The sequence below is a fragment of the Symsagittifera roscoffensis genome, chromosome 7, assembly GCF_963678635.1.
Source record: "Symsagittifera roscoffensis chromosome 7, txSymRosc1.1, whole genome shotgun sequence".
NCBI classification, from domain to species: domain Eukaryota; kingdom Metazoa; phylum Xenacoelomorpha; order Acoela; family Convolutidae; genus Symsagittifera; species Symsagittifera roscoffensis.
This window is the reverse complement of record NC_087068.1, coordinates 17934658-18077290: the sequence shown is the minus strand read 5'-3', so window position 1 is coordinate 18077290 and position 142633 is coordinate 17934658. Positions and strand designations below refer to the sequence as shown.

Here is a 142633-nt window from a genome sequence, read left to right as displayed (position 1 = left end):
CTTATTGATGAGACACTTGTAACCTCTCTGCGTTTGATTACTTGAGGTTTTTCGAAACGTATTCTTCTTCAAATAAAATGCTTCTAAAATTCGTTATGACGAAACTCTGGCTTTTCTGCGTTTTATTTCCCAGAAAGTTTTTCGTCAGAAGTTGAATTGTCTCTCGTCGTGTCATAAAAATAAAATCAATTCTGTCTCTCGCGAGAAGCATTGACCAAAGACAGGCTCGAGCTGTCGACCCTCGCGTTATTAGCACGATGCTCTAACCGACTGAGCTATGCGGCCTGCTGTACTGGGGTCTACACAACTTTATGATCTTATTGATGAGACACTTGTAACCTCTCTGCGTTTATTTACTTGAGGTTTTTCGAAACGTATTCTTCTTCAAATAAAATGCTTCTAAAATTCGTTATGACGAAACTCTGGATTTTCTGCGTTTTTTTTTCCAGAAAATCTTTCTTCAAGTTGAACTTTTTAAATCGTCGTGACATAAAGAATAGACTCATTTCTTTGGCTCGCGAGAAGCATTGACCACAGACAGGCTCGAACTGTCGACCCTCGCGTTATTAGCACGATGCTCTAACCGACTGTGCTATGCGGCCTGATGTACTTGGGACTTCATATTTTTTTTGATCTTATTGATAAGACACTTGTAACTTCTCTGCGTTTATTTACTTGAGGCTTTTCCAAACGTATTCTGCTTTAAAAAAAGACTTCTGAAATTCGCTATGACGAAACTCTGGCTTTTCTGCGTTTTATTTTTCAAAAGTTTTTCGTCAGAAGTTGAATTGTCTCTCGTCGTGTCATAAAAATAAAATTAATTCTTTCTCTCACGGGAAGCACTGGCCACAGACAGGCTCGAACTGTCGATCCTCGCGTTATTAGCACGATGCTCTAACCGACTGAGCTATGCGGCCTGATGTACTTGGGACTTCATATTTTTTTTGATCTTATTGATAAGACACTTGTAAGCTCTCTGCGTTTGTTTACTTGAGGTTTTTCGAAACGTATTCTTCTTCAAATAAAATGCTTCTAAAATTCGTTATGACGAAACTCTGGATTTTCTGCGTTTTTTTTTCCAGAAAATCTTTCTTCAAGTTGAACTTTTTAAATCGTCGTGACATAAAGAATAGACTCATTTCTTTGGCTCGCGAGAAGCATTGACCACAGACAGGCTCGAACTGTCGACCCTCGCGTTATTAGCACGATGCTCTAACCGACTGTGCTATGCGGCCTGATGTACTTGGGACTTCATATTTTTTTTTATCTTATTGATGAGACACTTGTAAGCTCTCTGCGTTTGTTTACTGGAGGTTTTTCGAAACGTATTCTTCTTCAAATAAAATGCTTCTAAAATTCGTTATGACGAAACTCTGGCTTTTCTGCGTTTTATTTTTCAAAAGTTTTTCGTCAGAAGTTGAATTGTCTCTCGTCGTGTCATAAAAATAAAATTAATTCTTTCTCTCGCGGGAAGCACTGGCCACAGACAGGCTCGAACTGTCGATCCTCGCGTTATTAGCACGATGCTCTAACCGACTGAGCTATGCGGCCTGATGTACTTGGGACTTCATATTTTTTTTGATCTTATTGATAAGACACTTGTAACTTCTCTGCGTTTATTTACGTATTCTGCTTTAAAAAAAGACTTCTGAAATTCGCTATGACGAAACTCTGGTTTTTCTGCTTTTTTTTCCAGTAAACGTTTCGTCAAAAGTTGGATTTTTTTTGTCGTGTCATAAAAATAGCATCAATCCTTTCTCTCGCGGGAAGCAAATGTCCCAGACAGGCTCGAACTGCCGACGTCGCGTTATTAGCACGATGCTCTAACTCACTGAGCTATGCGGCCTGCTGTATTGGGGACTTCACAACTTTATCATTCTGTTGATGAGACACTTGTAACTTTTTTGAGTTTATTTATTTGAGGTTTCTCAAAAAAAATACTTCTAAAATTCGTTAAATTCGTTATGAAGAAACTCTGGCTTTTCTGCGTTTTATTTTCCAGAACATTTTTTGTCAGAAGTTGAATTGTCTCTCGTCGTGTCATAAAAATAAAATCAGTTCTGTCTCTCGCGGGAAGCAATGGCCACAGGAAGGCTCGACCTGTCCACCCTCGCGTTATTAGCAGGGTGCTCTAACCCACTGAGCTATGCAGCCTGCTGTACTGGCGACTTCACAACTTTATGATCCTGTTGATGAGACACTTGTAACTTATTTGCGTTTATTTACTCGAGATTTTTCGAACCGTCTTCTTCTTCAAATAAAGACTTCTAAAATTCGTTATGAAGAATTTCTGGCTTTTCTGCGTTTTTTTTCCAGAAAGATTTTCGTCGGAAGTTGAATTGTTTCTCGTCTTGTCATGAAAATATAATCAATTATTTCTCTCGCGGGAAGCATTGGCCACAGACAGGCTCGGACTGTCGACCCTCGCGTTATTAGCACGATGCTCTAACCGACTGAGCTATGCGGCCTGCTGGACTGGGGACTTCACAACTTTATGGTCTTATTGATGAGACACTTGTAACTTCTCTGCGTTTATTTACTTGAGGTTTTTCAAAACTTATTCTTCTTTAAAAAAAGACTTCTAAAAATTCGTTATGAAGAAACTCGGGCTTTTCTGCGTTTTATTTTCCAGAACATTTTTCGTCAGAAGTTGAATTGTCTCTCGTCGTGTCATAAAAATAAAATCAGTTCTGTCTCTCGCGGGAAGCAATGGCCACAGGAAGGCTCGAGCTGTCCACCCTCGCGTTATTAGCAGGGTGCTCTAACCCACTGAGCTATGCGGCCTGCTGTACTGGCCACTTCACAACTTTATGATCCTGTTGATGAGACACTTGTAACTTATTTGCGTTTATTTACTCGAGATTTTTCGAACCATCTTCTTCTTCAAATAAATACTTCTAAAATTCGTTATGAAGAAACTCTGGCTTTTCTGCGTTTTTATTTCCAGAAAGTTTTTAGTCAGAAGTTGAATTGTCTCTCGTCGTGTCATAAAAATAAAATCAATTCTTTCTTTCGCGGGAAGCACTGGCAACAGACAGGCTCGAACTGTCGACCCTCGCGTTATTAGCACGATGCTCTAACCGACTGAGCTATGCGGACTGCTGAACTGGGGTCTTCACAACTTTATGATCTTATTGATGAGACACTTGTAACCTCTCTACGTTTGTTCACTTGAGGTTTTTCGAAACGTATTCTTCTTCAAAAAAATACTTCTAAATTTCGTTATGAAGAAACTCTGGCTTTTCTGACTTTTTTCTAGAACATTTTTCGTCAGAAATTGAATTTTTTTTCGTCGTGTCATAAAAATAAAATGAATTCTTTCTCTCGCGGGAAGCATGGGCCACAGAGAGGCTCAAACTGTCGACCTTTGCATTATTAGCACCATGCTTTAGCCGACTGAGATATGCGGCCTGATGTATTATCTACTTTACATCTTTATTATCCTATTGATGAGGCACTTGTAACTTCTCTGAGCTTTTTTTTGATGTTTTCGAAACGTATTCTTCTTCAAAAAAAATACTTCTAAAATTCGTTATGAAGAAACTCTGGCTTTTCTGCGTTTTATTCTCCAGAAAGTTTTTTGTCAGAAGTTGAATTGTCTCTCGTCGTGTCATAAAAATAAAATCAATTCTTTCTCTCGCGGGAAGCAATGGCCACAGACAGGCTCGAACTGTCGACCCTCGCGTTATTAGCACGATGCTCTAACCCACTGAGCTATGCGGCCTGCTATACTTCGGACTTCACAACTCTATTATCTTATTGATGAGACACTTGTAACTTCTCTGCGTTTGTTTACTTGATGTTTTCGAAACGTATTCTTCTTAAAAAAAAATACTTCTAAAATTCGTTATGAAGAAACTCTGGCTTTTCTGCGTTTTATTTTCCAGAAAGTTTTTCGTCAGAATTTGAATTTTTTCGTCGTGTCATAAAAATAAAATCAATTCTTTTCGCGGGAAGCACTGGCAACAGACAGGCTCGAACTGTCGACCCTCGCGTTATTAGCTCGATGCTCTAACCGACTGAGCTATGCGGACTGCTGTACTGGGGTCTTCACAACTTTATGATCTTATTGATGAGACACTTGTAACCTCTCTGCGTTTGTTCACTTGAGGTTTTTCGAAACGTATTCTTCTTCAAAAAAATACTTCTAAAATTCGTTATGAAGAAACTCTGGCTTTTCTGATTTTTTTCCAGAACATTTTTTGTCAGAAATTGAATTTTTTTTCGTCGTGTCATAAAAATAAAATGAATTCTTTCTCTCGCGGGAAGCATGGGCCACAGAGAGGCTCAAACTGTCGACCTTCGCATTTTTAGCACCATGCTTTAGCCGACTGAGCTATGCGGCCTGATGTACTGTCTACTTTACATCTTTATTATCCTATTGATGAGGCACTTGTAACTTCTCTGAGCTTTTTTTTGATGTTTTCGAAACGTATTCTTCTTCAAAAAAAATACTTCTAAAATTCGTTATGAAGAAACTCTGGCTTTTCTGCGTTTTATTTTCCAGAAAGTTTTTTGTCAGAAGTTGAATTGTCTCTCGTCGTGTCATAAAAATAAAATCAATTCTTTCTCTCGCGGGAAGCAATGGCCACAGACAGGCTCGAACTGTCGACCCTCGCGTTATTAGCACGATGCTCTAACCGACTGAGCTATGCGGCCTGCTATACTTGGGACTTCACAACTCTATTATCTTTTTGATGAGACACTTGTAACTTCTCTGCGTTTGATTTTTTGATGTTTTCGAAACGTATTCTTCTTCAAAAAAAAATACTTCTAAAATTCGTTATGAAGAAACTCTGGCTTTTCTGCGTTTTATTTTCCAGAAAGTTTTTCGTCAGAATTTGAATTTTTTCGTCGTGTCATAAAAATAAAATCAATTCTTTCTTTCGCGGTAAGCACTGGAAACAGACAGGCTCGAACTGTCGACCCTCGCGTTATTAGCACGCTGCTCTAACCGACTGAGCTATGCGGACTGCTGTACTGGGGTCTTCACAACTTTATGATCTTATTGATGAGACACTTGTAACCTCTCTGCGTTTGTTCACTTGAGGTTTTTCGAAACGTATTCTTCTTCAAAAAAATACTTCTAAAATTCGTTATGAAGAAACTCTGGCTTTTCTGCGTTTTATTTTCCAGAAAGTTTTTTGTCAGAAGTTGAATTGTCTCTCGTCGTGTCATAAAAAAAAATCAATTATTTCTCTCGCGGGAAGCAATGGCCACAGACAGGCTCGAACTGTCGACCCTCGCGTTATTAGCACGATGCTCTAACCGACTGAGCTATGCGGCCTGCTATACTTGGGACTTCACAACTCTATTATCTTTTTGATGAGACACTTGTAACTTCTCTGCGTTTGATTTTTTGATGTTTTCGAAACGTATTCTTCTTCAAAAAAAAATACTTCTAAAATTCGTTATGAAGAAACTCTGGCTTTTCTGCGTTTTATTTTCCAGAAAGTTTTTCGTCAGAATTTGAATTTTTTCGTCGTGTCATAAAAATAAAATCAATTCTTTCTTTCGCGGTAAGCACTGGAAACAGACAGGCTCGAACTGTCGACCCTCGCGTTATTAGCACGCTGCTCTAACCGACTGAGCTATGCGGACTGCTGTACTGGGGTCTTCACAACTTTATGATCTTATTGATGAGACACTTGTAACCTCTCTGCGTTTGTTCACTTGAGGTTTTTCGAAACGTATTCTTCTTCAAAAAAATACTTCTAAAATTCGTTATGAAGAAACTCTGGCTTTTCTGCGTTTTATTTTCCAGAAAGTTTTTTGTCAGAAGTTGAATTGTCTCTCGTCGTGTCATAAAAAAAAATCAATTCTTTCTCTCGCGGGAAGCAATGGCCACAGACAGGCTCGAACTGTCGACCCTCGCGTTATTAGCACGATGCTCTAACCGACTGAGCTATGCGGCCTGCTATACTTGGGACTTCACAACTCTATTATCTTATTGATGAGACACTTGTAACTTCTCTGCGTTTGTTTACTTGATGTTTTCGAAACGTATTCTTCTTCAAAAAAAATTTTTCTAAAATTCGTTATGAAGAAACTCTGGCTTTTCTGCGTTTTATTTTCCAGAAAGTTTTCGTCAGAATTTGAATTTTTTCGTCGTGTCATAAAAATAAAATCAATTCTTTTCGCGGGAAGCACTGGCAACAGACAGGCTCGAACTGTCGACCCTCGCGTTATTAGCTCGATGCTCTAACCGACTGAGCTATGCGGACTGCTGTACTGGGGTCTTCACAACTTTATCATCTTATTGATGAGACACTTGTAACCTCTCTGCGTTTGTTCACTTGAGGTTTTTCGAAACGTATTCTTCTTCAAAAAAATACTTCTAAAATTCGTTATGAAGAAACTCTGGCTTTTCTGAGTTTTTTCCAGAACATTTTTCGTCAGAAATTGAATTTTTTTTCGTCGTGTCATAAAAATAAAATGAATTCTTTCTCTCGCGGGAAGCATGGGCCACAGAGAGGCTCAAACTGTCGACCTTCGCATTATTAGCACCATGCTTTAGCCGACTGAGCTATGCGGCCTGATGTACTGTCTACTTTACATCTTTATTATCCTATTGATGAGGCACTTGTTACTTCTCTGAGCTTTTTTTTGATGTTTTCGAAACGTATTCTTCTTCAAAAAAAATACTTCTAAAATTCGTTATGAAGAAACTCTGGCTTTTCTGCGTTTTATTTTCCAGAAAGTTTTTTGTCAGAAGTTGAATTGTCTCTCGTCGTGTCATAAAAATAAAATCAATTCTTTCTCTCGCGGGAAGCAATGGCCACAGACAGGCTCGAACTGTCGACCCTCGCGTTATTAGCACGATGCTCTAACCGACTGAGCTATGCGGCCTGCTATACTTAGGACTTCACAACTCTATTATCTTTTTGATGAGACACTTGTAACTTCTCTGCGTTTGTTTACTTGATGTTTTCGAAACGTATTCTTCTTCAAAAAAAAATACTTCTAAAATTCGTTATGAAGAAACTCTGGCTTTTTTGCGTTTTATTTTCCAGAAAGTTTTTCGTCAGAATTTGAATTTTTTCGTCGTGTCATAAAAATAAAATCAATTCTTTCTTTCGCGGTAAGCACTGGAAACAGACAGGCTCGAACTGTCGACCCTCGCGTTATTAGCACGCTGCTCTAACCGACTGAGCTATGCGGACTGCTGTACTGGGGTCTTCACAACTTTATGATCTTATTGATGAGACACTTGTAACCTCTCTGCGTTTGTTCACTTGAGGTTTTTCGAAACGTATTCTTCTTCAAAAAAATACTTCTAAAATTCGTTATGAAGAAACTCTGGCTTTTCTGCGTTTTATTTTCCAGAAAGTTTTTTGTCAGAAGTTGAATTGTCTCTCGTCGTGTCATAAAAAAAAATCAATTCTTTCTCTCGCGGGAAGCAATGGCCACAGACAGGCTCGAACTGTCGACCCTCGCGTTATTAGCACGATGCTCTAACCGACTGAGCTATGCGGCCTGCTATACTTGGGACTTCACAACTCTATTATCTTTTTGATGAGACACTTGTAACTTCTCTGCGTTTGTTTACTTGATGTTTTCGAAACGTATTCTTCTTCAAAAAAAAATACTTCTAAAATTCGTTATGAAGAAACTCTGGCTTTTCTGCGTTTTATTTTCCAGAAAGTTTTTCGTCAGAATTTGAATTTTTTCGTCGTGTCATAAAAATAAAATCAATTCTTTCTTTCGCGGTAAGCACTGGAAACAGACAGGCTCGAACTGTCGAACCTCGCGTTATTAGCACGCTGCTCTAACCGACTGAGCTATGCGGACTGCTGTACTGGGGTCTTCACAACTTTATGATCTTATTGATGAGACACTTGTAACCTCTCTGCGTTTGTTCACTTGAGGTTTTTCGAAACGTATTCTTCTTCAAAAAAATACTTCTAAAATTCGTTATGAAGAAACTCTGGCTTTTCTGCGTTTTATTTTCCAGAAAGTTTTTTGTCAGAAGTTGAATTGTCTCTCGTCGTGTCATAAAAAAAAATCAATTCTTTCTCTCGCGGGAAGCAATGGCCACAGACAGGCTCGAACTGTCGACCCTCGCGTTATTAGCACGATGCTCTAACCGACTGAGCTATGCGGCCTGCTATACTTGGGACTTCACAACTCTATTATCTTTTTGATGAGACACTTGTAACTTCTCTGCGTTTGTTTACTTGATGTTTTCGAAACGTATTCTTCTTCAAAAAAAAATACTTCTAAAATTCGTTATGAAGAAACTCTGGCTTTTCTGCGTTTTATTTTCCAGAAAGTTTTTCGTCAGAATTTGAATTTTTTCGTCGTGTCATAAAAATAAAATCAATTCTTTCTTTCGCGGTAAGCACTGGAAACAGACAGGCTCGAACTGTCGAACCTCGCGTTATTAGCACGCTGCTCTAACCGACTGAGCTATGCGGACTGCTGTACTGGGGTCTTCACAACTTTATGATCTTATTGATGAGACACTTGTAACCTCTCTGCGTTTGTTCACTTTAGGTTTTTCGAAACGTATTATTCTTCAAAAAAATACTTCTAAAATTCGTTATGAAGAAACTCTGGCTTTTCTGAGTTTTTTCCAGAACATTTTTCGTCAGAAATTGAATTTTTTTCGTCGTGTCATAAAAATAAAATGAATTCTTTCTCTCGCGGGAAGCATGGGCCACAGAGAGGCTCAAACTTTCGACCTTCGCATTATTAGCACCATGCTTTAGCCGACTGAGCTATGCGGCCTGATGTACTGTCTACTTTACATCTTTATTATCATATTGATGAGGCACTTGTAACTTCTCTGAGCTTTTTTTTTGATGTTTTCGAAACGTATTCTTCTTCAAAAAAAAATACTTCTAAAATTCGTTATGAAGAAACTCTGGCTTTTCTGCGTTTTATTTTCCAGAAAGTTTTTTGTCAGAAGTTGAATTGTCTCTCGTTGTGTCATAAAAATAAAATCAATTCTTTCTCTCGCGGGAAGCAATGGCCACAGACAGGCTCGAACTGTCGACCCTCGCGTTATTAGCACGATGCTCTAACCGACTGAGCTATGCGGCCTGCTATACTTGGGACTTCACAACTCTATTATCTTATTGATGAGACACTTGTAACTTCTCTGCGTTTGTTTACTTGATGTTTTCGAAACGTATTCTTCTTCAAAAAAAAATACTTCTCAAATTCGTTATGAAGAAACTCTGGCTTTTCTGCTTTTTTTTCCAGAAAGTTTTTCGTCAGAATTTGAGTTTTTTCGTCGTGTCATAAAAATAAAATCAATTCTTTCTTTCGCGGGAAGCACTGGCAACAGACAGGCTCGAACTGTCGACCCTCGCGTTATTAGCACGATGCTCTAACCGACTGAGCTATGCGGACTGCTGTACTGGGGTCTTCACAACTTTATGATCTTATTGATGAGACACTTGTAACCTCTCTGCGTTTGTTCACTTGAGGTTTTTCGAAACGTATTCTTCTTCAAAAAAATACTTCTAAAATTCGTTATGAAGAAACTCTGGCTTTTCTGAGTTTTTTCCAGAACATTTTTCGTCAGAAATTGAATTTTTCTTTGTCGTGTCAAAAAAATAAAATGAATTAATTCTCTCGCGGGAAGCATGGGCCACAGAGAGGCTCAAACTGTCGACCTTCGCATTATTAGCACCATGCTTTAGCCGACTGAGCTATGCGGCCTGATGTACTGTCTACTTTACATCTTTATTATCCTATTGATGAGGCACTTGTAACTTCTCTGAGCTTTTTTTTGATGTTTTCGAAACGTATTCTTCTTCAAAAAAAATACTTCTAAAGTTCGTCATGAAGAAACTCTGGCTTTTCTGCGTTTTATTTTCCAGAAAGTTTTTTGTCAGAAGTTGAATTGTCTCTCGTCGTGTCATAAAAATAAAATCAATTCTTTCTCTCGCGGGAAGCAATGTCCACAAACAGGCTCGAACTGTCGACCCTCGCGTTATTAGCACGATGCTCTAACCGACTGAGCTATGCGGACTGCTGTACTGGGGTCTTCACAACTTTATGATCTTATTGATGAGACACTTGTAACCTCTCTGCGTTTGTTTACTTGAGGTTTTTCGAAACGTATTCTTCTTGAAAAAAATACTTCTAAAATTCGTTAAGAAGAAACTCTGGCTTTTCTGAGTTTTTTCCAGAACATTTTTCGCCAGAAGTTGAATTGTTTCTCTTCTTGTCATGAAAATATAATCAATTATTTCTCTCGCGGGAAGCATTGGCCACAGACAGGCTCGAACTGTTGACCCTCGCGTTATTAGCATGTTGCTCCAACCCACTGAGCTAGGCGGCCTTATGTACTGGGGACTTCACAACTTCACAATCTGGTTGATGAGACACTTGTAACCTCTCTGAGGTTTTTCGAAATGTCTTCTTCTTCAAAAAAAAAGACTTCTAAAATTCGTTATGAAGAAACTCTGGCTTTTCTGCGTTTTTTTCCAGAATGTTTTTCGTCAGAAGTTGAATTGTTTCTCGTCTTGTCATGAAAATATAATCAATTCTTTCTCTCGCGGGAAGCATTGGCCACAGACAGGCTCGAACTGTCGAACCTCGCGTTGTTAGCACGATGGTCTAACCGACTGAGCTATTCGGCCTGCTGTACTTGGGTCTTCACAACTTTTTGATCTTATTGATGAGACACTTGTAACTTCTCTGCGTTTGTTTACTTAAGGTTTTTCGAAACGTATTCTTCTTTAAAAAAAAGACTTCTAAAGTTCGTTAAGAGGAAACTCCGGCTTTTCTGCGTTTATTTTGAGAAAATCTTTCTTAAGAAGTTGATATTTTTTAAATCGTCGAGTCATAAAGAATTCACTGACTCAAGTGGCTCGCGGGAAGCATTGACCACAGACAGGCTCGATCTGTCGACCCTCGCGTTATTAGCACGATGCTCTAACCGGCTGAGCTATGCGGCCTACTGTACTGGGGACTTCACAACTTCAAAATCTTATTGATGAGACACTTATAACTTCTCTGAGTTTGTTTGTTTGAGGTTTTTTGAAACCTCTTCTCCTTCAAAAAAAGAGTTCTAAAATTCGCTACGAAGAAGCTCCGGCTTTTCTGCGTTTTTTTTTCCAGTAAACCTTTCTTCAGATTTTTTTTAAGTCGTCGTGACATAAAGAATACACTCATTCCTTTGGCTCGCGGGAAGCATTGACCACAGACAGGCTCGAACTGTCGACTCTCTCGTTATTAGCGCGATGCTTTAATCGACTGAGTTATTCGGCCTGATGTACTGGGGACTTCACAACTTTTTGATCTTATTGATGAGACACTTGTAACTTCTCTGCGTTTATTTACTTGAATTTTTTCGAAACGTATTCTTCTTCTTCAAAAAAAGAGTTCTAAAATTCGTTGTGACGAAACTCTGGCTTTTCTGCGTTTTTTCCAAAAAAATTTTTGTCAGAAGTTGGATTTTTTTCATCGTGTCATAAAAAATTATCAATTCTTTCTCTCGCGGGAACAAATGGCCACAGACAGGCTCGAACTGTCGACCCCCGCGTTATTAGCACGATGCTCTAACCCACTGAGCTATGCGGCTTCCTGTATTTTGGACTTCATATTTTTACGATCCTGTTGATGAAACGTTTGTAACTTCTCTGAGTTTATTTCTTTGAGGTTTTTCGATCCTTATTCTTCTTTAAAAAAAAAGACTTCTAAAGTTCGTTATGACGAAACTCTGGCTTTTCTGCGTTTTTTTCCAGAAAATGTTTCGTCAGAAGTTGTATTTTTTTTCGTCGTGTCATTAAAAAATATCAATTCTTTCTCTCGCGGGAAGCAATGGCCACAGAAAAGCTCGAGTTGTCGACCCTCGCGTTAATAGCACGATGCTCTAACCCACTGAGCTATGCGGCCTGCTGGACTGGGGACTTCACATTTTTATGATCCTGTTGATGAGACACTTGTAACTTCTCTGAGTTTATTTCTTTGAGGTTTTTCGAACCGTATTCTTCTTCAAAAAAAAAAAGACATCTAAAATTCGTTATGACGAAACTCTGGCTTTTTCTGCGTTTTGCTCCAGAAAATTTTTCGTCAGAAATTGGATTTTTTTGTCGTGTCATATAAATATTATCCATTCTTTCTCTCGCGGGAAGCAATGGCCACAGGAAGGCTCGTGCTGCGACCCTCGCGTTATTACCATGTTGCTCCAACCCACTGAGCTATGCGGCCTGCTGTACTGGGGACTTCACAACTTTATGATCCTGTTGATGAGACACTTGTAACTTCTCTGCATTTATTTACTTGAGATTTTTTGAAACGGTTTCTTCTTCAAAAAAAGACTTCTAAATTTCGTTATGACGAAACTCTGGCTTTTCTGCGTTTTGCTCCAGAAAGTTTTTCGTCAGAAATTGGATTTTTTTGTCGTGTCATAAAAATATTATCCATTCTTTCTCTCGCGGGAAGCAATGGCCACAGAAAAGCTCGAGTTGTCGACCCTCGCGTTAATAGCACGATGCTCTAACCCACTGAGCTATGCGGCCTGCTGGACTGGGGACTTCACATTTTTATGATCCTAGTGATGAGACACTTGTAGCTTCTCTGCGTTTTTTTACTTGAGATTTTTCGAAACGGTTTCTTCTTCAAAAAAAGACTTCTAAATTTCGTTATGACGAAACTCTGGCTTTTCTGCGTTTTGCTCCAGAAAATTTTTCGTCAGAACTTGGATTTTTTTTGTCGTGTCATAAAAATATCATCCATTCTTTCTCTCGCGGGAAGCAATGGCCACAGGAAGGCTGGAGCTGCGACCCTCGCGTTATTAGCATGTTGCTCCAACCCACTGAGCTATGCGGCCTGCTGTACTGGGGACTTCACAACTTTATGATCCTGTTGATGAGACACTTGTAACTTCTCTGCGTTTTTTTACTTGAGATTTTTCGAAACGGTTTCTTCTTCAAAAAAAGACTTCTAAATTTCGTTATGACGAAACTCTGGTTTTTCTGCGTTTTTTTCCAGAAAATTTTTCGTCAGAAGTTGGATTTTTTTCGTCGTGTCATAAAAATATTATCAATTCTTTCTCTCGCGAGAAGCAATGGCCACAGAAAGGCTCGATTTATCGACCCTCGCGTTAATAGCACGATGCTCTAACCCACTGAGCTATGCGCCCTGCTGGACTGGGGACTTCACATTTCTATGATCCTGTTGATGAGACACTTGTAACTTCTCTGAGTTTATTTCTTTGAGGTTTTTCGAACCATATTCTTCTTCAAAAAAAGACTTCTAAAATTCGTTATGACGAAACTGCGTTTCGCTCCAGAATTTTTTTCGCCAGAAATTGGATTTTTTCGTCGTGTCATAATCCAGAAATTGGATTTTTTCGTCTGCGTTTTGTTCCAGAATTTTTTTCGTCAGAAATTGGATTTTTTCATCGTGTCATAAGAAATATTATCCATTTTTTCTCTCGCGGGGAGCAATGGCCACAGGAAGGCTCGAGCTGTCGACCATCGCGTTATTAGCATGGTGCTCTAACCCACTGAGCTATGCGGCCTGCTGTACTGGGGACTTCACAACTTTATCATCCTGTTGATGAGACACTTGTAACTTCTCTGCCTTTATTTACTTGAGATTTTTCGAAACGTATTCTTCTTCAAAAAAAGACTTCTAAAAGTCGGTTTGACGAAACTCTGGTTTTTCTGCGTTTTTTTCCAGAAAATTTTTCGTCAGAAGTTGGATTTTCTTCGTCGTGTCATAAAAAAATTATCAATTCTTTCTCTCGCGGGAAGCAATGGCCACAGACAGGCTCGAACTGTCGACCCTCGCCTTATTAGAACGATTGTCTAACCCACTGAGCTATGCGGCCGGCTGTATTGGGGACTTCACAGCTTTCTTATCCTGTTGATGAGACATTTGTAACTTCTCTGCGTTTATTTACTTGAGATTTTTCGAAACGTATTCTTCTTGAAAAAAAAGACTGCTAAAGTTCGTTATGAAAGAACTCAGGCTTTTCTGCGTTTTTTTCCAGTAAATTTTTCGTCAAAAGTTGAATTTTTTGCGTCGTGTCATAAAAAGTAATCAAGAGGCTCGAACGGTCGACCTTTGCGTTATTAGCACGATGCTCTAACCGACTGAGCTATGCGGCCTGATGTAATGTAGACTTTACAACTTTATTATCCTATTGATGAGGCACTTGTAACTTCTCTGAGTTTATTTGTTTGAGGTTTTTCAAAACTTCCTTTTCAAAAAAAAAAGACTTCTAAAATTCGTTATGAAGAAAGTCTGGCTTTTCTGCGTTTTTTTTTCAGAAAATTTTTCGTCAAGTTGATTTTTTTTCTCGTGTCATAAATAAGTTATCATTTCTTTCTCTCTCAGGAAGCATTGACCATAGACAGTCTCGCACTGTCGACCCTCGGGTTATTAGCACAATGCTCTAACCGACAGCTATGCGGCCTGCTGTACTGGGAAATCGAAGTTTTTTTTGATGTTTTTCGAAACGTCTTCTTCGAAAAAAAAAGATTTCTAAAATTCATTATAAAGAAACTGGCTTTTCTGCGTTTCTTTTCCAGAAAATTTTTTGTCAGAATTTGAATTTTTTTGTAGTGTCGTAAAAATGTAATCATTTCTTTCTCTGGCGGGAAGCATTGCCCACATACAGGCTCGAGCTGTCGACTCTCGCGTTATCAGCACGATGCTCTAACCGGCTGAGCTATGCGGCCTGTAGTATTGTGGACTTTACATATTTATTATCCTATTGATGATTGAGAAACTTGCAACTTCTCTGAGTTTTTTTTCGTGATGTTTTTCGATATGTCTTCTAAAGATTTCTAAAATTCATTATAAAGAAACTGGCTTTTCTGTGTTTCTTTTTCAGAAAATTTTTCGTCAGAAATTGAATTTTTTTTGTCGTGTCGTAAAAATGTAATCATTTCTTTCTCTGGCGGGAAGCATTGTCCACATACAGGCTCGAGCTGTCGACCCTCGCGTTTCAGCAGGATGTTCTAACCCACTGAGCTATGCAGCCTGCTGTACTGGCGACTTCACAACTTTATGATCCTGTTGATGAGACACTTGTAACTTATTTGCGTTTATTTACTCGAGATTTTTCGAACCGTCTTCTTCTTCAAATAAAGACTTCTAAAATTTGTTATGAAGAAACTGGCTTTTCTGCGTTTTATTTTCGAAAAAGTTTTTCGTCAGAAGTTGAATTGTCTCTCGTCGTGTCATAAAAATAAAATCAATTCTTTCTTTCGCGGGAAGCACTGGCCACAGACAGGTTCGAACTGTCGACACTTGCGTTATCAGCACGATGCAACAACTGACTAAGCTATGCGGCGTGCTGTAACGTGGACTTTGCAACTTTATGATCCTGTTGATGAGACATTTGTATCACTAAGTTTTTTTTTTGATGTTTTTCGAAACGTCTTCTCCGAAAAGAAGACTTCTAAATTTCATTATGAAGAAACTGGCTTTTCTTCGTTTTTTTTTCCAGAAAGTTTTTTGTCAGAAGTTGAATTTTTTTGTCGTGTCGTAAAAATGTAATCATTTCTTTCTCTGGCGGGAAGCATTGCCCACAGACAGTTTCGAACTTTCGACGCTCGGGTTAATAGCACAATGCTCTAACCGACTGAGCTATGCGGCCTCCAGTTATGTGGACTTTACTTCTGAACAGAAACTTGTAACTTCTCTGGTTTTTTTTCTTGATATTTTTCGAAACGTTTTCTTCAAAAAGAAGACTTCTAAAATTCCTTATGAAGAAACTCCGGCTTTTCTGCGTTTTTTCCAGAAAATTTTTCTTCAGTAATTGAATATCTCTAAATTGTCGTGTCTTAAAGAGTAAACTCATTTCTTTGGCTCGCTGGAAGCATTGACTACAGACAGTCTCCAGCTGTCGACCCTCGCGTTGTCAGCACGATGCTCCAACTGACTGAGCTATGCGGCCTGCTGCAATGGAGACTTCACAACTTTATCATCCTTTCGATGAGATACTTGTAACTTCTCTGAATTTTTTTCTTGATGTTTTTCGAAACGTTTTCTCAAAAAAAGACTTCTAAAAATCGTTATGAAGAAACTCTGGCTTTTCTGCGTTTTTTCCCGAACATTTTCTGTCAGAAGTTGATTTTTTTTCGTCGTGTCAAAAAAATATAATGGTTTTTGAAGTTCCTTCTAGCATTCCCAGAGCTCTATGTAAAATGTCTTATGGTGCGGGTAATTTGCTCCAGGATTTAGTTTCTGCAAGTTTCTATTGGGTTTTGACAAAAACATTTTTTATTAAATTTTTTTGAATTCTTAATTCTTTTTTTTTAATTTTTTTTAAAATATTTTTTGATTTGTCTTTTTATTCGACGATACGTTTTTCACAAGTAAAAATTTATCGACATTTGTGATAAGGCGTTCACTTTGTGATAATCAGATCGTGTTATCCATCTTCTGCCATAGCAATGGTAGTGTGTGAGGACGAGCTCTGCCTTAAGCTTTAGCTACTGGTCGACCGCAGTTTGATCAGTTATGGCTGCATTAGTGGTAACACGTGAAATTTCTAGACGCAAAAAGTGATCTTGAGTCGCAAAAAAGAGCTTCGCTAAACAAAATAACGCCGTCGGGAATGCGTGTAAATAAGAGAAACGGAATATGCCTATACAGACCGGGTAGCCTTTCATAGATCCTCTGCGAATCGCAGAAACCACAATTAAATAGTAAATACCGAAAAAAGTCTAAATTGTTACTGTTATGTAAGTTAAACTAATAATCTGATTTTTAGTTCATATAGGTCTAATATACTAGTCTAATAAACAATCTCATGTTTGCTCACTTTGTGAAAAAAGTGTTGATTCAGGACCATCCGTTCCGACTGAACTGGGCGGTGGAGCAGTGCCATGGCTTCATTCACCAGGACATGTTCGCTTCGTGTCGCGAGGCACTGGGAGAGGAGGTGGTGACCTCTTACTTCACAGCGTGTGTGGAGGACTCGTGCGAGTGTGACAAGGGAGGTGATTGTGAGTGTCAGTGTGAACAGTTTGAGGAGTACGTGTCTGCTTGTGAAGCCAAAGGCATGACTTACTACTCATGGAGGAACCTGCACAATTGCCGTGAGCTTTTCCTTACATTTGCTTTGGGATAAATTGTGCAAAAAAATATTAATTTTTAAAGAAATTTCACCATTTTCAAATTTTGTTTTCGTTTTTTTTATACATTATTTGACATTTTCCTATTTTATCAACATTTTTGATACTGAATTTCAATTTGAATTTTATTCTTTTTTTTCCAATTTAAGCGTTAATTTCCAGCAATGAGCTTTACTTTGCTTTTATCATCCACATTCATGTCAAATTTTTTATTTTAATTCCAAGTATTCTATAAAAAAGAACTATTTTCTCAACGTACAGTTTTGTCAATTGCTTTAACTCTAAATATTACTTTTCTGATCGCGAGTATCTAACAGGTGCAACAGCACAAATTCACAAGATGTAACATTGTAGTAGAAATTTAGCTTATGATTTTTTTCTTCAAAAAAATTCAAACTTTAACTTCAAATGATCATTTTGTGCTGCAGCAATCACGATTGGGGCTGTTATGGAGAATCCAAATGCAAATTTGTGCTGTAAATTGAATGTAACTCAAGCTTCTTTTGTTTTCAAAAATACTGAATTCAAATTTGAAGATATAAGTTTTGAATACTTTTGGTGTGGGTTAACTTCATTCAGTTAAATTTTGTTTGTCTTTTAGCAATTATGTGTGAGGATGGTATGGAGTACAGGGAGTGTGGTCCGGTGGTGAGACCCCAGTGCAACAGTGGCTTCCTCGACTACAGTCTCATGATCCCACAGGACTTCTGTGCTGAGGGCTGCTACTGCAAAGACGGACTCATCTACGATCCAGGTAAACATTTGAGGTTGTTCCTATTAGAGCCCCCCAGCACCTCAGCAAAATATCCAGTCTCTAATGCACCACCCCCCACCCCCGGAAAAATTTAGCCTGCCTTTTATAGAAAAATCACAGTGAGCAATAATTTTGTATTACTGGACCCACATTTTGTTCTTTTTTCATTGAAATACCTTGACATAAATAATACGATTCCCAAGAATCTCTTAAAACAGTTTTTGGATTTCTTAAAACTCGCCCAGGAACCCTATTTAAAAACAGTTCTCAACAATTAAAGATTTAAATTGACTCATACATACGTGCATTGATAAACTTAAAACATGTGTTTTGCAAGTTTTTTTATTGATTTTTCGACGATGCTAAAGTGATGCTACAATTGAATCTTAAATAAATAATATTCTAATCCTATTTCCAACTTTTTGTCCACAAAGACTGGTTATTTTGCAATTAATGGTTATTTGGCAATGATGGTCAGCGAACATTTCGCAGTCTTCGTCCTCGTCATTTGAACTGTGATTGTTTCAGCTGACGAGCAGTGCAAGAGTCCGGACGAGTGCTCATGTGTGGCTCCCCCTGGATACGGACTCCCGAAGTACATCGCCAACGGAGAGTACATCAAGGCACTCTGCAGAATATGGTCAGTTTTATCCTCCACTTGTTTTTAAGCGTCAATGAAAAATTTGCAGTAACTGACTTAGTCCGTGTGGTTTTTTCAGGAAAAGTCTTAAGTTATTCACACTCAATTTTTTGTTTTTATTCTGCTTGACTCCTAGTTTTTTTTTCAAGTTCAATTGAGTTCTCATAATTGGAATATTTTCAAATGCTCACATTAATGGTTGTTAATTTGCTAATGCTAACCTCTAATTTTGTGCCAGCCATTGTACTGGCACTGGAAACATGACGTGCACCCCCATCCCCGGCTGTGAAGTGACATGCAAGACGCACGAGACCAACTGCAGCTCTGCCCAGGGAGAAACCGAGTGCTACTCGCCTCCGGGACACTGTGACGGAGTGTGCGACACGCCATCCTGCTGCGACGAATCGGAATGTCAAGGTCAGTTGGAAAAAGGGGCTTAATTAGTACTTCAATCAGCTAGATGAAGCAAAAATAATTTAAAAATAAACACCACCAGATGCGGTTGGCCGAAAATGAATGTATAATAGTCTCAGGGGTTGGAGGGGGAGGGGGGAACTTTGGGTCGAATCATTGAGAGAAGAGGCCTCTGACCTCATTATCTGACCCACTTCTAACTTCGCCCGCATTAATCACATCGAGGATATCTTTTTGCATGGTGATGTGAAGGTCAGGTGGAAAATACGAGAGAAAATTATATTTTTGCATTGAAGGTATTCAATTTGTTCGAACAGTTTTTTCATAATTGCAGGTACTTTTGGTGTCTTCTAATATTGAATTTCTTGCTAGGATCTTCCGCTTATAGTTATTTCGCAACTAAGTACTAATACTACGGCAGAATAATCAATGGAATAGATTTTCAAATTGCTGTCAGTAGAATCAGAAATCTTGTTCAATTCAGTAGATTTTTCATTATCGTATTTTGAAACTTTCCTTTGACTTGCAATGTGATTGTTTTGTGTTGTGTTGTTGTGTAGTGGAGACGTGTGACGGGCGTCTGTGTGACAACAACATGACATGTGTTTCTCATGACGAGATGTGTGATGGACTCTATCAGTGTTTCGACCAGTCCGACGAACAAGAATGCGGTAGGCTGCAACAACTGAAAATAGTTCTGATTATGCGTTAAAAGTTATCGAACAACCTCGAATCTACAATTAGGAATAAAAGTGAGGAATAAAAAAGAGAATTTCATTCCCGAATTTGCAGTAAACTTTGAAATATTCAACTAGTATCATATAGTTACATAAATTGTAAGATCTAGTAGAAAGGTAAAGGTCAATAAATTGCGTTGCCAAGTAATTATTATATAACTCTTAAAATAACTAATTAACTTATTAGTTAATTTACAAATATTGCACGGCAGAGTGTGAGTGTGACGAGAGTGAGGAATGGATGTGTGGTGCCACTGGAGTACTGAACAATGACGTCACTCACTGCCAGTGCATCAACATCACTCAGAAGTGTGACAGACAGTGCGACTGCTTCGACTGCTCTGACGAAGAGTTGGTTTATTTTCTGTTGATATCAAATAGTTCGTTCAATTCGAACTGGATTTAATCGCTCGATGACTTCAAAGTTCCGACTTAAGTCATCAATAATTTTGAAATACGACTGAAATTTTCATTTTATTATAATTTTTTTTCTGCGAGTGCGGAAGCTATTCTCAGTCCAGAAAAAAAACAACCCAAAAAAACACCACGTATTTTTAAAACAGTGATGGAATAGCGGTTCTCCGTAAATAGATGAATAGCTCGTACATTGATCGTTTCCCGCATGGTTAGAGGGTCCTAATTAACTTTTTGCAGAGATTGTCACCCATGTCTCAAAGCGGAATACACGTGCACCAACAATGGCTTCTGCATCCCCGAGGACAGAGTGTGCGACGGGTGGCCAGATTGTGGGGATGCATCGGACGAGGAGGGATGTGCCCCTTGCATGGACGAGATGGATGACGTCATCGACGACAGGATGCCAGCTGCCAAGTGCGAAGAGGGACACTACGTCGTCATGGACCTCAAACCCGTGAGTTGTCCATACAAACAACATACTTTGAGATAAACATATTAACCCCTATTTTTTCATGGGTTCATTAAGTTCAATCAGATTTCGGAATATGCTTGGTGACCTGAGATTCAGCGACGTGTAATCATCTTAGTGTATATTGGTTAATTTCAGATTAGATGAAGTTTTAAAAACCATTGTATAATAAGGTTTCAAGAACCGAAAATTCTTATTTCAAGCTTTTTTGAATTTCTCGTCATTCACATTGCAATTTTCCCTTGTCACATTTTGGAAACTATGTTTATTTTATCAAAGCAACATTTTTCCCGTTCCATTTTTCATAGAAAAATATTAAGTTAATTGTTTTGCTGCGTTTAGGGATCGGTTCTGGATTCGTTTGAGATCGTGGCCTCGCCCGCCACTGCCATGTACCCCTCATTTGTGAGAGTCTTCTTCCTCAACTCCACTGAGGCCATAGAACAGCAGGACTCCGGCATACTTCCCGACAACTCAGCTGTGAGACACTTTTTTTCTCAAAAGTCTGGTTACGCAAAAGGAGCGATATGATGGGAGCGATTTCCGTGCCGAGTCAGATGTACTTGTTAAAAGCTTGCCTCAAATGTGTTTTTAAAAAATTGCTTTCTAGTAGTTATTTTATAGATGTTTTTTTCTAGGGTTGCTTTTAATGGCTTCATTTAAGTTTTTGGCGCAAAGAGTTAAGCTGCTGGCCAAAATAATAAAACCATGTTTATATCGAGTTTCAGCGTTTAAGTTAGAATTTATAATCTGTAATTAATTAATAGCTTAGGTCTACAAGTTGGCATAACTTTGAGATGTATTGATTGATATAGGTAGTATTCTTACAGTTAATTGTTTTTGAAAAATAATTTATTCTATCGCGCCTTTAGTCACGTCCTTTACTTAAAGTTTTTTTTAGAATAATGGTGTTTTGATTTTAATTTCCTGTAATTTTGATTTTTTTTAGTCTGAGAAGGAGCTGTTCGCCCAGAAGATAGAGAACTCGACTACTGAAGTGTCGTTCGAGTGGCAGTTCACGAAGAATGAACAGTTCCCAGACACCACACGAGTCATCTTCAAGTTCCTCAACCCTTGCGACGAAGAGGGAGTCCAGCTGGACATCTCTCTACACGGATGCACAGGTATAGTAGAATAGCTTAATCGTGTTTAAGATCAGTTATCGACGAGGGAAATGACCCAACATGCAAGATATTGAGCTTTTCACGACTGAACGCTGTTGCAGCCCTGCTTAATAACTACGTGCATTTTTTTTCCGGCTGGGTATTTTCTAAACAGCTCACTGGAGGCCCAGAACATCCGACATTTCTTTTGAGAGTTGGAGACTTCATCGCTTCACAGCCGATCTCGATGTTTCTTGATTTTGAGTACAATTTTTTCAGCTTGTCATTAAAAAAACCGCTGTGCGTCGAGTATGTGATTAGATAATCTGGTGCATCTTTTTAAAAGAATCTTGTTCTAGGAGTGTGCAGGTGTGAGGAGATGGGACAGGGAGAGGAGGAGACCCTGGACAATCCCGTCCTGGAGTGTGCAGAGGGCGATAAGTCACTCATCACCTTCGACGAGGTAATCATTGTTGATCGGACATTTGAAGAAAGTAATGTAAAAAAGTCAAAAATTTCAAACCCGTTTTCTCTACACTAGAAAAAATTTTGGGATTTTTTAAAGTTGTTCGAATCACGACTGAAAGGGCTTTAATATGATATATCACTCAACCCAGTCCGATGATTATTTGTGGTACCTGAAAAACTAAAACACACCCGAATACTAAGTTCCTCCCCATTTTCAATAGTCAGAACAATAAACCTTTAAATCTTACTTCATAATCATATGAGAATCATTACAATTTTTGTATTAATAAACGTGTAAATAGTAACCGTGTATTAGTTATGGTATCCTTAGATTGGAAACAATTTATTTTATGGTTGTTATTGCCTTTTTTTAATTGCAGCCCTCGACAGTGGAGGAGTTTGTGGTGACCCTGGGTGATGATATCGGAGCAGTGATGGTGGGAGCGAGAGTGGTCGTCTTGGTCACCACTGAAGATGGAACTCTGCTCATTCTTAACAGCACTTTCGGAGTTGAGCCTCTCGAACTGGTACGTTGAAAAAAAACTGTTTAAAATCACAAAATTATGCAGCATTTTAATGATCGAAATATGAGGCGTTACTCACCCTTCCTTAAAACAGCTTGAAAGTTTGTTTTCCTGTTTCTAAATGAAAGGCAGAAGACTAGGGTTTCGAAACTTTCCTAGTCCCAATTGTCATTTACGGCTGGGATTTTAAGGCGCGCTTTAAGGCTTAAGTGTTTTGAACCGATCCTCTAAATTCCGGATGCATTTACTAGGACGGATCTCCTGAGTTCGTGTCTCTAGTCGCCGAGGGATCCCTGCAAGTACCTCTCCTCTCGACCGAAGAAGGGAAACTGACTGCTACTATTGGCAGAAAGGGAGTGACTGTGTTTGAACATGCTACACTGGTCACCATTTTCTTCTCTAAGAGTTGCAAGGAGACAGACATCGATGTCACAACCACCGGATGCTTCCGTGAGTACTCAACCTTCAAAGTTAACCAGGTTGCAAAAAAGACTGCCGAAGTTTTCTCAATGCAAAAAAAAGGTCGGAAGTGAGATTGATTACACCACATGCTTTGGTATTCAGGATAAATGTCGATTTTCAACCAAATATTAACTGCTTGGGTCAAAGTTGGCAACCGTTTTGTTTTGGTTTTGACACATCATCGTTTTGGACATGTTCGTTGGCATTTTGTTGATTTTCTGCGTGATAGCTTACCGATTAGTGAAGTTATTATTACCGATTTGTCGATTTGTTACCAAATGATAATGGGGCAACAGATTAAGGCGTGTCTCAATTTTATCAACCTACATTTGTGATTGCGATTAATCTAGTGACGCGTTTCAAAACTCTCGACCAAAAAAATCATACAATTTTTCAGATCCCTCCACAACAACAACACCAGAAACTACAGCTGCAGAGACAACAGAAACGACAAGTGTCCAAGTCACCACTGCAGTCACGAAAGTCTGCTCTGATTTCGGTCTGGGTGAAGTCAAACAAGACATCGAAGACAAATGCTCAGTGAATATGACTGACCTTTCGACCTTCACACTCATCACCGTCGATGACCCCTCTGACCAGATTGAAGAACTAGTTATAACTAATGTGAACTTAATTTCTGACGACTCACTGAGTCTCGTGTACGAGGATGATCTTACGGCAAGGAAGAAGGCGGTCCAGATTATCGTAACTAGTGTAAACCCATCGTCTGGTGAAACTCCTCGAGTCGTGAGGATTTCAGGAGTCTTTTCAGTTGTGGAAGTTACTGAAGACGGCGTAAGTTCTTTCCAGTTATGAAAATAAAAAGTTTCAAATTTGAAATCTTTCTGAACATTTTTACATAACATGGTGCAAATCACGAATTGATTTACATAACATATTGGATCAATGTTTAAATGAAGCTTTTAAAATTGCACCAGAAAAGTCATTAGTTATGTAAGAAACTGAAGTAGACAAGGATTACATAAAATCAGCAGTATTTCTTAAGCGCCCGTTTTTTTTCTGGTTCAAACACAATTCGAATATGATTATTTCATGTTCCAGCCGGCGCCTCTGCTAGCATCTGGCAACATCTGGTCTGAGTTGACTCCTATCACTGAAGAGGACTACATTGTAATCGAGGGATTCACTCTCAAGGTGCCCGCTCTGCTCCTAGGAGTGAAGACAGAGAACTGTGGGGAACTGGACTCGTTCACAGCCCATATCTGCGGAGGAGGTCTCTCTTAGTTTCATTTCTTTTATTTTCTCCGAATATGTTGACAAAAATTGAAACTTAACTAATTCTACTCTTTCTGATATAACTGTTTTTCTGAATTTTGATGGTCTTGGCAAACAAGCAAGATGAAAATTTTTATCGTTGATAAAGCAAAGAGTTTTTGTATCAAAACATTTTTTGCGGAAAAAAAAACAAATTTATCTTGTCTCTCATCTTATAGAGGGTGGTTACGGAATGCATAAAGCGGCTGAAAAATCTGCTGCTTGAATAAACTTATAATGTGAACAACATTATAATGTGAATCGCTAATCATCCAAATTTTATTTTCTTGAAAGCCAAAACTGTTTCTGTAAACCTCGACATTTCTGCATAAAGTTTTTTCAATCTGTGAAGCTTACTGGGCATCAATCAACTGAAAAATTGATATTTTGTGTATAACCCGTCTATGGATGCGCGGATAACTTGCGTGATCTTAACCGTGTCCAAATATCATTAAGTTCTATGTTTTAGAAGCCCCTACAACCCAAAGAACTACATCATTGCCGACAACCATCACACCATGTGAAGAAGAAGGCATGTTTACCGTGACACCTCCTTCACTTCTCACGACAAAGGCGCCTTCTGGCACTATCACACCAAAAAGTGGAAGAACTACTGTTGGGCCACCAGGATCACCCGGCAGCGAAGGAACTACTGTGGGACCACCAGGATCACCCCGCAGCGGAGGAACTACTGCGGGACCACCAGGATCACCCGGCAGCGAAGGAATTACTGCAGGACCACCCGGAAGCGAAGGAACTACTGTGGGACTTCCAGGATCACCCGGAAGTGAAGGAACTACTGCGGGACCACCAGGATCACCCGGAAGCGAAGGAACTACTGTTGGGCCACCAGGATCACCCGGAAGCGAAGGAACTACTGTGGGACCTCCAGGATCACCCGGAAGCGAAGGAACTACTGCGGGACCACCAGGATCACCCGGAAGCAAAGGAACTACTGTGGGACCTCCAGGATCACCCGGAAGCGAAGGAACTACTGCGGGACCACCAGGATCACCCGGCAGCGAAGGAACTACTGCGGGACCACCACGATCACCCGGCAGCGAAGGAACTACTGCAAGACCACCAGGATCACCCGGCAGCGAAGGAACTACTGCGGGACCACCAGGATCACCCGGAAGCGAAGGAACTACTGTGGGACCACCAGGATCACCCGGCAGCGAAGGAACTACTGCGGGACCACCAGGATCACCCGGCAGCGAAGGAACTACTGCAGGACCACCTGGATCACCCGGCAGCGAAGGAACTACTGTGGGACCTCCAGGATCACCCGGCAGCGAAGGAACTACTGCGGGACCACCAGGATCACCCGGCAGCGAAGGAACTACTGCAGGACCACCAGGATCACCCGGAAGCGAAGGAACTACTGTGGGACCACCCGGCAGCAAAGGAACTACTGTGGGACCACTTGGTAGCGTGGGAACAACCGCGGGACCACCTGGAAGTGAAGGAACTACAGCGGTACCTTCCGGTCCTGGATTTATCTGTGATGAGATGGATTCTGATGAAAACCGAGCCGTCTATGGATACGAGGTTAGCTGGCTTGTGTTCAATAAAGAGCTCGTAAATACTTGAAAAAAGCTAATTATCGAGGTTGTTTCAAATGAAATAGCTTTTAAAATTAAAAATTTAACAAAAAGCAATCTTTTATCTGAAAAACCAATTTGTTTATAAGAAGTCTGGCGATTTACCACTTACACACTGATACGTTTTTAACCGCCATAGGCAGATAAGTTGAGAGTTTTTACTTCCAGGGAAAAAAATAACCGACGAGCTGTTCTCATCTTTATAGAGAACCACCCACTGTTGTTAACCATTGACTTCCATTTACATTTTAATGCACATTTTAATTTAGTTTTTGCGTTGAATGAAAATCACTGGTTGTTACATTATTTAACATCTACATTAATTGTTCTATTTTTCCTCGGCTGGGAAATGTCGCCTCACCCCTGCAACAAGCACGGATCATAGTTTGTTTGGAACGACCGATTTTTTTTACTAGTAGGTCGAATTTTTGACCAAGAGGTCATAAAATTCGCTTGAAGAGCAAAAGATCATTCCGAACAAATAAACATTGTGATGGCATTCTTAAAAGCTCCTGCCCTTCATTTTTATTTCCTGCATTTAGCCCGATTGAATTGATAAATAATTATAAAAAGGTATAATTTTCCATGCAGGGGAATGAAAGTTTGCCAATTCTTCTTTTTTTTTAAATATCTGTCGCAGTTTTTAAACTTAAATTTGTTTTTTCTTAACATACAAAGCGTGCAGTTTTGTTTCCTTTTTTATGTTAGAAAATTCGTGTTATTCATAAGTATCTTAAACTTAAAGTATATATATTTTTGAATATCGTGATTTTTCTCTCGTAATTGTTTTAGTTATTGTAATTTTTCCTCTTGATTTTTTTAAATATCTTGATTTTTTTGAACAACGTGATTTTATTTAAGTTGTCGTGATTTTTTTTAAATGTCGTGAGTTTTTTAGGAGCCTCAAACGGTGATGGAGATTAGACTGGGCGTGAGTGATGAAGTCACAGATGGTACTGAAGTGCTCATTCAGTTCCTGGATGACAGTGATGGTGTGGAGTACTTCTTGGAACAGGTGGATGGCAATGTGTTCAAGAAAGTCCCCGTGCAACAAGTCGAGGAGGGATCTGTGAGTGAAATTAATTGAGAAAATTGATTCTAATAGCTTATATACAATGAAATATGACTAAGCATATTTAAGAAAGCATCTAACCAAAATGAAGCGAAAAAGCTTAAACATAGATGTCCGAATGAATTACGAAAAATACGGCAACAATTGTTCAGCTAAATCTAAAACTCTACCCATTTTTGAAGTAAAACAGCACATGTTATTGTTGTTCGATTGATTGCCTTAGAGATAATTTTACTGGAAGCAGTAGGTTGAAAGCTGAAAACAGTACTTAGTACATTAACGTAAGTGAAATCGAAAATATCAGCACTAAAATGGTGCTCGCCAAGTTTGTTTCGAACATAGATAAGATTCAAATTGAGTTTTTATTTTTTCTAATTATATCACCCTTTCAGGAGCCTTTCTTCGAAGTGGGCCCCAGCAGTGACTTGAGTGAGATCTTCTTCGCCAATGAGGATGACTCAGTCGAGATCAGCGTGAAGACACTCACTCTCTCCATCAAAGGCTGCACCGAGGGATCTGTTGATCTGCTATTCGTATCATGTTTCAGTTAGTTTTATTCTTTGTTTCAATTAATAATTTACCCATATTGCACAAATAATTTTGCTAAGCACGTAACTAAGACGCAATTTGTTACTCTGGTATCAATTTTGTTCATATAAAACCTTATATCATGATCCGCTTTGCTTTCATAACAATTTTTTCTTTCAAAAATTATGTATTGCTCAATAAAAAAATTTAAAATGAATTTACTTTTAAGCGCTAGGCTAACAACCTTCTTTTCTGGTTTCATAGAGAGCGCATGCATTTGCAGAGCGCTTTGTGGTTCGAATTAATGAAAAATCTGTTTCTAGAAGAATCAACTACAACTTCATCGTCGTCAACAACTCCTATGTACCCTGCTGAATTGACATGCGCCCACTTGGGCCGAAAAGAACTAGACAGTCAGCCTGAGGCACCTTGCTCCGTGGACATGTCAGATCTCTCAACATTTGTCAAGATTCCTCTGGACCTCATGGAATCATGGACTGTCGAGGACTTGGTTCTGACTAACCTGGAATCCGTTGACGAGGACTTGAAACTCGTGATTGAAGCAGCAAATGGCGTGAAGAAGTCAGTGACCTTGACTGGAATTGTTGCGGTGACGACAGACATTCCTGACACTTCATCAAAGGAGGTCAAAGTTCTGGTCGGATCTGTTGTTTTGACAACTGTAGATGAAGCTTCCGGAGTAAGTATTGTTAAATCATGAGATATCTTCTGATCTCCTAATAAACCAAAAACGATTGCTATAGCAGCGTATATAAGTACTTGAAAAACTATCGGAGCGATTATTGAAAAATATATACTTAATGAATGCAGTAGCGTATATGGGGTGAGGGGGTCAGCGTTTTTGGGCATAGATGCTCAGCCCACTGGCCTCTCAAAGTGCCCCTCTTAGTAACGAAATCCATTTTTTGCTCAACTAACCCGAAATTTTTCAAAGTGCGCCTCCTTTGGTGCCAATATGCACTAAATTTGAGTAGAAAGCGCGCCGAAAAAATGCGATTTTTGATAATTTAGTCCGAATCTTCCAAAAAGTACCCTAAATTTTACTTACCCAAAATTTCACAAAATTTCATTTTTATCACACCGGTTTAGAGGACTGCCTTGAATAGTTATACAATCTCCATCGCTCGAATCTAAAAACTATTCAAACTATTTAAGGAATAATTCAAACTATTTTTCTTCTTTTTGCAGCCTGTGAACCCTCTGTTTGATGACCCCACCGACGTTCTCGCAGAAGTGACCTCGGATGACTTTGTGGTGGTGAAAGGAGTGAGTCTCACTGGATCGGCACTGTACCTCGGAGCCCCAACTGAAGATTGCAAGAAGCCAGATGCAGTTGTCAGTCTGCACGTATGCGGAGAAGGTAGGTGTTGAAAGGTTGAAAGACCATCGAGCCGAAGTGTCAATTTGCCGAACAGGCTGGAAACAGTATCGATGAGGAGATAAACAAACAGAAACTTGAGTCTTATCTCACTTGCGGTGATACACTATTTTCATCAATAAGCAGTTTCGGCAAACTGACGCACAATTTTTTCGGCAAACGGATCTTTCGGTACGATTCCATGCCACCGTCGAAAATTCCGAATGTTTAGTTTTATTAGTTTATTGGAGATTACTGTATTTAAGAGTAATGAACATAGTGAGTGAGTAATCTTATAAAGATTTTGGTGACTTTTTGTGTTTTTTCAGAAAAAAAAAGTCTTTAAGTTTGTTCACGCTCATTTTTAATTTTTCGCGTTTTGAGTTTTGATTTGTTGTAAAATCATTTCATTTTCTTTGTGAAAAGAAAGAAAAACTCCACTATCGAACAGCCAAAGTGTAAAGGTCACGAAAAACGTTATCGGCTACTAATTTCGAAAATGGAACATAAGTATCAGATTTCCCAGCAAACAAAAAGTTTTACCTGTTGATACAATTTTCTCAAATTGGGTTCATTTAATAAAAAAAACTGGCGAAACATAAATTGTTCGTGAAATTCAAAGATTTAACGACAAATTTTTCTTCTTTAAAATTCGCCAGTTGAATTTTATCAAAAAACAAGTAAGTTTTTTTTCTGTTACCTTGCGTTCATTACTCTTTTCCAACTGTCAGTTGGCTCTGGTTTAAGTTTTTGAAATTTTTCAAGCTCACAAAGTTAAATGATGACAACGCTCAAATTAACAGTTACATAAATATTTTTTGAGCTGTTTTCTTTAAGGTTTTCCGAAATATAATGTTGCTATTTGTAGAAACGACAGTGACTGAAGTGACAACGACAGTGGTGACAACTGAGACCACGACTGAACTGTCCACAACCACCAAGTTCAAAGTATGTGTAGACGACGAGAGAGACACTGTGACGTCAGACTCTCCTTTGTCGACTCCACTGGGCAGCGCACCTGTCAAAATCATCGATTTGGACCCAGTAAGTTATAAGTTATTATACTAGTAGATTTACAAATAAGGTTTATGTGTAAAAACTTAGCGTGATATAAATGGCTCGTCCTTGCACACAAGCGGCCAGTTTTTTGGAAGGTTGTTCCTTTTTTTTCAAAAAGTAACCTGCTGATTCTGAGGTTGATAGGACATTTAAGCTAACATGATGGTTAGATTCTCCGTGCGTAATCTGTTTTACCCTGTTTTTTTTTGTAGAAAAGCAGATATGGACTTCGAAAAAATGCCTTTTTAAATTTTACCGTTCTTATTTATAGTTTTCATGACTTTTCGCGGAAACTACTTGCTAAATCTGATGTTAAGGGTTCAATCTACAAATCAAAGTGTAGAATTTTTCTCTGCATTAAAGACTAATCCCATGCTGTAGAAGAGAAATGTATATGGATTTATGAAAAGTCAAATTTTTGAATTTTTGATCGAATGTTGGAATCTTTTTCACTTTTTTGCGAAAACTATCCGGCCAAATCTGAAATCAAGACTTCTAGTGAAGAAACAGGTATTAGTTTTCTCCTTCAAAATAGCGATTAACCACCTACTTAAGCAGAGAAACACTAGGATTTAGCGTAAAGTCCATTTGTTTTGCAATTTTGAAATTACGCGTTTTCGTATCAGCACAATATATAATAATATATGATTTTAAAAATTAGAAAATGTAGATCCAGCATTAGCTCCAAATTACTTCCAAACAACTGTGGCGCAGATGCAAGGACGTGAGACTCCTAATCAACAGGTCAAATATTTAAACCCGGAACATTGAAATCGTTTTTTTTGGTCGAGTTTTTGCTGCAGGATATTGGCAATTTGATAGAAACTGTACCTGCTTTATTGGTGGCTAGTTTTCGCACTAGCGATCCGCGTAGTTGATTATTACGAACATTTTTTTAAAACCTAAATCGGACACAAAAGTGTTCATTGAAAGTGGAAAGTGTTCACTTATTTGGTGGCACTTTTGCTATAATCTCGATCTAGCATTGGAAATATCTTAGCATCTGTTCTCTGCTTTATCTCTGGCTAGTGTGTGTGATGTATTAAGCAAGTTAGGGTGAGTGGTTAGTGCGTGAGACGTTTAATCTCTAGTTCGCAGTAGGCCGCAGATCGAATCCGAGACCTGGCCGAACGTTTACTAAGTGAATTAAAAGCGGTCTTCCAGCAGATAAATCCTTGTCTCAACAAAAAAAAATTCTAGATATATGTTTTACCTTTTCCTTATTTCACTTTGATTTGTCGGTTTAGAGCTCTTTTTTGCATTTTCCTCGCTTGTGTTTGCAAAGCGCAGCATGGCGTCTGTGCAAAATTATACAGTAGTCCTTTTTTAGCTATGCGTACAATGAAAAATCATGACCTAGACCATCATGGGTTCCGAAGATAATTTAGCTTTTTATCAGTTCTTTTCTACTCGATGTAACTTACTTTTTGTTTCTAGGCAGTGATTGTGACTGAAGTGAATGTGACATTCAACTACCCTGTTCTTGACTCCCCTCCTTCTCTGGTGGTGATCTTCAACGACGGATCCGACTCTTTCTTCGAGGTATCCTTCTCCCCAGATGGAACTAAAGAGCAGAGTCTCGTGAAGTCACCACTCCTCGACACATCAGTGGAACCCGTACAAATCTACGTTAGTCTTTCTTTTGTCTTTTTCTTAATATAGTTGAAGTTACATCATCGATAATCTCCTTGAACTGCTTTTGAAAAATTATCCATAACGACGCTAATTTGCGTTACTATATCTGCTTTGATCTCCAATAGAAGGAAATTAGGTATAAACCACATTACTCATACCAATATAATGTTGTGGTGACAAACCGTGATATAGTCAACTTACCCGGGCAAACTCACCTCAAGACTAAACTTCTCCTTAGAATTTTCAGTAATTAAAGGTTAGAACGTTCAACCAATTATTGTAATTGGTTTACTCGATCCTTAATTTAGTCTTGTAAGTTCCTAGAAAAAGTGATAACCCGAGATTTTGTTTATTTGCGTTTTAATTTTTTATTATTTAAGTGATAACCTGAGACATACTTTTAGCCTCCTTCGGAATCTGTACCTGATGTGACCATAACCCAGTTGCCGGATCAACCCGAAACTTACTTGCTCACCATCCTGTTGACAACTGAGTTGCCAGGAGTGACTGAAGACGGGTTCCTGGCCTCCGAGGTCTACCTCAAGAAGGGACCTAAATCGGGAGACTTGGAAAACGTCAAAGTGTCTGTACAGACTTGCTCGCACCGTAAGCTTCTTCTCTCACTTGAGATTTTCATTTCAATGATTGTTTTAAGAAAAACTAATGCCTCGATAACCTCGCCTTTTGAATTTTTCTTGAATGGTCTGTTTACGGGCGCATTTCAATCCCATTTTCTGAGATGATGGATTTGTGTGTCTATTTTGACCTGTTATCTTTTAGCAACATCTACAACCATCACCACCACCTCCACAACCGAGACAGTCTCGACAGTCCCCTCCTCCTCCCTCTCGGAATCCACCATCGTCACCACTCTAACCACCACTCCCCCCTTCAGCTGTGAGGAGGAGATGAGTGTGGGAGTGGAGACCAAGGGGCAGAGTGTGTCTGTGCCTGAAGAGTGTGAAGAGGGAAGCGAGACTGGAATGACTGAACAACAAGTGATCCCATTCGACGAGGTAACAATTACATTTATTCAAACACTTATACCGTTTTCATTGATATAAAAAAAACTTTTTGCAAAAAATGCAAGTTAATGGTAAAATGATTGAGAAAATTTAAAAAACGAAATCAAAAAAGCGTGTTATGTTCCGAATTGATTAAATCAATATTTAAAGTAAGTTGCCATTTTTCTTATTTCGGATTTCCAGTTGAAGAAGTTTTTAATGTAGATCCGATTAGGTTTTTCTTCGATTGTCCAATGATTGTAATAACAATTGAATAACAGTTAATGATTTAATAACAGTTAAATTGTAGTTTCTGGCTTCACAATTGTTGATTTTTAGACCGTGTACCTCGACAGTCTGGTGATCAGCATCGACCCAACTTCGGCAGCTGATATTCCTGAGGACTCTTCTCTCACATTCGAAGTCTTGTTTGTCGTCAAACAAGGAATCACCACAACCGTTGCTCCAGGGGGGTCTGCGGCGACTCCAGAGATAGTTCCGGTGACTGGGACGTTCACAATCAGCGAAGAATTTGGAAACATCATTCCAGTTGACGAATCTACCTCACCTGTGAGTTGGAATTTAACTGGAAGCTGGTTGCGATTTTAACACTCATTTGTTATTGTATTATTTTTTTTTCGTTTACAATAATTTTCGGCGATATTTTTATTATCTTATGGTATTTAGGATCAACCTCATCATCCTCAACATTTTTGAATCAAAATTTGGTCTTCTTAAAAACTTTTTCAAAATCTTTACGTAATCTTATCTTTTTTAATTTTTTAGAAAATATGTGATTTTCCTATGCAGCACTTATATTTGAAATTTATACCACAAAGAAATATAATCTTGCCCCTTTTTGTGATTTCTTCGCGTTGAGATGTTCGTTTTTGTTTCCCATACAGAGTGTTGTGAAGCAGTTCACGCTGGCCGGTTCCTCCCTCCCCACTTCGGACGGGAGTGACCCCACAGTGGTGGATGTGCTGGCCACAGTTCCAGACAGTCTGGAAGTAGACGAGATTGTGATTGTGATCAAAGCATGCAGCAAAGTCGCAGTGGAGACCAACTACACTGGATGTGTACCGGCTGGTCAGTATCAGCTGATATGAAAGTAATATATAATCGACAAAACTTGCAGGACTCTCAGGAACTTCATCTCTTTGCCACACAGAAATTACAGTTGATTGCATTCGGAAACAGTTAATGGCATCCATTTTTTCTCTAAGTGCGCTGAAGGTCAATTTATACGTTTAAATGGGAGCGTACGCTTGAATTCCGAGGAACTTGAAATCCGAGGATAACTTTCGACTGACCACATTTAAACATCTGTTTAGAAACCACACAATTGACTACAACAGAAATAACAACCGTCTACACGACCGAATCGATCCCCCCAGGATCTACTGTGACAACAGTCACCACCCAATCATTCGCATCAACCCCAGCCCCAACTCTAGCCAGCACAGTCCTCACCACCCCCACCCCATGCACCGAGACAGACATGACACCTGTCGAGGGGGGTGACAAAGAGGTCACGTGTGCTATCGCGATGGACGATACAGTTGAAGATGTGATGTTGTCTGTTGAAGCTGATTCAATTTTCATCGAACTTGATTTGAACCCAGAGGCAAGTTTGAATTTGCTAATTATGTGATATTATACACTGATTTATTAATGTGTCGATGAACGTAGTTGGGTTAATTTAATCAAAAAGGTGTCAATCATAAGTTCTTCTACAAATTCAAAAATTCGAAAGTTGACATTTTTTCAAAGGATAAGTCGATATTTTTTCTGTGGTAAAGTTTCCTTGCTCAAAAGTTGCTTAAAATAAATCTCCGAACATTTTTCTTTTTCTTTCTTATCATTTTTATTCTAAAAGTAGAGAAAATTGTTTCAGGGCGAGGAAATAGACGAGATCAAAGTGTCTCCGACTGAGTTGTCGAATGGAGTGCAGATTGTGTTCACAGTGAAGATCACAGACCAAAACTTCGAAGAGTATTTTGTCGCCTACAATGAAGATGACGGACTGTACACTGCCACAACTGCACAGGTAACCTCTATCATTTACTAATTAGGAATTATGTTATACTCAATGATATCTGTTTAAATACATAAAATTTTAAATTAGAAAAATAATTGTAAATGGAAGTTAAGATTAAAATTAAAATTGCTGAAGAGAAAAAAAACAATAAAAAAATTTGTTGCAATTTCAATAATTTGATTTTCCTTGCGATAAGCCAGGGTATTGCAATCGGGTACTAGACTTTTCTTCATAAATAACTTTGTTCGCAGGTTTCATACCCTGAGCTTTTCTGTTTCAGCAGACTTATTTTGGGCATATTAGCATTTTAAATATCCGGCCTAATTACACCATGAGCTTGCGAAACGTAGTGTATTAGTACGAACTTTCTTTAAAAGTGTACGGATGTTCATTAAAAGTGTTCACTTATTTGGTGGCACTTTTGCTATAATGAAGATCTATAGCATTTGATCACGATCTATAGCATTGGAAATTTTTTAGCATCTGTTCTCTGCTTTATTTGTAGCTAGTTTTTGTGATTTAATAACAGTCCGAGGCTGAGTGGTTAGTCCGTGAGATGCATAATATCTAGGTCTTAGATCGAATCCGAGACTTAAACGAATTTTTACTAATACGAGGCTTATTTCTCTTTTTTCTTAACGCACTTAATAGAACTGCTTTTGGTCGTATTCTGGCTAGAACTTGCGAAGCGAAGCTTCGCCTCTGTGTTGAAATTTCTTTTGTAACTTGGTCGTAATTTTCCCAACTGGATTTGTTGAAAATTCACTTTTATTAAGTTTTGTGCTTTCTTTTTTTCGGCTTAATAGATATCGGCCTATTTTATATCAACTTAGTGGCCTCTTTTTGCGTCGCTCCATCATCGAAAAAATTTTGTGTGCGTGTGTGTGTTCTTAGCGAAAGGCTACTTCAATTTTTATGTTAGATCAGAATTTTTTGAGTTTTTGTCGGCATGAAGGGCTACTGCTCAGGTTTTTTCGGCTTTTTTACTTATTGGTAAATATAAATTCAATCAATCATATGAAGCATCTGCTTGAGATGGCAAAGGCTTGTTAGAATCTAGCCTAGACCTGGTTTTTGTACACTTCAGTTTTTGTGCTTTTTCGGACTATTGTCCTTCTGTTTATTTTTATCAGCTTAACTCGTGTAGCCCGAACTTTCTATAAAGCTAAACTTTCTTTCAAGTTTTTTAACACCAATGTTTAAGACAACAAAGCCCGGGAATTCGATTCCAGTTGCGATCTGTTTTTTTTTGAAAACTGAAAATTTTCGGCTAGTTTAGCTTTTTGTCTATCTGCCTATTTTTGTCAGCTTAGTTCCAAAAAAAGTAATTTGAATTTTTGGCTTTTTTCTAGCATTTTGAAAGCTCCTGTTAAAGTTCCTTATAGCGCAGCTAATTTTTTCCTGATTTTAGAACTTTTTTGCAATTTTTATATGTTTTTTTTTTGACAAAAACGGTTTTTGAAGTTTTTTCTATTTTTCATTTGATTTTAATCATAGTCATTTGCTGTTGTATCACAAGAGGTACGAAGTTCAGCTGTGCCTCTGTGTAACATTTTAAATTGTACATAAACAAACAAAAAGTTTGATTTTTTGATAATTCTGAGCAATTTTTGCAAGCTCTATCTTAAAATGACATTTTTGATTTGTTTATAAATACCAATTTATGTGGATAATTTTCATAAACTAAGCATCTAGTCGTGAAGTAATGACTCAATGGCTTTTAAACAGTTTTTTACTCAAAATTGCTGCTGAAGTTGACGAAAAAATGGTGATGAAGCAAAGATTTTATTTTACCCTTGCGATAGCTAGGGTATTGTAGTCGGGTACAAGTCTTTTGTTGTATTTTTTGTGGTATTGTAGAATTGTTTTTTTTTGTTTTGTTTCTACATTATAGTTGCCTTAAGTGTTCTGATTTACCTCTGATGTTTGAAATTTTTTCGAGCCTTTACTTTTTTTTTTGCTTGAAAACTTTATTCTGCCGAAATGATTTTTTATTGGCTCGGTGATTTACTTTCGATTCATTTCGGAGGAAACAAAATTTTTATCCTCACCTCTGGATCGCACAAAATGCTAAAAATTTCTATAGAAATTTCAGTTTGTTTTGCATGACAACAATTTTTTTTCGGCTTTTTTTCTTTTCTTTTTTTTGGCTTGATAGGTTTTGGCCTATATAATATCGCTCTAATGCTTATATTGCGTCTTTCGACGTGCGAAAAAAAAATTGTTCGTGCGTGTCTGTGTTTTGGATGTGAGGGGACTTGTTAATTGTTGATTTTGTTTTCGGCTTGAAGTGTTTCTTGCCAAGGTATTTTTCGGTTTTGTTACCGTTTGGTAAATTTTCTTCCGATGCTTATTTCACATTTGATTGTCTTGGCATGTTTTTTACTTGAAAACTAGCCTTATTTTTTGATAGATCGAGTTTTCTCGATTTTTTTTCGATCGATTTTTTTTTCGATTTTTTTTTCTGACAGCGGCTTTTTATTTTGTATTGCAAGTGATGCGAAGCTCAGCTTCGCCTCTGTATTGTAGCTTTCAAAGACTGCTATCATCGCTTTTTAATCAGAAATTATCCATCTTATTTTAGTCTGCTTTGCTGGAATAAAAATTGTTATAGAAATTCGACGGGTCAGTCGATCTGCTGGACAAAGAAGAAGACACATTGCTGGCTGTGAGAGTTGTCATCGAGATATTCGCCCAGAGCTCAGCTAACAGTCTAACAGAAGAGTGCATCAAAAACATCGACACTACATTCACTGCCCAAATTCTCAATTGCCACGAACGTAAGCCATCATTTTTCATTTTGGTAGACTTGATTAAAACTTAGTTTTCAATTTGAACTCGAAATGCTATCAAGTTTGAAATTAGTCCTTACAGTAGAATTCTCGTCTTAGTTGAAATCAAATTATGCTTTTCCAAAATCATATACCTGCCATTGTAGAAAATAACACCGTTTAGCTAGATTTGATTTGAATATTACTAATATGAAAATTCAGTTTTATATCTTGAAAATATGTTTCAGAAGCAACAACAACATCATCGCCTACCACAACCATCAGTCCATGCGGTGTAGAAGAAATGTTTACGCTACCTCCACCAACTAAGACCGGGACAACAATAGCACCAATGACGACGCCAGGTACTACTGTAGGGCCACCTGGCAGCGAAGGAACTACTGCGGGACCACCAGGTCCACCCGCCAGCAAAGGAACTACTGTGGGACCACCAGGATCACCCGGCAGCGAAGGAACTACTGTGGGACCACCAGAATCACCGAGCAGCGAAGGAACTACTGCGGGACCACCAGGATCACCCGGCAGCAAAGGAACTACTGTGGGACCACCAGGATCACCCGGCAGCGAAGGAACTACTGCGGGACCACCAGGAACACCCGGCAGCGAAGGAACTACTGCGGGACCACCAGGAACACCCGGCAGCGAAGGAACTACTGCGGGACCACCAGGAACACCCGGCAGCGAAGGAACTACTGCGGGACCACCAGGAACACCCGGCAGCGAAGGAACTACTGTGGGACCACCAGAATCACCGAGCAGCGAAGGAACTACTGCGGGACCACCAGGATCACCCGGCAGCAAAGGAACTACTGTGGGACCACCAGGTTCACCGGGAAGCGAAGGAACAACTGCGGGACCACCAGGATCACCGAGCAGCAAAGGAAGTACTGCGGGACCACCAGGGCCACCCGGTAGCGAAGGAACTACTGCAGGACCACCCGGCAATGAAGGAACTACTGCTGGACCACCCGGCAGCGAAGGAACTACTGCTGGACCACCAGGATCACCCGGCAGCAAAGGAACTACTGTTGGACCTCCAGGATCACCTGGCAGCGAAGGAACTACTGTTGGACCACCAGGATCAGCCGGCAGCAAAGGAACTACAGTTGGACCTCCAGGATCACCTGGCAGCGAAGGAACTTCTGTGGGACCACCAGGACCGCCCGGCAGCGAAGGAACTACTGCGGGACCACCAGGATCACCGGGCAGCGAAGGAACTACTGCGGGACCACCAGGAACACCGGGCAGCGAAGGAACTACTGCGGGTTCACCAAGATCACCAGGCAGCGAAGGAACAACTGCGGGACCACCAGGATCACCGGGCAGCAAAGGAAGTACTGCGGGGCCACCAGGGCCACCCGGTAGCGAAGGAACTACTGCAGGACCACCCGGCAGCGAAGGAACTACTGCGGGAGCACCCGGCAGCGAAAGAACTACTGCGGGACCACCAGGATCACCCGGCAGCAAAGGAACTACTTTTGGACCTCCAGGATCACCTGGCAGCGAAGGAACTACTGTGGGACCACCAGGACCGCCTGGCAGCGAAGGAACTACTGCGGGACCACCAGGATCACTGGGCAGCAAAGGAACTACTGCGGGACCACCAGGATCACCGGGCAGCGAAGGAACAACTGCGGGTTCACCAAGATCACCAGGCAGCGAAGGAACAACTGCGGGACCACCAGGATCACCGGGCAGCAAAGGAAGTACTGCGGGGCCACCAGGGCCACCCGGTAGCGAAGGAACTACTGCAGGACCACCCGGCAGCGAAGGAACTACTGCGGGAGCACCCGGCAGCGAAAGAACTACTGCGGGACCACCAGGATCACCCGGCAGCAAAGGAACTACTTTTGGACCTCCAGGATCACCTGGCAGCGAAGGAACTACTGTGGGACCACCAGGACCGCCTGGCAGCGAAGGAACTACTGCGGGACCACCAGGATCACTGGGCAGCAAAGGAACTACTGCGGGACCACCAGGATCACCGGGCAGCGAAGGAACAACTGCGGGACCACCAGGATCACCTGGAAGCGAAGGAACAACTGCGGGACCACCAGGATCACTGGGCAGCAAAGGAAGTACTGCGGGACCACCAGGTGGCGAGAGAACTACCGTGGGAGGTGGAGCTACTACTGAATACTGCGAAGATGGAATGCCTGCTGGCTCAATTACTTCTGTGTTCTACAGTTACGAGGTATTTGTTGTTGGCCTTTTTACCCCCGAAATGTTTTGGCCTGTTTGTTTTCTTGCTAGTGTTTTTAAATGAGGTTTTTTATTAAGACTACTTAGTTGTGATCAATGTGGTACTGATTTTTTATATGAAATATCGGAGCACGTTCTTGCAATATCTAAGATTTTCTGTTAATTTTTTGTCGAACACTGTTTGAGTGCAAGGAATTTCCACAAATTCTTAATTAATTATTTTGAAACTGTTTGAAATCCAAATTTATCCTTCATTTCTAGTTATTTGTCGTTTCTCTATTTCTACATTCAAGGTATTGGCTCAATTTTTGTAAAGTCTTCAACAAATCTTGCATCAACTTTGAAACAAGTTTTGTAGTAACTTGAAGAAAGTGTTATTATGTGTTAAAATTTGATAGATTCAAAGATCAATTGGTAAAAATTATTGAAGCATTATAAAGAGCTGGCTTCTGGCATCACTAATTAAACCGCGCTAATCGCTAACTTGCGAATTCTGATAACAATATGTGAAAAAAATAGTAATACTCTCTGAAGCAAAATGGTCAGTAGATATATTTGCGATTAGTGGTCTCGCATTGAGATTTTTACCAGGGGTGAGAATATGGTGGGGGTGCTGACCAGTCAATGTTTTTGAAAATTTTTACTATCTCTATTTTCATAAATTTTCATCTAAGTTATGCTAAAATCTAAAATTTAATGTGATCCGAAAATGGGAGGGAAGAAACTATGGGTAGGGTGTTTTTTGACCATTATTAAGTTCCTCAAAAAATTGTCGGAATCGAGTGTCGTATCAATTTAACGCCCTGTTCAGCGATATTCGAATTCCAAAAAAAAATCAAAAATCACAAATGTGTCTCGGCAATTGTGTCGAGAAATCTGGTCTGAATACATTTGGCTTCTTCTGTGTTACTTGTACAGCAACTGGCTTTCCTTGTGCTTTTATATAAATATTTAAAATTTATATAAATTTTATAGGACCCGCAAACAGTGATGGAGATCTCTGTTGATGTCATTGAAAGCGACCCTTCGATGGAGCTGTCAATCACATTCTCTGACGGATTCAACGAGTTCTATCTTGTCAGAGCGAGCGGTGTCGTCTTCAAGCGAGTACCCAAGGATGATGTGGTTAGTTTTGAAAAAAGTTCAGCTGGTACTTCTTAATTTTATAAAAACTTTAAAGATTTATTTAGCTATTCGAGTATTGTAGAGTAAAAGGTTGATTACACTTCTGTTATAGTAAGAACTATCTTTTTTTCCAACCTAAGTCGCAAATATTGTTGCGACGCAAATATTGTCGCGATAAATTGTGTTCATTTTGAGAGTGTTCATTTTAATCAACAACCAGCTATTAAGTACAGCCAAAGCTAAGGATTTTAAAACAGACTATTATTGTTCCGACTATCGTAACGAACGTAACGGAGTATTTGTGCCCGGGGTGGGTTTTTTCTTCAGACAATTTTCGACTTTTTAACTAGCCATTTTTGGTGGGATATTTGTTATATCATTCAAAAAGTATTGTTGTCCTGAGCTTAAATTTGGAAAGATATTTCACCTGTGATCATTTTTCGTATAATTTTTGTTACGTTTAATTTTTTCATGTTATTACTGCTCCATAGACTGCTCTATAAATTGGGGCATGTTAGTTGGTAAATTTCTTTTTTTTTTTTCAATTTGACTGGTCCTGCTAATACGTCATAATTGGCGTGCGTCACTTAATAAGTTTCGTAGACTCAAAGTTTTACTCATTCAGTCATTCTTGTCAGACATTGGTAAATTTAGTACTCTGTCATTTTGTGAATTTTTTGTATTTTTTTCTCCCTCAAAACAAGTTATTATTATGATTTTAGGATGATGCATGTGTGAATCCCTTTGTATAATTTTGATAATGTAATTAAATTCAAATTCCTCAAGTTTTCGAGTTTTAATTATCACGCGTGTTTCTTCGTAGGATTCTGTGCCATGGTTCCCTGCATCCGAAGTGGACACAATCATGTTCAACAGTGATGATGCGCCTGAACTAGAAATAGAGGTCGCTTCTCTCACCCTCAAGGTCAAGGTCGAGGGCTGCGTGAAACCAGAGGTCGAACTCAACTTCATCGGATGCTACAGTTAGTCACTCTTTACCATCAAGATAAATGTCACCCAAAAGGTTTTAATGTCACGTAAAAAGCTTGTTTTCCGCTTTCGTTTTTGTTTTATTCACTGAAGAGAAATGTTTTGCGAGCGAACGATATAAGTCACTATTTAGAAAATGGTTCGGAATCTTTTGAGAAATAGCTGGATCCACCTTTTCCCACATCATTTAAACTAGAGATCATTCAGCTCTCGTGATTTAAAAAACATATTTAGAGCATTCATGTAAAGAAATTGCACTAGTGGAGTTTTAGAATTAAAAAATGACCTCTCGATCGATTCTTACATAATTGAAAAAAGGTGGAAGGCAATGAAAAGTTCTGAGCAGATGAAGTTTTTCGCATTGCTCTTTTCGCTTTTCATTGATAATCTCGCATATTTTTTTCAGAACCGACACCTACTACATCTTTCACTTCTAGCCCAACAACTTCCTTCACCTCTACGAAAGTTACAACACCAGGTAATTCGAAGCAAGAAATCACATCAAACCTTCTTCTCAAAAACTACATACCTTTTTGGAATTCTACACAATGCTTAAATCTCAATTCTTTCTGTATGCCCTTAGTTTGTTCGATATAGTCTGTTTGATCACATTGAAAAGAGTATGTGAAGTTAAACTAAAAACAAAACTATAATTTGATCTAGTTTCGAGGTTTCGCAGTTTTTTCCTTCGATCCTCGAGAAAATCTTTTTTTTTTCTTCTAAATCGTCTTCTGAGGATCTGTCGTTATCAATTCTTTGTTTTGTTTTTTTTGTAACTTTTAACCTTTATTTTCTAAATTATTAACCGATTTTTTTTTCATTTTACTTAACAATTTTTCTGAAATACTTGTCGTTTGCTTGCACAATTTAATGAGAAGAGTTTCATGTTGCGACATCCTCTCTATTCTGCGCACATATTACGGCAAAACACTGGGAGAGGCTTTGTGCAAAATACAAACATTCTTTTAAAAATCAGGCTCTGTTAAAGAAATCCGTCCTTGATAAATGGTTTGATGTATCCTATTTTGCAAAAATGTTTAATAAATGTTTTTATGTGTATATAAGGATAGCAGTTATTGGGCAAATAGCGCAAATTGTTCTGTACCTTGGTCTTAAAAAATGTCTATGCTAATTTTGGAAATCCCCTGTTTTGCGATATTGTATGCTAATTTCAAACGAGGATAGCTCAGAATTTTCCGACTATAGTCTTAAAAATTTATATATTTTTTTAATAATTAGTGTGGTGTGATTATTCTGTGTAGCGTTATCAGTCATACTTTTGCTTGTGTATGCGAAATGTTATGCGCCGAAATCTGAACGGAAAACTAGAACCGAGGCAAATTCAAAATTCATACTAAAATAAGCAAATTCGACAACATTTTTTTTGAAAAAAAATGAGTAGAAAACCAAAAATGTCATAAAATGTTTTTCTAATTAGAACTTTATGATTCCCAAAATGGCGTCAAAAGTTTTGCAAAAAATAATTCGACTCGAGTAAGACTAATTTTGAGAGGCTTAAAATGAGCATAAATAAGCTATTATAAGCCCGCTTTCTCGCTTTACTCGCCCGAAATTAGACAAAATATTAACAAAAAATGTGAACCGCTTTTTAAATTTCTTCGATGTCATTCGAATCACAGCTAAAAAGGCCTTTAAATGATATGCACTCAGCTCACTCCAATGATTTTTTCTAAGCTGATTTGGCGTAGAAAACAAAAAAAAAACAAAAAAAGAAAAACAAAAGAAAACAAGGATAGCCGGTTACAGTGCAAGTGGCACAGAATGTTCCGAGACCATAGTCTTAAAAAATACAACAAAGTTTTTTCAAATCATTGTCGTTTTTTTTCAGCGTAGTGTGATAAAAGGAGCTGAACAACAAATCGAAGATTAGGTATATTCGACAGTCATAGTAAAATAAGAAAATTGAAAACCAATTTTTTTTAGAAAAGTTACTTGAAAAATAAAATATTTTTTTTTTCAAGCTTCGCAGTTTTTTGAATTCTTTAAATTTTGATTCCTAAAAGGGCGTTAATATACTCAAAGTAAATTAACCTTACTCAAGTAAAACTAAGTTATACTATTTAAATTAAGTTATTCTAAGCTTTTAAGCAGTTAAAATAAGACTGCTCGCTCGCTTTATTCGCTCGAAATGAGACGCAAAATCAAAAATTTCAATCCGGTTTTTCTCGACACGGGGAAAATTTTTTTGAAATTTTCAATGTGGTTCGAATAACCACTGCAAAGGCTTCAATATGATACATCATTCAACCCACTCCGGTGATTGTTTGTGGCACCTGATTTTTCGTGGAGAACAAAAAGAAAAAAAATAAAACACATCCGAATACAAAGTTCCTCCTTATGTTCTATGTTCGGAACAAAAACTTAAGCACATCCGAATACAAAGTTGCTTTCCCTTTTCAATGGTCGGAACAACAGCTCTTTTTTTCTGGGTAAATTTTTCGTGTTAAACCAAGAGCTCCTCTCGTTGGTTAAATTTAGTTTACTAATGGGAGAAAATTCATTAATTGAGCAAGGCTAGAGTTTTTCCTGTCCCTCTCGTTCGGTTTTATTTGCCTCAAAAAATGGTAGTAGCGTCAGTAGCGTGGTATCGCATTAAATTCAGTTGTGATTCGAGTTCCAAAGCAATGAAAAAATTGCCCCAGTAATGAGAAAGAAAAATTAGTGTATTTTTTATATTAAATCACTCAAAGTTTGTTGGAAAATGAACGCATTACTCTAATGCTCGCTGAAAGTGGTTTTTAGCTATAAGTAATTGTCAACTTTAAAGTTTTATTACTTATTTTAATTGCACTTTCTCAAAAACAGCAGAATTTTAAGTTAACTTTAAATGAAAAACATTTCCTTATTTTCGAACTTCTATACGGATCTCGGATGAATTTATCTATAACATAACATGCACCTAATTGATCAAAGCCATCTTATTCTAGAAATCACTGGATTCTCAACTATCACGCCATGCGGCGAAGATGAAATGGTGGAGCTTCCACCTCCAACACCCACGTTCACAACAACGCCCTCAGGAGCTGCCAAAACAACTCCTAGTGGACCATCTGGCGAAGGAACTACTGCAGGACCACCCGGTAGCAAAGGAACTACAGTGGGACCACCAGGACCACCCGGCAGTAAAGGAACTACTGCGGGACCACCAGGATCACCCGGCAGCAAAGGAACTACTGTGGGACCACCAGGATCACCCGGCAGCGAAGGAACTACTGCGGGACCACCAGGAACACCCGGCAGCGAAGGAACTACTGCGGGACCACCAGGAACACCCGGCAGCGAAGGAACTACTGCGGGACCACCAGGAACACCCGGCAGCGAAGGAACTACTGCGGGACCACCAGGAACACCCGGCAGCGAAGGAACTACTGCGGGACCACCAGGAACACCCGGCAGCGAAGGAACTACTGCGGGACCACCAGGAACACCCGGCAGCGAAGGAACTACTGCGGGACCACCAGGAACACCCGGCAGCGAAGGAACTACTGCGGGACCACCAGGAACACCCGGCAGCGAAGGAACTACTGCGGGACCACCAGGAACACCCGGCAGCGAAGGAACTACTGCGGGACCACCAGGAACACCCGGCAGCGAAGGAACTACTGCGGGACCACCAGGAACACCCGGCAGCGAAGGAACTACTGTGGGACCACCAGGAACACCCGGCAGCGAAGGAACTACAGTGGGACCACCAGGACCACCCGGCAGTAAAGGAACTACTGCTGGACCACCCGGCAGCGAAGGAACTACTGCGGGACCACCAGGAACACCCGGCAGCGAAGGAACTACTGCGGGACCACCAGGAACACCCGGCAGCGAAGGAACTACTGCGGGACCACCAGGAACACCCGGCAGCGAAGGAACTACTGCGGGACCACCAGGAACACCCGGCAGCGAAGGAACTACTGCGGGACCACCAGGAACACCCGGCAGCGAAGGAACTACTGCGGGACCACCAGGAACACCCGGCAGCGAAGGAACTACTGCGGGACCACCAGGAACACCCGGCAGCGAAGGAACTACCGCGGGACCACCAGGAACACCCGGCAGCGAAGGAACTACTGCGGGACCACCAGGAACACCCGGCAGCGAAGGGACTACTGCTGGACCACCAGGATCGCCCGGCAGCGAAGGGACTACTGCTGGACCACCAGGATCGCCCGGCAGCGAAGGAACTACTGCTGGCCCACCAGGATCGCCCGGCAGCGAAGGGACTACTGCTGGACCACCAGGATCGCCCGGCAGCGAAGGGACTACTGCTGGACCACCTGGATCGCCGGGCAGCGAAGGAACTACTGCTGGACCATCCGGTGAAGTGACGACTACAGAAACGCCAGACGTTGGTTTTCTGTGCGAAGAAATGGCGCCAGGAGAAGAATATATGACTTCTTATAGCTATGAGGTAAGTCAGTGAGGCTACGAAAAGTCCGTCGTAGTTTTCACACCTAAACGTCAGGAAATTATCTCTTAATCCTTTAAGATAAACCCAAACTAGTCTTTATAGTTAGGAATCTGATTAAAATCAACAGCAGTTTTTGAGAGACCCTCATAAGTCCAGTTTGTTTCCCAGGAAGCTCAATCAGTCATGGAGATTCAACTGAGTGCAACTGGGCTGTCACCTAAATCCCAGCTGTCAATCAAGTTTACAGATGAGTCTGGAACCGATTACGTACTGGAACAAGTGTCAGGAAACATCTTCAAGGCCTCGCCGGCAACTGAAGAAGTGAGTTTCAATAAAAAGTTGGCGATGACTGTAAAATAAAAACTAACACGTAAAGTTCGCATGTTACCTATGTTATTCATGTCAAACAGCATTAAAATGACCAGATGATTTTTATGATTATGAATTTGCCGTTATGGTAGTCTGTCTCTACCTGGTTGTGATGATAAACAAGTTCTAGTTTTCTCCAGGACAGCATAGCTGAAGCCTACTGCATCATTTCGCAATTATATTACTTTGAACGTAAACATACACTTTGTTTCAGCCTTCGTGGATCGACGTTGCGCCTTCTTCAACCGATGACAATGACGAGGAGACCGCAGTTGTTCCTGAGGTCTCTACTACTAGTATCATGTTCTCAAATGATAAGGAACCCTCGGAGGAGATCTCGGTTCAGACCCTCACTCTCACCATCAAGGGATGTCAGGAGGGATTGATTGACTTGAATCTGATTGGATGCTACAGTTAGTACTGTTCATTTATTTCCCAATAATCACAGGGAACACATTTTGAGAAGAAAAAGTGTTTCAAAAAGGTGGAGATTTATCCAATTTGTGATCGGCCATTAAAGCAGAAACGTCTTCAACATTATGCTACATTTTCTGCAAATGCCGATGTTTCCAACTGTATGTGCCGATCTATAACTAATGCGCTGAATACCAAATCTTGTGTTTAGAATCGACAACACATGCGTCAACAACTCGTGAGTAGCGTTTGTGCTTCATTGTCAAATTTCGCCTCTTTTGAAGGTTGAAAGCCCAAGTTAGATGAAAATTTGAATAGTTTTCTATGAAAGACTACTAGAAAATACTGAGTCATGCATACAAACTATTATTAAACCAAAATGGAAGTATATTACTAGAGGAAGGAAGGTCATAACTGCCATGTTTGCAGGTCTATGCTTTACATAAGTTAATGAACATGAATTGGTAGATGACAGATGAAAGTGGGTGTATCCCTCACGAGGATCGAATGCCACTGGGGATCGAATGCTCAAAGTTTATTTTAGCCAATCAGAATTCAGTTTTGAACGATGGGAATGGGATGACTGTGAATTTCAGTCACTTTTGATAGTTTAATTTTGACGTTGATTTGCTGAACGTTCTTACGGATACGGTCCTTATGTAATGCGAATAGACGCAGACGGAAGCATTCAAATGTCTCGTCAGCATGTTAATCAAATTGTGGTTGGTTTGATGTGATGATTGTTTTAGCTCATGAGTGCGTGGATGACTTGATCGAGCTGTCTGTGTCTGAGAGTGAGCACCTGTTCGTCTGCTCCAAGATAGATGACACCATCAATGCTGTAGAGGTCAACCTTCCCGGAGGAGACGAAGGAGTGAGTAGTGATAGCGTTTCTTTAATTAAAATTATTTAATGATCATTTTTACAACCAAGAGGAAATCTATTTTATAAGAGTCGATGAACGTAGTTCAGATTCTTATGTAGTTCATGATGATTTTTTATAGTAGGTCGTAATGATTTTTAGTTTTCAGATTTCTAGCTAAATGAAAAAATTGCCTATTGATCCAGTTTTCTCCAATTGGGTTAATTTTATCAAAAGAGTGCCAATTTTAAATTTTTCTAGAAATTTAATGAGCTGTTGGGTCATCTATTTTTTTTCGAAATTCGAAAATTGAGATTTTTTCAAAAAAAAACAAGTCGGTATTTTTTTATTTACTTTGTGTTTTTTTATAAGTCTAATTGTGAACTCATCTGTTGTTATTTCAGACGCGAGTGTCCAGCTTCGCAGTGTCTCTCTCCTCCCCCTCCGGCAGCAGTCCTTTCTCCCCTCCCCCCTCGACAAAGTTCGCAGTCCTGTTCAAGACGCCCTCGGAAGAGTACTATGCACAGTACAAGTACGACACAGATGACTACCTGCTTGTCACTTCTCTCGTCGCTTATGTGACCTCAATTGGAACCAGTGCCGTTCCGACACCTGTGAGTTTTTTTCTTAAATCGGTTTGATATGAAATTATTTTGGCGCAAAAAGGGCAGTCAGTTTTAATTTGAAAGAAAAACTATTTAAGCTCAAACTTTGCCAATGGAATTAAAATAAAAAGCATAACTTGATCCAATTTTGTTCAAGTTTGACCGTTTTTGATGAAATTTAGGCTAAAAGGTGCCTATGAAAAAACTAAATAACTTGGCATCTATTTATTATAACTTTGATTGTTGAGATCTGAGACGTTTAATTTCTTTTCTGTAAACTTGTTTTTTCAGCAACTCTACACGCAGTCTGAGCTCTCAGCAGGCATTTCGGGTCCGGAAGGGACTGGCCTGTTAGGAGTTGAGTTCTCCTCTATCCTGCTTGTGCCCTCTTTCTCCACTGACCTCTCCTGCTCAGAAGATGAAGTGCTGGATGAAGCATTCGAAATGACGTCACTAGTTGGATGCATAAGTTAGTGATCTTTAGTTTAACAGCAACAAAAAAAAAACATTTGACGTATCTCATCATTTTCATACCTCATTTGATTTCATCATTGGGAATTTAAAAAATTTTCTTTATAGTAGGTTGAAATTTGTGTTTATTCGCGTACTTACTGTGTGTTTATTCGTAATTGTGTGAGTCATTTTTAATGAGGTTCGTTTAAGTGTTAACTAACCAGCCCGTCTTCAATAATTAATCGGCTCGAAAAAAATTATTTTTTATTTTTATCAAGCTATTCAAGCAATGAAAAATCGAACAATTTCAAGTTAAGACATCGGTTTGAAAAATTTTAAATTTCAAAGAACGAATCGGTCCGGGAAAAGTTTTAGTTTTTCTAGACAAGCTGTTCCAGCTATAAAACTTGGAAATAGTTTTTTTAACCAATGTATTCAAGTATGAGTTTTTGAATTATTTCAAATTATGTCGTGATGGAACCGGTAGCGAAACAATTAAGTTTTTCTCTTGGATCCATTGAACCGATGAAATTTTGATAAAAAAATTTCAACTTGTTTCATACACTGAATCGGTTTGCGGGAAATTTATGTTTTTCTAAACAAACTAATCAAGTAATGAAACTTTGAAATATTTCAAGTTATTTCATCGCGCGAATCGGTTTGCTGAAAAAAAAATTCTAAGTGTAAAGGTTACTATTTTTAATTGATTTCGTTCAGACTAAAATGAATCTGCAAACGGAAAAATTTGGACAAAAAGTGGACGTGTTCTGTCTAGTCTGAAAGTTGAATCTAGTTCCTGGATCGATGAAACTTCTTAAAGACTCTAGACTGATTGAAAGTTCTAAAAAAAATTCTTGTCTAAACGCCTCTCAAACATTGAGCTCGATGGTTGCTCTGAATGATTTTTGAACATTCTGATCCAAGCTTTTTAAACGTTATGTTTGATGGAAAAACTTTGCGTTCATAGCGCCTAAGGACTTTCATTTAATATATAAGATGAACGAAGAGATTTTTTTGTTTTTCTCAAATAAAGAGTCTTAAATCTTCTTGTTCACGCTCAATTTTTTTGCCTGGTTTGAATTTTGATTTTTGTCACTTTAATTCAAATTCAATTTCTAAATGTAAAATTCATCAGTATCTCCCCAAAAAATTTAATGGGACAAAAAATTGTGAATAACTTTTAGTTTCAAAAGTTGAACTTAATTATCAGATTTTCCAGCGGAATGAAAAATTACCTATTCATCCAGTTTTTTCGAATTGGGTTAATTTCGTGCCAAAAAGTGTCCTTATAAAGGTTCTTAAAGTTAAAAGACCGCTAACTGATGTTTATTCTCCAAAATTTGTAATTTAAAAAGTGTGCAATGAAATCATTTGAGTTCTATGACACTTTTCCAACTTTCTGTTGCCTATGTTTTATACTTTCTGATTTTTTTACGCGCAAGTTCAGTTACCACAAGCAAACCTCAAATAGGGTTGAGAAATAGGTCATACAAAAGGCCTTTATTTTCTAATTTGATTGATACATCAAAATTTCGAAAAAGATTTGTTTGCTTTTCAGACGAGTTTAAAGTGAAGCGTTTCTCTTCACATATATTCTTGGTTTTGCTGCCTGCTTTTGACAAATTCAAACAAAATTCAAGCTCTTAGGGGGTCGCCGCAAATTAGAATCTGAATAGCAAAAATGCAGATACATTTTTGATGGACACTGGAAAGGCTGTTTCGATTTTTTTATGGAAATCGAACACTTGAAACAGATTTAATACAATAAATCCGTTTCACTTATTTGGCTTCCATAAAAAAAGGCAAAATAAAAAGTCCATAACAGAGCTGTGCAAAATAAATAGTTAACTTTCTAAAAGATTATTATTCTCAATTTTTTCGGCTGCAGGTTGATAAAAAAAACTTGAAAATGTTTGATTCCCCATTTTTTTGCTCTTTTTTCCAAAAGTTTCCCAATGATACTATTTTACTGCAGATATTTCTCAACCAATCTTTAAGTTTTCAAAAGACGCCTCGCCTCGCAATTAAACGAACTGTGAGCATGCACCAAAAAAGAACTTAATCGCATTTTCTACAAAAAAAAAATGACAGGATTTGTACACAACAAAAATGGTTAAAAAAGTTTCTTGTTTTAATTTTTTTTGAATTTTTCTTGTTAAATCAATTTGAAACTTCATGTGCTAGTTATTTGATGTTCGATAGAAACAATTTACTTGGCGAAACTAGGAATCATGCATGATGTGGTTGATTTTTATTATCTATTTTGCTAGAGCCGACAACGCCAAGTGAGGAATCGACTACGAGTGTTTCAACAACAGCGGCAACAGAAACTACACCATCTCTCACGACGACTACTACGCGTTAGTACACACCAATCAAAAACGACCAATCATTGAAATATAACCCGATAAAAATCCATTAATTGTACTGAGCTAGCTGAAAAAAATCTGTTTCGAAAAAAAGTTTGAACAAGCTATGTAAAATAGTCTCATGATATTTTGATTTTCAGCTGTGCCATGTGTGAAGGAGTATCCATTGGAACCGACAGCATTGACTGTAAATGGACAACCCACTTCCACCGCAGCCGGTCTGATCCAAATTAACACTGTAAGAAACTCTTAGTGACAGTTACGTGAGGCCAAATTTTTGTGCCAAATGCGCTCCGTAGAAATATCTGAGATATAAAAATTAAATTTTTATAGACATATAGACATAGTGCATAAGCTTTGCAGGAGTTTCTTTCGCGACAGTAATTGAACGTTAATTGGATTAATTTATCAGGACGATAATGTGGTGATGGAACTCGGAGAACCCTCTTACGTGAATGGGTTCTCTCTCACCTTCACCGACCTGGACAGTGGGGATGCAGTTGAAGAGGGAACTGAAGTGTACATCTCTGCCATGTTCCAGTAAGTACATTCTATTCACACAAAAAGAACATTCGATCATTTGAAAAAAAAAGTAGCAAAAAAATTGTCAAAAGTTTGCGTACGTGTCACAAAGCATAAACTTTTATAACCAGTGTATGGAATTCATGGTGAATCTTCTATTCGTTGATTGTTCTATCAAACGGATGTTTTTTCTTAATTCAGGATGACCGACGAGTCACCAGCTCTGAGTTTCGACAACCTATCTGACCCGACACAACTGACATTAAGCAATGGACGACCCAACTTCGCCAAGTTCACCACTGATGAAGACGGTCTGGTCAAGGTACAGTTCAATGAGTCCTTCGTCCTAGCATCAAGGGTCGTGCTCGACATCGAGATCGCTGCTGAGGGCGTCGAGGATCTCGCTTTGACTTTGGAGTCATACGGCTGTGGATCAGGTAAAATATGCTTCTTTTTCTTGTCGCAACTTAAGAATCTTCTGATTCTTATGCGTATAATTTTTGGTGATCTCTAAATTTAATTCGTGTTTAAGAAAATATGTTTCCTTGTACTTTTTACATCTGAATACGTTTAATTGTTGTGTTTCAATAATTAAGTGGGCGTGGTTGCAGTAATCTCAAAGGTTTATTGAGCCACATTAAGTTTTTCCTCATTTTTTTCAGTTTTTGGAGTGTTTTTTTTTGTCTTCAGGTGTGTGTGAAGAACGCGTACTGTCAGCTGGTGGCGATCCCGAATCTTCGCCCTCCGGCGAAGTACCAGTGACACCTTTCGGATCCGATGGTCAAGTCTACTATATCCTCACCAACTCCTCGATGCTTCTCGAGACGATGCAAGTGGACACCTCATCTGGTATCGTCGGCAGTGACTCCTCAGTAGCGGAAGAGGGAACCGAGATCTGCCTGAAGAACCAGTCGTACATCACTTTGGCAATGAGCTTCACAGACGAAGACGAAACTGATGTGTCTGACATCGTGGTGCAAAGAGGGTAAGTGATGATGGAACTAGGCGACATATGAACACATCATAACAAGCAGGTGTCTTAAAAAATCTGCTATTCTTAAAGCTCGCGAAGTCTTATCATCTAGCTTACATGTTAACCACGATTCGCTTTTGTGTTTTGCTTTTTTGACTATTCCAAACATTATTCGTTTCCATTTTTGAGTCGAACTGTCTCCCTTATGGTACAAGTAAATATTTTCGACCATATGAAAGACTAATTGATTGCTTAAGCATATGCAACTTTTGTACCTAGCAATGACTTTTTGACTTGTCTTAATAAGATAATAGTGTTAAAAAAGCTCATTTTTTCATTTTATTTTTTCAGCTTAATGTTTGTCTGATTTTATTTTGCTTTTTCTAGCGAAGATTAATTGTCACGTATGGAAGAAGTTGATTGACATATTGATATTTTCCTTGTTTTTTTTGAAAAGTGACATTATCGTTTCCAGAATGGCGCCGAATGATGCTTCCGAGTACTCTCCCGGAACCTTCGTGGTCCTGATGCAGCTGCAAACTCTCGAGGAATTGTTTTGTGTGAAAGAGGATCCCGATTCGGGCAAACTGGAGTACGCAGTCGTAGAGTCCGCTTTCATCAGTGAGAGAACCACAGTTGAACCAAAGATCCAATTGTGCAAGGTATGCTGAATTGTAAAGTTATCTTTTAAAGACCAAACTCTCTGTTTCAATAATAAAATAACCCAGGAAATAGTTTTCAGAGAAAAAAAAGGAAACTAAAATTCAGTAAGAAGCTTGAAATGAAAAAACAATTGCCATATGATTGACTGACAAATTTCTATATCATAATTTGCTTTGCAGCACTTCGACTGGCCGAACCCTTCAAGTGACACGGAGTCTCCCTACACTACCATCTCACTGCCTCTGCTGAACAAAGGTAACAGAGAAGCAGTTTATGACAAAAGTATTGAACTTTATCAAAAATTCATTTTAAAACGTATTTTGAAGTAACAATTAGTATAATTGTTGTTTCGACCTGTCAAGAGTTTTTTGTCCGATTTTCGGTACCTCAGAGAAAGCTTACCAGGGTCAAGCGCAGTTTTGCATTAAAGTCATTTTAGTCATGATTCGGATTCCATGAACAAATTTTTGAAAAATTGTTTCAGTGTCGAGAAAAAATGGTCTGAATTTTTCCGTTTTCTACTATGTTCTTAACGTTTCTTTAACCCTAATCACCCCAACCTTACCGATTACTATGTACTGGAACCGACTCCAATCGCCCAAACAAATTTTTTTTTACTTGGTTTGATTTTTTTTACGTGGTTTGCTTTTTTAGTTCTTAAGTACTCGACGAAAGGATACTGTCTAAAAGTTCTGTCGTATTTCCGAATATATATATATATATATATATATATATATATATATATATATATATATATATATATATATATATATATATTATATTACGGGGAAATTAATTAACGAGAAAGAAGACTTATTTTTTTGCAGATGACCTGTCCTCTCAGTTCTACCTGGCCGACCGGTACTACTACATCTGGATGAACGGAGACAGCGTGGATTACACATCTGAAGATGCAAACAAGCCAGCAGATGAGTGTTTCCATGCCAGTTTCACAGCCCACCAGTGTGTGAAGACAGACATTCCAACTCCATCTACTGAAAAGACCACACCAGGGCCAGAAGAGACTACAAGCGAGACTACCTCGTTCATTCGTGAGTGATTTGACCTCTGATAGTTTTAATTCTCAGATCATCAAGTTCTGTTTACTGACTATCAGGACAAAAAAAAACATTAAGTTTAGTTGTTAGATTTTTTTTCTTCAGTTTTAAGATGCCACAAACTTGATAATACATTTTACGCTGCATTTTACGTTTAATTTAAGTCCGCGGAAATTATCTTCAATTTTTGATTTCGACTAAATAATCATAGCTCGAATCATCCTTAAAATTTTTTTTTGGGTGTCAACAAATTGTATGCGTAAAACTTGAAATGATACTTTACCATTTTTTCCTCGAAAAATAATATTTATATAATTACAGTTTTATTTAGTTATGACTTAATCCTGTTTATGATAGCTACATGAAACAAAATCAAAGTTATTTCCTTTGTTCAGCTCCAGAAGAGGTGTGTGACTACCCTATGAGTGTGGACATGGATGCGTATGGGTACTACAATGAGTTCGCCAATGGAGGCGAAGATGTGGAGTTGACGAGTAATTTGGGAGTAGACAGACTCACTGTCGGACCTAACCAGCCCATCATCCCCATATTCCTCCAGTACAAGGTCAGAAAAAATCAAATTCGAAACCTTGACTGGAGTACTTGACGCAACAACAGAAACCTCCGCAATCTCATAACAAACTTTTAAAAATATGTTAATGATTTACAAACAGTAATTGGTCTTTAACTGAAGTAGTTTTTTGAAAAGTATGATTGATTTCATTTAGTTAAGCTCATTAAAAACATGAAACTAATAAGTTAAAATTTTACATCGGAATAAATGGCTGGATCTTGCGTCCACATTTCCTCTTTGATCTTGCGTCCAAGAAAGACTCCAATGTATCGTCCTCATTGCATGATTGAAGAAACTTTGCTCTGCTTGATTTGCTTTGAAAACCTTGTATATTTTAGTCGAACATCTCTCTGATTGAGCTGATAGTTAATGGGGTGGATGAGTTCAAAGTGAAAGCCATCTTCAAAAACGAGGATGGTGAACTGCTCTCCATCGACCAGTACGGAAACGTCATCGATTTAAGCGACGAGACCGCAACTCCAGTGGTGTTCTCAAAACTCTCAGGTAAGTTCTTCGTCAAATCAAATCCTTGTAAATAACCCGAAACATACTTTCCCAGCACAAGAAAATAAACGCAGCCTAACGCTGTTCAGTGTACCTTTTAAGTCAATGGCGCCAATGCGTACTAATTTTAAGGGGAACCGGGCGCAAAAACTTTTTGGGTCAAACTTTTCCCAAAAGGTGCCCTATAGCGACTTTTTTGGCTTGTTTTTGACCTAAAAAAAAGTCGGCGAATTTTTCTTTAAAGCTGCGCCGTCAAAAGTTCCTGCGCTTGCCACTGCCAACAGAATAAGTTTTGGGTCATCTGGTACCATTGTATAGTATTTCATATTGTAATTATACATTATATAGTACCATTATATCAGGTACCATTATATTGCTGAGCATTAAAGATTTTCAATGTGATGAGTTCTCTGAATGTATTTTAAACTTCAAAGTAGTAAACGTGTGTCTGTTTAACAGGAACATCCGTGGTTCTGATTGCGACAGATCTTGACCCTGTAGACACCATAAACGACATTGTGGAGGTGTGGCTGGAACCAGTGGCTCCTCTGGAAACCACAGTCTCAATTGCTGTCAAGGTCAAGGGGTGCACGGAGGAAGAGCCGTATGTCTGTGATGCACTCGAGAATCCAGATGAACTTGAGCCGGCAGAGTCACTGGTCTTGTATTACGACGGTTAGTAGTATTGATTATCATAAGTTCGCTTTCAAAATGAAAAAAAAATTGAAAAAATGAAAAAGTTAAAATAAGTAATTATTTTCTTAATCCTTCTTAGAAGACCATCAAAAGGCGAGATTGCTGCCTATACAGCGATATTTTTGATCTGTAATGTCAAATAGCGAAACTTAAGTGGACATTTCCTTCTTAGACGGAATGACAATTAATTTAAAGTGAAAACTTCTCTGAGACTTTATTACTTTATTACATATTTGATACATCCTACTGAAGCATTCCCCCTTTCATGACAAGAGAACAAATCATATACTCTTAAATTGAAAATATATAAGTAAAGTAGTTGAAAAAATGCCCATTCTTTCTAATTGGTTTTTCTAGTTCATTAAAAGTGTCCATTTTTCTTGTTAATTGTTTTACGATCTCGCAATTGATTAAGTCTTTTTGTGTTGTCCAGAAAGCGGAGAAGAATTGGACAAATACAACGTGGTCATCACTGACGAAACTCTCGGAACCGAACAATCCACAGATGTTGTCGTGGAAACACTTGTCTTCGCAGTAGACCTCCAGGTATGAAATAAAATTATGATAGTTGGCCTCAAATTTCCAAAAGAATATAATGAAAATAAGCAAATGATTAAAACATCAATGCATTTTACAATTGAGTTTTAAAAACTGAGTTTATACGTAAGGAAACAATGAAAAAAAAATCATTCAAGTTGAACCTATATTTTCATACATATCCCGAAGTTTCAACGTGTTAATTGTTTTTAATGCTTTGCCTATTTCAGACGTCTGATGAATTCCCGGAGCAAGGCGAATTCTCGCAACAATTTGTTGTTCCGAAACTGACGATCGCCAAGCCATCTTCGTCTGAAGTTTACGTTTCAAAAGTAAGAGTCGCGTTCGACAAGGGATTCCCGAAGGCAGGAGAGGCCGAGAACACTTTGCTCGAGATTACTGAGGACGACGAGGAGCGACTGATCAAGATCGGAAACTTCGAACCGCCAGAAACAACAACGCTGAACAACGATAAGGTACATTTTAAGACTTGCCATCATTTAAGACCTTGCCAATAATTTATCACAATTTTCTAGAAGTCTTGTTCATTCGAATAAAGAAATAAAGCGATTCTAAACTCTATCAGAAATGATATGCATCATATGATAGTCTGGGATTGTTTGAATCCAACTTATATGCATAGACCTATAGTAATATCTAGTTATAATTTCAGCTCGCACCAAAAATGAGTCAAAAACTTTTGTCATTTTATCCCCTTTTATGTTTCAAATACGGTTTTACCAAATCGAGGTGAAAGTTTTCATTTTTTCGCTGCAGTCCTTTTTTCTTCTCATTTTTAAAAAAAATTCAAATCATATAATTTGTTTTTGTTGGTGTCATAGCAGGATTGTTTTTATGTTTTCCCTAGGTAGTAAATGCATTTGTTGTATCCAGCAGTTTAAGCTATATTATCATTTTAGAACCCGAAAATATACACAGTTGACTACTCGGAAGACTTGGGAGTCGGCTTCGTGGACCTCGGCTACTCAGACAAGGATGCCGTTGAAGCCAGAGTGTTCTACGTCATCATCGAAGAGGTCAAGAGGGTTGAAAATGGAATAGTTGTGGCTGCTAATGACATCACGTGAGCATCCTTTAAAATATATTGAAATACTTAGAAAACATTGTTAGACAATCAGGCAAGAATCTGAGATTTAACTTTTGTCATAGTTTATCAGTCGTGCTACTCTCCGTCCCGGCATGTAAAATCTCAGAGGCTATTTTTTAAGCCAAAAAATTGGTTGAATTGAAGAAAAAAACGATGAGCTGATACTTGCCAAGTGCACAGGCGAAGTGGTACTTGCATCACTTTCGACACAAAGAAAAATAAAAAAGAATTTGTAATAGCATTGGGAACTTGTGTGTGAAAACAAAATTGAGGAAAACTGTTTTGAAAAAAATGACGAGATCAAAAAATCTATTTCATTTTATTGAAAGCTGCAGAAGAAATCATCAAGTATTCTTTCTACCTTCAGAATAGCATCCTTGCTCAAAAAATTCAAAAAAACATTCCCTCAACAATCCCATGCTCTTAATTATCTTAACCAGCAGGAGTATGTTGAAAACATATATCTTTTGAAAACTTCAGACCATCAACTCTTCCCCTGGGTGACCTAGTGAGCTTCCATGGATGTGTCAAGTGTACCGATCCTTCCGATCCCGCATGCAGTAAGTAGTCATTTCTGTTTTCAGATTCCAGAACTAATTTTAAAAATTTTTAAAATCATACATTCTAAAACGTGTCAGAAATCAAATTTACATTTTGAATTGATTTTCTACGCGTAGCCTCCTAACATAGTTGAGAATTTCGTGGTCAAACCCGCTCTTTTCTTTGCATTGGAGCAGCTGATGAAAATTTTATTTAATATTTAAAAAAATCAAGTTTCAGTTACTTATCGAATTGCATTATTGCGCGATTTTAGTAAAAATTCTCGAATTTTTTATTATGCTTGCGATAACCTAGAAGAATGCAGCCGGGATCAAACTTTTTTCCCATTACAACACTTTATCCACAGGACTATCTCCTGAAGCCTGACGCTTCTAACAGGCCTAACTTTACCTTTTTTTGCATTAAAAGTTCTCTCCAGCTAAAAGTTTTTGGCTTATTTTTTGGCTTAGTTACACCATAGTGCGTCGTTTGAATAGAGAAAGCCGTTCTTATGCCTTTTTCTAAGGGATTGAAACTTAAAAAAAATTCGGCCCAACTGGCGTCTGCCTAAGAATTGTCGGCTTAGTTACAGCTTCGTAAATTTTCTTCTGCCTTTTCAAGGCTGAAAGTTGTCTTTCTTGATATTTTTTCCTCAAAACGATTTGCATTTGAGTCAAACGTGAGAAACTAATTACAATTTTTGTAGATCTAGTTTTTGATTGTTTTTTTAAGCAAGCAAGCCTGGGTTCTTTGTGTTTTTTATGCAACATTTTTCTACTACATCTCGCATACAAAAGTGCTCTTATTGGTAATTTATTTTGCTGCTTAGTATTGGCAGTTTAATAGCACGTGTTGTCCGCTTAATGAGTGGCTGGTTTTTTGTGAAGTTCAAAAAAAATTGCGCAGATGGGAGGAAATTGGGTTTTTAACCTCCATATTGGGATTTGACCCCGGCCGATGGCCCAAATTTTTTATTCCGGCACAAAGTTTTTTTTCAAGGCTTATTTTGCTATTTCTTTTTTTTGTGCCTGTTTAACTTAACGCAGTTTCGCCTCTGTGTAATTGTTTTTTTTTTACGATTAAGTGGCTTTCGTCTTATTTTTTTGCCGAAAAGTTTGCCATGTTTTATGTCTTTAACCTATCATAAAAGATCAGAAGCACTGCTTGCCTCTATAAAAAAATTTTGTCAGAATGTTTTGTTTTTTGAAAATTGTTTTTAACAGTTTTTGGGGTTTTAGACTTCAATACCAGCGGCTTAGCTACTAACCGGTTTGCTAAAAGAATATTAGTTTCGTAATTGGTGCGAAGATTCATTTCGCCTCTGTGTTTCTTATAGACCAGCAATGGACAAAATGAACCAACACAAAGTTCAACAAGGATAGCCGGTTACTGCGCACGTAGCACAGAATGTTCCGACAATGGTCTTTCGAAAACTACGGTTTTGAATGTTTTTTTTTCCAAAATAACGTAGTTTTTTCTGCTTGGTGTGATAGAAGGATCTGACTGACGTAAAAATTATGTTTTGAGCAAATTAGACAATCATCGTAATATAGGCAAATTGGACAAAAAATGGTTGTGGAAAAATCACTAGAAAAACTAGAAAAAAATTTTAAAATGATTTTTTTTTTCAATTTTTTTTGATTCCCATAATGAAGCTAAAATACTCCAAAAACTAGTTTTTCTTGCTTAAAATTAAGCTTCAATGTCTTATATTAGGCATAATTCAGCTTTTCTAAGCCTCCTCGCTTGCTTTGTTCGCTCAAACCGGTTTTTCTCGACACGGGTAATTTTTTTGGAAATTTTTTTAATGTGGTTCAAATCACGACTGAAAGGGCTTTCTAATGATATATCACTCAACTCAGTCCGATGATTATTTGAGGTACCTGATTTTGCATGGAAAACCAAAACAAACAAGGATAGCCGGTTATCCTTGTTTGTTTTTGTTTGCACATTCTGTGCAAGTAGCACAGAATGTTCAGACCATAGTCTTAAAAAAATACAACAAAGTTTTTTCAAATTATTGGCGTTTTTTTTAGCCGTGGTGGATTAGATGCTTTTGCTACGAAAAATTGGAGGCCAGGTATAGTAGACAGCCATTCTAAAATAAGCAAAACGAAAGACAATTTTTGTAGAAAAATAACTAGAAAAACGAAAATTTTCTAAATTTTTGAAAATTTCAAAAAAAGTTAAGATTCTAAAAAGGCGTTAAAATACTCAAAGTAAACTAACGTCATCCAAGTAAAACTAAGTTTTTGTTCCAACCATTGAAAATTGGGAGTAACTTGTTATTAGGGTATGTTTCAGTTTTTTTTTGTTTTCCACGCAAAATCAGCTAATAGGGTTGAGTGATATATCATATTAAGGCCTTCTTAGTCGTGATTTGAATGGCATTTGAAAATTAAAAAAAAATTAAAAAAAATTCACAGTGTCAAGAAAAACCGGTTTGAAATTTTTGGTCTAATTTCGAGCTAATTAGTAAGATAGTTAGTAATTGCAATAAATTATTTGAGCTTAATTAAGCCGTGATAACTTAGTTTTACTCAGCTAATAAAGGTTTTTGGAGTTTTTAGTGCAATTTTGGGAATCAAAAACTTGAAAGTTCGAAAAACTTCCTTAAAAAATATGAACATTTTTGAATTTTTTCATTTTTTTTTTTCGTTTTTGTAGTAATTTTTCTTCAAGAACTGTTTTCCACTTGACTTATTTTACTATGACTCTTAAATATGCCTAAGTTCTATGATAAGTTTGTGGTACCTAAAATTGTGGTACCTGATTTTGCTTGGAAAACAAAAAGAAAAAACTAAAACACACCCGAATACAAAGTTTCTCCCCATTTTCAATGGTCGGAACAAAAACAAAGTTGTTTTTTATTCGCGTGATATTTTGCTAATTTTGGGTTAATTTTATGTACGAGAAACTACTTGCAGCAACGCGACTAAAACTAAAAGAAAATAGGAAGACATAACCACAAAATCGATAATTGATAAGGTTTTTTCCGAATTTTTCAAAGTAAACAATAATGCCAAAACTGGTCAATAATGTCGAATTATATCCCAAAAATTTGTTTTGCGATTTTTCACTATAATCATTTTTTTTGCTTAACTGAACTGAAAATCCATGTAGTTACCGATTAGAACCGAACCGACATGAAAATTACTGAACCGCCAACCCTTAAAACTAGTTATGAAGAAGCCACGAAGAAATATCGATATAAAGTTTTCGATAAACGAGTTTTAGAGCATCTATCAAAGACAAACAATCTCATCTAAGAATAATCATATTTGTTACTCGTATACTTTATTGAGTTATTATATTTAGCGAAGCCTTTTTTGCGACAAGAAGTTATTTTTTTGACCATCATTTAGACGAAGTAACGTTTTTATCATTATGTTTTTTCAGGCTATGCTAATTTTTAATCAAATTTTGATTAGTTTTAATCATGATCGCTACATGGTTCTCCACAAATAGCCGAGCTGCTCGTTGTTCGTTTTTTCTCGTAATGGGTAATAGGTCCATTCAATCGTATATTTGCATATTTTCTACAGGAAGCGAATGCGGCGGCGGCCAAGAAGAGGTCTGCTCCTTGACCCTGGACATCGATGATTGCATAAACAGGTACTGTGACCTGGAAGAGACAAAAGCGAGAGCCCTGGATAACAATGGAACAGTGGAGTGTGAGTCATACATGATGAAGTGCACCAAAGCATACAGCTGTAAATGCGAAGGCGAGAACCAAGTATTCGATTACGACCAAAACTGCATCGAAAAACACGTAAGTCACATATTTAGCTGTTTTTGTTTTTTCATGCAAGATTGGAAATTAGACAAATATGTTCAAGTTTGGATAAACGATGATCAGCTCACGTCTCTTTTTTTGCTTTTTTTATGACTTTCCATGGAAATTTGGAGACTAGACAAATGTTGAAGTTTGGATGAACGATAATTATTACAGTTCTAATTATTATGTTGATTCGCTTGCTACAAATGCACGCGTTTCCAAGTGAACCATAAAAATTGCATATATACATTTTTCAATTTAAAAACTATATTCTGTACAAAAAGTTAATCGTTTAGATTAATTTTTATATAGAGAGTTTAGCTTTTAATTTGAATACATAGAAAGGCTAAAAACTGGGAAAACAAGCAGCAGCTTGGTTATAAAAACAACTTGAACTTCGGGTTCGATACTTATTGAACTACGTGTTGCAACTGGCGTTAATAATTCATAGTCAATAAAGCTCTTAAAATTATTTTGATTAAATTCAGATCTTTAAAATTCTGATAATGCTTAAATACAAAATTTCGATAAAGCTAAAATACAAAAATGCTAAATGACAAAAAAATCAAATAACAAGGTTGGTTTGTGCGACTAAGCTTATGGTTGCTCAATGAGGCTCCACTCGACAGTTTTTCGGAAACGGCTTAGTTTTTCTCCTGTTTAGTTTTGCCACTGTAAGAAGAGCGTAACTACAACATCAGCTTCAGTGCCGCCACCTAGCACTTCTACATCTGCGCCAAATGCAACAACTGCTTCAGCTTCAACAGGAGCACCACCAACCACAACCGGGCCACCTCCAACTGGATCTTCACCAACTACAACTGTGCCACCTACACCTGGATCTTCACCAACCACAACTGGGCCACCCCCAACTGGATCGTCACCAACCACAACGGGGCCACCTCCAACGGAATCTTCACCAACCACAACTGGGCCACCCCCAACTGGATCGTCACCAACCACAACTGTGCCACCTCCAACTGGATCTTCACCAACCACAACTGGGCCACCTCCAACTGGATCTTCACCAACCACAACTGGGCCACCTCCAACTGTATCTTCACCAACCACAACTGTGGCACCTCCAACTGGATCTTCACCAACCACAACTGTGCCACCTCCAACTGGATCTTCACCAACCACAACTGTGCCATCTCCAACTGGGTCTTCACCAACCACAACTGTGCCACCTCCAACTGGATCTTCACCAACCACAACTGGGCCACCTCCAACTGGATCTTCACCAACCACAACTGTGCCACCTCCAACTGGATCTTCACCAACTACAACTGGGCCACCTCCAACTGAATCTTCACCAACCACAACTGTACCACCTCCAACTGGATCTTCACCAACCACAACTGTGCCACCTCCAACTGGATCTTCACCAACCACAACTGTGTCACCTCCAACTGGATCTTCAACAACCACAACTGTGCCACCTCCAGCTGGATTGTCACCAACCACAACTGTGCCACCTCCAACTGGATCTTCACCAACCACAACTGGGCCACCTCCAACTGGATCTTCACCAACCACAACTGTGCCACCTCCAACTGGATCTTCACCAACCACAACTGGGCCACCTCCAACTGGATCTTCACCAACCACAACTGTGCCACCTCCAACTGGATCTTCACCAACCACAACTGTGCCACCTCCAACTGGATCTTCACCAACCTCAACTGTGCCACCTCCAACTGGATCTTCACCAATCACAACTGTGCCACCTCCAACTGGATCTTCACCAACCACAACTGTGTCACCTCCAATTGGATCTTCGCCAACCACAACTGTGCCACCTCCAACTGGATCTTCACCAACCACAACTGTGCCACCTCCAACTGGATTGTCACCAACCACAACTGTGCCACCTCCAACTGGATCTTCATCAACCACAACTGGGCCACCTCCAACTGGATCTTCACCAACCACAACTGTGCCACCTCCAACTGGATCTTCACCAACCACAACTGGGCCACCTCCAACTGGATCTTCACCAACCACAACTGTGCCACCTCCAACTGCATCTTCACCAACCACAACTGTGCCACCTCCAACTGGATCTTCACCAACCACAACTGGGCCCCCTCCAACTGGACCTTCACCAACCACAACTGTGCCACCTCCAACCGGATCTTCACCAACCACAACTGTACCACCTCCAGATGGATCTTCGCCAACCACAACTGTGCCACCTCCAACTGGATATTCACCAACCACAACTGGGCCACCTCCAACTGGATCTTCATCAACCACAACTGTGCCACCTCCAACTGGATCTTCACCAATCACAACTGGGCCACCTCCAACTGGATCTTCACCAACCACAACTGTGCCACCTCCAACTAGATCTTCACCAACCACAACTGGGCCACCTCCAACTGGATCTTCACCAACCACAACTGGGCCACCTCCAACTGGATCTTCACCAACCAAAACGGTGCCACCTCCAACTGGATCTTCACCAACCACAACTGTGCCACCTCCAACTGGATCTTCACCAACAACAACTGTGCCACCTCCAACTGGATTTTCACCAACCACAACTGGGACACCTCCAACTGGATCTTCATCAACCACAACTGTGCCACCTCCAACTGGATCTTCACCAACCACAACTGGGCCACCTCCAACTGGATCTTCACCAACCACAACTGTGCCACCTCCAACTGGATCTTCACCAACCACAACTGGGCCACCTCCAACTGGATCTTCACCAACCACAACTGGGCCACCTCCAACTGGATCTTCACCAACCACAACTGGGCCATCTCCAACTGGATCTTCACAAACCACAACTATGCCACCTCCAACTGGATCTTCACCAACCACAACTGTGCCACCTCCAACTGGATCTTCACCAACCTCAACTGTGCCACCTCCAACTGGATCTTCACCAACCACAACTGGGCCACCTCCAACTGGAACTTCACCAACCACAACTGTTCCACCTCCAACTGGATTTTCACCAACCACAACTGGGCCACCTCCAACTGGATCTTCATCAACCACAACTGTGCCACCTCCAACTGGATCTTCACCAACCACAACTGGGCCACCTCCAACTGGATCTTCACCAACCACAACTGTGCCACCTCCAACTGGATCTTCACCAACCACAACTGGGCCACCTCCAACTGGATCTTCACCAACCACAACTGGGCCACCTCCAACTGGATCTTCACCAACCACAACTGGGCCATCTCCAACTGGATCTTCACAAACCACAACTATGCAACCTCCAACTAGATCTTTACCAACCACAACTGTGCCACCTCCAACTGGATCTTCACCAACCACAACTGTGCCACCTCCAACTGGATCTTCACCAACCACAACTGGGCCACTTCCAACTGGATCTTCACCAACCACAACTGTGCCACCTCCAACTGGATCTTCACCAACCACAACTGTGCCACCTCCAACTGGATCTTCACCAACCACAACTGGGCCAACCCCAACTGGATCTTCACCAACCACAATTGTGCCACCTCCAACTGGATCTTCACCAACCACAACTGGGCCACCTCCAACTGGATCTTCACCAACCATAACTGTGCCACCTCCATCTGGATCTTCACCAACCACAACTGTGCCACCTCCAACTGGACCTTCACCAACCACACCTGTGCCACCTCCAACTGGATCTTCACCAACCACAACTGTGCAACCTCCAACTGGATCTTCACCAACCACAACTGGGCCACTCCCAACTGGATCTTCACCAATCACAACAGTGCCACCTCCAACTGGATCTTTACCAACCACAACTGGGCCACCTCCAACTGGATCTTCACCAACCACAACTGTGCCACCTCCAACTGGATCTTCACCAATCACAACTGTGCCACCTCCAACTGGATCTTCACCAACCACAACTGTGCCACCTCCAACTGGATCTTCACCAACCACAACTGGGCCACCTCCAACTGTATCTTCACCAACCACAACTGGGCCACCTCCAACTGGATCTTCACCAACAACAACTGGGCCACCTCCAACTGGATCTTCACCAATCACAACAGTGCCACTTCCAACTGGATCTTCACCAACCACAACTGTGCCACCTCCAACTGGATCTTCACCAACCACAACTGGGCCACCTCCAACTGGATCTTCACCAACCACAACTGTGCCACCTCCAACTGGATCTTCACCTACCACAACTGGGCCACCTCCAACTGGATCTTCACCAATCACAACTGTGCCACCTCCAACTGGATCTTCACCAACCACAACTGTGCCACCTCCAACTGGATCTTCACCAACCACAACTGCGCCACCTCCAACTGGATCTTCACCAACCGCAACTGTGCCGCCTCCAACTGGATCGTCACCAACCACAACTGGGCCACTTCCAACTGGATCTTCACCAACCACAACTGTGCCACCTCCAACTGCATCTTCCCCAACCACAACTGGGCCACCTCCAACTGGATCTTCACCAACAACAACTGGGCCACCTCCAACTGGATCTTCACCAACCACAACTGTGCCACCTCCAACTGGATCTTCACCAACCACAACTGTGCCACCTCCAACTGGATCTTCACCAACCACAACTGTGCCACCTCCAACTGGATCTTCACCAACAACAACTGAGGCACCTCCAACTGGAACTTCACCAACCACAACTGTGCCACCTCCAACTGGATCTTCACCAACCACAACTGTGCCACCTCCAACTGGATCTTCAACAACCACAACTGGGCCACCTCCAACTGGATCTTCACCAACCACAACTGTGCCACCTCCAACTGGATCTTCACTAACAACAACTGGGCCACCTCCAACTGGATTTTCACCAACCACAACTGTGCCACCTCCAACTGGATCTTCACCAACCACAACTGGGCCACCTCCAACTGGATCTTCACCAACCGCAACTGTGCCACCTCCAACTGGATCTTCACCAACCACAACTGGGCTACCTCCAACTGCATCTTCACCAACCACAACTGTGCCACCTCCAACTGGATCTTCACCAACCACAACTGGGCCACCTCCAACTGGATCTTCACCAACCACAACTGAGGCACCTCCAACTGGAACTTCACCAACCACAACTGTGCCACCTCCAACTGGATCTTCACCAACCACAACTGAGCCACCTCCAACTGGATCTTCACCAACCACAACTGGGCCACCTCCAACTGGATCTTCACCAACCACAACTGTGCCACCTCCAACTGGATCTTCACCAACAACAACTGGGCCACCTCCAACTGGATCTTCACCAACCACAAGTGGGCTACCTCCAACTGGATCTTCACCAACCACAACTGTGCCATCTCCAACTGGATCTTCACCAATCACAACTGGGCCACCTCCAACTGGATCTTCACCAACCACAACTGGGCCACCTCCAGCTGGATCTTCACCAACGACAACAGTGCCACCTCCAACTGGATCTTCACCAACCACAACTGGGCCACCTCGAACTGGATCTTCACCAACCACAACTGGGCCACCTCCAACTGGATCTTCACCAACCACAACTGGGCCACCTCCAACTGGATCTTCACCAACCACAACTGTGCCACCTCCAATTGGATCTTCACCAACCACAACTGGGCCACCTCCAACTGAAACTTCACCAACCACAACTGTGCCACCTCCAACTGGAACTTCACCAACCACAACTGTACCACCTCCAACTGGATCTTCACCAGCCACAACTGGACCACCTCCAACTGGATCTTCACCAACCACAACCGTGCCAACTGCATCTTCACCAACCACAACCGGGCCACCTCCAACTGGATCTTCACCAATCACAACTGTGCCACCTCCAACTGGATCTTCACCAACCACAACCGTGCCACCTCCGACTGGATCTTCACCAACCACAACTGGGCCACCTCCAACTGGATCTTCACCAACCACAACTGTGCCACCTCCAACTGGATTTTCACCAACCACAACTGGGCCACCTCCAACTGGATCTTCACCAACCACAACTGGGCCACCTCCAACTGGATCTTCACCAACCGCAGCTGGGCCACCTCCAACTGGATCTTCACCAACCACAGCTGTGCCACCTCCAACTGGATCTTCACCAATCACAACTGTGCCATCTCCAACTGGATCTTCACCAACCACAACTGGGCCACCTCCAACTGGATCTTCACCAACCACAACTGGGCCACCTCCAACTGGAACTTCACCAACCACAACTGTGCCACCTCCAACTGAATCTTCACCAACCACAACTGTGCCACCTCCAACTGGATCTTCACCAACCACAACTGGGCCACCTCTAACTGGATCTTCACCAACCACAATTGTGCCACCTCCAACTGGATCTTCACCAACCACAACTGGGCCACCTCCAACTGGATCTTCACCAACCACAACTGTGCCACCTCCAACTGGATCCTCACCAACCCAAACTGGGCCACCTCCAACTGGATCTTCACCAACCACAACTGTGCCACCTCCAACTGGATCTTCACCAACCACAACTGTGCCACCTTCAACTGGATCTTCATCAACCACAACTGTGCCACCTCCAACTGGATCTTCAGCAACCACAATTGTGCCACCTCCAACTGGATCTTCACCAACGACAACTGGGCCACCTCCAACTGGATCTTCACCAACCACAACTGTGCCACCTCCAACTGGATCTTCACCAGCCACAACTGGGCCACCTCCAACTGGATCTTCACCAACCACAACTGTGCCACCTCTAACTGGATCTTCACCAACCACAACTGTGCCATCTCCAACTGGATCTTCACCAATCACAACTGTGCCACCTCCAACTGGATCTTCACCAACCACAACTGGGCCACCTCCAACTGGATCTTCACCAACCACAACTGTGCCACCTCCAACTGGATCTTCACCAATCACAACTGTGCCACCTCCAACTGGATCTTCACCAACCACAACTGGGCCACCTCCAGCTGGATCTCCACCAACCACAACTGGGCCACCTCCAACTGGATCTTCACCAACCACAACTGTACCACCTCCAACTGGATCTTCACCAACCACAACTGTGCCATCTCCAACTGGATCTTCACCAATCACAACTGTGCCACCTCCAACTGGATCTTCACCAACCACAACTGTGCCACCTCCAACTGGATCTTCACCAACCACAACTGTGCCACCTCCAACTGAATCTTCACCAACCACAACTGGGCCACCTCCAACTGGATCTTCACCAACCACAACTGTGCCACCTCCAACTGGATCTTCACCAGCCACAACTGGGCCACCTCCAACTGGATCTTCACCAACCACAACCGTGCCACCTCCAACTGGATCTTCACCAACCACAACTGTGCCACCTCCAACTGGATCTTCACCAATCACAACTGGGCCACCTCCAACTGGATCTTCACCAACCACAACTGGGCCACCTCCAACTGGATCTTCACCAACCACAACTGGGCCACCTCCAACTGGATCTTCACCAACCACAACTGTGCCACGTCCAACTGGATCTTCACCAACCACAACTGGGCCACCTCCAACTGGATCTTCACCAACCACAACTGTGCCACCTCCAACTGGATCTTCACCAACCACAACTGGGCCACCTCCAACTGGATCTTCACCAACCACAACTGTGCCACCTCCAACTGGATCTTCACCAACCACAACTGTGCCACCTCCAACTGGATCTTCACCAACCACAACTGGGCCACCTCCAACTGGATCTTCACCAACCACAACTGGGCCACCTCCAACTGGAACTTCACCAACCACAACTGTGCCACCTCCAACTGGATCTTCACCAACCACAATTGTGCCACCTCCAACTGGATCTTCACCAAGCACAACTGGGCCACCTCCAACTGGATCTTCACCAACCACAACTGTGCCACCTCCAACTGGATCTTCATCAACCACAACTGTGCCACCGCCGCCAACTGGAACTTCACCAACCGCAACTCTGCCACCTCCAACTGGATCTTCACCAACCACAACTGGGCCACCTTCAACTGGAACTTCACCAATCGCAACTGTGCCACCTCCAACTGGATCTTCACCAACCACAACTGTGCCACCTCCAACTGGATCTTCACCAACCACAACTGGGCCACCTCCAACTGGATCTTCACCAACCACAACTGTGCCACCTCCACCTGGATCTTCACCAACCACAACTGTGCCACCTCCAACTGGATCTTCACCAACCACAACTGGGCCACCTCCAACTGGAACTTCACCAACCACAACTGTGCCACCTCCAACTGGATCTTCACCAACCACAACTGTGCCACCTCCAACTGGATCTTCACCAACCACAACTGGGCAACCTCCAACTGGATCTTCACCAACCACAAGTGTGCCACCTCCAACTGGATCTTCACCAACCACAACTGGGCCACCTCCAACTGGATCTTCACCAACCACAACTGTGCCACCTCCAACTGGATCTTCACCAACCACAACTGTGCCACCTCCAACTGGATCTTCACCAACTACAACTGTGCCACCTCCAACTGGATCTTCACCAACCACAACTGTGCCACCTCCAACTGGATCTTCACCAACCACCACAACTGGGCCACCTCCAACTGGATCTTCACCAACCACAACTGTGCCACCTCCAACTGGATCTTCACCAACCACAACTGGGCCACCTCCAAGTGGATCTTCACCAACCACAACTGTGCTACCTCCAACTGGATCTTCACCAACCACAACTGTGCCACCTCCAACTGGATCTTCACCAACCACAACTGTTCCACCTCCAACTGGATCTTCACCAATCACAACTGGGCCACCTCCAACTGGATCTTCACCAACCACAACTGTGCCACCTCCACCTGGATCTTCACCAACCACAACTGTGCCACCTCCAACTGGATCTTCACCAACCACAGCTGGGCCACCTCCAACTGGAACTTCACCAACCACAACTGTGCCACCTCCAACTGGATCTTCACCAACCACAACTGTGCCACCTCCAACTGGATCTTCACCAACCACAACTGGGCCACCTCCAACTGGATCTTCACCAACCACAAGTGTGCCACCTCCAACTGGATCTTCACCAACCACAACTGGGCCACCTCCAACTGGATCTTCACCAACCACAACTGGGCCACCTCCAACTGGATCTTCACCAACCACAACTGTGCCACCTCCAACTGGATCTTCACCAACCACAACTGTGCCACCTCCAACTGGATCTTCACCAACCACAACTGTGCCACCTCCAACTGGATCTTCACCAACCACAACTGGGCCACCTCCAACTGGATCTTCACCAACCACAACTGTGCCACCTCCAACTGGATCTTCACCAACCACAACTGGGCCACCTCCAACTGGATCTTCACCAACTTCAACTGGGCCACCTCCAACTGGATCTTCACCAATCACAACTGTGCCACCTCCAACTGGATCTTCACCAACCACAACTGTGCCACCTCCAACTGGATCTTCAACAACCACAACTGGGCCACCTCCAACTGTATCTTCACCAACCACAAATGTGCCACCTCAAACTGGATCTTCACCAACCGCAACTGTGCCACCTCCAACTGGATCTTCACCAACCACAACTGGGCCACCTCCAACTGGATCTTCACCAACCACAAGTGTGCCACCTCCAACTGGATCTTCACCAACCACAACTGGGCCACCTCCAACTGGTTCTTCACCAACCACAACTGTGCCACCCCCAACTGGATCTTCACCAACCACAACTGTGCCACCTCCAACTGGATCTTCACCAACCACAATTGTGCCACCTCCAACTGGATCTTCACCAACCACAAGTGTGCCACCTCCAACTGGATCTTCACCAACCACAACTGGGCCACCTCCAACTGGATCTTCACCAACCACAACTGTGCCACCTCCAACTGAATCTTCACCAACCACAACTGGGCCACCTCCAACTGGATCTTCACCAACCACAACTGTGCCACCTCAAACTGGATCTTCACCAACCACAACTGGGCCACCTCCAACTGGATCTTCACCAACCACAACTGGGCCACCTCCAACTGGATCTTCACCAATCACAACTGTGCCACCTCCAACTGGATCTTCACCAACCACAATTGTGCCACCTCCAACTGGATCTTCACCAACCACAACTGTGCCACCTCCAACTGGATCTTCACCAACCACAACTGGGCCACCTCCAACTGGAACTTCACCAATCACAACTGTGCCACCTCCAACTAGATCTTCACCAACCACAACTGTGCCACCTCCAACTGGATCTTCACCAACCACAACTGGGCCACCTCCAACTGGATCTTCACCAACCACAACTGTGCCACCTCCAACTGGATCTTCGCCAACCACAACTGGGCCACCTCCAACTGGATCTTCATCAACCACAACTGGGCCACCACCAACTGGATCTTCACCAACTACAACTGTGCCACCTCCAACTGGATCTTCACCAACCACAACTGGGCCACCTCCGACTGGATCTTCACCAACCTCAACTGTGCCACCTCCAACTGGATCTTCACCAACCACAACTGGGCCACCTCCAACTGGATCTTCACCAACCACAACTAAGCCACCTCCAACTGGATCTTCACCAACCACAACTGGGCCACCTCCAACTGGATCTTCACCAACCACAACTGTGCCACCTCCAACTGGATCTTCGCCAACCACAACTGGGCCACCTCCAACTGGATCTTCATCAACCACAACTGGGCCACCACCAACTGGATCTTCACCAACTACAACTGTGCCACCTCCAACTGGATCTTCACCAACCACAACTGGGCCACCTCCGACTGGATCTTCACCAACCTCAACTGTGCCACCTCCAACTGGATCTTCACCAACCACAACTGGGCCACCTCCAACTGGATCTTCACCAACCACAACTAAGCCACCTCCAACTGGATCTTCACCAATCACAACTGTGCCACCTCCAACTGGACCTTCACCAACCACAACTGTGCCACCTCCAACTGGATCTTCACCAACCACAACTGTGCCACCTCCAATTGGATCTTCACCAACCACAACTGGGCCGCCACCTCCAACTGGAACTTCCCCAACCACAACTGTGCCACCTCCAACTGGATCTTCACCAACCACAACTGTGCCACCTCCAACTGGATCTTCACCAACCACAACTGTTCCACCTCCAACTGGATCTTCACCAACCACAACTGGGCCAACTCCAACTGGATCTTCACCAACCACAACTGTTCCACCACCAAATGGATCTTCACCAACCACAACTGGACCACCTCCAACTGGATCTTCACCAACCACAACTGGGCCACCTCCAACTGGATCTTCACCAACCACAACTGTGCCACCTCCAACTGGACCTTCACCAACCACAACTGTGCCACCTCCAACTGGATCTTCACCAACCACAACTGGGCCACCTCTAACTGGATCTTCACCAACCACAAGTGTACCACCTCCAACTGGATCTTCACCAACCACAACTGGGCCACCTCCAACTGGATCTTCACAAACCACAACTGTGCCACCTCCAACTGGATCGTCACCAACCACAACTGGGCCACCTCCAACTGGATCTTCACCAACCACAACTGGGCCACCTCCAACTGGATCTCCACCAACCACAACTGTGTCACCTCCAACTGGATCTTCACCAACCACAACTGTGCCACCTCCAACTGGATCTTCACCAACCACAACTGGGCCACCTCCAACTGGATCTTCACCAACCACAACTGGGCCACCTCCAACTGGATCTTCACCAACCACATCTGTTGCAAATGAGACAACTACACGTATGACTTTTAGTACGCAATTACTTCAAACTTTCAACTACATTTTTATCAAGTTATGTGGATAAATGTCAATTTAGGTACACCAAAGATAAGTACAACAACTTCGATTTCGACCACTTATAGTGGTACCACGAAGCTGTCGACAAAAGTAACAACATACACTGCTGCTGAATCAACTACCAAGGTTGTGACGACCACATTCTGTGACTACAACCAATCGGCTACCATAATTTTAGACGACATCAATGATCGTAAGTTGTTCATCTGACTCAATGCCCGCAAAATTCGACAGTGCAAGGAAGGACTGTGCAATCAGCCTATTTCCTTGCTAATTAAGGAAAAACAACGCTAATTAAGGAAAAGTTGAACAAAAATTAAACTTGCTAAAATCATAACTCGTGTTGACCTTCGGGTATTCTCCGATTGGTGCAAAATTTCAATTGTTTAACTTTAAACACGGCTTTTGCTTGATTTCATTAGAGCAAAAGCGCAAATAAGACGATTCGCGCTGATTTTTTTTAATGATAATTAGGCCGAATTCTTGAACAATGTGCATTAAAAACATAGATGCAGTCTTTTTCCGAATTAATGGCAGCTGATTGAAAAAATTTCACCGAGAACTAGAACATTGGTACGCTCATTTAGTGGCCCGACGTACAATCTTTCTCTAGAACTAAAATGAAAATAACCAAAGGTATCAAATAGGCATTTTAAACCAATCGCAGGAACGACAATTATTATTATTATTATTAAATTGACCTTCAAAATTTTGGATATGAGATGGCGTATGAATAGATATATCCATAAGTCAACGCTCCCATTTTAGCGACAAAATGTTTTCATTTTGAAAGTTCGTTTTGATCCAGCTATTAAGTACAGCCAATGCTAAGGATATTAACGCAGACTATTAAATTACACAAAGCATTTTAGTTTCAATGGATCGTGGATCTGTAGCGTAGAGGTAGAGAAGGAGACCCGCAATAAAATAAGAGGGTTCGAACCTGGGCAAGGTCGGATGTTTTTCATGAACTTTTTCGTATACTAGTTAAAATGCGTCCGTTCTATAAATTGAGCTAGTTGGTAATATTTTCTTATCAAACTGACTGGTACTGCTAATACGTCATAATTGGCTCACGTCACTTAGCAATTATGTAGACTCATCAATGGCTTGCGTCACTTAAGAAATTTTGTAGACTCCAAGCTGTACTCATTCAATTTTTCCCAGTAGCGTTATCGGTCAGATTTTTGCTTGTGTATTCGAAGTGCAACTTCGCCTCTGTGTTGATGTTTGCAGTTAAAATTGCACTCTGATGCCTGGCAAATAAATTGACATCTGTTAAGACATCAAAAGTATTTTCGGTACATTAAGAAGACATTATAATCTGCAAAATGTCTTAATTTGCATAAAATTTCCATTTTACAGAATTTTGAAGCTTATATGTGAGCTTATATTGCGCTTAAAACATTACTTTGGATGGTTCTAGGACAACAAGCTGACAGGATTTCTAGCCGAAGGGACTTCAGGCCGAAATTTAAAGTTTAATAAGCACCTAAAAACATTATTTTTTCATCTGTAAAATAGTATTTTTAAGAAATGAGGCAAATTTAGTCCATAATGAGCTTTATTCTTGACAATGCACCCTTTAGAAAAAGCATCCATAATTTATATCAGCCGGATTTTGAAATGAATAAATTATAAAAAATAAAATGCAACTTTAACGGTATTTTAGTTTTACCTTCCTGAACATCAATTGGAAATTTATATTTTATGAAAAGCCAAAAAACGTCAGCAAATTCAAAATTTTTTCAGACCAGTTCTCAGTTAAATCTTATTTCATGACTTGATATCCGACACCCACTTTGGATAGCTTCAACTTTGTTCGGACATAATTTTCGGATATTTGATTCCATGGAGTGCGGTCAAAAACTAGGCAAACTTTATTTCATACCGGTAAAAAAAGACAAATACTGTATTAACCAATCAAAATTGAGAAGAGAAAGCAACCTTAGGAACTAAATAATTATAAAATAATTATTTCTTAAGTTTGTTGTTCTCGATTCTGATTAGTTAATATAGTAGTTGTCTACTTTATGACGTTTTTTTTTACTTGTCTACTTTTTGTTACGTTACTGGATTCCTTGTACTGGGGTGGTATAGAAACCAGGCAAAGTTCGAACCAGCTGCCATATGATCCAGTCAAAAATTATGGATCTTACACAATAATTTTGTGTTTTGTTCTCAAGTGCTGATGTAAATTATCCGGACGAAAAGCATAAAATATGAAACTTAAAACAAGTTTTTCTCAAATTTAGTTGACAGCAGGTGAAAAAGGATACGGACAAAATTTGCTCAAAATTTTAAGGAAATTTTTTATCATACAATGTATTTTGCGAAATTCGGGCCCAAAGTTGTTTCTAAAAACGGATCATTTGTAACTTTCTTAGTCAATCAAAAATTACGATAAAACTACTACTGACAAAAAATATATCAAAGTGAGCCTCTTAAGTAGCCTAACAAAATTTAAGAAGAGTATAACATCGAAAAATTTGTATAAAGAAAACTAGTTTTCTTTGATAGCCAAAAAGGTCATTTTCTTGTATAAAACTCGTTTTATTATATAAAACTCATTTTATAATTTAAAAGTAATTTTTGAACGTTTTGCGCAATTTGTCAGGAGAATATACCCTTCTCATACTTTGTTGACCTACGTAAGGGGCTCATTTTAATATATTTTTGTCAGTAATTGACCCAGTAATTTCAGCGCAATTTTTGATTGACTGAAAAGGTAAACTGATCCGCTTTTGGGGTAAAGTTTTTGGGCCCGAACCTTGCAAAGCAAATAGCACCATTTTGCCAAATTGCCAAAATTTAAAGCGAGTCAACCAGTTTTGACAAAAAGGCATTTAAAGATTCAAGTTTAATGCTTTTCGTTTCGTCCAGACAATCTAAATCAGCACTGTTTGATGTACTCAGTTCGTGTTTTTGTTTCGTCCAGAGATACCAAAATACTGATGGTTTATTCGTGTGCTCTAGCAAGACTGGATAGTCTGTCGGAGGATGAGAGACAGATGTTGGACAGTGAAGAGTGGGGGGAGGCCATGGCCAGCTCCCTCGCCAGTTCCATCCCCGGCTGCTCCTGGGTCTGCTACAACTGCACCTGCTGGTACGAACTATATTAATGGAATCGTTACAAGTAATAACTATACTACAAGAAAAAACAGCTATTTATATACTAATTGGTAACTTTAATTCAGATGTACTTATCAAAGCAACCACTGGTATTATATATTAGTCAGTACCAAATAATAGTGTATTAGGCATGCATCACATACCATCTAGGGTCATCAGAATGTGCGTGCCCACAGAGCCGCTATCCCGGATAGCCGACAAAAACTAAATACCTCCGATTGTAACTAAATTAAGTAAAAACCAAATTGAAATTCATTTTAATTGGATAGCCTGATAGCTAACAAATTTCCGAAAACCTTTAAAGAGATTTGATTGGCTGATACGTTTTTTCTCAATGAATTAATTAACAAGAAAAGTCCGGCTACTTTCTTCCTAACAACAAAACTCCGGTTTTTCCTGATACAGTTAACAATTACTAACACCCCCCTCTCATTGTATTTACAAAAGAATGCCTTGCTTGAAAGGGGAATAACTTCTTCAAACAGGGAGTGTGGAGTTGGGGGGAGGGTCTGGGGTTACCACCCTCTCAACCTCAACAATTAAATTACATCATAAGTTTGGGACCTCATAATTGTTTCTTGGCCGGGAGAGCTGAATATATTGCTGGAGAATTTTTTATACCGAATACCTATTTTATCCTGTTAATAGCGTAAAATATTATTCATAATTTGATATCGAGTATTTTTTTTGACTAAATAGACCACTTTTTTTGCCCTCGAAGTCAGCTTCTGAAAAAACGGTAATTAAATCCCCCCTAAATCGATTAGGGGTGATTGCGGTTGATCCAAGTAAACAATAAGAAAAAAAGTGTATTGATTAGTACTTGTTGGTTATAAAGTATGTTTTTAATATGCAATTTTATGGTTATTGTAATATTGAACGGCTGGGGGAGCAAAATAAATTCGGCTTTTCGGGATCGATCTTATTTTTCGACTATCCGGGAACGAATTTAGTTTTCGGCTATCCGTGAACGAGTTTATTTTTCGGGTATTCGGCTCCGTGACACGCAACCCATCAGAAGAGCTCGTCAGTTGAGGCCCCTTCTAACAATCTAAAAAAGAAGCTTAATTGGTAATTATGATAATGGCTCTTATAACAACACAATTGTGAATCCATAATTACAAGAGTTGCGATTTGCTGTGCCAGTAGCACAGAAAGTTCAGACCACAGATCATCGTTGCATAGTTATTTTTTTGAGACTTTTTGACACATTTTTTGAGAAAGATAAAAATATCAACTTTTGAACAGCTACTTTATAACAAATTATTTAATTTAAAAGTCTCAATACCAGGGCTGGGAGGTTGTCGCCAAAGGATGCCCAAAACTAAAAAAACTGGTCAAACTTGAAAAAACAGCCATCAAAATGCGCTTTCAATTACAACTTTTTCGAATTTTTCTCAGAGAATTTTTGACGGAAGTCATAATTTTCAAAAAAGCATTACTTTTTCTTATTTTATTAGGCATTCAGTACGAAATATGCGCTTAAAGAGAAGGTCTTATAACAACTTCTCTGTTTCTCCCAACCCAGCTCGTTACTTGTTCAACAAGGTAAATTTGTAAACGTGATGAATAGTCTAAAAAATCCATAGTTTTAAATTAGTTTTCCTCGATGCTGGAAAAACTGTCGATGAACGTGGTTCAGACTCTTATATAGGTCGTGATGTTTTTTTTTCAGGAAAAGTCCTTAAATTTGTCCACGCTAAATTTTAACTATTGATTTCTTTTAAAGTTCAGTTCATTTCCGTTGTTTAAAGAAAGACGTACTCCACTGTCAAAAGCAAAACTGTAGAAGTCACGCAAAACGAAATCAACTTCTAGTTTCAAGAGTGGATTTAATTGTTTAGATTTCCCAGCAATCATAAATTGTGCTCGAAATTGTTTTGATTTCCCACCAATCATAAATTGTGATTGAAATTCAAAGAGTTTTATGGAAAATTAATTTCAGTCATTTCCCACTTTCGAGGCGATTAATAATTCCTTTTTGCACTATAAGATCGCGTAGAATATGTTGTTCCGATCACATCGCCGAAAGTAACTGGAAGGAATTATGGCGTATGGTTCATTTTTCCAGCCAATTTTGATTACCTCGCACGGGATCAACGTTGATATCTTTTTGAAGCACTTTTGTTTAAGATTAAGACTCTTAAAAGTGTCCTTATTGTTTCTTTATTCCTTATTATTTAAGTGTTTTTAAAATGTTTTTTTTTTCCATAAATTGTCCACCGGTAAAACATAATATCTAAAACCATAGTTTGATCAATTGCATCATTTTAAGTCCTTTTTAGACCTTAATTTGTTGTGGAAATTAAAACGAAAATTAAGAACTTTTTGCTTTTTAATTTGAGTTTGGACTTTTTTGGCATTTATTTAGGCTATCCTAAAAAAAATAATCCGTGAAAAATTAGCTTTTGAAGCTTTTTGGATCTAATTAACAATTCTTCCTCCATTTCAAGAAAGGGGAAGCCATTGTTAAGTAGATTAGACGGCGAATTTTTGATCAATCAGATTGCAGCAAAACTCGAATTTAAAATACAAGGCATTAGTGCTAATTTAATGCTTTTATTTATAGGGGTGGCAGTTTTTTAATAGGTACCAAAAGAAGTGTGATTGTTGAGTAGATCCAGTTTATTTTAACGATTCAATAAAATGGTTTTAAAAAGGCAGAAAAAAGGAATTATTAAGAAAAATATAGTCGAGTATGGCTGGTTAGTTTTTATAAGTTTTCCTTTTCTTCCTCTCACTGTAGTCGTTGGAAATTTCTATTTTTGTGATTGGAACAGTTGGTACTATATGCACAAAATCCGTCTACACGTTTTCTAATTGCAATTTTGTCTAAATATAGTTTAATCAGGACGTTTGTAAGGGTCAATAAACGTAGTGAAGACGCTTATATAGATTTTTTCTGTTGCCTCAAAGCCCTTTAAATTTCAAGAACAACTTATGATTGACCTCTTAAAATTTGTTCGTGCCAAATTTGAACTATTATTGCAATTAAATTTTGGAAGAACACAAACTGTTTTTTCCAATTGCAAAATCGGAAATGGCGCAAAAAAAAAACGTGGAATAAAATGCTCTTTAATGATCATTTGGGGTTAGTTTTATCAAAAAAAGATCAATCATAAGGTGTTCTAGAAATTCAGAGAGCTTGAAAGCCATCAAATTTTTTTCTTTGAAATTTGGAAGTTTTTTTATTAAACAAGTCGGTCATTTATTTCCGGTTTTCTTGCAATCATTAACACTTTTTCAAGTGACTGTTGGCTTTTTTTTTTCATTGGTAACGATCAAAAAAAACATACGAGTAATGTTTTTCTTTAGCTACTGCATGGCTGGATCGTTCCAGACTTGCTTGGAATTCGAGGACTGTGTCGAGGCACGAGACTCTGGGTCTGATTCCAAAGACTGGATCTGTACCGACTTGACAACATACACGCCCTCTTACTCCACAACACCCGAGATGACTACACCCTTCACGACTCCACCGACCGAGACCACGACAACTGAACCCGAGTGCATGTTCTGCGAGAAGATGGTGTCAGGTCTCTCGATCAGGTAAAACTCGATCACTTCTTTCTAAGTGATGTGCTTATATACAGTCAATGTTAGACCGAGTCAAAAACGAACCGCTCAAACGCTCAAAAAATGATGTGACTGCTTTAAAACTTTAAGTGAATTTTTTGCTCTTATTTAAGACTTTTTTAAATTAAAAAAAGTTTTTAGCGTTTGCATGAATGTTCGAAATTGTTTCAAATGATAAGGCAATGGAAATAATCTAAGAAGAAAGTAAATTTGCTTCATTTCTACTTCTTATTTATCAAAATTTCCATTATGAAAACTTTCTTACGCTGAGTTCATTATTTTAGTGGAATTGGTGACAGCTCCGCGCCTGGAACAGTGGATGACTCGCCCGTCTTTTTGACCTTGACCGAAGGCGGAAGTGGCCTGAGCCGACAATTCATTCACGTGGCACTAGATGGCAAACAGATTGTAAACACAGTGAAACTCGACCTTGAGGACCAGACTGTGAGGCTGAATGCATTTACAGTGTTGTACTATGATTCGGATACTCTGGAAGAAGGAACAACTCTTAAGGAGTTTAAAGAAGATGGGGAGGAAGTAACATATACAGTGAACCCGCAGTTCCCATGCAGTCTCTACGATGGAAGCTCACCTGATTTGGAGGTATGTTCTGTGCTTGTGCTAATTTAAGAATTTCCTCAGAGTCAATAGGTGGTAGGATCGATCCTATTTGTCGTACAGAACTATAAACCTCATTTAGAAACTGAAATGTCTTTTAATGGATATAAGTAAGATGTTGTACAACTTTTGAAATTTAAATCATAAAAAGACCTTTTTTTGCTTTTAAAAGTGTTTTAAAGATTTGAAATTTTCTGGTCAAAGTGGATTACACGTTTGATATATGGTTTATATTAAACATAGCAGTGCAAAATATCAGAGGTATAATTTATAACACTATGGGAAATATATCTAAGAAAAATATAATTTTTAAAATTAAGACTTGAACTAGTTTTGTGTTCCTTTAGCCGACAGTGTTCAGCTCCTTCAGCAGTGACGTGATCGAGTACATGGTTCCAGCTGGAGCGTATGTGAAGGCAAAGGGTCTGCTGTTAGTGCCATCTGCCGAAATGTGCACCACATCTTCGACGGACAGTGAGAGTATCCTGGTTGAGATCAAACCAGACACAGTCAAAGTTGGCCAGAATGAGTGCAACGAGGACGAAGACCAGTGCATGAGTGAGTTATGTAACAATTACATAATAAATTTGTTCTCAAGAAAAGAAAAAGAAGATAATTTGCTTGGTTAAGTGCCTGCTCAAAGCGGTGTTATGATAAAAACTATAAGCAAATTTATTTTGATGTTTTTTAAAAATGTATTTGCCCCGTCTCGTAAATCAATTTATCATGATTATCACTTAGTAATCACGTAATCCCAGATTGTGCAACACCAAATCGGGCAGTTTGCTGCCTATTGTGTGGTGTCTTCTTCTGTTCAATGGAAATTTATTACAAGCGAAAACGAAAATGTAAAGTAAACTATTTTAAATTGTTGTTATAGAATGAAAATAGACTTTAGGAGAAACTATAATCCATGAACAGTGATTTTCAAGTTCATTGCTACCATAATGATGAGGTTATATGTCTCATAGATGCCCAAGGAACATGAACCTTACTGAACACATATAGGGATTTTAAATATGTTGATATCATTATTCAGGGTAACATTCAGTTGCTCACGTATTAATTAAGTTCACCTAAATTAGTTCACGCTGTATTAACATCGAATGACCTTGACTTGACAGGTGCCGAGGAGCCAGAACCCTGTGCGGAAGAGATGGAGGAGGCTAGTTTGGACAGTGTAGTGGTGACCTCTAAGACCTGTGAGGAGAGTATGATTGATGATGTCCTACCAGTGGGCGTGTTGATGAAGACCGACTTCCAAGTTGGACAAGGACAACAGGACGTGAGTAATCATATCTTATTCACAGTTTTTTCACTACTATTGAAGTTTGTCAAAAGTATTTGCTCAAGTGAAAAACTTGGCTCCCTCCCCTAAACTTGTTTTTTTTTCATATACGGCAGTGAAAATGGAGCATTGCTCTTCTTAACTTGTGCGTCAAGTTTTGTCGCTTGAACCGTTGTTTATTGTCATTTAATTGAGTCAACGCAAAATGACAACGGAACCTTGTTGTTCTAGGCTCAGCTCACCGGTTTCTCAGTAGTGTTCGAATCCGATGACTCACCGAGTGAACTGAAGGTGGCGATCGTATTCCGAACTTTGGAAGGCACCGAGTACCAACTGGGAACTTACTTCGGACCCCTGGGAGTTGCTGAGAAGCAATTCAACTCCACCGTTGACCCGACAAACGAAGACGTTAAAGTAAGCAGTGGTCTGCAGGCTCATTCAATCAAATTTTTGTGTGATGATTTTGGTTGTACTGCAATACTACTACTTATTTATCCATGAAACTATAGTTTCTTGAACAACAGCAACGTCATGTTTGTATTTTTTTGAAAAAGTTTTCTAACGGATTATTTTAACTGAAAAAGCCAATGGCATATAACCGAAATCTTATATGTAATATATGTAAGAAGTGCAATTTCTATGCAATTGAAAATCTGGGATTTTACAGTTGTTGTTGGCTCCCTCGAGGAGGGAGGGGGAAGGAGTGTTGAAGACATTTGCTTTGTTCGATTTTGGTTTTCCGGTTGCAACTCTTGGAATTCGTCTTTTTTGGAAACTGTGATTTGCCACTCATAATATCCGGTTGTTCAGATGTGGGATGTGTTGGCCGAAGATGGAGAGGCCTCGATTGAGTTCACCTTCAACGACACTGGCTCCTTCCCCGCCACTTCTCTCTCAGTCTACATTCTGCAGACAGACTCACTCGACTCCTGCAACAAGTTCGACACAGCTGGAGACAGCAGTGCCATCACAATCACTGTAGAGGGATGCTTCAGTAAGTTTTACTCATCGTTTTTATATTTAAAACCAAATTGTTGGCAGTATTTTTTTCAGCAAACCTAAAACAGTCAAAAATCTACTTAATGTCAAAAAATTAAAATATGCTTCAAAAATGGCCTAGATTTACTTTAATCAATTTCAGAGCCCTCAACTACAGCCCTGACTACGGGACCTGTTAGCAGTACCACTTACTACTGTGAGGAGAACCCCCTGACCAGCTACACGAAGGCTGTCTCCTTCAAGGAAACAGATTCGGGAAGACAAGCAGAACTCATCAACTTCGTCAGTGCTTTTTTCTTGATGTTTGAATAGATGGCAATTATGAAGTGAAGTTCCCAAATTCGTACGAGGGATGTTTTCTAGGGCAGTTTATCAAAGATGAATTTGTTTCCCGTCGAGTTTTTCAGCTTATATATTTTTTTGGATTTGCATGGAGGGTTCACTGTAATGTATAATTTTCTGCATAATTTTTTGGATTTTTTGATGAATGAAATAACCCCAAATAATCGTAGAAAATCACCTGTAGTAAAATTGTTCTAGGAAATATTTCGAAATGTGGTTTTTGTTTAAATTGTAGCTTTATTATAGTTTGATAATTTCAACTTTTTTCTATCCAGGGTATCGACCAGAAACTTGTGCGCCTGGTGGTTGACCCCACTGGAGATGTGTCCCCTGGATCCCCAGCATCTCCAAAGAGGTTCACCTTCCAACTCGTCTTCGTTGATGATAATGGAGTAGATGTGACCCCAGTTGACCCCAACAAACCAACTGCAGACATCACAACTTTGGTGAGCACGCAGATATACTCCATCTACTTAAAAAACTGTGGATTATTATAGTCTGCTCATTTTTGTTCCGACCATTTGAAAAATGGGAGGAGCTTTTATTCGGGTGTGTTTTAGTTTTTTGTCGTTTTTTGTTTTCTTTGCAAAATCAGCTACCACAAATAATCATCGGAGAGAGTTGAGTAATATATGAAAGAATTTTCAATCATGATTCGAACTACATTTAAAAATTTCAAAAAAACTTTACCAGTGTCGAGAAAAACCGGTTCGGAATCTTTGATTTTTTTGTCTTAATTCGAGCGAATAAAGCGAGCCAGCAGGCTTGCAGTAACTTCTTTTAATGGCTTAATAGCTTACAATAGATTAATTTAATCCGTGAAAATTTAAGTTTACTCGAGTGAAGTAAGTAGCTGTTAGTGACAAATGTTGTGAATGAAATTGTAAAAATGTAAATAAAAAAACTAGTTTTATGTAACTTATTTTAATTCGGTCGTCTCGGGATTCCATACTAGAGCGTTGTTTTTCTTGATTGCGGACTTGTTTCGAAATAAATTTTTAATCGAATTTTCTCTTTTCTGCACAGGTCCTGAAAAGCGGAAGTGCAAGCGAAGTGAAGAATGTGAGTTTCGAAGAGGTGGGTGTGGCCACAGTGAGTGTGAGGATGATTGATGTGAGTGGACCCACTTCACAAGAGGGAGATGACGAAATAGCTCTCGTCATCACACCCGTCATATGCTCAGGTAAGTTCCCAAGTAGTTGCATTGAAAAAACTTAAATGTCGCCTAGCGAGTTATTTTTAAAAATGAAATATTTAGCCCGCTTTTGAAAGTTTAAAATTTTAAATAAGAACCTCAAAAAGATTTTGAACATATACCATATCATCTGTCAATTTTAAAAGAAATTGTCGAGAAACTACCAGAAAAATAAACAACTTCAACCAGTTTTTGCTGCCTTCTTGATTTCAGCTCGCAGTTTCAACTGTAGTTAAAGCTTCCGAGATCTTATTTTTGAAGGAGCACATTTTTAAAAAGAAAAATATATTTTCACTGTCTAGAATTCATGACCACGAGTGAAATAACGAGCACTGGAATGACCACTACACAGACCACAGTGCGAACATCTACATCCAGAAGCACTCAGCAGTCCACAACCACAGTCATCACTACTCAGACAGTCACTCCTTGCGCGGGCATGACAAATGACACCGAGCCAATCGCCGTCGGAACCATCGAGGAGAAAAATTGTTCCGACTCAGAAATGAACACCGACACTGAAGAGGAGCTCATACTCTCCGACGACTCCGAGGTACGCATCGGAGTTTTAAAAAAGATTTCACGGCCAATTAACTCGAAATATTGCACTGAGGGTGTTTCAGTTTTTTTGCGAGGAAATTTGGCTTTGGTGGAAAAGATGAAAAAATAAAGGTTTCTTATCTAAAAGTTTTGGCTTGCCTCGTGTACTATCTTCTTCATTTCTGCATTTTTAAAATCACTATTAGACTACGCCTCATGGTTTTATGATAATGTCTTCAGGATCCCATATACTTGGACTCCATCTCCCTTGGCGGGATCCCTGCCGACCTTGAGGAGTTCGAGGTGTCAATCACTCTGGTAACACTGGATTTCGCTGGTGTCCCCGTGAACATGTTCCTGTCGTGGGACGAAGCCAGTGGAAATTTCAAGGAAGTCGAAACTAAAGAAGAACAAGTTAGTCATTCAAACATAATTACGTAATAAATTACGCAACATACGTTACAACTAATTAAGATTTCAGATTTATAGTAATGGTCAACAAAACGCTATCAATCTTTATCACCAATTTTAAATGGATCATTTGAGCTTCAAAAACTACAAAAAAGAATTCTTAAATTAAACTTAAACGCAAATTCAAAACAAAAATTTTAACGAAAGTGTTTGCGTTCTAAATGAAGTCAGTTTCAATTGTTTCCTAAATTTTACTTCGAAATTAACAATTCACTTTTTTTTCATTTCAGGTTGCTGTTGTGGTTGACATGACAGAACTCGTCTCTTCATCGCCCTCTAGCGACGACAAATCAACACCCTACATCACCGTCAGGAATGACTCATCTGTTCAAATTGCAGTGGGAAGCAACTTCGAGGGAGAGAGGGTGACCTCGTTCCCAGCCAACAGAGTCGTAATCTCTTTCGACCAATGCATTGAGTCTGACGTGGAGGTCAAGGCTTGCATGTGCGAAAAATGTAAGTGCTTTTTACACTGAATGTACACTATTCTCACATTTCTAACTTTTGTATAAGCGATCAGCAGCTGCTGTTTTTTGAAATTTTCGGAACTGTTGAAATTTTGAATGAAATTCATAAAAAATATTAAACCGATAGATATGCTGCTTTGACGATTAACGATAAAGACGAAATTTTTGAAAATGATTTGATTCGAACCGTCTATAGCTTAGGCATTTAAGAAATCTGTTCAAAAATGTTAGAATTGCGTGAGTTAACATACATCAGTTCATGATAATAGTAGGTATTACTGAACTGCTTTGAATTTGAAAAAAAAATAATAAAAATCTGGTTCAATTTTTTATTGTTCGTTTGCAACTTTTGGATGATACACCAGTTCGTAATTGGTGAAATAAAGTATCATCAGCCAAATAAAGTATCATGAACTTTAGCTTAAAAAATCTAGAAAAATTGCAATTCTGTCTCTTTTTTTTCAGACGAGACAACAACTGGCACTATGCGATCAACAACAGTGATTACAACTCAATCTACACCAACAGAGACCACAGTGATCACCTCATCCTCCACCACAAAGTCCACTTCTGTGACGTCATCTACAGTTTCCACCTCACAGACAACTGTAAGAGAAAGAAAAACTACGAAGCAAACATTTATTTATCTAACAATGTTGACACATCACATTTTAGAAATGCAAAAACTCTTTTAAACAAAAAAATGTATGAGAAGGGTATGAAAGCTGCTAAAAAGGTTTGGAAATCACAGACAAAGGCGAGGACGCAGCAGTTCAAATAGGAGATCTCAATCTCTTAAGAAATCGGGGGTTTTGGATAAAACTTTAGAAATGCGTGAAATAGTGTAATACATCGTGTTCAAATTAAGCATCCAGGAATGCGTTTCAGGCAATTCGTTTCTTAGGCATTTCGCTGCGACCGAATGGTCCTCTTAGGATCCCCTCTGGTTCAATGTTACCTGTAAATAAGTTGCATTTGGATCGGACAGAAAATACTGGTTACTTTCTTGTTACTTAATTGATACTCGACAGTTGAGAAAAACAAGGTAGTATTTTTATTTTTGTTTACTTTCGTTCATTGACTCTTTTCCCACTGTCTTTTGGCTATGTTTTTAAGTTTAAATCACAGCTAAATGCTGCATTAATACGTCTATTCAATTCTACTGATAATTAGGTGTACACGAGTAGTTCAGTTGAGCCGACTACAACAGTGGCACCCACTACCTTTAAGACGACAACTTTGGCACAGACGACATCAGGCGAAGGTACTTAACTTGTTCTCATCTCGATTCTTCTATTTGGATTTTGATAGGGCTTGGATTTTTGGGCTCATCAGAAGTTGAGAGTTTTTTTGGTTCGACCATTTGCCTCTTTCCTCCAAATTTCTTTTTTGAAAGATTGAAAATGTCTCTCTGGGTCTTACATGTCTTAGTAATCTATGGTAAATTGGATGATTGCATGCATGGTACTTCTAAATGAGTAGCATTTTTCAGCATTCGATTTTTTCGAGTTCTTAGAGCTCATATTTGCCGTCGTTTTTTTATTTGCTAAAAACAGTTTGGGTTTATTGTAAAAAATTTGTATGGGTAAATTAGACTTATTTTAGTTTCATCTACAACAATAACAACAACCCTACCTGGAGAAACAACAATGCCAGGAGAAACAACTGTGCCTGGAGCAACAACCGTGCCTGGAGCAACAACCGTGCCTGGAGCAACAACCCTGCCAGGAGAAACAACCGTGCCTGGAGCAACAACCGTGCCTGGAGCAACAACCGTGCCTGGAGAAACAACCGTGCCTGGAGCAACAACCGTGCCTGGAGCAACAGCCCTGCCAGGAGCAACAACCGTGCCTGGAGAAACAACCGTGCCTGGAGCAACAACCGTGCCAGGAGCAACAACCGTGCCTGGAGCAACAACCGTGCCAGGAGAAACAACCGTGCCAGGAGAAACAACCGTGCCTGGAGCAACAACCGTGCCTGGAGAAACAACCGTGCCTGGAACAACAACCGTGCCAGGAGAAACAACCGTGCTTGGAGCAACAACCGTGCCAGGAGAAACAACCGTGCCTGGAGCAACAACCCTGCCAGGAGAAACAACCGTGCCTGGAGCAACAACCGTGCCAGGAGAAACAACCGTGCCCGGAGCAACAACCGTGCCAGGAGAAACAACCGTGCCTGGAGCAACAACCGTGCCTGGAGCAACAACCCTGCCAGGAGAAACAACCGTGCCTGGAGCAACAACCCTGCCAGGAGAAACAACCGTGCCTGGAACAACAACAGTGCCTGGAGCAACAACCGTGCCAGGAGAAACAACCGTGCCTGGAGCAACAACCGTGCCTGGAGCAACAACCGTGCCAGGAGAAACAACCGTGCCAGGAGCAACAACCCTGCCAGGAGAAACAACCGTTCCTGGAGCAACAACCGTGCCTGGAGCCACAACCGTGCCAGGAGAAACAACCGTGCCTGGAGCAACAACCGTGCCTGGAGCAACAACCGTGCCTGGAGAAACAACCGTGCCTGGAGCAACAACCGTGCCTGGAGCAACAACCGTGCCTGGAGCAACAACCGTGCCTGGAGCAACAACCGTGCCAGGGGAAACAACCGTGCCTGGAGCAACAACCCTGTCAGGAGCAACAACCGTGCCAGGAGAAACAACCGTGCCAGGAGCAACAACCCTGCCAGGAGAAACAACCGTTCCTGGAGCAACAACCGTGCCAGGGGAAACAACCGTGCCTGGAGCAACAACCGTGCCAGGAGAAACAACCGTGCCTGGAGCAACAACCGTGCCTGGAGCAACAACCGTGCCTGGAGAAACAACCGTGCCTGGAGCAACAACCCTGCCAGGAGAAACAACCGTTCCTGGAGCAACAACCGTGCCAGGGGAAACAACCGTGCCCGGAGCAACAACCCTGCCAGGAGAAACAACCGTGCCTGGAGCAACAACCGTGCCTGGAGCAACAACCGTGCCTGGAGCAACAACCGTGCCAGGAGAAACAACCGTGCCAGGAGCAACAACCCTGCCAGGAGAAACAACCCTGCCAGGAGAAACAACCCTGCCAGAAGAAACAACATTGCCAGGTTTTTTGAAGATCAACAATTAAGTTTCAAAAATATGTTACTGTTCGAACAGTCAATTCTGATGTAAGCGTTTTGTTATTAGGAACAACTGCTCATGTCTGTATGGAAGAAGCTCTTGAATTAGACTCTGATGCTTTGACATTCTCTTTGTCAGACACCGATTTCATAGAAGTCTTCAACTTCGGAGTGAGTACTCGTTACTCGTTTTGCGAAGAGTTTCAAGTTATCTTAAAAGGATATGAACCAAAGCACACTTTTTTGAGGCGTTAGGCTAATCTCCTCCCTCAATATAAATGGCAAGATCAAGCAGTAAGGCCTGCATGTACTATGCTCAATTTTGATTGGCTGATAAGTATCTCCTCCCTAAATTGATTTAGGGGAGGGATTGTTCATTGGTCCTAAATTGGCGCTCGAAACGGATTTTTTGAGTTGCCTGATGGGAAAAAAATTACGGCCTTTTCTGATTGCAAGGGTAAACATTTTCAGTTTTTTACTCCTGTCTGTGACTCAGAAGTACTCATTTCACGACTTAAGATTCGGCGAAACTTTCGTTTGAGCAAAATTTAAACACCAAATTTTATCGTTGAAATGATTTATTATAATTTTGAGCTCATTTCAACGTTCGTTTTAAACAACCATTGAGGCTATTTAGGACGATGAGAAAAAACTGATGAGACTAGACTTTGAGTCTTCGGGAGATTCTGAAGGTACGTTCGCATTCAGCTTCCAGCTGCTCGACTCCGAGGGAGAAGTTCTGTTCGCTGCCGATACCGGATCAGGAAAAGACGCCGGCCCTGTTGTAAGTTCTAATTACACAACTCATCGCTAATAATTTATTTTCAAGAAGGGAACAGACACGTTTATTATTTACAAAACTCAACAATGAAAAAATCCCATCTTGGAAGAACCCCAAAAAGGCCAGTTAGCTGCCCAACGAACAGGTCTCTTTATATATATTTTTTCTTTCAAATGAATTACTACTACAGATATTTTTTGTATACATTAAACAATCAATAAAAAATCATTCTTTTTGCCAAACCACGTTGATAAGCCTTGCATAAAAAGAATTGGACTTTTCTTTCAGAAGGTTGCGTTATTTGGTTTTTTAGCAACAAATTTACTTAGCAACAAACTTTGAGCAACAAAATTTGTTGCTAACAAAAGCCTCTGTTAGCAACAAATTTACCGCTACAGATATATTTTGTGCATGTTAGCATTATAAATATCTGTCGTATTCAAAATTTTCTTTGTTGTATCGGTTGTAACTTTACTGACTCGATTTGTTAAAGTTTCATTTTTTGTTGTTTTTTATTTTTCCTTTTTCTTGGCTTCATAGGTTTCAGCCTATATTATCTGGGCTTAGTGGCCTCATATTGCGTTATACCGGTCGACGAGTGAAAATTTTGTGTGCGTGTGTGTGTATTTGTGTGTTATGAGGGTGAGAGGAACTATTGCCCTAAACTATTTTTGCCCTAAACTATTTCGACTTATTGGCATAATATTGCGTTGATTGGCGATCGATTTTGTTTGTGTGTGTTCTGAGTGTGAGAAAGATTTAATAACTTTTTATTAGTCATAAATTTTTTTTCGGCTTTTTGATTTTAGTTTTTTTTTCGGCTCAATAGGTTTCGGCCTATATTACATCGGTTAAGTGGCCTCATATTGTTTGATTTGAGGCTTGAATAAAGTTTTTGTTTCTGTTTGAGGATGAGGGGGACTGTTTAACTTTTTATAAGTCTTTTTGAATTTTTTCGGCCGTTTGAATTACTCGTATTCATTTTGATATTTCTAATTTTTCCGACTTTCGTATTGCGGTTGATTTTTTTTCGACTTAGCGGCTTTCTTGTTTTGTATCAGAAGTGGTGCTTGGCCTCTATGTACAATCATTCCTTTGCAATATAAATATTCAATTTCAATTCTCTCCCTTTTTTGGATATTCCAATAAATTCTAGTCATTATCTTGTTTTCGGTATTACACATCAATCCTAGCCATTGTTTTAAAAGTTTGAATCTTTCAGGTGCTCAAGCCCAATCCTACGAGACCATCGCAGTCGGCAGATAAAAGCGTAGACTTTGATGAATTGATGGTGTCGGTTCTCAAGATCAAACTTCTACGAGTCACGCCTGTTGCTAGTAATGGAGATGACATCACGCTCAAAGTGGCTCCGGTCGTCTGCGCAAGTAAGCAAATAGCTTGTCTCAATAAAATTTTTGTCGTTTTTTTGTATTTATTGATAGTATCTTCGGTTGAAAAAATAGCAAGGAGAATTTTATAAGCCAGAAGACATCTGAGATTTTGCAGAGGCTTCTCTTACTTAATAGCAATTTTTTTTCTGTTTATATCACGAAATGCTTGAAAACCTGCTACTGATATTCAGTGCAGCCTAATTGTTTTTTAAAAAATTTTAATTGTACTTTTTTCCAAAAATTTTTAGAACCAGTCACTAGCACCGAACCACCAGAAGTGACCACCGCTCCTCCCGAAGTGACATCAGGACCCCCAGAAGTGACAACTGCTCTTCCAGAAGTCACAACAGGACCCCCAGAAGTAACCACCGAAGAGTCAGAAACAACTCCAGGTTCGTAAAATTCAATTGTTCAACAATTCAATGTTAAGCAAGGGTGTTGAAATCGGGCATTAGGCGTGATGATTTTTTTTGTATTTTTTTTCAGGAAAAAGTCTTTAAATTTAATTACGCTCAATTTTGATTGTTCGTGGTTTGACTTTCGATTTATTTTCAATTTTACTTCAATTCATTTTTTTAAAAGGAAGGCAGACTCCACTAGCGAACAGCAAAAATGTAAAGGTCACAAAAAGCATGATCGACTTTAGTTGCAAAAGTGTACTACCAATCTTAATTTTCAACAATTCGGTCACATTCAGGGACGGATCTAGGATTTTCTCAAGGAGGGAGGGCAGATTTTCAAATTTGTCGACCTTTTTTTTAGTCTACCAAATTGATTTTCCGAGCACTTACAGAATACTATGAAGACCCTATTTTGTTCTGCGCCGCAGGCAAAATTTTGAAAAAAAAAACATGACAAAAAAAGCACTTTTTGAAAAATTTTGACCAAAAAATTGCGTTTTTTGGCGCACGCTCCTCTTCAAAATAAGTATATATTGGCGCCAAAGGCGCTTTCAGAACAATTTTAGGTTTAGTCGAAATGGATGTCATAAAAAAATACCAAAGATTGGTTGGCAGGTCGAATCCCTGAAAGGCGGGTCCGCCTCCCCTAAATCCGCCCCTGGTCACAGTCAATTTTTCTATTTTGTTCGAAACATTGTTGCAATATTTTGTATCTCACTAAATGTTTGTTGCCAGGAACAACAATAGAAATGACGAGCACTTCTACAATCACCCCTTGTGCCGAGGACGAGGAAATGAACGCATTGCCGCCTCCGACCAAAAGGCAACCATCCTCTAGAAGCACCGCATCATCTGGAACAACTGGACCAGTAGTCACTGAATCCGCTGGACAAACGCCTGTCAAACCATTTACACCAGCAACCGCGGGGCCAACAACTACCGGACCCGGTGGACCAACAACTACCGGTTCCGGTGGACTAACACCTGTCGGACCCGCTGGACCAACACCTGCAGGACCCGCTGGACCAACAACTGCCGGACCCGCAACTGCAGGACCCGCTGGATCAACAACTGCCGGACCCGCTGGACCAACACCTGCCGGACCCGCTGAACCAACACCTGCAGGACCCGCTGGACCAACCCCTGCCGGACCCGCTGGACCAACAACTGCCGGACCCGCTGGACCAACACCTGCCGGACCCGCTGAACCAACACCTGCAGGACCCGCTGGACCAACCCCTGCCGGACCTGCTGGACCAACACCTGCGGGAACCGCTGGACCAACAACTGCCGGACCAACTGGACCAACAACTGCAGGACCCGCTGGACCAACAACTGCCGGACCCGCTGGACCAACACCTGCAGGACCCGCTGGACCAACACCTGCAGTACCCGCTGGACCAACACCTGCAGGACCCGCTCGACCAACACCTGCAGGACCCGCTGGACCAACACTTGCAGGACCCGCTGGACCAACAACTGCTGTACCCACTGGACCAACAACTGCCGGACCCGCTGGACCAACACCTGCAGGACCCGCTGGACCAATACCTGCAGGACCCGCTGGACCAACACCTGTGGGACCCGCTGGACAAACAACTGCTGGACCAAGAACTGCCGGACCCACTGGACCAACACTTGCAGGACCCACTGGAAGCACAATCGTAACATCCGCTACTGCACCGGGATTTACAGTTTTAACGGCAACAGCGATATCCGGGAGCTCTGAAGCAACCGTTGCTACAGCACTTGGATCTACAGAAGTAACAGCCGCGACTCTGTCAGAAAGTACGGGCGCAACATTCGTCACTGGAAGCACAGGCGCAACCGCCGCTACTGTACCGGGAGTTACAGTTGTAGCGGCCACAGCGATATCCGGGAGCTCTGAAGCAACAGCTGCTACAGCATTTGGATCTACAAAAGTGACATCTGTTACTCAGTCAGAAAGGACCGGCGCAACATTCGCAGCTGGAAGCACAGGCGTAACCGCCGCTACTGAACCGGGAGTTACAGTTTTAACGGCCACAGCGATATCCGGGAGCTCTGAAGCAACAGCTGCTACAGCATTTGGATCTACAGAAGTGACATCTGTTACTCAGTCAGAAAGGACCGGCGCAACATTCGCAGCTGGAAGCACAGGCGTAACCGCCGCTACTGAACCGGGAGTTACAGTTGTAGCGGCCACAGCGATATCCGGGAGCTCTGAAGCAACAGCTGCTACAGCATTTGGATATACAGAAGTGACATCTGTTACTCAGTCAGAAAGGACCGGCGCAACATTCGCAGCTGGAAGCACAGGCGTAACCGCCGCTACTGAACCGGGAGTTACAGATTTAACGGCCACAGCGATATCCGGGAGCTCTGAAGCAACAGCTGCTACAGCATTTGGATCTACAGAAGTGACATCTGCTGCTGGAAGCACAAGCGGAACAGTCGCTGCTGCATCAGTAAGCACAGGGGCTACTGCTGCAACGGTTTCTGGAAACATGGGACCTACGGCTGCCATTCCAATGGAGTCCACGGAAGGCATAACTGCACCTCAGTCACGCAACACAGAAGCAACATCAGCTATCGGATCAACTGAGCCTGCTCAAACAGAACCTACTGGATCAACAGCTGTCAGACCCATTGGAATAAGTGGACCATCAACTACAGCACCCTCAGGATCAACACCTGCAGGACCCGTTGGACCAACACCTGCTGGAACCACCGGACCAATAACTGGTGGACCAACCCCTGCAGGACCTGGTGGACCAACCCCTGCAGGAACCGCTGGACCAACACCTGCTGGACCCGCTGGAGCAACAACTGTGGTAACCACTGGACCGACAACTGCAGGACCACCAACTGCAGGATCTGCTAGACCAACGCCTCGTGGACCCACTGGAGCAACATCTGCAGGACCCGCTCGACCAACAACTGCTGGAATTGCTGGGCCAACACCTGCAGGACCCGCTGGACCAACAGCTGCTGTGCCCTCCGGAACAACACCTGCAGCTCCCGCTGGACCAACAACTCCAGCACCCGCTGGACCAACAACTGCCGGACCCGCTGGACCAACACCTGCCGGACCCGCTGAACCAACACCAGCAGGACCCGCTGGACCAACCCCTGCTGGACCAACACCTGCGGGACCCGCTGGACCAACAACTACCGGACCGACTGGACCAACAACTACCGGACCGACTGGACCGACACCTGCCGGACCCGCTGGACCAACAACTGCCGGACCCGCTGGACCAACACCTGCAGGACCCGCTGGACCAACACCTGCAGGACCCGCTGGACCAACCCCTGCTGGACCAACACCTGCAGGACCCGCTGGACCAACACCTGCAGGACCCGCTGGACCAACCCCTGCTGGACCAACACCTGCAGGACCCGCTGGACCAACACCTGCAGGACCCGCTGGACCAACCCCTGCTGGACCAACACCTGCAGGACCCGCTGGACCAACACCTGCAGGACCCGCTGGACCAACACCTGCAGGACCCGCTGGACCAACACCTGCAGGACCCGCTGGACCAACACCTGCCGAACCGAGTGGACTAACAACATTATTTACACCCGAAGAAACAGGAGAAACCACAATCGTACCTGATGTCGGGTTTTATTGTTCGGAAGAAATGACAAGTACTGTAGAGTATGACTATGAAGTAAGTTCATCAAAATCGTTTGTTCAACGGCGGTTTGTTTTACTACGGCTGATGACGAATTTTGAATGTTTTTGAAAAAGAATTTTTTTTACGCATAGTTTCAACTAACCCAGTGAACATGGTTTACTCTACGTGTCTGTGATCGTTCCCGGCTAGTTTAGCAAACTGAATAGCTCATGTGTTCAGATTAAGCCAAAAGTTGGGCTAAATGAGCTGGAAAAGTCTTTTTTTTTTAAATGTCAGCTACTGAAATAAGTAGGCACTGAATTACAAATTTGAAGATCATAAAAAGCGAAAAGCACGGTAAAAATGGAATCAGGAAAACAAATTTATTCTAAATACTAAGAGCTGCAAAATTTTTGACTTTTGACTGCAAATTTGGTTACTGTGATCAATCTATAAATCGATTTAATGCTCTTGTTATTTGAAACTTGGTAAAAAAAAATCCTGGTACGTAATCATTTGTAAACTCGAAAACGGGAAAGAGTTCTGTTCAAAGAATACCGTGTTCATAATTATTGGTAAGCTCAAAGCCGGGAAAAATTGATATTCAAAAAAGTCATTCACATAGTCATTTGTGAACTCAAAACCCGGAAAAATTATGTGTAAAAAACGTGTACATAATTAATTGTAAACTCAAAAGCGGGAAAACTTGAATTTCAAAAAAATGTCGCGTACATAATCATTTGTAAACTCGAAACTGGGAAAAATTGAAATTCAAAAAAGTTGTTCACATAGTCATTTGTTAGCTCAAAACCCGGAAAAAAATTATGTTTAAAAAATGTGTACATAATTATTGGTAAACTCAAAACCGGGAAAACTTGATTTTTAAACAAATGTCACGTCATAATCATTTGTAAGCTCAAAACCGGGAAAAAATTTATGTTCAAAAAGGTCGCGTACATAATCATTTGTAAACTCAAATCGGGAAAATTTGATATTCAAAAAATGTCGCGTAGATAATTATTTGTAAAATCAAAACCGGGGAAACTTGATATTCAAAAATTTGTCGGGTACATAATTATGTTTTAAACCTAAACAGTTTTTTTAGCGCTTGAGACGTCTGAAAACAGACATAATTTGTCTAATGAAGATCTTCCTGGGATGATTTTAGGATGATTATGTATAAAATTATTTGTCGAGTGTGAAGCAATGCTGGAAACAATTTATTATGATGATGATTAAACCGTTTTGAGTGTTTCTTGTTTGCAGGAGCCAACAGCAGTGATGGAGATAGTTCTGTCAACTCCTGGAGTGTCTAAAGACACTGAGTTGCTGATCGAAGTGATCGACGAGAGTGGAGCTTCCTCCTTCTTAGCTCCAAGTGGAAACACAGTCCGAACTGTGGCTGCTACTTCAGCCGAGGTGAGTTGTAACAAAAAACGATGTCAAACCGTCAGTCATGAAACTTTCTGTTGCAATTGCATACAATTAGTACCTTCTGTAGTTCTATTTTTTATTTGGTCATATTACACCTTGACGTTTGGTTAGGTTCGAAAGAGTTTTTTTTAATACAGTTTGGTTCTTTAAATTTATAGACCCCATACAGTGATTTTTGTAGTTGGTGTGGCGGGGGGGGGGGTATTTGCTTTTTTATTTTTTTTATTTACCGAATAAGAACCAGTAAACAAAAATCATAAAAAATGGAATACATCGTTAAGAATTTTGGGTTTTTAGGAGGCATGGTTCTCAGTGGCCGCTTCTGGATCTCCCTCTGAATTCTTGATCAAGAACGACGACGACTCTCTGGAAATTATTGTGCAGTCACTCATCCTCCATGTCAAGGGATGTTCTGAAGGAATCATTGACATCGACCTCATTGGATGTTACAGTACGTTCAACTTCAATCAAGTTCAAAGTCTTCAATTAGAAGTTCAATTAAGTTCATGTGCAAAAAAAAGAGGATGCAACTAATTGATTCTATTAATTCTGCAGTTAATACTGGTGACGATGAGCATCCGAATCAGTCGAAAAACGGTGCTTTCCAAGTTAACTAAGTTTGTTGACACGTTTCTTACAATTTTACACTTGCGAGGCAAAGTGTATTAAGACGAACTTTAGACCAACCTAACTCGCAAATAAAAGTGCTACTTTTGGTAGCATGTAAATAACGCTAGGTGCAAGTAATCAATCGGAAAGCATAAAGCCACATTATGTATAAATTATTCATTTAAAAAATTGCGAGTATATTGAGTTAGAAAATTTCTTTTTTCGGTTCATTTGATGAATTAAAAATGCATCAAATGTGTTCACTTTTTACTTATCAAATGTCCAAGCACATATGACTTTATACTGCTATCGGAGCCTACCAATTCAAAAGTGCTACCAAAAGAAACGTGACAACAAACTTAGTAACTTTTGAATTGGTAGGCTGCGATGGTTCCCCCCTTTTAACTCTAAACAACTTAACACCCTACAGTTTCACTCCCTGCTTTTTGTTGCCTTAGCAATATAACATCGCTACATTTTAAAACAATTTCTATGAATTAACACCGTTTTAATCCAAAATCAAAAGAAAACTTACTTCAAAGGGGATTTCGGTAACCATCAAAGAATTAAACGAGAGAAATTTTTGCCATTTAAAGCCAGACAAATTTGCGCAACATAATTCGCGTAAGTTTTGAATAGAAATGACCTTGCAAATGATTTCAGTGAAACGTTTCAAACCAAAATGAAATGGCCTTGCCAATATTTTCAATGATTCATTCCAAAATGAACCAAAAGCAAGCAATAGTTCAATGAACTTCAAAAGCCCGCAAATAATTAGACGTCCTTTGACTAATATGGCCTAATTTTCTAGACATTTTCAGCCGGTGTAGAAATTAAAAAAAGGTTTAACCAATGCCAAAAAACTTAAAATCATTATTTTTAGAATCATTCTCGAACTTAAACTTATGACCTGATCGCTTTGTCAGCTTTTTTGAATTGTTGGCACATAAACGCAAAGCTAAAGGGTTTGCCAGCCCGTAGTCCCAACCTAGCATCCCGAAAATAAGGGCGATTGTCCTGGGATTAAATTGCTAAGGCACGAGTCATGTTCTTGCGTTTAGTTACGTTTCCGGGAGTCTGCAAGGAAACGTCTTTTCAAAAAAAGCTGACAAAAATTTCAGTAGGATTAAAATTTGAATTTTAATAGTACGAAAGAATAAACAAAAATGAAATAAAATTTACAATAGTTTAGCACAAGCTAGATAACGCTCTGAAAAAGTACAGATCAGTTTTGTCTTCGTAAACGGACATTATGTTTTGTACTCTTTCATTTAATACTCGATACTTTTTCTTTTTTGTGAACTTATGGCCACTCGATGCATCAAAAAAGTTGAGTTTTTGTACGGAAGCGTCTTTTTGCAGGCTACCCACTACTTTCCACATATTTGGGTGGGCTCCGCTGAAATATGATTGAATCCCGAAATGCCATCCCTTGACAGCATTTGTTGTTCGAGCAATCCCCATCACGGCCGCATCTCGCTGGTTCCAAAGGGAGGGTGGGAATGAAACTTCACGGTTTGGCACCAAGCTGTTTATATAAGTAGAGCCGAAGTACAGACACAACTCGTCAATTTTCTCAATTTTCTCGGGTTCTAAGCAACTTCTGTCGCATACATTTTGATTTTCCTGAATGATCATGTCATAGGAATCGCCGATCTTTTCTTTTTCTTCAAATGCAAGGGATGGCAGCATTTTTAAAGCCAGCGCTAAGTCGTGATTCGTTTCGTAGGTCACTTTCAGACCCAATTCAATAATTTTTCTCATGTAACTCTGAGTGAGATGGATAAAACAACCCGATAAATGTGCTTCGGGGAATGTTTTTTGGAAGGACTGAAGAGCAGCTTGCTCAAAATCGAACAAAATTTTTTCAGGCCGGCAGTTGGGTGCTAAATCAATTAAAGCCTGCAAGAAGCGATTGTAGGTTTTTTCGGTTTTGTTAGAGAGGAAGGCGTAAATGAAAGCTGGCGCAATGCCAGATACACTAACATGAATTTAATAAAGCTGATAGAACATTTTTGGAGTAATTTTGAAAGTTCCATCGGCTAACCAAAAAGATGACTTCTCCAGAACTCTCACCATTTCGGGGTCGCAGCACAAAATGATTCGCTCATGATCATTTGATCCACTGTCATACCGGATAAAATTTTCAAAAATTTCAGGGATCTCGAAATTTCGCGCAACGGGGATGGGCGGCATATTTACATCTAGCTGCTTACGAGTGCGAGCAGCCGTTCGGATCAGTTTGTCTTTACTTGGGAGAGCAAACTGAGTAGCCAAATCGTTTGTAATTGGCAAAACCGCACTGGCAACTGCAACAGTCGGGGTAAATCTCTCGCTGAGGTCTTTTATATGCTTTATGACATTTCGGGCCTCCGATTTTCCCGCTGAAATGTCGTGGTTATGCTCTCCACGCGTCTCGATTAGTTCGTTATTTTCAGTAATGGCAGTTGCTCGACATTTATGTGTTTGATATTTTGAGCAAATCCAGTTTTCTGTAAAACTTATTCTTTCGCTTGAAATAAAATTCGTGGCCGGACGCTATAAGGATTGGCTTGCTTTTAGATGAAACTGTGAATTCGAAAGAAGCCTCAATCATAATGTGTTTATTGTGTTTGCGTATGTTTATCACTTGAGTAAAGTATAAAGTGACTGTCAGAATTTAATTTTTGTCAGAATTTTTACGTCAAATTGTTTTGAATTAGCACAAGCAGCTTTTTTAGTAATCATAATGGTTTAGCGAAAAGTCTAATTGAAAATAAATTACAAACTTGTAGATAAGATTCTTAAGTAAATTAGGAAGCCTCCTTTTAGCATGTATAACTAAGATAAACCAAGTTTTTCATTATGGTGCGTGTGTTAATTGCAGGATTAACTTTGGTGTGATAAGAGTTAAGATAAGGAATTCATATAGCATTAGATTTAATAGTGAAATGACTAGGTGTTAAAATGTACTGTATTAAACTGGAAAATAGGCGTTATATTGTTGTCGATTCAAATTGTTTAGTAATGAAATGACTAAGTGTTAAAAAGTACGGTGTTAAATTGTATGTCATTAAACTGTAGGACACCGGCTGCGAAAGCAGTATAAAGTCTTATGTGCCTGGACATTTGATAAGGAAAAAATTGTTTCCAACCACATAACAATCACTGAAACTTGATTTCAGAAGCTTTCTAACTCAATATATCTCGCAATTTTTTGATATGAACAATTCATACATAATGTGGCTTTATGCTTTCCGATTGATTATATACAAAGTTGTGTCTTTTTGTATTTGATGCTGCTACTTTTGCTGCATCGAATTGGCAATTTATTAGCATACGTAGCTGTGTTATTTGTGGCTAGTTTTTGGGGATTTTAAGCCTCCGTGGCTGAGTGGTTAGTGCGAGAGACTCTAATTGGCTAGATCCTATTTTTCTTATTGGCTAGTTTTTTCTACTTTTTCTACTAATTAGGCCTTTTTCTACTTTATCTTATTTCACTTGATAGAGCTGCTTTTTGGTCGTGTTCTTGCAATTTTTGCAATGGGCAACTTCGCCTGTGAGAATTAAGTAAAAAATTGGTTTTTATTGTCAAAATGAGCAGTGTTAAATTAACTAATTTCATTCAGATTCATTGATTATTGTTTAAGAGTAATTCACGTGGTGGAGACTCTTATATAGGTTTGGTGTTTTTTTTTCAGGAAAAAGTCTTAACATTTTTAAAGCGAAATAAAAATTTACCCATTGATCCAGTTTGCTCAAATTGGGTTACTTTTATCAAAAAAGCACCAATCATAAATTGTTCTTGAAATTCAAAGTGCTTCATGTGCATGTTTTTTCTTCAATTTTCGAAAAATGAAGTTTTTTTTCCAACAAAAAGTTAGTTTTTTGTGTGTCCTTGCGTTGATTACTATTTTCTAGCTGTCATTTAGCGATGTTTATTGTTTTCCGAAGAGGATATTGAATATTTGATTACATACTAAAAGTTTTTATAATTTGACTCCAGGTAAAAAAGAATTATATTTGAATGTAAAAGAGAGTGCAGGCACTAATGATCAAAAGCGTAACTTTACAATGGTTTAAATGTTTCAGAACACAAACTTGGGGTTGAAACAATTGAAATTGTTCACTACTGTGGTCAATTCCGTACTCCGTCAATTTTTCAATGCCTTAGTCTTCTTTAAAGACTGCTGGATGTTTTAGAGCCAACAACGACATACGAGCAAGAATTCACAGAGACGACTGGAGAAACTATAACTGAAGAAATGACAACAACTATCACTGCAACTATCACACCATGCGAGAATGGAACTATGGAAACATTGCCACCTCCTACAAATGATTTCACTACAAGGACTCCTAAAGCTCTAAAAACTACTCCGTCATCTGAAGCCGAAGAAGGATCAACTGCTGGATCATCTAGGCCTACAGAAGGACCGATTGAAACGGCAACATCCGGACCCACACCTGCAGGACCAACGCCTACAGGACCCGCTGGACAAACAATTACCGGACCAGCTGTTACAACACCTGCCGGACCCGCTGGACCAACACCTGCAGGACCCGCTGGACAAACACCTGCAGGACCCGCTGGACAAACATCAACCGGACCCGCTGTACCAACACCTGCAGGACCCGCTGGACCAACACCTGCCGAACCCGCTGGACCAACACCTGCAGGACCCGCTGGACAAACAACTGTCGGACCCGCTGGACCAACACCTGCCGGACCCGCTGGACCAACACCTGCAGGACCCGCTGGACAAACAACTGTCGGACCCGCTGGACCAACACCTGCCGGACCCGCTGGACCAACACCTGCGGGACCCGCTGGACAAACAACTGTCGGACACGCTGGACCAACTTCTGCCGGGCTCGCTGGACTAACACCTGTCGGACCCGCTGGACCAACACCTAGAGGACCCGCTGGACCAACACCTGCAGGACCCGCTGGACCAACACCTGCCGGACCCGCTGGACCAACACCTGCCGGTCCCGCTGGACCAACACCTGCAGGGCCCACTGGACAAACTATTGCCGGTTCCACTGCACCAACTACTGTAGGACCAGCTGGACCAACGCCTGCTGGACCATCAGCAGCCACTGCTACAGAACCCTCTGGAACAACACCTGCTGGACCATCTGAACCTAGTGCAGTAGAAACATCTGGACCCACTGCTGCAGGACCTGTTGGATCTACGGAAGTAACAGTAACTCTACCAGAAAGCACTCGGGCGACTGCCGCATCTAAAGCTGGAATAACAGGACCTACACTTGGTACTCCAGTTGGTTCCACCGAAGGAGCAGCGACTCAACCAGAAAGCACAAGAGCTGCGGGGGCTACCGTAAGTACTGGTGCCACATTTGCAACTCAACCTGAAGGCAATGGTGCAACAGCAGTTTCACTATCTGGAACTACCGGAGTAACAAGCGTTACTGAAGCAAGCGACACCGCGCCAACTGCCGCATCTGTAGCTGGAAAAACGGTGCCTACAGCTGGTTCTCCAGTTGGTTCTACGGAAGGTGCAGCTACTCAACCAGAAAACACAGGAGCTACGGGGGCTACCATAAGTTCTGGTGCCACAGTTGCAACTCAACCTGAAAGCACTAGTGCAACAGCAGTCTCGCAATCTGAAATCACAGGAGTAACCAGCGCTACTGCATCAAGCAATGCCGCGGAGACTAAAGCATCTGTAGCTAGAACCACAGGTCCTACATCTGGTACTTCAGTTGTTTCTACGGAAGGTGCAGCTACTCAACCAGAAAGCACAGGGGCTTCGGGGGCCACCATAAGTTCTGGTGCTACAGTTGCAACTCAACCTGAAAGCACTAGTGCAACAGCATTCACGCTATCTGAAACCACAGGAGTAACAAGCGTTACTGAAGCAAGCGTCACCGCGCCAACTGCCGCATCTGTAGCTGGAAAAACAGCACCTTCAGCTGGTACTCCAGTTGGTTCTACCGAAGAAGCAGCGACTCAACCAGAAAGCACAGGGGCTACGGGGGCCACCATAAGTTCTGGTGCCACAGTTGCAACTCAACCTGAAAGCACTAGTGCAACAGCGTTCACGCTATCTGAATTCACAGGAGTAACAAGCGTTACTGAAGCAAGCGTCACCGCGGAAACTGCCGCATCTGTAGCTGGAATCATAGGACCTACAACTGGTACTCCAATTGGATCTACGGAAAGAGCAGCGACTCAATCAGAAAGCGTTGGAGTTACTGAGGCTACCGTTAGTGCTGGCACCACAGTTGCAACTCAATCGGAAGGCACTGGTGCAACAGCAGTTACACTATCTGAAATAACAGAAGTAAGCGGCGCTACTGGACTAACTGTCGGACCTGCTGGAACAACAACCGTCGGACCCGCTGGACCAACACCTACAGGACCAACAACTGCTGGACCCGCGGGCGCAACTCCTGCAGGACCCGCTGGGCCAACACCTGCAGGACCCGCTGGACCAACAACTGCAGGACCCGCTGGACCAACAACTGCCGGAACCGCTGGACCAGCAACTGCAGGACCCGCTGGACCAACAACTGCCGGAACCGCTGGACCAGCAACTGCCGGACCTACTGGATCAACACCTGCAGGACCCGCTGGACCAACAACTGCCGGAATCGCTGGACCAACAACTCCCGGATCGACTGGATCAGCACCTGCTGGACCAACACTTGCAGGACCCGCTGGACCAACAACTGCCATACCCGCTGGACCAACAACTGCCGGACCCGCTGGATCAACACCCACAGGACCCGCTGGACGAACGACTGCCGGAATCGCTGGACCAACAACTGCCGGACCGACTGGATCAGCACCTGCTGCACCAACACTTGCAGGACCCGCTGGACCAACAACTGCCATACCCGCTGGAACAACAACTGCCGGACCTGCTGGATCAACACCCACAGGACCCGCTGGACCAACGACTGCTGGACCCGCTGGACCAACAACTGCCGGACCCGCTGGGCCAACAATTGCCGGACCCGCTGGACCAACAACTGCCGGACTCGCTGGATCAACACCCACAGGACTCGCTGGACCAACAACTGCTGGACCCGCTGGACCAACAACTGCCGGACCCACTGGATCAGCAACTACCGGACCCGCTGGACCAACAACTGCAGGTCCCTCTGCACCAACAACAGCCGGACCCGCTGGACCAACACCTGCAGGTCCCGCTGGACCGACAACTGCCGGTCCGACTGGACCAACAACAGCTGAGAGCGAGGGTACGACAAATGAAATTACTGAAGAGACAACGTCGGAGTCCTTGAGTGAGGGTAGTTCAACAGTAACTATGTGCGAACCAGAGATTGGATTCCTCTGCGACGAGGATATGAGCTCTGAAGAACTATCACGATACTCATACGAGGTTTGTTTCAATTGCATCGTTGTTTCTTTTTTTCCTCTGAAGAAGTTTATAGGCCAACTGTTGGAAGAAGTGTTTAGGTCAACTCTCCAACCAGAAAATTTTACCTTCAGTTTCGGTATCGGATATTGATTTTTCGCGGACAGATCCTGTTTTCTCAAAATCGAATTGTTTTGTCCAAAACAGTTTCAATTGTAAACAGTTTCTAATACTAGTTTGGGGCCTATTTTTTTAACAACTTCTCATACTTGAATTCACAATCACGAAGAGTTTTTCGCTTCCATTCATTTTTTGACATCTGTGAAGAATTGTGAAAAATTGTCCGTTTGGATTCAAGTTTAATTAAAAAATCTCTCTGTACTAACGCCATGCGCAAGCAGAGAATTAATTCGCTCGAAAGATCATTCCGAAATTTTGAAGCTAATATTTATCTCGACGGAAATTGTAATCACCAAGACTACCCGTGTCGAGCCAGATCCTTGATTTTCCAATTGGCCTTCAACCTGTGCGCTTGAAATGTTTATATGTTCCAAAAAAATTGAATTGGGGTCATGTTCCTATTTTGTTCCGACCACTTTGCGAAAGGGGAAGGAACTATGGCGTAGGTTGTGTTTTTTCAACGCGACTACCTCAAAAAAAAGCTCGTATTGGGGTCAAGCGTGGAATCATATCAAAGCTTTTTTGGCCACGGTTCAGCTGTTTTTTGTCTAATTCTTGTTATTCATTCAACAATTAGGTTTCCTTCCCACTCACTATTTAAAAAATATATATATAGCACCAAAAAATTATTTAGGTTTTTCTACTTTCTATATATTTTTGTTTAAAAAATAAAAGTAACGACAGAAATGATCTTTAAAACGTTAGATTGGGTCGAGTGATACATTTTTATAAATCTTTTTCAATGTTTTTCAGTGAAGAGCAAGCAGATCACCTTTTTTTGCTTTTTATTTTCGTGTAGAGAGAACTTTGCCATTTTTAATGTGTTTTCTTTTTTAAGATTTTGGTAGTTTTTCCAGGCTCGTTTTCAGTCCGTGTCCCAGTACGCAGAAAAAATTATGAACGATTTGCATTTCGAATTCGTTTTTTTAAGTGCTCGAAATTTTTTGTGATGCTTGCACATTAACCGGCTAAATTTTTTTTAGTTTAAAAACTTTTTATCGTGTAAACACGTCAAAAAAGCGTTAAGTTTGATCTTGCTCAAATTTATTTTTTCGAAGTTTGACTTATGGTTTGTTTTAAACTCAAATAATTTTCATTTGCTAAATAAAAGACAGCTTACGGTTTTCAATTATGCATGTGAAAATTGCGCGAAGAACTGAATGACTTTCCGGCTTTCTGGCGAAATCAGATTTTCTAACGCAATAAAAAAATGCCTTTTGACTGCCCATTTTTCTTTATTTTGGGTTAGTTTCATGAAAGAATTCCGACTCATTTTTACTTCCCACACATGTCCGTTTATTTTTCCGACTTTCGTAACAAAAGTAAAGGAATATTTGTGCTCGGGGAGGGTTTTTTCTTCAGACAAATTTCGGCGTTTTAACTAGCCATTTTTGACGGAATTTTTATATCATTCAAAAATTATTGTTGTCTTGAGCTTAAATGCGAAACCTGTAATCTTTTTTTTTAAAGTTATGGGGGGTTTAAAGAATGCCATTTTGGCCAGCTTGGGGCAATTGACGCGCGATATATTTTGCGCCATTAACGCTTAAGCCGAGATTTAATCCGTCGTAGAAATCGTTCTAAATTGGTTAAAGGAAGCTAGCTTATTTGTTAGTAGTACCGAAATCTATCACTATGTACTTTATATGGCGTGTGAGAGGATGATTTTCACAAAAGATATCAATTAAAATAATCTTTTTTTTTTACATTTAATATTTTCATGTTATTACTGCTCCATAGACCTTAAAAGGTTGTCGGAATATTCAGGGCTTCGCCCTGATACGAGCAGTTTTGTTTTTGTAGTTGTTTTTGCGTGTATTTATGGCTAAACGCGTAAAGTTACAATGCAAGGCATGAAAAGCAACTTGGTTTGCGATGCCAAATTTCATTGCATTATGACAAGATGGGATTGGAAAAGTGCCAATTATAAAATACCATTGAAATCAAAAAGCTTTAACGTGATGTTTTTTCTCTATATATTTTTTTCAAAACCAGTTCCACAAATACCTGAGATTGCTGTTTGTGCGTTTCCTGTATGCAAATTTGAGTTTGAAGCGATGGAAGGGATAGATTTTGAATAGATAGGAATTGAATAGATTTTATCCATTTTGAAGTTTTTACAACCTTCAAACGCTCATAACTTTCCAAACACTAATCACACGCAAATACTATCATTGTTCTTAGCTAAAGCCTTGAGCTTTTCTGTTGGTTTGAAAAAGTTCGTCAAAAATTATATTTTCTAGGATCTCTTTAACCCCCCCCCCTCTTTTGAGTAACGAATTGCCAGCTCTATAATGAAATAATTCAACGGTTGTAATATGTGAATTTTGTACCTTTTTCAAACGGCGCGAAACAGTTGAGTTGATGAGATCCATTTTCTATCACCAAAAATGGCCTGGAGAAAAAAAAACATTTCAAAGTTGAAGCAGAAGTTAATTAGCCTGAAATCTTCCCTGTAGCTGATATTCTCAAACTGGGAATAAAATATATCAAGGTATCTCGAAAAATTTCTTTGTTGTGTATCACATTGTAATCTTGAATTAAACACTGTCTCGTATTTGAAAGAATCAAAACCGTTTGATGCCAAATAAGCTAATGAACGCCAAAACGTCAAAAAAAAGGTATGAAAAAAGGTTCCATCTGTTTTCCTTATTTGAGCAATGAGTTTTGTACTAACTATAAGGGTTGTAACTGTTTGGTTATTTCAGGATCCACAACTAGTGATGGAGATCTCTTTGGCAGTAACTAACGTCACAGACACGACTGAATTGCTCATAACGTATTACGACGAAGAGGGAACCAAATTCTATCTCGACCGAGTCGGAAACTCTGTGTTTGAAAACATCGACGCATCTTCACCAGAAGCAGCTGCCAGCGTATGTGCACACATCATTTAATTGCCCACATTTTAATTTTTTTTTTCATTTTTACTCTTTTCTTGAAATTCTTTTCATTTTTTTAAATAAATTTTGTGACTATTATCAATATTGTGAGTGTTTGGTTAAGATTTAGTTTTCGTTTCATTTCAATTTTTTTAAGATGCCCTTACTCCAATGGTAAGAAATAATTGTTCAAGAATTGATGAAACTTGTTTTTTTATTATTATTTTCTTAAGAGTAATCAACGTAGTGACGACTTTATACAGATCTTGGTGATTTTTTCATGTTTTTTTTCAGGAAAACGTCTTTAACTGCTCCTATAACTAGAGATGTGAATTCATTCATAATAATTGCGTTTTTGAACGCTTTTAGGCAGGCGCGGATATAGGATTTGCTCGAGGGAGGGGGAGGATTTTCAAAAAAAAAATTTCGAAAATTTTGTCGACCTCTTTTTTTAATTCGACGAAATTTTTTTTTCTGAGCTCTCCTAAAGCAGTACAAAGACTCTGTTTTGGCAAAACTTTCTACGCCGCAGGCAAAATTTTGAAAAAAGAGACCTAAAAAGGCGTTTTTAGACACGTTTTGGAAAATTTTGACCAAAAAATCGCGTTCTTTCGGGGAGCGCTCCCCCCTTGAAATTAGTATACATTGGCGCCAAATGCGCCTTTAGAAAAATTTAGGGGTCCGACACCAAAATTGGATATCTCAAAATAGTACAAAGGGGGACCCTTTGGGTCGGTAGGGGGTCGAATCCTTGAGGGGGGGGGTGCGCCCCCCCCCCCCCCTAAATCCGCCTTGCTTTTAGGTGTATATGCACTTTTTGAGCTCAATTCAAATTCATCTGAAAAGTTTAGGTAAATAGCACTCTCCAAATACGAACGTGGAAGCGGCGCGAAAAAACGTGAACGACTTCTAGTTTCGAAAGTTGGATTTAATTTTTAGATTTCCCAGCGGAATAAATATTTTACCTATTAATCCAGTGTTCTCAAATAGCGCTAATTTTATCAAAAAGGTATCATACATAATTAATCTTGAAATTCAAGGTTATATATTTTTACTTTGAAATTAGAAAAAAAAATTCAAAATTAGGTCATTTTTTTTCTCTGTTTCGTTCATTACTCTTTTCCAACTGTCAGTTGGCTATGTTTTTTAAATTTTTTTGATGTTTCGTCCTCATCAGACGACCAAAAACATCTACAATTAACTAGCAGATTAGGTATTTTAATGTTCTGAAAAGTGCCCATTGAAATAAGATTGTTTCCGCCGTTTCAGCCGAAACCATGGTTCAGTATAGGAGGTGATGACGTTCCTGCTTCAATCTCATTCGCGAATGAGGAGAATACGATAGAGATCAAGACTCTCGTCATTGAGATCAAAGGATGCTCCGAGGGATTGGTGGAACTGAATTTGATCGGATGTTACAGTGAGTCGCATTTGCCTAGTTTTCCTCTATTTTTTTTGAAAGGAGAAATGGTGTTTTCAAATAGCGAAGCATGTTTTTAATTAATTTTTTTTTCGAGTTTCTTAAATTCTTTTACACTTTTCATACATATCTGTTGGCTCTGCTTCTTATTGCTCCGTAGCACCGAATGTGAGGAAGAACTTTGTGTTCTGTTTTTTTTTTCATGCAAAATCAGGTACCACAAATACTCGGAATGGGTCGAGTGATATATCATATTACAGCCCTTTCAATAGTGATTCAAACAAACGACAATAAAAAGTTTTCAAAAATTGCCCGTGTCGAGAAAAACTCAAATATTTGTAAAGTCAACTATTGTTGATCATGTTGAACTAAATAGTTTTATACTCGCTCGCATAGTTCTCGATTCACACCATCCGCTAAAAACTACACCAATTTGAAAAACAGGAAAAAAAAACTTTTTTCTATTTTTTTGTAAATTTGGTCTGAAAATTCTGAGCTACTTGCAAAGAAGCCGGCTATCCTTGAACGTAGTGAGGATACTTATATACGTCTTGTTGGTTTTCTTGTTTTTTAAGCTGTCACACTGGAACTTAATTGTTTGCTGTTTGACTTCTATTTTTCAAATTCAATTCACGTTCATTCACGCTTCCAGCTTGGCTTTCATAGAAAGAGTTACATCGCTTTCAACTCTTTCTAAAAATTATTTTTCTTTTTTTTGCGGATAAATTAACTAGATTAATTAAACAAGGGTAGGAATTGTCTTCACTTAAAGACTCTAAGGGTAGCACCAGGAATTTATGTAATGAAACTATTATTTTGATTGGGTTTCATTGTGAGATGAAGGAATGTCGTTTATTCTTTTATAGAACCTGGCACAACAGTTGCTGAAACAACTGAAGGACCTACTGAAGAAACGACCACACCTGAAGGTAAGTTGAAACCGTATTTTTTTAAGGCCATTACTGGACCACTTTTGTGACTAGTAACATCTATAGCTTAGCAGGGGTAGATTTAAAAGGGGATGCGAGGATTTGGCACCATCATCGCCAAAAGGGTATTGGTACAACGAAATCCATTTTTGGCAATTGAATTGAAATTTAGAAGAAACGACAATGACATCAACAATTACACCATGCGCTGACGAAGAAAACATGACGTCTCTTCCACCGCCTACTGTCATATATTCGTCAACATCTGCACCGCCTTCAGCAGTGTCCTCTCTGGAACCAGCTGAAGAAGTTGAGCAAACCACTACTGCCGCGCCATCGGAAAAAGAAGTACCTTCAGCAACCGCCCCTGCTGCACCCACAACGACTGGACTGGAAGGGCCAAAATCTTCCAAACCCGCTGAACCAACACCTGTAGGACCATCTGGACCACCCACTGCTACCGAACCCTCGGGAATAACAACTGCAGGACCATCTGAACCCACTGTTGCAGGACCTTCTGGACCCACTGCTGCCGGACCATCTGAACCCACTGTTGCAGGACCATCTGGACCCACTGCTGCAGGACCATCTGAACCCACTGTTGGAGGACCATCTGGATCAACTGCTGCCGGACCATCTGGACCTACTACTGAAGGGCCATCTGGTCCTACTGCTGCCGGACCTTCTGGAATAACAAATGCAGGACCATCTGGACCTACTGTTGCAGGACCATCAGGACCCACTGCTGCCGGACCTTCTGGAATAACAACTGCAGGACCATCTGGACCCACTGCTGCAGGATCATCTGAAACCACTGCTGTCGGACCATCTGGATCCACTGCTGCCGGACCATCTGAACCCACTGTTGCAGGACCATCTGGACCCACTGCTGCAGGACCACCTGAACCCACTGTTGCAGGACCATCTGGATCAACTGCTGCCGGACCATCTGAACCTACTACTGAAGGGCCATCTGGTCCTACCGCTGCCGGACCTTCTGGAATAACAACTGCAGGACCATCTAAAACCACTGCTGCCGGACCATCTGAATCCACTGCTGCCGGACCATCTGAATCCACTGCTGCCGGACCATCTGAACCCACTGTTGCAGGACCATTTGGACCCACTGCTGCTGGACCATCTGGATCCACTGCTGCAGGAACATCTGGAGCCACTGCTGTTGGACCATCTGGAATAACAACTGCAGGACCATCTGGAACCGCTACTGCAGGACCATCTGGACCCACTGCTGCAGGACCAATCGGATCTACGGAAGAAAGAGTGACTCCAAGAGAAAGCACCGGAGCAACTGCCGCATCTGTAGCTGGAATAACAGGACCTATACCTAGTACTCCAGTTGGTTCTACCGAGGGAGCAGTGACTCAAACCGAAAACACAGGAGCTACGGAGGCTACCATAAGTGCTGGCGCCACAGTTGCAACTCAACCCGAAGGCACTGGTGCAACAGCAGTTACACTATCTGAAAATACGGGAGTAACAAGCGTTACTGAAGCAAGCGTCACCGCGCCAACTGCCGCATCTGTAGCTGGAAAAACAGTACCTTCAGCTGGTACTCCAGTTGGTTCTACCGAAGAAGCATCGACTCAACCAGAAAGCACAGGAGCTACGGGGGCTACCGTAAGTGCTGGAGCCACAGTTGCAACTCAACCTGAAGGCACTGGTGCAACAGCAGTTACACTATCTGAAACCACAGGAGTAACAAGCGTTACTGAAGCAAGCGTCACCGCGCCAACTGCCGCATCTGTAGCTATAAAAACAGCACCTTCAGCTGGTACTCCAGTTAGTTCTACCGAAGAAGCAGCGACTCAACCAGAAAGTACAGGAGCTACCCGGGCTACCGTAAGTGCTGGAGCCACAGTTGCAACTCAACCTGAAGGCACTGGTGCAACAGCAGTTACACTATCTGAAAATACCGGAGTAACGGGTGCTACTGTATCCGCAGAAACATCTGCAACTACTGAAGGAATAACAGTCAAAACCGCTGCACCAGCAACTGCCGCAACCGCTGGACCAACAACTGCTGGCACCGCTGGACCAACACCTGCAGGGCCCTCTGGACCAACACCTGGCGCACCCATTGGAACAACTTCTGCCGGACCCGCTGGACCAACACCAACACCTGTCGCGCCCGCTGGACCAACACCTGCTGGACCCACTGGACCAACAACTGCGACACCCGCTGGACCAACAACTGCAGCACCCGCTGGACTAACCCCGGCAGGACCCGCTGGAACAACAACTGAAGGACCCGCTGCACCAACACCTGCAGGTCCCGCTGGACCAACCCCGGCAGGTCTCGCTGGACCAACCCCGGCAGGACCCGCTGGACCAACACCTGCTGGACCCACTGGACCAACAACTGCCACGCCCGCTGGATCAACAACTGCAGCACCCGCTGGACCAACCCCGACAGGACCAGCTGGAACAACAACTGAAGGACCCGCTGCACCAGCACCTGCAGGTTCCGCTGGACCAACCCCGGTAGGACCCGCTGGAACAACAACTGAAGGACCCGCTGCACCAACACCTGCAGGTCCCGCTGGACCAACAACTGCCCGATCCGCTGGACCAACAACTGCCCGATCCGCTGGACCAACGCCTGTTGCACCCGCTGCACCAACAACTGCCGGACCCGCTGCACCAACACCTGCTGGACCCGCTGAAATTACACCTGCCGGACCCGCTGGACCATCAACTGTTGGACTCACTGGACCAACAACTGCTGAACCAACACCTACTGGACCCGCTGGATCAACACCTGCCGGACCCGCTGGATCAACACCTGCAGGGCCCGCTGGATCAACCCCTGGAGGACCAGCTGGACCAACAACTGCTGGACCCGTTGGACCAACAACGGCTGGACCCATTGAACCAATATCTGAAAGACCCAATGAGTCCACTACTGCTGTATCTAACTTGCCAAGCACGATCTCTGCTCCAGATGTTGGCTACAGCTGTGATGCGTCAACAGCTAACAAACAGTATACGACCTACAGATACGAAGTTAGTTTATTGCTCTGAGGGTTTCTTTTTTCAGTTTTTTGGAGATGGCAATGATGAAAAAACATCATGGATTTCCATGAAATAAAGTATCCTGTTTTTTGTTTAGTGGCAATTTTTGTTTTTGGATGAGAACTTTGATTTGATATAGAAAATAAAAAGGTTATTAAGAGCCAATGAAAAAAGTGAAGATACTTAATCAGGTCTTATTGTTTTTTTTTCTGCAAAAAGCCTGAAGTTTATATTTCCAGTAAAAATTCCCAAATTTTGTTCACGCTCAGAATCATTTTTTGCGGTTTGATTGTTGATTTGAAATCATTTACTGCACGGAGTAAAGTTAAGCTCTCCAATAATAAAAAACGCAAGAAGAATGGCTCGAAGAAAGGTAAATAATTTTGCTTAAAAAATTGATTTTATTTACTAGTTTTCCTCAAATTGGGTTAGTTATTTCTAACAATGTCCAGCATCAAAAATTTTTGTTATTTAAAGAACATTTTTTTGTTAAAACAAATTGAATAAACAATTGTTTTTCTTTGATTTTTTTGAAATCATTAACAATTCTCCAGCTGTCTGTTGGCTATGTTTGGAATATTATATTTTGAAAAGTTGTATTTAAATTCTGTCTAAATGCAATTTTTTCTCAGTAATTTTTATGGGCCTTTGTGAACAATCTCCCACCTTAAAAGACCAAGTGGATAATCTCCCCCCTTAGAATTAAATGGCTATTTCAAACAGTAAAGCCTTCACGTGTTATGCGTCGGATGTGCCTTCATGGGTCGGATGTTTTTAAGGAACTTTTCCGTATACTTATTTTTTTAAATTGACTGGTACTGCTAATGCGTCATAAATTGGCTAGCGTCACTTATCAATTATGTAGACTCATAATTGGCGTGCGTCTTTTAAGAAATTTTGTAGACTCAAATTTTTGCGCAATCAGTGTTTTCTAGTAGCGTTATCGGTCATATTTTTGCTTGCGTATGCGAAGTGCAACTTCGCTTCTGTGTAAAAATTGTGTCTTAATGCTATTAATTTTTTAAGCGAATCTTTTATTGTTCCGACCATTTGAAAAATGTGGAGGAACTTTGTATTCTGGTGTTTTTTTCTTCTTTTTGTTTTCAAAACATTATCAAGTTCTAAAAACAATCATCGGAATGGGTCGAATGATATAGTATTTTACAGCCCTTTCAATCATGATTGAACGACAAAAAAGTTTTTTGAATTTTTTTCCAGTGTTGAGAAAAACCAGTTTGAAATTTTTGAGTTTTAGTCCAGTTTCGAGCAAATAAGACGATTTAGTCGAGCGACCGAGTAACGATCGTTATATTGAACTATTGGCCATTTAGGCTAAAAAACACTTAATCGTACTAAAAAAGAAAACCACTTTTGCAAGCTTCATTGAGCGCTTTCTTGGCACTAAAAATTTTCATGCAAGTTTAAAGTTTTTAGTGCAAAAAATTTGGAACATTTAGGAGATTTTTTGAATGTTTTTCATTTTTTCGCTTATTTTTTTGAAGACAATTGTAATTTTTATACCTAATTTACTAATTTTATACGCGCTTGTCTAGTTCTAGAATCACACCACGCAGAGGGAATGGCGGTAATTTGAAGATTTAAAAAAATGTTTTTTTTTTGTATTTTTTTTACGAATAAGGTCGGAACATTCTCTGCTACTTGCACAGCAACCGGCTATCATCGTTTCAAAATGTTTGTTTCAAGTTTCGACTTAACGTTGTTTTTTTAAATGAATTTTTAATTGCTTCGACCATTTGAAAGTTTTAGCTGTTTTTTTTTTGTTTTCCACGCAAAATCAGATACCACAAATAAAAACTGAAATGTGTCGAGTGATATAAAATATTGAAGCTTTTTTAGTAGTGATTTGAACGACATTCAAAAATGTTTAAAAAATTTTCTGAATGTCGAGAAGACCCGTTTTGAAGTTTTCGATTTTTGGTCTATTTTCGAGCTAATAAATTGAACGTGAAAGCTTAGAAAGCTTATTCAACCTTAAATTAAGCCGTGAAAGCTTATTTCTACTCAAGGGAAAAAAACTAAAGTTAGTTTTTGGAGTGTTTAGTGCCATTTTGAGAATCAAAAATTCAAAAACTAGAAAAAATTGTTAACAAGTTTTCAATTTTTTTTTCAAATTTTCCAACTGGCTTATTTGACTATGTCTTTAGCATTTGCCCAGTTTTTACATTTCAGTTCAGATTTTTTCACATCACATCGAAAAAAACGACACTAATTTGATTAAAAGTTTTTGTGTTTTTTTAATACTATGGTCGAACATTCTGTGTTTCTTGCACATTAACCGGCTATCCTTGCTTCTCTTTGATTTTTTTAAAATTTCGTCCCAATGCACTTATTTTTTTTAAGTGAACCTTTTTTTATGTTTTAAATGTTTTTTTTTGTGTCCAAATGTTTTTTTTCCAATTTTTCTTAAAAAAGTTATTTTGTCTAATTGAATCTTTTATTTCTTAATGTTTTCTTTTAACTTTGTTTTAATGCAGTTATTTTTTGTAAGTGAATCTTTTTGGTCTCATTGTTTTTTTAATTTGGTCTAAATGCAGCTTTTTAAATGTCTTTTAGGAGCCTGTGGCTGTGATGGAAATAGTGCTCGGCCTTTCTGAAGTGAGCGACGGCACGCAATTGATGATCAGTTTCACTGACTCGGACGGCAAAGTGTTCGTTCTGAATCCAAACAGCCCAGACTTGTCCTCATTTGAACCCAGACTTGAAGCTGATACTGCCGTAAGTGGAAGAATACCTCATGCGCGAAGGACTGGATGCGCAAAAATTTTGTCAAACAATTAGAGCTCAGTTTTCAAAATTCGAAAGAAATAAGCGATAAGTTCATCGATCAGATTTGCATAGTGTAAAAGGCGTTGATTGGTTAATAATTTTTGCGCAATCGGTCATTCGCGCATGAGAATGCCCCGCGTAAGTACAAAGCACATTCATGAGCTGCAGCAAGTTCTGAAATCTTTCTCACTACTGTCGTTTTTTCTACGTTTCTACAAAAAAATTGTTCAAAATTGATGTCACACTGCTTTGCGTATACCAAAAGTGAGACTACTGGCATCTCAAAATGATCGCTATTAATTCGCATTATCATGCTGTTTTTGTTTTGAGCAATCAAACTTCAATTATTAGTAGTTATCTTAAGAAAAATTCTAAGGTAGCAAAAATTGTATGCGACCATAACAGAACATTAACAGGGCCTTTGATGAGTCATGTTTTTGCTTGGAGTTTTTTGTTGTTATTATTCAGCTGGTAGCTGTTTTTAATGAGGATTCTTGCACGCCCCTTGTTGTATTTTTTGAACTCTTGCTGTGTTACAAGTATATGATAGTACGGTCTTAAGAAAAAGCAAGTATGAAAGATGGGTCCCGCCTTTTTTTGTGAAAATCTCCAAAACGAACGAAAACTATTGCAAACCCACTTTCAGAATAATTTGAACAACATTAATTTTTCTCTAGTGACCCATCTAGGTTTTATGGACCATCTGTCATCTATCATATTTGTACCCTTGCTTTCTCTGGCGACTTAGTTCGAGAAGTTTATATTTTTCCGATCCAGGTCCCACCTTTGTTCCCCGTGTCTGGAAGTGAGGATGTAAGCATCATGTTCTCCAACGAGGGAGCCACCATCGAAGTGTCCACTCTCACCGTCACCATCCAGGGCTGCTCCGAGGGACTAGTCGACATAGACCTGGTCGGATGCTACAGTGAGTCATCATTTTCCTCTCCTCTTTATCATCATTCTCATCATTCTCAATTATATGGAAGCTTTATTGATAATTTACTCAACAATAATAAGAGATTTGATTTGGTATAAGCTTGAATTAAACTCATAAACCAATAAGACAACTTCATTATTCCGGATATAAAATGTAAAATGTTTTGACGTCTTGGAGAGTTTATCAATTCCTTTCAGTCTACTGGAAAACTCATTGTAAAAACAGGGCAGGCCAGGGCCGAAAAATTCGAAACCCATAAAATAATATCAATTTATCTATAAGAAATAAAAGAGTCGCAAGTTTCTGGAACATGTTATTTACTTTCAGAAGAAACAACGACGACTAGTTACACCACATCCGAAATAACATCATCAGAAACTACAACAGAAAGCGGACCCTCTGAGTTCAGCTGCGAAAAGATCTCGCCAGCACCCAAAGAGGATATCGAGTTCGATCTCATGCCAGCCGACAACGATGATGACGAGGAATCCAATTCTATTTGCACCGAAGATATGTCTGACCTAACATCATTTGCAGAACTGTCTTTCACCGACTCTGCCGCAACAGCTGTCGAAGAGATTGTCATTTCTGGTCTGACTAACGTCGACGAAGATACCCTGACTGTTGTTTACGAAGATGTTGATGGTTCCTTGCAAGTCCTGGAACTGACTGTAGTTTCTTCGACGTTGGAATCGTCGCCAGGTTCTCCGAGCGTTCTCTATGTTGCAGTCCAACAAGATGCAACTCCGCTAGAAGAAGGATCAACAGTTAGTCAAACAGCAAATTATGTTACATATTTTCAGAGCAATGGGTGTTCGTAAAATTAAATAAAATTTAGTTATTTATTTGAGGTCAAGTCTACACGTGAATTAGTTACTTCAACCTTGTTGCTCTGTTCATGCAATTCCAAACAGCTATGGGTTGTAAGTTTTCTGTAGCTGAATGGCAATAAGTTTTTAAAATATAACAGCTTAATTAAAATGAGCTGATATCATCAAAGCTGATTCTCGGAGCTTGCTTATATATCATATTATGTTTTGTTCCAGCCACTGCCTACCTTTGTGGCCCCGATAAGTGAATCTGGAGACGTCCTCGTAATCCTTGGTCTTGACATCACGACATCCAAACTCTTCATAGCAGCTGACAACAAGGACTGCGGCGAACTTGACGTCTCTGTACATTTCTGCGGCAAAGGTAACTATTACGATTTATTCATTTTTCGTAATACAAAGTCTGTATCCACAATATTTCTTTGTTTATTTCAAAAATTTAGTCTCCTTTTCAGATTTTTTCAACCTGTTTGGCTTTTAGAAAAACCTGAAACGTTATGTGGTCTTCAAAATCAATCAATGCCCTCTAAAAGTAAATAAGCTGGATTTGGATATCAAATGAGATCCAATGAAGTAATTTCTGAACTATACGTTATTTAGGAGTATCAATAGATGAAACTCAGCGTGTTTTTTGTTCGAAAAGGCGTCCAATTTTTTTGTTTAGTATCAACTACGACAGCTGGTCCTACAACAACTGCGACAACTATATCCGAAGCTACGACGACATCTGAAGTTACGACTATTGAACCCGAGGAGTCAAGTTGCGAGAAGGTATTTGCATCACCAAGAGAAGAAATCGAATATGCTCTCACTCCAGCCGAAAGCGACGATGATGACGAGTCCGACACGATTTGCACAGAAGATATGTCCGATGTGACTACATTCGCCGAGTTGACATTCGCCGACTCGGTCGCAACAGGAGTCGAAGAGATTGTCATCTCTGGTCTTACAAACGTGGATGAAAGCACTCTGGCTATTGTTTATGAAGATGCAAATGGAGACAAGCGAGTGCTGCAGCTGACAGTGTTGTCGTCCATTTTGGAGGAGTCTCCGGTCGGCACTTCTGAAGTCCTGTATGTCACTGTTGAACAAGATTCATCACCGCTGACCGATGAATCACTGGTAAATTGGTTTCGAATAGATTTTTGCCTTATGTACTGCACGTTTTTTTAAATCATTTTCATGATGATTTGTTTGTTTAATCATCATTGAAATATTTCTCAAAAGCAAAACGTAAATCTGTGAATTGATAGATGTCAGTTAAAAACAAAATACTTGGACAATTTTGACGTCATTAGTTTGCGGGGAACAACCGAACGTTCATTGCTTACAGACGCATGGGTTGTTGCATCTTCTAGACAGAGTCCTGTAGCATACACAGCAGGCGCGGATCTAGGAATTTCTGAGGTCTTGCAAATCACTACAAAGACCCTAATTTGACCAAATTTTCTGCGCCGCTGGCAAATTTTTGACAAAAGGCCAAAACCGGCGTTTTGGGCACTTTTTGGAACATTTTGACCAGAAAATTGCGTTTTTTTTTTGACGCGCGCACCCCCCTCAAAATTAGTGTATATTGGCGCCAAAGGCGCCTTTGGAAAATTTTTAGGGTCCGTCACCAAAAATGGATATCTCAAAGTAGTACAAAAGGGGACCCTTTCGGTCGGCAGGGGGTCGAATCCCTGAGGGGAGATGGAAGGCGTCCGCTCCCCCCCCCCCCCCCTAAATCCGCTACTGATACACAGCAAAGTTTTTTTTTACATTTAAGACTTAAAACCAATGTAACTGATATAAAAAATCTTTTAGCAAATGGGAAATTAATTTTCTTGGGTTCCTCTAAAAATATAAAGTAAAAGTTTTTCAACGTTTTAGAGCGATTGATGTTTGAAATATTTCATGAAAAAAATTTGACGTATTAATATTCCCCATTAATGTTTTAGGCACAAGCCCTCTTTGTGGATCAGACTGGTGCCCCTATCGATACCCCAGTAACATCCGAAGTAATCCTAGCTATCAAGGGTCTCGATATCACGACGTCTAAGTTGTATGTGGGAGCTGACAACGATGACTGCGGAGAACTCTTTGTTTCTGTACATGTCTGCGGAAAGAGTGAGAAAAAGACAAATTAGCTCCAATTTTTTCCTAACATAAAAATGCCACCTATTAAAATCTCATTGATATTTTTCGGTACTTTTTCATTAGATTTAATATTTTTTCATAATTGGTTTAGTTATGGGGACGGATCCAAAGTTTTTCTCAAGGTGCAGCGGGGCTTCCAAAAAAAATCGAAAACTTCTTCGACGTTTTTTAAGGTAGGTCGACCAAGTCTACCAAAACACTATAAAGACCCTATTTTGTGCAGGCGAATTTCTTCCGTTTTGTGTCCAAAGTGCCCTGAAAAATCATTTTGGGCACATTTTTGGACGTCTTTGATCGAAAACGCCTGTTTTTGGTGCGCGCTCCCTTCTCAAAATTTGTATATAATAGCTCCCAGCAAAATTTTAGTGCTGGTTAACCAGAATAGCCGTCAAAAAAAAGTATCCATTGGGCATTTTTGGTTGGCGAGAGGGTCGAATCCCTGAAGAGAAAATATATAGACGACCGAGCTCAAAACTTAAATCATTTTTTTTCTAGAATCAACAACTACAATAGCATTGGAAACAACCTCCTTAGAAACAACATATTTGGGAACAACATCATTCAAAACAACATCATCAGGAACAACATCATCAGGAACAACTTCATCAGGAACAACGTCATCCGGAACTACATCCTTAGAAGCAACATCCTCAGAAACGACATCTTCAGGAACAACATCATCGGGAACAGCATCATCAGGAACAACTTCATCAGGAACTACATCCTCAGAAGCAACATCCTCAGAAACGACATCTTCTGGAACATCATCATCCGGAACAACATCATCAGGAACAACTTCATCAGGAACAACGTCATCCGGAACTACATCCTCAGAAGCAACATCCTCAGAAACGACATCTTCAGGAACAACATCATCGGGAACAACTTCATCAGGAACTACATTCTCAGAAGCAACATCCTCAGAAACTACATCTTCAGGAACAACATCATCGGGAACAGCATCATCAGGAACAACTTCATCAGGAACTACATCCTCAGAAGCAACATCCTCAGAAACGACATCTTCTGGAACATCATCATCCGGAACATCATCATCCGGAACAACATCATCAGGAACAACTTCATTAGGAACAACGTCATCCGGAACTACATCCTCCGGAACAACATCCTCAGAAGCAACATCCTCAGAAACGACATCTTCAGGAACAACATCATCGGGAACAACTTCATCTGGAACAACATCATCTGGAACAACATCATCTGGAACAACATCATCAGGAACAACTTCATCAGGAACAACGTCATCCGGAACTACATCCTCAGAAGCAACGTCGTCCGGAACTACAGCCTCAGAAGCAACATCCTCAGAAACGACATCTTCAGAAACAACGTCCTCAGAAACGACGTCTGCAGGAACAAAATCATCAGGCACGACTTTTTCAAGAACCACTTCCTTAGAAATCACATCAGTGACAACTTCTCTACCGGTCACCGGAAGTGAAGGCAGTACTCGTTTCACCACTGAAAGGTCATTCGCATCTACAACCTCTTCTCCTTGCAATGTCTGCGAAGTTGATATGGTCGAAGTCACGGAACAAATCTCTACCGCGCAGAACTCTTTCAAGGTTTGAGAACATTCAAAATGCTGGAAACCTCTTGTATTAGATCAAATGAATGTGAAACGGCGGTTCATTTTTTGATTTTTTGCATAGCAAGAGTTCATATTTGAAGTTAAATCATATCAGCCTTTAATTTGCTGTTTTCTTATTCATACCAGCGAGTAAAAGAACATTTTTTATTTCGACCATTAGAAATTGGAGAAATTCTTTCTTCGGATGTGTTTTTATTTTTTTCCACGCAAAATCAGGTATCTCAAATAAGCATCACAATTTTGCTTTTCTTAATGTTCTATTTTTCTATTCAGTTTTCGAGAAAAACTGGTGTAGAATATGCCTAAGTTAAAACTATTGTCGACGAATGTGCCTTAGTTCTAGTCTTTCATTAAGAACCTCTCATAGCACCACAGATAGAAAACGGCACAATTTGGAAAAAAAACAGTTTTTTGTTTCTAGTTTATATTGTAGTCGGAACATTTTGTGCTACTTGCAAAGTAACCGGCTATCCTTGTTTTTTTTGCATGCTTTTAGCGCAAAAGTGGAGACCATGAGTAATTTATGGTACTGTAGACTGCTAAATAAATCTCCCGGGTTGACCTCCATAGACCGAAAATGCTAATCATACAATTTCATAGACTTAGTCTATGGAAAAATGCTAGTCATACAAATTTCATACATTTTTGCAAAATGAGTATAATCGAATTTCAAAGGTATTTTATAGTTGTTTTGGTATCGAAATTGGTATCTCTTCATGAAAAAAAAGGAAAAAGAAAGGTATGAAAAAAATGCTAATCATACAATTTCCATATATGGAAATTGTATAATTAGCATTTTTTTTTTAAAATTTTTCGAAAAAAAAGCTTTGAACAATCAATCCAACTGCTGGCAAAACATTTAAGCGTTTTTTTGGCTGCTACAACTGAAAACTTTGATTTTTTTTTCTATTTTTGTTTTCTGAAAAAAAAACACTAGTCATACAATTTCCATATATGGAAATTGTATGACTAGCATTTTTTTGATGGCGACGACAAAATTTTTTCAAAGTAATTTTGAAATTGCCCCCAAAATTTTTTTTGTGTTTTTTTTCAATCGCAAACTGATTTTCGTATTCAAACAAACATTTTTTGAAAAAAAAAATTTTGCATGCAAAATTTAATTTTTTGTGTGTATAACGTAGTCCTGGATATACTAATATTGGATTTTTTTTCCTTTTCTCTTCATAATTTTTTTCAAAAACGCTTAAAACTCCTCTTTCTTTTGTATGACAAGTTTTTGTATGCCTGGATCAATGTCTGGTAATTTAAAAATTCTAATTTTAGAAATAATCATCTTTGAAAGTTATTGCCAAAGTTTAAAAGTTCATTACTTTCGTTATATTATTTGTGTGAGACAGAGTTAACAAATATCAGGCTGTTTCCAATGCATTTTTAATGCGAGACGGCCAAACCTTTGGTTACTACGTTTGAGTAAACAAAGTTTATGTCGTAACCGAACACAACCAAAAAATTTTGAGAAATTAAAATGTAAAAAATCAATCTTTTTCGTTTATGGAAAAATGCTAGTCATACAATTTTCATATATGAAAAAAATACTAATCATAGACCTTTCATGCAATTTTCTGTACGTATGGAATTGCATGGAAAGTGTATGACTAGCATTTTTCCATATATGGAAATTGTATGACTAGTATTTTTGGTCATCCCGGGCTAAAGCCCATTCAATTGAGATGCAAACAAGAGTTCCTGAAAGGATTCCGATTGCCGAGAAAAACTGCTTTAATTTATTATTATTTTTTAAATTTCCGTATTGATATAAAAAAGGCGAAGTTTTCGATTAATATGAATAGTGGATGAATAGCATAAGTAAAACGACTAAAATATCATCTTGTTGCATTATTGAGGCCTTAAGACACTATTGAGGAAATCTAAATTTGATTCCCCACCACCAAAAAAACGGTATTCACACATTTCGCCCCTCTTACATCTAGTGGCACATTTCGCCCCTCACACTTTTCGCCCCCCACACGTTTTGTCCCTCTTACATCTAGTGGCACATTTCGCCCCTCACACTTTTCGCCCCTCACACGTTTCGTCCCTCACACGTTTCGTCCCTCTTACATCTAGTGGCACATTTCGCCCCTCACACATTTCGCCCCTCATAAATTACTGGCACATTTCGCCCCTAAAATGTACATTAAGAAAGCGGCGTTAATTAACTGTGTAATAAGTTAGGGGCGAAACGTGTGAGGACGAAATGTGTGAAATTATTAGGTGCGAAATGTGCGACTAGATTTAAGAGGGGCGAAACGTGTGAGGGGCAAAACGAAATCCGGCGAAAAAATAACAAAAAATTAGGGTTGCGATTGAATTATTTTCCACTCTTTGTCTATCTACTAATTTTTTGCTTCAATTTGATATTTTTTGTGTTTAATAATCAATAATTTGTCAATTTTGTACTAAAATGTGCTTAATCATAGATAGCGACTTAAACGACTGGTTTTGCTTTCAGAGCTTCGCACTTGGCACCTGTTATAAGATAACTGAGTTCGAACTCGCCTTCAGTGGCGTTAATTTGCCAGACCCTGTCCTGGACCCGTTCGAGTTCCACCTCATTGTCAGAGACGTCAACGGAGACTTTTATGGAGTTGTCGAAGTTAACTTCGTCTACGAATACAAACTACTCGACAATCCAGGAGACGTTTTCAGCATGGCAACCAAAACATTCGACCCGGTCAGTACAACTGTTTATATTTGGACATTTGGCAACAACTTACTGTAACCTACCCAGAATCTTAAGGAAATGCTCAAGAGGAACAAAAATCGTATCGACTTACGCGATCAGGGCGCTTCTCAACTGCATTTTGGGTCTGCGCTTGAAATGCGACGCAACATTCATAAGTCGCGAACCTTCAAATAGTTTTAGCCTTAAATGGATTGAGTCCTATAATTAGTATATCTCTGTATTTCATGGGAAATGCTAGTTGTTATCTTGAAAATTCCGTCGGGTGTTTTCGGTTATACCCCCCTAAACGATAAAAAAATTAAATTTTTGTCACACATTTTGACTTATTTTACTTACAAATCCTGGGTTGACATCCCGAAGGTTAAATCGAGCTAATAAAAAAGAAAAAAAGTGCGAATTTAACGACTATTAAATCTGTGCATTTTCTTCCTTTTTATGAAATTTATGTGCATAAAACTAGTGAAACTATGAGAAAATGGAGAAAACAGTCAGTTTGAGGCTCAATTAAGTAAAAATTCTTCGTTTTTTTTTCGGCGCCATAATAGTAATATCGTGCATGTCCCAATTATATTATTTTCATTTCAGTTTTTCATCAATTAGGGGGGTTTTATCGAAAAGATCCAAACCGTCCAAGTGTCAATAAAATTAGGAAAAATGGTTTGTAGTTTAATCACACATATATCTCTGAACTAAGAGTGAGTTTATTCCGTTTCAGTTTGAACTCGAAGACAGTATGGATAATAAATTGGTGACGTTCACGACTGTCCAGAACCCCACTTCATTCTTCAAACGAGGCCCAGCTGCCCTGCCAGAGGAGTTCTTCTCTCTCAGCGAGACCAGGTAGATAGACTGCGCCTGCATCTTAGATCGACCACGCAGTGCAGAATTTAGTTATTTTCCTGCCATCTTTTGAGCATCATCAGATGATTTCAATGTTTGTTCATAAAAATTGAGACGCGCTGCAAATCCAATGGCTATTTTTTCAAAGGAAAAGAGCCAAATTTTTGGTGTATTCTGGATTTTTGGTCGATGCATGTTTGCGTTTTTTCTCTGCATTTTTCCTGCTTTTTGCCGACTGTTCGTTTTTCATGCTACCCACAAATTTGTTAGTTGTCATTTGAGAAGTGTTGGGGAAGTGGCTAATTTTCCGCTTCACATGCGATAGATTCGAGGTTTTAGACCCACTATGATCTGTGCTCCAAGTCCTGAAAAACAACCAAAAAAACTTTATGAAATTCTTAACCACGGCTCAACAGCGGCTCTTCGTAGTGTTGCAAACAACTTTGCACACGGACGGAGTTATTTTTAAAAAGCAATATTTCCATTTTCACAGATTTTTACATGATGTTTTGGTGTTTTCGAGGGCCTTGCGGCACTAAATCTGTCAAAAAAATGTAGCTTTTGCGTGCATAATTTTTCAAAATATTTAAATTGTTCTTTTTGACATATTTTTTATTCTTTCCGAACTAATTACATCTCTCTATATCTGTTGGTCCGCTCCCACGTGTAAAAAAATTGCGTTCATCATTAGGTATATGTGGGATCTACCATCGAGCAATGAGGCGATCAGCAACATGGAAAATGTGCAGTTCGTTTACCTGTTGGTGAAGAGTCCCATAGACTCTCCTCTCAACAGCCTCGAAGTGAATGTCGATCTGGGAGCAGTGGACTCCGATCTCTGCTACGAGGAATGCACTGAAATGCGAGACAGCAGTGAGTATTTACTCTTCTTTTTTCTTAGTCGGTGGTTCGAATCTCTCCCTCTGCTTGGTTTTCGAATGGCTTCATAATGGTTTCTTCATCTTAATATATTTTTTTTCAGAATCCTATATACAAACAAAAGAGCTCAGACTAGTTTTTACTTAGACCTGAAGCGGCCATTTTAAAGAAATATATCGTCACTTAAAATGTTCACAGTTTTTAGAAAACAAATTTACAGTTTTTACAAAACTTTGAGGGTATTCTGGTTCCGTTTAGTGTCGTGTGCGCCAACAAGAACTTCAGCGTCCACTGTTGAACAGAAAATTGAAACTCAAATTAACACAGTTGCCGGTATCACCACCGAGAAAATTAACACCGTCATGGTAAGTAATGGTTTATTAATGTATATGATTTATTCAAACTTCAGAAATTAACGATTTATTATATTGTAATGTACGACTAAGACGAATTTATTTTTGAGAAAATCCAAAAAAAAGCATCTCAAAAAATCACCAAGCATGAAACTTCGGTGCATATACAAAACAGTCCCATACAAAACAATCCAATACAAAATAGTCCAAAAAATCATGTAATGAAGAAAAAAACAGTCCGATACAAAACCAATCTCCCTGAAGTGCTTAACTTTTTTCATTAATAAGGCTGGAACCAGTCATGAAAATCGAGGCAACTGGGTTTAGGTTTCACCATTTTAATAACAAAGAAAGATATTAGTTTTTATGGGCTGGTTGCATTGTAAAACAAGGTGATAGTCCCAGTTTTCATGTGATTCTTAACGAAAACCCAAATTTTGTTTGAAAAATATATCCGCGTTTTGTTTCATCAAATTTTTTCAATAGTGTGTTTTTAAAGGTTTCATGTCATCAATTTTCTTGTTGTGTGACAGTTTTCTTTGGGTCAGGTCAATAAATGAGCGGATATGAAAAGGTTAATAAGCAAACTTTATCAGGCAAAACGTTTTCAGAAAATTTGTGAAAATGGCCTGACCGCTTAAAAAGGATATTTTTTATCAATTGTTTTATCTTAGTTACATTTTTTTGTTTGTGTTTAGACTTCTGCTGCAGGAACCACACTTACCCCTTTGACCAGCACCGAGAAAATCATTACTGTTATGGCAAGTAGTTATGGTTTAGTGACGGAATTGTTGTTGTTCAAACTTCTGAAATTAATAACTTTTTTATGGTGACGTCCGACGAAGACACGCAAACATGGCTACTTAATTAGGCTACTGTTTTATGCTAGTTGTAATTTTTGCGCTTTGTGTTTAGTTTTCTGCTGCAGGAGCCACAGTGGAGTCTATTCAGACCAAGACGAACTCAGAAGCTCAGTTCACTGTCAAAGTGACTCAGACCACAACCGAAGCAGCAGTAAGAACTTTTTAAAATTTACAACCAAAGCAGCGGTAAGAATTTTTTTTTAAATTTACAACCGAAGCAGCAAGAAGATTTTTTTTCATTTAACTGAAGCAGCAGTAATTTTAATTCACAACCGAAGTAGCGGCAAGGATTTTTTTAAATTAACAACCGAAGCAGCTTGAAATCAAAATAAGCTTGACATCAGGGGCGGATTAAGGGGGGGGGGGGGGGGGTGGGGGTTGCAGACGCTTTTTTTCAAGGATTCGACCACCTGCCGACCCTATGTATTATTTTGAGATATCAATCTTTCGCTGGGATCCTAAAATTTTTCTAAAGTCGCCTTTGGCGCCAATATATACTAATTTTGAGGGGAGCACGTGCGCCAAAAAACCGCGATTTATTGGTCAAAATTTTCAAAAAAGTGCCAAAAAGGCCGCAAAAATATCATTGTCAAAAAACATATTTTTAAGTGTTACAGACAAGAGTTTTTCTTTGCATTTAATGTCAATGAAGCCGAATTCTCTTATCCAACATTTTCATCTTCAATGGTTTTGCTTCATTGCCTAATTGCAAACAGGGATACCTGTCTGATGACAAAGACAAAGACTTAGCCGAAATAAAAGTTTCCAGCGGAAAAAAACTGTTGTAATCCAGCGAAAAAAAAACGCTATGCAGTTTTCAGTAATAATAGTGGCGCTGTTGTGGCCTGCTTGGTCCATATGCAGATTTCAGCAAATCTTTAACATTCATTTAGTTGGTTTTGCCTGTTTTTTACGGTTTTAATTTTTTCGAATCTTGTGTAATAAAATTTTCACCATATAAAATTATATTGCGTCTCTGTGTTTTAGATTGTGACAAATGCACCGAATACTGTTCCAACGGTCACAATTGGACCTCGACCGGAGACAGAAACAACAACCCAGCCTCAAACGACACAAGCAATCGACGGTATGTTTTTTTAGATTATTTTTTCTGAAATAACCGTGGTTTTATGTCAAGTATTAGCTTGATATAAGTTGTCAGTGCCCAAAAGTTGACCAAAAAGTAGATGCAATTCTTACCAAAGGCAAATCTGTGTAACAGCAACCAAATCGCCATGTTAAAAATAGCAACTTTACTTGAGAATGTACATCCAAAAGAGAAAAGACTGACATGAGAAGAGCTATTCATCCTGAACTGCTTTTGTGACCATGATTATCCTGAGCTGATGATAAGAACTTGAATAAGACAAGCATCATTCTAAACAGGATGGGTCTCAAAATGCCTTCTTTCACTTTTGAAAATAGGAAGAAACGCGAATTACTCAACTACAAATCTCAAAGTTGAACCTATTTTTCAAATGATTTCAATGTTTGCTGTTTCAGTTTGCGATGGCATTGCACAGCTGCCCTGTGGATCGTTCCAGTCCATAGTGACCAGCTACGTGTGTGACACCACAGCTATGGTCCCATACCCCACCACAGATGCAGAATGTTCAGTGCCATGTGACCCCTACGTGGAACTGACCATAACTGTGTGCCAGGGCACAGAGAGTGAAGAAGGAGTCAGCACCTGTGAAATGGGCGACTGCGGTCAGTATAATTGTTTTAAGATTATTTTTTCACGAGGAAAAAGACCAAACGAGCGAAAATTCTCAACCAATTAGCGCACTTTAAATCGTCCAAAACTGACCGAATTTATTGCATAGTTCTTTCGAATTCATGAATGTTGAATTCTGATTGGCTCCCAAAATTTTCGCGCGTTCAGCTCATCGTGCAGGAGGGATTCTCCGTTGCTCTTTTTTTTGTCAGAAAACAGCTGTTGTACTCCTTAATTCGGACTAACATGCATTTTTTGGCTACTTTTCTGGGCTGAGTATTGTTGCCCCGCCCTTAAACAATGAGCGCGGATTATGGTGGGACTCGAACCACCAAAGTTTCGATTGAGAAGCGGTTGTGGCCTCTCAAAGCCAATCGGAGGGTTAATAGCAACTTACTCTGTGATCAACAAATCTGCTTTCAAACTATATTGGCTTTTGTACATTGGATTAATCATTATCACCCTTGCGATTAAATTAATTTATTTTTTGGTTCTAGAAGCCGGCCAGGAATATGTGAATGCAAACTACTCCGCCCCAGTGGACATGTGCATGTACACTTGTGCAGGACGACAAGTCGGACCCGACAATTGCTTCGCACCGTAAGAACTACTTTTCAATTTGGTTCATGGTATTTTTTTTGTTTTCTTCATAAAATCAATTGTCACTTTTCTGTCTAATTCTTTGTTGTCAAATTGATTTTTGAGTTTTTGTCTTGTCCAATCAATTACTTTCTTTTAGCCATCGTTTCGTGGAATAATTTTTTGAGATCATTTCGGTAACACCTTTTTCCTTTGAACTTGTACTGATAGGTTTATTTAGATATTCCATTAAAGTCATAGCAGAAAGAAGGAGATCCATTCCATTCAAAGTTAAAATTTGGTAGTTGGGGTGTCTAAAATTGGAATCTTAGAAACCAAAAAAAAGACGGTAACATTTTTGGTGTGCTTAGGACGACGATGCCGTTCTGCAAGTGTGCGGGTGGGAAAGTGTGGGACGAGGCCGTGAACAAGTGTGTGGAGCCGAGTGAGTGCAGCTGTGTGATTAAGACGGAGCAACAACTCACTGCTCTGGGCGAAGTGGACGATGAGTTCATCTTCAATGGAGCCATTAGATCTTACTACAACTGTCCCGGATTCGGAAGCGACATCGCCTGCAACATGTAATATCGTTATACAGATTTGTTTCAAAGAACATTTAAAAATTATTACGTCGATCAAAAAAAATTAGTTTCACTTGAAGTAATAAACTGGTTTGGTTAAAGGGCGTGATTAAACTGGTTAAACTTTTATATATGTCGCGATGTCTTTTTTTTTCAGGAAAGGTCTGAAATTTTGTTCAGGTTTAAATTTAATTTTTCACAGTTTGACTTTTGATTTTTTTTAAGTTCAGTTCCTTTCCTTTGTTAAAATGAAGGTAAACTCCACTTTCGAACAACAAAACTGTAAAGGTCGCAAAAAACGTGATCAACTTCTAGTTTCGAAAATGGAATTAAATTATCAGACTTCACAGCGAAATAAAAAGTTTACTTATTGATCCAGTTTTCTTAAATTGGGTTAATTTTATCGAATAAGTCCTAGTCATAAATTGTTTTAGAATTCAAAGAGCTTTCAGGGCATTTATTTTTTTCGTTGAAATTCAAGTTTTTTTTTGTTTAATTACGCTCATTGACTCTTTTCCAACTGTCTGTTGGCTATGTTTAAACGCTATCAAGCAAATGAATATATTTGAGTTTCAGCTCTGTTTATTTTTTCTATTTTTCATTTCAGGGAATGCCACGCTGGACATCTGCAAGTGAAGTTTGACTGCATGTGCAAATACGATGGAAATCTATACGTAAGTCAACTTCAAAAAATTTTCATTGTTCTATTAGATATTCTATTAAACTTACCCTATAAATTTCAGAATTCAATAAAAAAAGTATTTCTTCTCACAAGTTTGTCGGGATGCTTCTACTACGATTGGGGAGAAACTATTTAAATCAAAATGAAAATTGTGTTATTTACTAGGAAATTGGAGAGGAGATCATGGATTATGACGGAGTGAGTGCGGAGTCCTTCCAGTACCAGCCACCTCAGTGCTACAAGCCAGTGTGCGAGGGCACGGAAGAGGGAGCTGCTATGATTGGATTCAAACACGTCTATCAGAACCTCACGCAAGAAGACTGCGGAGTAAGTTGATTGGTTGCCTCAATAATTTTTGCCTCGATAAGTTCTCTATATTGTTGCATTATTGCACTACTTGAAACAAATTTATTTATTTATTTATTATTAATTTTTACCTATTATGGCTATTAGGCTCTATACGTTTATTTAGTTAGCATGAAAATTCTATAGCAAAAAATCGTCGAACTTTTTAGAACGGGCCAAAATTGATTTTTCGAGCTGTCTTTAAACACTGAATACGTCTTATTTTGAGGCAAATTGTTTGAGAAAACGAGCCACAAATGTTGTCAGCCAAAATTGCTTGAGAGAAAACGAGCAGTAATGGAGCAGCGCTTGCTGGGGCGTTACATCTGACCTTTTTGAGAGGTTGTTAGCACGGAACTTAGTGAATTGTTTTGTTCAAAAACGTAACTTAATCATCAAAATGTAATTTAATTATCAAAATTATTAGACAGTTCTATAAAAATTTAAGAATAATTGAACAAATTTTGAACGATAATAAAATCTGAAAGCTGAAGAGTTCAGCTTTTTTATAACGTACAATGTTTTATTTTAATCTAATGAGTGACCTGTAAGGATTCTTTTTTAAATTTAAGGAGGGCAAAATGCTTGATTACGACATGCACGGGTGTGCTCAATGCACCGAAGTCTCACTGTGCCGACCTTACGAGGAGGTAGAAAAACTGCAAATCATCCACGTGGGTAAGTGACCACTCGTGTTTTTCAAACTTACTATGTTAGCGGGGTGTCAATTTTAGTGGCTTGTTTTTGTGGTCTTTTTTGAGTTCCCGCTCAAACTTTCATAAAAAAGATTCGGCAACCGGCTATCGTTGTTTAAATATTGGCCATGTTTAATTTTAGCTGTACTAGTATTTACCAACAGTTAATTGTGACTTTATGTCTTCGTGTTGTAGAATACGAGCACCAGAATTTGAGGTCGCACACTTTCGTTTGTCTCTCGGAGGACTCTTGGGAGTTCACTGAGTGCAAGGGATCATGCGGAAAGAGCATGTTCAAGATCGGCGGCAAGAGCGACGAGATCATCTCCACCTGCATGTGCTGCAAGGCCAAGGCATGGAAGCTTGTCGAGGTAAGAGAACACAACTCATGCATTCAAAACAGCACATGTTAGCTACCGATTCCCCCTCCTCAATAGTAGAGGGGAAGGTTTTGTTGCCAGGTACAAAAATTTCAACTTTTCCAATATGCTTAACCGTTTAAGTGATCCTTTCTATAGATTCTTAACAATTTCCAAGCCACTTTTGAAACGACTGTTTGAGTTTGAACTGATTAAGACTTTCACTTCATTAAGATTTTCAACTTCTTTCACGCTATGTTTTTTGTACTCAGTTCATAAGTTTTTTGTTTTCGTTTTTTTTTTTCGTTCTTTTTTCGTTCACTCTCTAAACCTATTTTTCTGATGTGCTTTTATTTTCTTCTGCAGGTGGACTTTGAGTGTGACGAGAGTGTGACAGGTGCTGATGGTGAGGTAGTGGTGATCAACCAGGGACTCACCAAGAAGTTCGTCATCCCCTTCCACTCCAGCCTCTCCGGCAACCCATACGAGAACACGTGCCAGTGCACAAAGTGCACAGACGGTCAGTGAACTTACTTAAATAAGTGTGCTTAATAATCGAGCCAAAAAGGCCGAATTGTAGGGAAGCCGAAAAATGTTAGTGAGCGTCTTTCAAAATCTTTGTTGAAATTTAAATAGCTGATTTTTGCATAATGTTACGTACAGTTTTCCAGCTAACTTTTTCGGCTGGCTTATTTAATAGGTGGTTCATTCCTATACTATGTCAAATAATATAGAGAGTTGAAATTTATAAATAGGTCGATTGCTAATTTTGATTTTTCTAATTCAGTCAGAAGTTTCTGTATCTGTCTACTGACTTTAATATTCAATGTTTCTACATTTCAGCAATCAACGTTACAAACGTACACGAGTTCGAAGACGAGAGCAAAATCGAGACTATCTTCTTCTTTGTGGACGCCGTCAGTCGCGATTTCATCAGCGAGAGGTGACCCAAAACTTTTTCATTCAATTAAATTATAATACAAATTTTCAACTTTTTTGTCTTATGACCACTAGTGGTTTTTTTTTGGCTGGTTTCAGGTAATTCCAGGAAAAAATCAGCTCGTACGGGTCACATTAAAGCCCTATTGGTTGTGATTCAAATGAAAAAAAATTATAAGACTTTGAGGCAAAACTGTTCATTGTCTCAGTTTAAACATAAAAATGGCCCATCAATATATAGTTTCTTAAGGCCCATGATTTTGACCGATGGGTCGATCGTTTCACAGTTGAAAAGTTTGAAAAAAATCAATTTAATTCGGATTCAATTTTTTTCCTTTGCAATAACAACTGTGGTTGGAACACTCAGTTTGTTGAATTTGGTAATTATTTAACAAAGTTAATTAAGTGTACATGAACAGAGTCAGACACTTATTGAGGTCTGGCAGTTTTTTTCGGAAAAGATCGAAGTTATTTGTTCATAACTATTTCAGACCAATGTATTTTATTTCATGCATTGATGCGAATTTGATTTTTTATGGTTTTTGTGCAATTCAAATTTATTTAAAAGTTTCTAAGCGGAATATTAACTTTTTCTTTTTATACAGTTTTTCTCGAATTTGATCTAAGTGTCAATCATAAAAAAAAATTTCTTGAAATTGAACGTGATGTGTCTTTTTTATCAATATTCTTTAAACTATTAAGAAAGTCAAAACAATTTTTTTCTATTTTGCTTATTGCGTCGGTACTTTTCCAACGTCTAAAGGTGCTTTCGGCGCCTAATATACATTAAATTTGAAGGGATGTAAAATGTCTGAATTTAGTCCTCCAATCTTATTAAAATGAACTGCAATGAATGACCTGGTTTGTGTTACCCCAGGTGTACTCTGATCTACGATGGAGTGAACAAGACAGCCACTAGCTACTCCACCACAGCCGCTCTGCTGGCCCTGGGAGACAGCTATACTGTAGTCTGTGACGGATACGAAATCGCTAATGGTCAGTCAGTTTAACAAGCCAAAAAAGGCGTTTTTTGAAGAAAAAAAACTAGCCAAAAAAAGGTCAAAAGGGCCAAAAGCACCTATTTTAAGTTCCGTCAGCCAAACATTGATATCTCAAAATAGTACAAAGGGAGACCCTTTGGGTCGGCAGGGGGTCGAATCCTTAAGAAGAAGCGTCTCACCTCCAACGCTTCAGATCTATATGAAATTTTGTGCAATTTGTTTCAAGGCAAAATGAGCGCCAAAGACGCCAGGACGAAGACGATTCTGGTGGAGATGGTGCAAACTCCACCTCCCGGACTCATCAACACAATTCTGGACTGGGAAGACCTCATTGATGTGGACTTGTCTCTATACATGTACTGCAATGTCAGAGATCTAACGGTAAGTCATGTGTCCTAATTTAGAAGATTCAGAACATTCCAGAAAGTTACTAGTGTCTATGCCTCGCAAAGAGGTCGGTATTTCAAGGCCCATTATGTCAGTATTGGTAGATTGCTGTTCTTGCTCGTTGCTTGAAGCAAAATATTGCGATCTTGAAATAACATATCGCAGTAAGTCGTACCACAAAAAGTCAACCCTTATTCGGTTGTTTGCAGTTATTTTGCATCATTGTTACATCGTCTAACGTTTGCATATAGTTGACCGTTGAACTAGTCCCTCGTAAGGATTGATATCTGTTACTAGGCACCATAAGGGTGATAGTTGAAAGTATGATGCTCTTTAGACCCGCCCACCCCTCGTCAACTACTTCACAACTGAACTGTACTGCGACGGAGTGAATGGAGACGCCTTCTTCATCAACGATGGATTCGGAGTGGGTCAGAAGGAACTGGTGCAGACCAGAGAGACTCCCGAGGCCATCAAGTGCTTCGTCGCTGAGGGCGCACCCACTTCCAACGACGTCGGATCCCTCATTGGTAACAAGGATCCCTCATTTGTGCGAATTCTTAAAGCTCAAATCTGGACCCAAGTTAACATCCCCCCAAAGCCGTTGAGGGGGGGGGGGGGGGTGTTAACTTGGCTCTAAGTTGGGAATGCTTATCCAATAAGAATCGAGCATTTTACATGCAGCGCTTAGCAAAGTTAATGCGAAAAGATCTTAACATGGTCTATCTCGTTTCTATAGTTTTCCGTTGTTTCGCTGATCCAAATGAGAAATACAAGTATTTTTTATAGCTATAACGAATTAATAGTGGTGGCTTTTTCGGTAAACGAAAAGAACATGCTAAACGAAGACAAATTGAAAAATTAATTGCATAAAATTGTCCATTGTTCTTGTTTTAACACATCGATGTCAAGAAATCAAATGAATCTAAAAAAAATCACTTTTATTGACAATTCGGAATTTTTATAGAAGATTTTTTGTTTTCTGCAGTGAGAAGCTACCTCCCAATGCACGCCAAGATCACCCGATTTGACGCGGAAGTGAGTGTGGATGACGCACTAAGAGTGGAGCTGAACATGGTAGGAGGACCCTGCTTCAAATGGCTCATCGGATGCGAAACACCAACTTCAGACTTCACAAAACAGGAGTTCCGAGTCATCAACAGGTACGCATACACATTCGGAACAATCGGTTTATCAACTGGAATAATCTGTGATTTTTTTGCAGAGCGTCTTCTTCGATAAATATGTGCATTTTATTTTTACAATTACAAAGACTTCAGAAAAAACGCCCTGCTCTCATTTTTGAGTTTTCGACGTTTAAAAAGTAATTTAAGTTTAAAAAATTAATTCAATCTGGTTTTAGACGGATTGCTTGTTTATGAACATAAACGTTGAGAGGTGGTTTTTTCCGGTATTTTTTTCTTAAACATTTAACAAATGAACTGTTTTTGTAGATGTTACGAGACTAGCGAGCAAGTTCTGTCAACTATTTCGGAAGCACTCTCCGATTTGACGACGAGCGAAGCGCGGTAACTCCACGACACATCGCGATAATTCATCACAATTTGACGACAAAAAAGCACACATCCGACAAAACATATCAAATCATAATAGCATTAATCATTATTAAATGAAGACAATAGTCATCATACGCATTGGAGCGTATCAAAAATCATCTGCGATCACAACGGACCTAACGGCTTTTTTGGACAAGCAAGCGTATGCCCTCAAAATTGTGAAAATAACACAACCAAGTCACAATTAAAACGCAAAAAGAAAGAAAAAGTATCCGAACTGATAAACTCTCAAAAAATAACTCTGTCATCTGAATTGAGATCGGATCAATTGGTTAAGGGTGAATTATAATTAGTTAATGATACGAAGATCTAACGAGGATGAAGACGCTGCTTGCCACACGGACGACTATGGATTGATTTGAGTCGCGGATCCACGACCTTAAAAAACGGACCCTTCTCTCTCTGCAAATACTGAAAAACCAAATAAAAAGAAATAATTTAACTGTCTTTTGAAACAAGCTGAGATATATAGAACAGGGTGCAAGCAATTTTAAAAGAGCACATTTAGTTTGATCAGAGCAATGGTGAACTCACTATTTGGAAGCTTTATTTACATTCATGCTTGAAAGCTGATTGAAAAAAGCTATATGAATACTAAACTCATCATTTTAGGCTAACGTAGGCCCTCAAAGTTAAAAAAATTCAGGATTCATTAGACTTGAAAAATCAGTACCCGAACTGATAAGTACTGAACGATTGCTATGTCATTTGAATAGATCAAGAAATGGACACAGATCATTTAATTTTTACATATGGCTCAAATTTATGTTTTTTTTTATCAAAGAGAAAATACAAAGCCTATTGCTGCAATTTACATGTTTGAAAATTTTAATTCTCGATTAGACTGGTTTACACAGCGAACGCAGCATGCTAAACTTTTGCCGATATTTTTTTCTATGATTTTGGCTAAACATGATCCGTACAAAACCAGAAACTTTAATTAGCTAATTTTTTGCTTTGGTTACTTTAAAGCAAAAAAAATTATCGAATAAAAAATTAACATCAACGACTGGACAAAAAACATACTTTAATAAAAAAACATTTGTTCTGAAAATCTTTTCAAACTAAACGCAACATGGTGAAGGAAACTCAAAAACAATTTTTAATTGAAACTCAACAGGAAACTCAACTTTTAATTAAAAAATTACAAACTAGTCACAAATTTTTTTTAATTTGAAAGTTTAACATTTTTCCATTATTTTGAACCGGAAAATCGAATAACGAAAATTTAACAAGGCAAAAGATAACAAGAAAAAACGAATAGAAATAATTTTTTTTTCACAAATAGGTAACGACTCATAAATACTGGGCATAATATTTCAATAAAAGACAAAGGTTTTTTTTCGTTTGTTTTTGCAGCTGAAAGTACGACGAATTATTTAGGCTGTGGAAAGTCGACGGATTCTTTAAAGTTACCTACTTGGGAAATCAACGTTCATTTTCCGAACGGTTCCTTTAAAAACAACTACCAGAGATTAATTGTTTTTGAGGGTTTTTGAAAAGCAGTTGATTACATTTTGAAAACAAATAATTTTTATCTCAATTATAAGAGACTTATATCAATGCAAGCAAAAGAGTTACGATCCTACGTCAAAATTAGGTTCCACGAAAGATGTCAGCTGACGCATTATCAGTTTTTTTGAGAGTTATTCATAAAAACATATCTGTTCTTAAAGATAAAATTATTTCAATTCGGTTGAATGTTCATTTCGCTAGCACTTCAAACTTTTTTGCACAAACCTCACTTATACTGGTTTTTATTTCAAGAGTGAACTTATTCTCAGACTTAAATAATTGTGTGAAAAAAGAAACAAAAAATCATGTAGAGTTTGTATCAAAACAGTTGTCCTGGAACAGCTTAATGCAAACGAAAAAAAAAACTAATCAGTTTTTATTAAAACTCAGAATTGTTGACCGGGATAAGGTACAAAATTTTTGGTTCTTTATTTTCATTTCGAGCACTGATATCAAGACTGAAAAGTCAAAAACCAGCAATAGCTTGGCGTGTTTCAAGACAAAACTACTCAGCTTTGCTTAGGAAGTAATTTAACCTATATAACTTTAACGAAAAATAACGATCGGTTGAGTTGTCAAAAAAAACATATGCTGAAAAATTTTGTTTCATCAAAAAAGTTTACTAGGTGTCGTAACCGTCTCAAGAAAAAAATCTTGATAATCATAATAAACTGTTTTCGAACCAAACATATGCACAAAGTTAAGAGGGCATTCTACGATTTCAAAAACTTCCGAGAGATGCCTCGAGAAAACAGAACAGTTGTGAAGTATAACTCATTCTTATAATATAAACGTTAATTTTTTTAGTAAATGTTGAATACAATTTTCAAAAAAAATTTATTTAAATTTCTTCAAATTGCTCCATGAAATATTTTTGATTAAATTTATGAAGGATTTAAGTTGAACTCTATATTTTGTTATGACATTATTTACGAACTTATCTATTTTTTAAAACAAGATGAATTGAGTCTTGTATCAATCTTTTATTCCTCAAGAAACCACATCCGGATACGTTTCAGAAATAAAATTCAATTGTATAATTATGATTCTTACATGCAATCGAAATATTGACAATGCGTTTTGCTTTGTGCTTAAGTTCGACTATAAGCGAGTTTATTCAAATATTCTTTTTTCAGGAAAAGATTCATTTCCTATGTTATCACAGGTATAATTTAACTTAAAAGCTTCAAAATAATTCATTGAAACAAGTTCTATAACAAATATAGTTTATAATCACTCTTTTTCATTGACTGATAATGTTTCCTACAAAGCACTACCCGAAAAAACCCACGGCTGATAATTTTTTAGTTCATTTAATCTATTCGTACTTCCTGCTTCGTCTGGCAGAACATCATCTTGAATTATTGGTTGTGGTGAGCAAATTGGTATGCTCTCATTTGATGTTTTGAATTCAAGTTTTTCTTTAGATCGTAAAAAATTCAAAAAATTCCGGAGAAACGACCTTGTTTTTTCTTGAGTACTTCTATGTGCTTTTAGAACTCATTTTTGCAACGTACGTACACTCCTAAGTTTTCGAAAAGTGAAAGTTTTTTTCCGAACTTCCCCTGCTCATTTCGACAGCATTTAAATTTTTATTAGTTCTGGATTTTACCACTTTGCCAAAATGTTAAGAGTGAACTTATCCGTGACCTTGTCCTGTTTGTTAATCAGAGTTGTCTCATCCGCTTAAATAAAAGTATGAAGATGGTTGAAACAAGCATCATTTTCAGCCATGTAAAGTTTGAAGGGTAGAGGACCAAGAATGGAGCCTTGGGGAACTCCAAACTCAATGGTTCCTACTTCGGAAGTGAACGGCTCTATAAAAGTGAACTGACTTCTTTTTTTCAAATAAGATTTATTCAACCATTCTCACTCACTTTTATTCCAAAACTTTGTAGTTGTTTTAACTGTGAAAGCAAAGATCCAAACTATCAAATGCTGTTTTAAACTCACATTTCACATCAAAACTTTAAAAACAGTTTTTTCAGAAAATCACATCAAAACTTTAAAAACGGTTTTTCCAGATGTCTCAACTGTTTTGAGATAGCTTGATTAGTGCATCAAAAGTACCCAATTTTTCCTGAGACCGAATTGATATGGTGTTAGCAGATTGAATTTTTAAGTTAAAGTGGGAAATATTGAAATGAATCTAAGTTTTCCCGCTTGTGAGAGATCACTACAGTGGATTGGAGCTTCTTCAGCCAAGATAAAAACATCGTTAAGTGGAGTGCAAACTTCAATGACTAAAAAACTTGATTAGAACAGATACCAAGGCCAAGTTTGATTTTTTCATAGCTTATGGAAATCATAAGTGTCTGGACATTTTTTTGGGAAAACAGTGAATAATGTTTGATTTATTTTTTTGAATTGATTTCTCAATTGAGACCTAACTGTTGTATGGTAATGGTGAAACTTGTCACAGATATCCCCAGTAGCTTTAGACACAATGGATTGTTTTATTTGCCCGTTACTTCTGATAAAACGGCAAAGAACTGCCGGCATTAGTTTTTTGATTGTCAGTTGAAATTTTTCTGTTCTTGCGCCAACTGCTTGCAGAAGTTTTTCAACTTCTTATTTAAAAATCAGTTCTATAAAATGACAAAAAAAACAAAAAAGGAAATAATTGTAAATGATTTTGATCAATAGATTATTAAGGTCAGCAGAAAACCTCGGATTGATAGAAAAATACTAAAAAACAAACATATAACTTCACAATTTGCAAAGAATGAAAAGAAGTCAAGATATAAGACCAAAAAAGTTAATTTCAAGTAACTTTACATAACACAGCACCAGTTAACGAAAAACTATTGATGATGCAACTGATACAAGTAACTGCTATCTCTAATTATGTTTATAAGGTAACACAGAAACCTGTTTTTTAAAGAGCCGGACTGAGTTTTGGTGAGCTCATTTCGTTATATGGCTCTTTTTTCTCCCCATCCACTTCATATGATCATCATTTAAATGGTGTAATGTGTGGTTTTACAAGAATTTTTATGAAGACCAAATTTGTTTACCATGGATTAAATAATCCGCATCCGCATGTCATTTTTTATAACTCTCGGACAGTAAGAACAAAAAACAAAAATTATACCAAGAAAAGACTTGCAGGAGGAGCAAAAGTAGAAAAAAACATCTTAGCGATATCTGTCTAAAGAAGTCTTATTTACACCATATTACACACTTTTTACGCACTTTTACACAAGTATTTACACAAAAATTTGTCCAAAAATGAATTTTCATGCAAAATTGCCTTGTTTCATGCGAATTCACGTGATCTATCTGGAGATTTTCAGCATCATTTCCTAAAACTTATCTAAATCTTTTTGTTCTGAATTTCGTGACGAAAGTAATGGAATATTTGTGCTCGGGGTGGGTTCTTCAGACAAATTTCGACTTTTTAACTAGCCATTTTTGACCAAGTTTTTCTACATCATTCAAAAGCTATTGTTGCCCTGAGCTTAAAATTGAAAAAATGTTTCACCTGCAATAATTTTTTATAAAGTTATTAGGGTTTAAATATTGCCATTTTGGCCATTTTGGCCAATTTGTGACGAGTAACGCGCGATATATTTCGCGCTATTAAGGCGTAAGCGGAAAATTAATCCGTCTTAGAAATCGTTCCAAATTGGATCAAGGAAGATTATATGCCATAATTGATTTGTTAATGGGAGCAAAATCTATCATTTTCTAATTAGTATGGCGTGTGGTGGGATGTTTTCACAAAAAATCTCAAACTTTTCAGAAAAAAATTTAATTTTATTTTATTACATTTAAATTTACCATGTTATTACTGCTCCATAGACCATAAAAGGCAAACGACATATTCAGAGATTCGCCCTGATACGAGCAGTCTTGTTTAACCTATGCTTGTTACAGAAGGAGTGGCTGAAGTAGTGACTATGACATTTGACGTTAAATCAGAAACGCAAAAGATGCGTAACCTATTGTTTCATTAGATATTACCCATTTAATGGCCCATACCAAGGCTTAAATTGGGCGTAATATATAAAGTTATTTTGAATTATGTTGATGACTTACCCTCAAGATTTACTTTCTAAATGTACGCTTAATCTGAACCTTACTTTTTTTCTAGGGCGAGCGTATTGTTTGTAACTAAATGATAGTCTAAAATCTTTTGAGAGTCTTTGCAAAGGAAAAGTGAAAGTTTATGTTTTTTCATTGTTTCTGACACGAAAAAAGCTTGGCAAAAGTTTGAAACCTATAAATTTGCCCATCCTAGATAAAACTCCAAGCCGTATAGCTGCTGATATTTGTTTATCTAGAGCCAGTCGTGTAAGAAGCAAGAAAACCCGCATTCAAAAATCTTTCTACTTTAGAGGTGACATTAATCCTCACCCAACCTTTCAGTAAATTATGAAGCTTACTATTATAAAAAACCATAGTCTAATCTGACCATTTAATTGCCGTCAATTTTGAAACGCTTTTGGAGCTTGAAAATTGCAATTTTGAGTTAGTTATGCATGCTTGCTATTTATCTACGTTGCTCGGGCTCAATTGAATGATGAAATCCGCATTAAAAATTATGTAGTAGATATGCAAAAGCTTTATATTGCACCGAGAAATTTTGTGTCGAGATTTGAATAAATTTCGGGATGCAATGT

At 39.8% G+C, this 142633-nt stretch overlaps 6 protein-coding genes and 20 non-coding genes across 26 annotated transcripts in view; 5 read left to right on the top strand and 21 right to left on the bottom strand.

Moving 5' to 3' along the window:
- LOC134851932 (SCO-spondin-like) overlaps nucleotides 1–22129 on the top strand; it is a 116675-nt gene extending 94546 nt beyond the window's left edge. Inside the window, exons 20-29 of the mRNA XM_063868207.1 lie at nucleotides 16766–17018; nucleotides 17656–17808; nucleotides 18337–18448; nucleotides 18687–18865; nucleotides 19423–19533; nucleotides 19812–19950; nucleotides 20254–20470; nucleotides 20828–20965; nucleotides 21435–21609; nucleotides 21948–22129. Coding sequence (XP_063724277.1) covers nucleotides 16766–17018; nucleotides 17656–17808; nucleotides 18337–18448; nucleotides 18687–18865; nucleotides 19423–19533; nucleotides 19812–19950; nucleotides 20254–20470; nucleotides 20828–20965; nucleotides 21435–21609; nucleotides 21948–22129 — 1659 coding nt within the window. The remainder of the gene's footprint in view (nucleotides 1–16765; nucleotides 17019–17655; nucleotides 17809–18336; nucleotides 18449–18686; nucleotides 18866–19422; nucleotides 19534–19811; nucleotides 19951–20253; nucleotides 20471–20827; nucleotides 20966–21434; nucleotides 21610–21947) is intronic.
- On the bottom strand, nucleotides 212–285 carry Trnai-aau (transfer RNA isoleucine (anticodon AAU)). The gene has a single exon. It is a non-coding gene; the product is annotated as a tRNA-Ile (tRNA).
- Nucleotides 529–602, bottom strand: Trnai-aau (transfer RNA isoleucine (anticodon AAU)). The gene has a single exon. It is a non-coding gene; the product is annotated as a tRNA-Ile (tRNA).
- On the bottom strand, nucleotides 844–917 carry Trnai-aau (transfer RNA isoleucine (anticodon AAU)). The gene has a single exon. It is a non-coding gene; the product is annotated as a tRNA-Ile (tRNA).
- On the bottom strand, nucleotides 1162–1235 carry Trnai-aau (transfer RNA isoleucine (anticodon AAU)). Its single transcript has one exon. It is a non-coding gene; the product is annotated as a tRNA-Ile (tRNA).
- On the bottom strand, nucleotides 1478–1551 carry Trnai-aau (transfer RNA isoleucine (anticodon AAU)). The gene has a single exon. It is a non-coding gene; the product is annotated as a tRNA-Ile (tRNA).
- Nucleotides 2395–2468, bottom strand: Trnai-aau (transfer RNA isoleucine (anticodon AAU)). The gene has a single exon. It is a non-coding gene; the product is annotated as a tRNA-Ile (tRNA).
- Nucleotides 3026–3099, bottom strand: Trnai-aau (transfer RNA isoleucine (anticodon AAU)). The gene has a single exon. It is a non-coding gene; the product is annotated as a tRNA-Ile (tRNA).
- On the bottom strand, nucleotides 3651–3724 carry Trnai-aau (transfer RNA isoleucine (anticodon AAU)). Its single transcript has one exon. It is a non-coding gene; the product is annotated as a tRNA-Ile (tRNA).
- On the bottom strand, nucleotides 4586–4659 carry Trnai-aau (transfer RNA isoleucine (anticodon AAU)). Its single transcript has one exon. It is a non-coding gene; the product is annotated as a tRNA-Ile (tRNA).
- Nucleotides 5214–5287, bottom strand: Trnai-aau (transfer RNA isoleucine (anticodon AAU)). The gene has a single exon. It is a non-coding gene; the product is annotated as a tRNA-Ile (tRNA).
- On the bottom strand, nucleotides 5842–5915 carry Trnai-aau (transfer RNA isoleucine (anticodon AAU)). Its single transcript has one exon. It is a non-coding gene; the product is annotated as a tRNA-Ile (tRNA).
- Nucleotides 6776–6849, bottom strand: Trnai-aau (transfer RNA isoleucine (anticodon AAU)). Its single transcript has one exon. It is a non-coding gene; the product is annotated as a tRNA-Ile (tRNA).
- On the bottom strand, nucleotides 7404–7477 carry Trnai-aau (transfer RNA isoleucine (anticodon AAU)). Its single transcript has one exon. It is a non-coding gene; the product is annotated as a tRNA-Ile (tRNA).
- Trnai-aau (transfer RNA isoleucine (anticodon AAU)) lies at nucleotides 8032–8105 on the bottom strand. The gene has a single exon. It is a non-coding gene; the product is annotated as a tRNA-Ile (tRNA).
- Nucleotides 8972–9045, bottom strand: Trnai-aau (transfer RNA isoleucine (anticodon AAU)). Its single transcript has one exon. It is a non-coding gene; the product is annotated as a tRNA-Ile (tRNA).
- Nucleotides 9284–9357, bottom strand: Trnai-aau (transfer RNA isoleucine (anticodon AAU)). Its single transcript has one exon. It is a non-coding gene; the product is annotated as a tRNA-Ile (tRNA).
- Trnai-aau (transfer RNA isoleucine (anticodon AAU)) lies at nucleotides 9909–9982 on the bottom strand. Its single transcript has one exon. It is a non-coding gene; the product is annotated as a tRNA-Ile (tRNA).
- On the bottom strand, nucleotides 10522–10595 carry Trnav-aac (transfer RNA valine (anticodon AAC)). Its single transcript has one exon. It is a non-coding gene; the product is annotated as a tRNA-Val (tRNA).
- On the bottom strand, nucleotides 10840–10913 carry Trnai-aau (transfer RNA isoleucine (anticodon AAU)). Its single transcript has one exon. It is a non-coding gene; the product is annotated as a tRNA-Ile (tRNA).
- On the bottom strand, nucleotides 11466–11539 carry Trnai-aau (transfer RNA isoleucine (anticodon AAU)). Its single transcript has one exon. It is a non-coding gene; the product is annotated as a tRNA-Ile (tRNA).
- A 1459-nt stretch (nucleotides 22130–23588) lies between the features above and the next one.
- On the top strand, nucleotides 23589–39719 carry LOC134851931 (mucin-19-like). The gene is made up of 16 exons (XM_063868206.1): nucleotides 23589–23837; nucleotides 24105–24276; nucleotides 24787–25868; nucleotides 27805–28221; nucleotides 28731–28902; nucleotides 29768–29943; nucleotides 31396–31587; nucleotides 31998–32199; nucleotides 32374–32609; nucleotides 32937–33167; nucleotides 33503–33686; nucleotides 33932–34224; nucleotides 34495–34647; nucleotides 37253–37418; nucleotides 37658–39624; nucleotides 39711–39719. Exons 1-16 carry the CDS (start codon nucleotides 23589–23591, stop codon nucleotides 39717–39719), a joined length of 5901 nt encoding a protein of 1966 aa, XP_063724276.1.
- A 5015-nt stretch (nucleotides 39720–44734) lies between these two features.
- LOC134851930 (sex-determining region Y protein-like) lies at nucleotides 44735–46087 on the top strand. The gene has a single exon (XM_063868205.1). It carries the CDS (start codon nucleotides 44735–44737, stop codon nucleotides 46085–46087), a length of 1353 nt encoding a protein of 450 aa, XP_063724275.1.
- A 2529-nt stretch (nucleotides 46088–48616) lies between these two features.
- Nucleotides 48617–52526, top strand: LOC134851929 (uncharacterized). Its single transcript, XM_063868204.1, has 8 exons — nucleotides 48617–48637; nucleotides 48712–48889; nucleotides 51144–51233; nucleotides 51383–51480; nucleotides 51655–51782; nucleotides 51966–52201; nucleotides 52376–52386; nucleotides 52455–52526. The coding sequence occupies exons 1-8, from the start codon at nucleotides 48617–48619 to the stop codon at nucleotides 52524–52526; spliced, it is 834 nt and encodes a 277-aa protein (XP_063724274.1).
- Nucleotides 52527–62855: 10329 nt separating this feature from the next.
- On the bottom strand, nucleotides 62856–73891 carry LOC134851927 (uncharacterized). The gene is made up of 20 exons (XM_063868203.1): nucleotides 73829–73891; nucleotides 73106–73408; nucleotides 71594–71713; nucleotides 69991–70234; nucleotides 68528–69475; nucleotides 68132–68323; nucleotides 67796–68071; nucleotides 67454–67645; nucleotides 67058–67321; nucleotides 66734–66889; nucleotides 66446–66673; nucleotides 66158–66277; nucleotides 65690–65989; nucleotides 65352–65521; nucleotides 64934–65063; nucleotides 64214–64456; nucleotides 63890–64039; nucleotides 63548–63721; nucleotides 63278–63433; nucleotides 62856–63217 (listed from the first exon to the last, which is right to left on the bottom strand). The coding sequence occupies exons 1-20, from the start codon at nucleotides 73889–73891 to the stop codon at nucleotides 62856–62858; spliced, it is 4791 nt and encodes a 1596-aa protein (XP_063724273.1).
- A 79-nt stretch (nucleotides 73892–73970) lies between these two features.
- LOC134851926 (mucin-19-like) lies at nucleotides 73971–136907 on the top strand. The gene is made up of 58 exons (XM_063868202.1): nucleotides 73971–74166; nucleotides 76950–77079; nucleotides 80421–80654; nucleotides 80966–81284; nucleotides 81647–81857; nucleotides 82424–82584; nucleotides 82819–83001; nucleotides 83398–83581; nucleotides 83729–83868; nucleotides 84204–84374; nucleotides 84955–85111; nucleotides 85426–85676; nucleotides 85904–86077; nucleotides 86365–86590; nucleotides 87067–87209; nucleotides 87775–87865; nucleotides 88207–89679; nucleotides 89762–89865; nucleotides 90332–90478; nucleotides 91698–91860; nucleotides 92115–92258; nucleotides 93003–95080; nucleotides 95169–95810; nucleotides 97136–97288; nucleotides 97601–97754; nucleotides 102095–105267; nucleotides 108132–108299; nucleotides 109575–109725; nucleotides 110592–110654; nucleotides 110827–113678; nucleotides 116262–116423; nucleotides 117252–117399; nucleotides 117739–118178; nucleotides 118458–118605; nucleotides 118906–119363; nucleotides 120179–120347; nucleotides 120873–121963; nucleotides 124463–124684; nucleotides 125412–125536; nucleotides 126228–126409; nucleotides 126674–126780; nucleotides 127467–127529; nucleotides 127684–127782; nucleotides 128619–128718; nucleotides 129135–129341; nucleotides 129846–129948; nucleotides 130299–130508; nucleotides 131116–131182; nucleotides 131356–131517; nucleotides 132108–132213; nucleotides 132426–132601; nucleotides 132956–133109; nucleotides 133433–133532; nucleotides 134406–134524; nucleotides 134756–134910; nucleotides 135254–135446; nucleotides 135905–136079; nucleotides 136371–136907. Exons 1-58 carry the CDS (start codon nucleotides 73971–73973, stop codon nucleotides 136447–136449), a joined length of 19956 nt encoding a protein of 6651 aa, XP_063724272.1. The 3' UTR covers nucleotides 136450–136907.
- Nucleotides 136908–142633: the final 5726 nt, after the last annotated feature.

What these genes read in the sequence shown, in the direction of transcription:
- LOC134851931 (XM_063868206.1), top strand. Translation starts at nt 23,589, where the DNA reads ATGACTGACCTTTCGACCTTCACACTCATCACCGTCGATGACCCCTCT. An exon ending in TCTGCACGTATGCGGAGAAG is followed by an intron (nt 28,903 to 29,767) that starts GTAGGTGTTGAA and finishes TGCTATTTGTAG; the next exon opens with AAACGACAGTGACTGAAGTG. An exon ending in AATTCTCAATTGCCACGAAC is followed by an intron (nt 37,419 to 37,657) that starts GTAAGCCATCAT and finishes AATATGTTTCAG; the next exon opens with AAGCAACAACAACATCATCG.
- LOC134851927 (XM_063868203.1), bottom strand. Translation starts at nt 73,891, where the DNA reads ATGTGGTTGGTGAAGATCCAGTTGGAGGTGGCCCAGTTGTGGTTGGTG. An exon ending in GTTGGAGGTGGCCCAGTTGT is followed by an intron (nt 69,476 to 69,990) that starts GCTTGGTGAAGA and finishes TGGTTGGTGAAG; the next exon opens with ATCCAGTTGGAGGTGGCACG. An exon ending in AGGTGGCACAGTTGTGGTTG is followed by an intron (nt 67,646 to 67,795) that starts GTGAAGTTTCAG and finishes TGGTTGGTGAAG; the next exon opens with ATCCAGTTCGAGGTGGCCCA.
- LOC134851930 (XM_063868205.1), top strand. Translation starts at nt 44,735, where the DNA reads ATGAAATGGTGGAGCTTCCACCTCCAACACCCACGTTCACAACAACGC.
- LOC134851926 (XM_063868202.1), top strand. Translation starts at nt 73,971, where the DNA reads ATGTGGATAAATGTCAATTTAGGTACACCAAAGATAAGTACAACAACT. An exon ending in AGAGTCAGAAACAACTCCAG is followed by an intron (nt 92,259 to 93,002) that starts GTTCGTAAAATT and finishes GTTTGTTGCCAG; the next exon opens with GAACAACAATAGAAATGACG. An exon ending in AATACGATGGAAATCTATAC is followed by an intron (nt 131,183 to 131,355) that starts GTAAGTCAACTT and finishes GTTATTTACTAG; the next exon opens with GAAATTGGAGAGGAGATCAT.
- LOC134851929 (XM_063868204.1), top strand. Translation starts at nt 48,617, where the DNA reads ATGAAAAAACTAAATAACTTG. An exon ending in TCTCACGACGACTACTACGC is followed by an intron (nt 51,234 to 51,382) that starts GTTAGTACACAC and finishes TTTGATTTTCAG; the next exon opens with CTGTGCCATGTGTGAAGGAG. An exon ending in GTCTGATCCAAATTAACACT is followed by an intron (nt 51,481 to 51,654) that starts GTAAGAAACTCT and finishes TTAATTTATCAG; the next exon opens with GACGATAATGTGGTGATGGA.